The following is a 144,179-nucleotide window of genomic DNA, read 5'->3' as shown; positions in this document are numbered from 1 at the left end:
ATCCTAACCCTAACCCTTACTCTAACCCTAACCCTAACCCTAACCTTAACCCTAACCGAACGCAAACCCTAATCCTAACGCTAACCCTAACCCTTATCCTAACCCTAAACCTAACCCTAACCCTAACCCTAACCCTAACCCAACCCTATCCCTGACCCTAACCCTAAACCTAACCCAAACCCTAACCGAACCCTAACCGGAACCCTAACTCTAACCCTAACCCTAACCCTAACCCTAACCCGAAACATAACTGTAACCCGAACCCTAACCCGACCATTACCCTAAACCTATCCCTAATCTGAACCCTAACCCTAACACTAGCCCTAACCCTAACCCTAACCCGACCCTTACCCGAACCCTATCCCTAACCCTAACCCTAACCCTAACCCGAAACATAACTGTAACCCGAACCCTAACCCGACCATTACCCTAAACCTATCCCTAATCTGAACCCTAACCCTAACCCTAACCCTAACCCGACCCTTACCCCTACCCTATCCCTAACCCTAACCCTAACCCTAACCCTGACCCTGACCCTGACCCTAACCCTAACCTGAACCCTAACCTGAACGCTAACCCTTACCCTAACCCGAACCCTACCCCGACCCTTACTCAAACCTATCCTTAACCTGAACCCTAACCCTAACCCTAACACTGACCCTAACCCTAACACTAAACCTAACCCTAACCCGTATCTAAACCCTAACCCTAACCCTAAACCTACCCGAACCCTAACCTTAACCAAAACCCTAACCCTAACCGAACCCGAACACTAACCCAAACGCTAACCCTAACCCTAACCCTAACCATAACCAGAAACCAAACCCTAACCCTAACCCTAACCCTAACCCTAAACCTAACCCGAACCCTAACCCTAACCCTAACCCAAACTCGAACCCTAACCCTAACCCTACCCTAACCCTAACCCGACCCTTACCCCAACCTACGCCTAATCCTAACCCTAACCCTAACCCTAACCCTAACCCTAACCCGAACCTTAAACCTAACCCTAACCCTAACCCTAACCCTAACCCTAAACCTAACACGAACCCAAACCCTAAACCTCACCCTAACCCTAAACCGAACCCTAACCCTAACCCTAACCCTAACCCGAACCATAACCCTAACCCTAACCCCAACCCTATCCCTAACCCTAACCCTAACCCTAACCCACACCAAAACCTAACCCTAACCTTAACCTGAACCCTAACCCTAACCTGAACCCTCAACCGAACATGAATCCTAACCCTAACCCTAACCCTAACCCTAACGCTAACCCGAACCCTAAACCTAACCCTAACCCGAGCCCGAACATTAACCCTAACCCTAACCCTAACCCGAAACCTAAACCTAACACTAGCGCTAAACCTCACCCGAACCCTAACCCTAACCCCAACCCGAACCATAACCCTAACCCTAACCCGAACCCTAACCAAACCCTAAACGTAACCCTCACCCTCACCCGAACCCTAACGCTAACCCTAACCCGAACCCTACCCCGACCCTTTCCCCAAACCTATCCTTAACCTGAACCCTAACCCTAACCCTAACCCTGACCCTAACCCTAACACTAAACCTAAACCTAACCCGAATCTGAACCCTAACCCTAACCCTAAACCTACCTGAAACCTAACCCTAACCAAAACCCTAACCCTAACCCGTAAACGAACACTAACCCAAACGCTAACCCTAACCCTAACCCTAACCATAACCAGAAACTGAACCCTAACCCTAACCCAAACCCTAACCCTAAACCTAACCCGAACCCTAAACCTAACCCTAACCCTAACCCTAAACCTAACCCGAAACCTAACCGTAACCCTAACCCACACGAAAACCTAACCCTAAACTTAACCTGAACCCTAACCCTAACCCAAACCCGAAACCTAATCCTAACCCTAAACCTAACCCGAACCCAAACCCTAAATCTCACCCTAACCCTAACCCGAACCATAACGCTAACCCTAACCCTAACCCTAACCCTAACCCGAACCCAAACCCTAACCCTAACGCTAACCCTAACCCTAACCCGAAACCTAACCCTAACCCGAACCCTAACCCTAACCCTAACCCGAACTCGAACCCTAACCTTAACCCTAACCCTAAACCTAACCCTAACCCGAACTCGAACCCTAACCCTAACCCTAACCCTAACCCTAACCCTAACCGTAACCCACACCAAAACCTAAACCTAACCTTAAACTGAACCCTAACCGTACCCCGAACACGAAACCTAACCCTAAACCTAACCCTAACGCTAACCCGAACCCTAACCCTAACCCAAGCCCGAACACTAACCCTAACCCTAACCCTAACCCTAACCCTAACCTAACCCGAACCCGAACCCTAACCCTAACCCGAACCTAACCCTAATGCCAACCGTAACCCCAAAGGTAAGAGGAACCCTAACCCTAACCGGAACCCTAATCCGACCCTAACTCTAACCCTAACCCTAACCCTAATCTGAAACCTCACCCTACCCTAACCCAAATCTGAGCCGAAACTGAACCCTAACCCTAACAATAAACCGAACCCGAACCATAACACTAACCCTAACCCTAACCCTAACCGTAACCCGAACCCTAACCCGAACCCGAACCCTAACCGAACCCTAACCGTAACACTCACCCGAACCCTATCCTAACCCTAACCCGAACTCAAATACAAACCCAAAGCCTAACCCAAACCTAACACTAACCCTAACCCTAAACCATTCTAAGAGTAACCCTAACCCTAAAACTAACACTAACCCTAACCGTAACCCTCACCCGAACCCTATCCTAACACTAACCCGAACCCAAATACAAACCCAAAGCCTAACCCAAACCTAACACTAACCCTAACCCTAAACCGAACCCTAAGATAACACTAACCCTAAACCGAACCCTAACCCGAACCCTAACCCTAACCCTAAACCTAACAATAAACCTAACCCTAACCCTAACCCTAACGCTAATCCGAACCCTAACCCTAACCCTAACCCGATCCCGAACCCTAACCCTAACCCTAACCCTAAACCTATCCCTAACCTGAACTCTAACCCTAACCCTAAACCTAATCCGAAACCGAACCCTAACCCGAACCCTAACCCTAACCCTAACCCTAACCCTAACCCGAAACATAACTGTAACCCGAACCCTAACCCGACCATTACCCTAAACCTATCCCTAATCTGAACCCTAACCCTAACCCTAACCCTAACCCTGAACTAACCCTAACCCTATCCCTAACAGGAATCCTAACCCTAACCCTAACCCTAACCCGAACCCGAAACCTAACCCTAACGCTAACCCTAACCCTAATCCTAACCCAACCCTAACCCTAACCCTATCACTAACCTGAACCATAACCCTAACCCTAACGCTAACCCTAACCCTAATCCTAACCCGACCCTAACCCTAACCCTATCACTAACCTGAACCCTAACCCTAACCCTAACCCTAACCCGAACCCGAAACCTAACCCTAACCCTAAACCTAACCCGAACCCAACCCTAAATCTCACCCTAACCCTAACCCGAACCGTAACCATAACCCTAACCCTAACCCTAAACCTGACCTGACCCCTAACCTGAACGCTAACAGTAACCCTAACCCGAACCCTACCCCGACCCTTACCCCAAACCTATCCTTAACCTGAACCCTAACCGTAACCCTAACACTGACCCTAACCCTAACACTAAACCTAACCCTAACCCGAATCTGAACCCTAACCCTAACCCTAAAACTACCCGAACCCTAACCCTAACAAAAACCCTAACCCTAACTGAACCCGAACACTAACCCAAACGCTAACCCTAACCCTAACACTAACCATAACCAGAAACCGAACCCTAACCCTAACCCTAACCCTAACCCTAAACCTAACCCGAACTCTAACCCTAAACCTAACCCTAACCCTAAACCTAACCCGAAACCTAACCGTAACCCTAACCCACACCAAAACCTAACCCTAACCTTAACCTGAACCCTAACCCTAACCCAAACCCGAAACCTAACCCTAAACCTAAACCTAACCCGAACCCAAACCCTAAATCTCACCCTAACCCTAACCCGAACCATAACCCTAACCCTAACCCTAACCCTAACCCTAACCGAACCCAAACCCTAACCCTAACGCTAACCCTAACCCTAACCCGAACCCTAACCCTAACCCTAACCCTAACCCGAACTCGAACCCTAACCCTAACATTAACCCTAACCCTAACCCTAACCCTAACCCTAACCCTAACCCGAACTCGAACCCTAACCTTAACCCTAACCCTAACCCTAACCCTAACCCGAACCCGAACCCTAACCCTAACCCTAACCCTAACCCTAACCCTAACCCTAACCGTAACCCACACCAAAACCTAAACCTAACCTTAAACTGAACCCTAACCGTACCCCGAACACGAAACCTAACCCTAACCCTAACCCTAACACTAACCCGAACCCTAACCCTAAACCTAACCCGAACCCTAACCTTAACCCTAACCCTAACCCTAACCCTAACCCTAACTGAACCCGAACACTAACCCAAACCCTAACCCTAACCCTAACCCTAACCCTAACCCTAACCCACACCAAAACCTAACCCTAACCTTAACCTGAACCCTAACCCTAACCCAACCCGAAACCTAACCCTAAACCTAAACCTAACCCGAACCCAAACCCTAAATCTCACCCTAACCCTAACCCGAACCATAACCCTAACCCTAACCCTAACCCTAACCCTAACCCTAACCGAACCCAAACCCTAACCCTAACGCTAACCCTAACCCTAACCCGAACCCTAACCCTAACCCTAACCCTAACCCGAACTCGAACCCTAACCCTAACATTAACCCTAACCCTAACCCTAACCATAACCAGAAACCGAACCCTAACCCTAACCCTAACCCTATCCCGAACTCGAACCCTAACCTTAACCCTAACCCTAACCCTAACCCTAACCCGACCCTAACCACAACCCTATCCCTAACCCTAACCCTAACCCACACCAAAACCTAAACCTAACTTTAAACTGAACCCTAACCCTACCCCGAACCTGAAACCTAACCCTAACCCTAACCCTAACGCTAACCCGAAGCCTAACCCTAACCCTAACCCAAGCCCGAACCCTAACCCTAACCCTAAACCTAATCCTAACCCTAACCCTAACCCGAACCCTAACCCTAACCATAACCCTAAACCTCACCCTAACCCTAACCCTAACGCTAATCCGAACCCTAACCCTAACCCTAACCCGAGCCCGAACACTAACCATAACCCTAACCCGAAACATAACTGTAACCCGAACCCTAACCCGACCATTACCCTAAACCTATCCCTAATCTGAACCCTAACCCTAACACTAGCCCTAACCCTAACCCTAACCCGACCCTTACCCGAACCCTATCCCTAACCCTAACCCTAACCCTAACCCGAAACATAACTGTAACCCGAACCCTAACCCGACCATTACCCTAAACCTATCCCTAATCTGAACCCTAACCCTAACCCTAACCCTAACCCGACCCTTACCCCTACCCTATCCCTAACCCTAACCCTAACCCTAACCCTGACCCTGACCCTGACCCTAACCCTAACCTGAACCCTAACCTGAACGCTAACCCTTACCCTAACCCGAACCCTACCCCGACCCTTACTCAAACCTATCCTTAACCTGAACCCTAACCCTAACCCTAACACTGACCCTAACCCTAACACTAAACCTAACCCTAACCCGTATCTAAACCCTAACCCTAACCCTAAACCTACCCGAACCCTAACCTTAACCAAAACCCTAACCCTAACCGAACCCGAACACTAACCCAAACGCTAACCCTAACCCTAACCCTAACCATAACCAGAAACCAAACCCTAACCCTAACCCTAACCCTAACCCTAAACCTAACCCGAACCCTAACCCTAACCCTAACCCAAACTCGAACCCTAACCCTAACCCTACCCTAACCCTAACCCGACCCTTACCCCAACCTACGCCTAATCCTAACCCTAACCCTAACCCTAACCCTAACCCTAACCCGAACCTTAAACCTAACCCTAACCCTAACCCTAACCCTAACCCTAAACCTAACACGAACCCAAACCCTAAACCTCACCCTAACCCTAAACCGAACCCTAACCCTAACCCTAACCCTAACCCGAACCATAACCCTAACCCTAACCCCAACCCTATCCCTAACCCTAACCCTAACCCTAACCCACACCAAAACCTAACCCTAACCTTAACCTGAACCCTAACCCTAACCTGAACCCTCAACCGAACATGAATCCTAACCCTAACCCTAACCCTAACCCTAACGCTAACCCGAACCCTAAACCTAACCCTAACCCGAGCCCGAACATTAACCCTAACCCTAACCCTAACCCGAAACCTAAACCTAACACTAGCGCTAAACCTCACCCGAACCCTAACCCTAACCCCAACCCGAACCATAACCCTAACCCTAACCCGAACCCTAACCAAACCCTAAACGTAACCCTCACCCTCACCCGAACCCTAACGCTAACCCTAACCCGAACCCTACCCCGACCCTTTCCCCAAACCTATCCTTAACCTGAACCCTAACCCTAACCCTAACCCTGACCCTAACCCTAACACTAAACCTAAACCTAACCCGAATCTGAACCCTAACCCTAACCCTAAACCTACCTGAAACCTAACCCTAACCAAAACCCTAACCCTAACCCGTAAACGAACACTAACCCAAACGCTAACCCTAACCCTAACCCTAACCATAACCAGAAACTGAACCCTAACCCTAACCCAAACCCTAACCCTAAACCTAACCCGAACCCTAAACCTAACCCTAACCCTAACCCTAAACCTAACCCGAAACCTAACCGTAACCCTAACCCACACCAAAACCTAACCCTAAACTTAACCTGAACCCTAACCCTAACCCAAACCCGAAACCTAATCCTAACCCTAAACCTAACCCGAACCCAAACCCTAAATCTCACCCTAACCCTAACCCGAACCATAACGCTAACCCTAACCCTAACCCTAACCCTAACCCGAACCCAAACCCTAACCCTAACGCTAACCCTAACCCTAACCCGAAACCTAACCCTAACCCGAACCCTAACCCTAACCCTAACCCGAACTCGAACCCTAACCTTAACCCTAACCCTAAACCTAACCCTAACCCGAACTCGAACCCTAACCCTAACCCTAACCCTAACCCTAACCCTAACCGTAACCCACACCAAAACCTAAACCTAACCTTAAACTGAACCCTAACCGTACCCCGAACACGAAACCTAACCCTAAACCTAACCCTAACGCTAACCCGAACCCTAACCCTAACCCAAGCCCGAACACTAACCCTAACCCTAACCCTAACCCTAACCCTAACCTAACCCGAACCCGAACCCTAACCCTAACCCGAACCTAACCCTAATGCCAACCGTAACCCCAAAGGTAAGAGGAACCCTAACCCTAACCGGAACCCTAATCCGACCCTAACTCTAACCCTAACCCTAACCCTAATCTGAAACCTCACCCTACCCTAACCCAAATCTGAGCCGAAACTGAACCCTAACCCTAACAATAAACCGAACCCGAACCATAACACTAACCCTAACCCTAACCCTAACCGTAACCCGAACCCTAACCCGAACCCGAACCCTAACCGAACCCTAACCGTAACACTCACCCGAACCCTATCCTAACCCTAACCCGAACTCAAATACAAACCCAAAGCCTAACCCAAACCTAACACTAACCCTAACCCTAAACCATTCTAAGAGTAACCCTAACCCTAAAACTAACACTAACCCTAACCGTAACCCTCACCCGAACCCTATCCTAACACTAACCCGAACCCAAATACAAACCCAAAGCCTAACCCAAACCTAACACTAACCCTAACCCTAAACCGAACCCTAAGATAACACTAACCCTAAACCGAACCCTAACCCGAACCCTAACCCTAACCCTAAACCTAACAATAAACCTAACCCTAACCCTAACCCTAACCCTAACGCTAATCCGAACCCTAACCCTAACCCTAACCCGATCCCGAACCCTAACCCTAACCCTAACCCTAAACCTATCCCTAACCTGAACTCTAACCCTAACCCTAAACCTAATCCGAAACCGAACCCTAACCCGAACCCTAACCCTAACCCTAACCCTAACCCTAACCCGAAACATAACTGTAACCCGAACCCTAACCCGACCATTACCCTAAACCTATCCCTAATCTGAACCCTAACCCTAACCCTAACCCTAACCCTGAACTAACCCTAACCCTATCCCTAACAGGAATCCTAACCCTAACCCTAACCCTAACCCGAACCCGAAACCTAACCCTAACGCTAACCCTAACCCTAATCCTAACCCAACCCTAACCCTAACCCTATCACTAACCTGAACCATAACCCTAACCCTAACGCTAACCCTAACCCTAATCCTAACCCGACCCTAACCCTAACCCTATCACTAACCTGAACCCTAACCCTAACCCTAACCCTAACCCGAACCCGAAACCTAACCCTAACCCTAAACCTAACCCGAACCCAACCCTAAATCTCACCCTAACCCTAACCCGAACCGTAACCATAACCCTAACCCTAACCCTAAACCTGACCTGACCCCTAACCTGAACGCTAACAGTAACCCTAACCCGAACCCTACCCCGACCCTTACCCCAAACCTATCCTTAACCTGAACCCTAACCGTAACCCTAACACTGACCCTAACCCTAACACTAAACCTAACCCTAACCCGAATCTGAACCCTAACCCTAACCCTAAAACTACCCGAACCCTAACCCTAACAAAAACCCTAACCCTAACTGAACCCGAACACTAACCCAAACGCTAACCCTAACCCTAACACTAACCATAACCAGAAACCGAACCCTAACCCTAACCCTAACCCTAACCCTAAACCTAACCCGAACTCTAACCCTAAACCTAACCCTAACCCTAAACCTAACCCGAAACCTAACCGTAACCCTAACCCACACCAAAACCTAACCCTAACCTTAACCTGAACCCTAACCCTAACCCAAACCCGAAACCTAACCCTAAACCTAAACCTAACCCGAACCCAAACCCTAAATCTCACCCTAACCCTAACCCGAACCATAACCCTAACCCTAACCCTAACCCTAACCCTAACCGAACCCAAACCCTAACCCTAACGCTAACCCTAACCCTAACCCGAACCCTAACCCTAACCCTAACCCTAACCCGAACTCGAACCCTAACCCTAACATTAACCCTAACCCTAACCCTAACCCTAACCCTAACCCTAACCCGAACTCGAACCCTAACCTTAACCCTAACCCTAACCCTAACCCTAACCCGAACCCGAACCCTAACCCTAACCCTAACCCTAACCCTAACCCTAACCCTAACCGTAACCCACACCAAAACCTAAACCTAACCTTAAACTGAACCCTAACCGTACCCCGAACACGAAACCTAACCCTAACCCTAACCCTAACACTAACCCGAACCCTAACCCTAAACCTAACCCGAACCCTAACCTTAACCCTAACCCTAACCCTAACCCTAACCCTAACTGAACCCGAACACTAACCCAAACCCTAACCCTAACCCTAACCCTAACCCTAACCCACACCAAAACCTAACCCTAACCTTAACCTGAACCCTAACCCTAACCCAACCCGAAACCTAACCCTAAACCTAAACCTAACCCGAACCCAAACCCTAAATCTCACCCTAACCCTAACCCGAACCATAACCCTAACCCTAACCCTAACCCTAACCCTAACCCTAACCGAACCCAAACCCTAACCCTAACGCTAACCCTAACCCTAACCCGAACCCTAACCCTAACCCTAACCCTAACCCGAACTCGAACCCTAACCCTAACATTAACCCTAACCCTAACCCTAACCATAACCAGAAACCGAACCCTAACCCTAACCCTAACCCTATCCCGAACTCGAACCCTAACCTTAACCCTAACCCTAACCCTAACCCTAACACTAACCCGAACCCTAACCCTAACCCTAACCCAAGCCCGAACACTAACCCTAACCCTAACCCCTAACCCTAACCCTAACCCTAACCCTAACCTAACCCGAACCCGAACCCTAACCCTAACCCGAACCTAACCCTAATGCCAACCGTAACCCCAAAGGTAAGAGGAACCCTAACCCTAACCGGAACCCTAATCCGACCCTAACTCTAACCCTAACCCTAACCCTAATCTGAAACCTCACCCTACCCTAACCCGAATCTGAGCCGAAACTGAACCCTAACCCTAACAATAAACCGAACCCGAACCATAACACTAACCCTAACCCTAACCGTAACCCGAACCCTAACCCGAACCCGAACCCTAACCGAACCCTAACCGTAACCCTCACCCGAACCCTATCCTAACTCTAACCCGAACCCAAATACAAACCCAAAGCCTAACCCAAACCTAACACTAACCCTAACCCTAAACCGAAACCTAAGATAACACTAACCCTAAACCGAACCCTAACCCGAACCCTAACCCTAACCATAACCCTAACCCTAACCCGAACTTGAAACTTCAACCGAACATGAACCCTAACCCTAACCCTAACCCTAAACCTAAACCTAAACCTAACACGAACCCAAACCCTAAACCTCACCCTAACCCTAAACCGAACCCTAACCCTAACCCTAACCCTAACCCTAACAATAAAACTAACCCTAACCCTAACCCTAACGCTAATCCGAACCCTAACCCTAACCCTAACCTTAAATCTAACCCTAACCCTAACCCTAACCCGACCATTACCCTAAACCTATCCCTAATCTGAACCCTAACCCTAACCCTAACCCTAACCCGACCCTTACCCCAACCCTATCCCTAACCCTAACCCTAACCCTAACCCGAAACATAACTGTAACCCGAACCCTAACCCGACCATTACCCTAAACCTATCCCTAATCAGAACCCTAACCCTATCCCTAAACCTATCCCTAACCCAAACCCTAACCCTAACCCTAACCCTAACCCTAACCCTATCCCTAACCCGAACCCTAACCCTAACCCTAACCCTAAACCTAAACCTAACCCGAAACCTAACCGTAACCCTAACCCACACCAAAACCTAACCCTAAACTTAACCTGAACCCTAACCCTAATCCAAACCCGAAACCTAATCCTAACCCTAAACCTAACCCGAACCCAAACCCTAAATCTCACCCTAACCCTAACCCGAACCATAACCCTAACCCTAACCCTAACCCTAACCCTAACCCGAACCCAAACCCTAACCCTAACGCTAACCCTAACCCTAACCCTAACCCTAACCCTAACCCTAACCCTAACCCTAACCGTAACCCACACCAAAACCTAAACCTAACCTTAAACTGAACCCTAACTGTACCCCGAACACGAAACCTAACCCTAAACCTAACCCTAACGCTAACCCGAACCCTAACCCTAACCCAAGCCCGAACACTAACCCTAACCCTAACCCCTAACCCTAACCCTAACCCTAACCTAACCCGAATCCGAACCCTAACCCTAACCCGAACCCTAAGATAACACTAACCCTAAACCGAACCCTAACCCGAACCCTAACCCTAACCCTAACCCTAAACCTAACAATAAACCTAACCCTAACCCTAACCCTAACGCTAATCCGAACGCTAACCCTAACCCTAACCCGATCCCGAACACTAACCCTAACCCTAACCCTAAACCTATCCCTAACCTGAACCCTAACCCTAACCCTAAACCTAATCCGAAACCGAACCCTAACCCGAACCCTAACCCTAACCCTAACCCTAACCCGAAACATAACTGTAACCCGAACCCTAACCCGACCATTACCCTAAACCTATCCCTAACTGAACCCTAACCCTAACCCTAACCCTAACCCTAACGCGACCCTTACCCCAACCCTATCCCTAACCCTAACCCTAATCCTAACCCGAACCCTAACCGAACCCTAACCCGAACCCTATCTCTAACCCTAACCCTAACCCTAACCCGAAACATAACTGTAACCCGAACCCTAACCCGACCATTACCCTAAACCTATCCCTAATCAGAACCCTAACCCTATCCCTAAACCTATGCCTAACCCAAACCCTAACCCTAACCCTAACCCTAACCCTATCCCTAACCGGAATCCTAACCCTAACCCTAACCCTAACGCTAACCCTAACCCTAAACCTAACCCGAAACCGAACCCTAACCCTAACCGTAACCCTAAGCCTAACCTTAACCCTCACCCGAAACATAACTGTAATCAGAACCCTAACCCGACGATTACCCTAAACCTATCCCTAATCTGAACCCTAACCCTAACAGTAGCCCTAACCCTAACCCTAACCCGACCCTTACCCCAACCCTATCCCTAACCTGAAACCTAACCCTAACCCTAACCCTAACCCTAACCCTAAACAGAACCCTAACCCTAACACTAAAAGTAACCACAACCCGAACCCTAACCCTAACCTAACCCTAACCCTAACCCTAACCCTAACCCTGAACTAACCCTAACCCTATCCCTAACAGGAATCCTAACCCTAACCCGAACCCGAACCCGAACCCGAATCCTAACCCTAACCCTAACCCGAGCCCGAACACTAACCCTAACCCTAACCCTATCCCTAACCTGAAACCTAACCCTAACCCTAAGCCTAACCCGAAACCGAACCCTAACCCTAAACCGAACCCTAACCCTAACCCGAACCTAACCCTAATCCCAACCGTAACCCCAAAGGTAAGAGGAACCCTAACCCTAACCCTAACCCTAATCCGACCCTAACTCTAACCCTAACCCTAACCCTAATCTGAAACCTCACCCTACCCTAACCCGAATCTGAGCCGAAACTGAACCCTAACTCTAACCATAAACCGAACCCGAACCATAACCCTAACCCGAACCCTAACCCTCACCCTAACCCGAACCCTAACCCGAACCCGAACCCTAACCGTAACCCTCACCCGAACCCTATCCTAACCCTAACCCGAACCCGAATCCAAACCAAAAGCCTAACCCAAACCTAACACTAACCCTAACCCTAAACCGAACCCTAAGAGTAACACTAACCCTAACGCGAACCCTAATCCGAACCCTAACCCTAACCATAACCCTAACCCTAACCCGAACCTGAACCCTCAACCGAACATGAATCCTAACCCTAACCCTAACCCTAACCCTAAACAAAACACGAACCCAAACCCTAAACCTCACCCTAACCCTAAACCGAACCCTAACCCTAACCGTAACCCTAACCGTAACCCTAAACCTAACCCTAACCCTAACCCTAATGCTAATCCGAACCCTAACAATAACCCTAACCCAAGCCCGAACACTAACCCTAACCCTAACCCTAAACCTATCCCTAACCTGAACCCTAACCCTAAACCTAAACCTAATCCGAAACCGAACCCTAACCCGAACCCTAACCCTAACCCGAAACATAATTGTAACCCGAACCCTAACCCGACCATTACCCTAAACCTATCCCTAATCTGAACCCTAACCCTAACCCTAACCCTAACCCTAACCCGAACCTTACCCCAACCCTATACCTAACCGTAACCCTAACCCTAACCCTAACTCTAACCCACACCAAAACCTAACCCTAACCTTAACCTGAACCCTAACCCTAACCTGAAGCCTCAACCGAACATGAATCCTAACCCTAACCCTTACTCTAACCCTAACCCTAACCCTAACCCTAACCCTAACCGAACCCAAACCCTAATCCTAACGCTAACCCTAACCCTTATCCTAACCCTAAACCTAACCCTAACCCTAACCCTAACCCTAACCCAACCCTATCCCTGACCCTAACCCTAAACCTAACCCAAACCCTAACCGAACCCTAACCGGAACCCTAACTCTAACCCTAACCCTAAACCTAACCCTAACCCGAAACATAACTGTAACCCGAACCCTAACCCGACCATTACCCTAAACCTATCCCTAATCTGAAACCTAACCCTAACCCTAACCCTAACCCTAACCCGAAACCTAAACCTAACCCTAGTCCTAAACCTCACCCGAACCCTAACCCTAACCCTAACCCTAACCCTAACCTCAACCTTAACCCTAACCCTTACTCTCACCCGTACCCTAACCCGAACCCTAACCCGAACCCGAACCGTAACCCTAACCCTAACCCAATTTCGAACCCTAACCCTAACCCTAACCCTAACCCTAACCCTAAACCTAACCCGAACCCAAACCCTAAATCTCACCCTAAACCTAACCCGAACCGTAACCCTAACCCTAACCCTAACCCTAACCCTAACCTGAACCCTAACCTGAACGCTAACCCTAACCCTAACCCGAACCCTACCCCGACCCTTACCCCAAACCTATCCTTAACCTGAACCCTAACCTTAACCCTAACACTGACCCTAATCCTAACACTAAACCTAACCCTAACCGAATCTGAACCCTAACCCTAACCCTAAACCTACCCGAACCCTAACCCTAACCAAAACCCTAACCCTAACCGAAACCGAACACTAACCCAAACGCTAACCCTAACCTAACACTAACCATAACCAGAAACCGAACCCTAACCCTAACCCTAACCCTAACCCTAACCCGAACTCGAACCCTAACCCTAACCCTAACCCTAACCCTAACCCGACCCTAACCACAACCCTATCCCTAACCCTAACCCTAACCCACACCAAAACCTAAACCTAACTTTAAACTGAACCCTAACCCTACCCCGAACCTGAAACCTAACCCTAACCCTAACCCTAACGCTAACCCGAAGCCTAACCCTAACCCTAACCCAAGCCCGAACCCTAACCCTAACCCTAAACCTAATCCTAACCCTAACCCTAACCCGAACCCTAACCCTAACCATAACCCTAAACCTCACCCTAACCCTAACCCTAACGCTAATCCGAACCCTAACCCTAACCCTAACCCGAGCCCGAACACTAACCCTAACCCTAACCCGAAACATAACTGTAACCCGAACCCTAACCCGACCATTACCCTAAACCTATCCCTAATCTGAACCCTAACCCTAACACTAGCCCTAACCCTAACCCTAACCCGACCCTTACCCGAACCCTATCCCTAACCCTAACACTAACCCTAACCCGAAACATAACTGTAACCCGAACCCTAACCCGACCATTACCCTAAACCTATCCCTAATCTGAACCCTAACCCTAACCCTAACCCTAACCCGACCCTTACACCTACCCTATCCCTAACCCTAACCCTAACCCTAACCCTGACCCTGACCCTGACCCTAACCCTAACCTGAACCCTAACATGAACGCTAACCCTTACCCTAACCCGAACCCTACCCCGACCCTTACTCAAACCTATCCTTAACCTGAACCCTAACCCTAACCCTAACCCTAACCCTAACCCTAACCCTAACCTTAAACCTAACCCTAACCGTAACCCTAACCCTAACCCTAACCCTAAACCTAACACGAACCCAAACCCTAAACCTCACCCTAACCCTAAACCGAACCCTAACCCTAACCCTAACCCTAACCCGAACCATAACCCTAACCCTAACCCTAACCCTAACCCTAACCCTAACCCGAACTCGAACCCTAACCCTAACCCTAACCCTAACCCCAACCCTATCCCTAACCCTAACCCTAACCCTAACCCACAGCAAAACCTAACCCTAACCTTAACCTGAACCCTAACCCTAACCTGAACCCTCAACCGAACATGAATCCTAACCCTAACCCTATCCCTAACCCTAACGCTAACCCGAACCCTAAACCTAACCCTAACCCGAGCCCGAACATTAACCCTAACCCTAACCTAACCCGAAACCTAAACCTAACACTAGCGCTAAACCTCACCCGAACCCTAACCCTAACCCCAACCCGAACCATAACCCTAACCCTAACCCTAACCCGAACCCTAACCAAACCCTAACCGTAACCCTCACCCTCACCCGAACCCTAACGCTAACCCTAACCCGAACCCTACCCCGACCCTTTCCCCAAACCTATCCTTAACCTGAACCCTAACCCTAACCCTAACCCTGACCCTAACCCTAACACTAAACCTAAACCTAACCAGAATCTGAACCCTAACCCTAACCCTAAACCTACCTGAAACCTAACCCTAACCAAAACCCTAACCCTAACCCGTAAACGAACACTAACCCAAACGCTAACCCTAACCCTAACCCTAACCATAACCAGAAACCGAACCCTAACCCTAACCCAAACCCTAACCCTAAACCTAACCCGAACCCTAACCCTAACCCTAACCCTAACCCTAAACCTAACCCGAAACCTAACCGTAACCCTAACCCACACCAAAACCTAACCCTAAACTTAACCTGAACCCTAACCCTAACCCAAACCCGAAACCTAATCCTAACCCTAAACCTAACCCGAACCCAAACCCTAAATCTCACCCTAACCCTAACCCGAACCATAACCCTAACCCTAACCCTAACCCTAACCCTAACCCAAGCCCGAACACTAACCCTAACCCTAACCCTAACCCTAACCCTAACCTAACCCGAACCCGAACCCTAACCCTAACCCGAACCTAACCCTAATGCCAACCGTAACCCCAAAGGTAAGAGGAACCCTAACCCTAACCGGAACCCTAATCCGACCCTAACTCTATCCCTAACCCTAACCCTAATCTGAAACCTCACCCTACCCTAACCCGAATCTGAGCCGAAACTGAACCCTAACCCTAACAATAAACCGAACCCGAACCATAACACTAACCCTAACCCTAACCCTAACCGTAACCCGAACCCTAACCCGAACCCGAACCCTAACCGAACCCTAACCGTAACACTCACCCGAACTCTATCCTAACCCTAACCCGAACCCAAATACAAACCCAAAGCCTACCCAAACCTAACACTAACCCTAACCCTAAACCATTCTAAGAGTAACCCTAACCCTAAAACTAACACTAACCCTAACCGTAACCCTCACCCGAACACTATCCTAACACTAACCCGAACCCAAATACAAACCCAAAGCCTAACCCAAACCTAACACTAACCCTAACCCTAAACCGAACCCTAAGATAACACTAACCCTAAACCGAACCCTAACCCGAACCCTAACACTAACCCTAACCCTAAACCTAACAGTAAACCTAACCCTAACCCTAACCCTAACGCTAATCCGAACCGTAACCCTAACCCTAACCCGATCCCGAACACTAACCCTAACCCTAACCCTAAACCTATCCCTAACCTGAACCCTAACCCTAACCCTAAACCTAATCCGAAACCGAACCCTAACCCGAACCCTAACCCTAACCCTAACCCTAACCCTAACCCGAAACATAACTGTAACCCGAACCCTAACCCGACAATTACCCTAAACCTATCCCTAACTGAACCCTAACCCTAACCCTAACCAACCCTAACGCGACCCTTACCCCAACCCTATCCCTAACCCTAACCCTAATCCTAACCCGAACCCTAACCGAACCCTAACCCGAACCCTATCTCTAACCCTAACCCTAACCCTAACCCGAAACATAACTGTAACCCGAACCCTAACCCGACCATTACCCTAAACCTATCCCTAATCAGAACCCTAACCCTATCCCTAAACCTATGCCTAACCCAAACCCTAACCCTAACCCTAACCCTAACCCTATCCCTAACCGGAATCCTAACCCTAACCCTAACCCTAACCCTAACGCTAACCCTAACCCTAAACCTAACCCGAAACCGAACCCTAACCCTAACCGTAACCCTAAGCCTAACCTTAACCCTCACCCGAAACATAACTGTAACCAGAACCCTAACCCGACGATTACCCTAAACCTATCCCTAATCTGAACCCTAACCCTAACAGTAGCCCTAACCCTAACCCTAACCCGACCCTTACCCCAACCCTATCCCTAACCTGAAACCTAACCCTAACCCTAACCCTAACCCTAACCCTAACCCTAACCCTAAACAGAACCCTAACCCTAACACTAAAAGTAACCAGAACCCGAACCCTAACCCTAACCTAACCCTAACCCTAACCCTAACCCTAACCCTAACCCTGAACTAACCCTAACCCTATCCCTAACAGGAATCCTAACCCTAACCCTAACCCGAACCCGAACCCGAATCCTAACCCTAACCCTAACCCGAGCCCGAACACTAACCCTAACCCTAACCCTATCCCTAACCTGAAACCTAACCCTAACCCTAAGCCTAACCCGAAACCGAACCCTAACCCTAAACCGAACCCTAATCCTAACCCGAACCTTACCCTAATCCCAACCGTAACCCCAAAGGTAAGAGGAACCCTAACCCTAACCCTAACCCTAATCCGACCCTAACTCTAACCCTAACCCTAACCCTAATCTGAAACCTCACCCTACCCTAACCCGAATCTGAGCCGAAACTGAACCCTAACTCTAACCATAAACCGAACCCGAACCATAACCCTAACCCGAACCCTAACCCTCACCCTAACCCGAACCCTAACCCGAACCCGAACCCTAACCGTAACCCTCACCCGAACCCTATCCTAACCCTAACCCGAACCCGAATCCAAACCAAAAGCCTAACCCAAACCTAACACTAACCCTAACCCTAAACCGAACCCTAAGAGTAACACTAACCCTAACGCGAACCCTAATCCGAACCCTAACCCTAACCATAACCCTAACCCTAACCCGAACCTGAACCCTCAACCGAACATGAATCCTAACCCTAACCCTAACCCTAACCCTAAACAAAACACGAACCCAAACCCTAAACCTCACCCTAACCCTAAACCGAACCCTAACCCTAACCGTAACCCTAACCGTAACCCTAAACCTAACCCTAACCCTAACCCTAATGCTAATCCGAACCCTAACAATAACCCTAACCCGAGCCCGAACACTAACCCTAACCCTAACCCTAAACCTATCCCTAACCTGAACCCTAACCCTAAACCTAAACCTAATCCGAAACCGAACCCTAACCCTAACCCGAAACATAATTGTAACCCGAACCCTAACCCGACCATTACCCTAAACCTATCCCTAATCTGAACCCTAACCCTAACCCTAACCCTAACCCTAACCCTAACCCTAACCTAAACCGAACCCTAAGAGGAACCCTAACCCGAACCCGAACCCTAACCTCAAACTTAACCTAACCCTAACTCTAACACGTACCCTACCCCGAACCCTAACCCTAACCGTAACCCTAACCCTAACACTAACCCTAACCCGAAACCAAAACCTAACCCTAACGCAAACCCGAACGCTAACCCTAACCCTAACCCTAACACTAACCCTAACCCGAAACCAAACCTAACCCTAACGCTAACCCGAACCCTAACACTACCCCTAACCCTAACCCTAATCCTAACCGTAACCCTAACCCTAACCTGAACCCTAACCCTAAACCGAACCTGAACCCTAACCATAACCCTAAACCTAACCCGAACCTAAGCCCTAAACCTCACCCTAACCCTAAATCGAACTGTGACCCTAACCCTAACCCTAACCCTAATGCTAACCCGAACCCAAGCCCTAACCCTAACCCGAACCTGAAACCTCAACCGAACACGAAACCTAACCCTAACCCTAACCCTAACTCACCCGAACCCTAACCCTAACCCACACCAAAACCTAACCCTAACCCTAACCCTAACCCAAAACCGAACCCGCACCCTAACCCTAACCCTAACCCTAACCCTAACCCAAACCCTAACCTAACCCTTACCCTAACCCTCTCCCTAACCTGAAACCTAACCCTAACCCTAACCCTAACGCTAACCATAACCATAACCCTATCCCTAAACTGAACCCTAACCCTAACACTAAAAGTAACCAGAACCCGAACCCTAACCTAACCCTAACCCTAACCCTAACACTTACCTAACCCTAACCCTATCCCTAACCGGAATCCTAACCCTAACCCTAACCCTAACCCGAACCGCCCTGACCCTAACGCTAACCCTAACCCTAATCCTAACCCGACCCTAACCCTAACCCTATCACTAACCTGAACCCTAACCCAAACCCGAACCCGAACCCTAACCCAAACCCTAACCCGAGCCCGAACACTAACGCTACCCTAACCCTAACCCTATCCCTAACATGAAACCTAACCCTAACCCTAATCCTAACCCTAACCATAACCATAACCCTATCCCTAAACCTAACCCTAACCCTAACACTAAAAGTAACCAGAACCCGAACCCTAACCTAACCCTAACCCTAACCGTAACCCTTACCTAACCCTAACCCTATCCCTAACCGGAATCCTAACCCTAACCCTAACCCTAAACCGAACCCGAACCCTAACCCTAACGCTAACCCTAACCCTAATCCTAACCGGACCCTAACCCTAACCCTATCACTAACCTTAACCCTAACCCGAACCCGAACCCTAACCCAAACCCTATCACTAACCTGAACCCTAACCCGAACCCTAACCCTAACCCTAACCCTAACCCTATCCCTAACCTGAAACCTAACCCTAACCCTAAGCCTAACCCGAAACCGAACCCTAACCCTAACCCGAACCCTAACCCTAACCTGAAACTAACCCTAATCTCAACCATAACCCCAAAGGTAAGAGGAACCCAAACCCTAACCGGAACCCTAATCCGACCCTAACCCTAACCCTAACCCTAACCCTAACCCTAACCCGAACCGTAACCCTAACCCTAACCCTAACCCTAACCCTAATCCTAACGCTAACCCAAACCCAAACCCTAACCCTAACCCGAACCTGAACCCTCAACCGAACACGAACCCTAACCCTAACCATAACCCTAACCCTAACCCGAAACCTAACCTTAACCCTAACCTGAACCCGAAACCTAACACTAACACGAACCCGAACACTAACACGAACCCTAACCCTAACCCAAACTGAACTGTAACCCGAACCCTAACCCGACGCTTACCCTAACCCTCTCCCTAACCTGAAACCTAACCCTAACCCTAACCCTAACCCTAACCATAACCATAACCCTATCCTTAAACTGAACCCTAACCCTAACACTAAAAGTAACCAGAACCCGAACCGTAACCTAACCCTAACCCTAACCCTAACCCTTACCTAAACCTAACCCTATCCCTAACCGGAATCCTAAACCTAACCCTAATCCTAACCCGAACCCGAACCCTAACCCTAACGCTAACCCTAACCCTAATCCTAACCTGACCCTAACCCTAACCCTATCACTAACCTGAACCCTAACCCAAACCCGAACCCGAAACCTAACCCAAACCCTAACCCGAGCCCGAACACTATCCCTAACCCTAACCCTAACCCTAAGAGGAACCCAAACCCTAACCGGAACCCTAATCGGACCCTAACCCTAACCCTAACCCTGACCCTAACCCTAAACCTCACCCTAACCCTAAACCGAACTCTAACCCTAACCCTAAACCTAAAGCTAACCCTAACCCTAACGCTAATCAGAACCCTAACCATAACCCTAACCCGAGCCCGAACACTAACCCTAACCCTAACCCTAAACCTATCCTTAACCTGAACCCTAACCCTAACGCTAACCCGAACCCTAACCCTAACCCTACCCCTAACCCTACCCCTAACCCTAACCCTAACCCTAACCCTAACCCTAACCCTAACTCACCCGAACCCTAACCCTAACCCACACCAAAACCTAACCCTACCCCTAACCCTAACCCTAACCCTAACCCAAAATCTAACCCGAACCCAAACGCTAAACCTCACCCTAACCCTACCCGAACCGTAACCCTAACCCTAACCCTAACCCTAACGCTAATCCGAACCCTAACCCTAACCCGAGCCCGAACACTAACCCTAACCCTAACCCTAAACCTATCCCTAACCTGAACCCTAACCCTAACCCTAACCCTAAACCAAAACCGAACACTAACCCTAACCCGAACCTTAACCCTAACCATAACCCTAACCCTAACCCGGAACATAACTGTAACCCGAACCCTAACCCGACCATTACCCCAAACCTATCCCTAATCTGAACCCTAACCCTAACCCTAACCATAACCCTAACCCGAACCCTAACCCGACCATTACCCCAAACCTATCCCTAATCTGAACCCTAACCCTAACCCTAACCATAACCCTAACCCGAACCCTAACCCTAACCCTAACCCTAACCTGAACCTGAACCCTAACCCTAACCCTAACACGAACCCTAACCCTAAACTTAACCCGAACCCGAAGCCAAACACTAACCCTAACCCAAACGTTACCCGAACCCTAACCCTAACCCAAAACCGAACCTGCACATTAACCCTAACCCTATCCCTAATCCTAACCCAAACACTAAAACTCACCGTACCCCTAACCCGAACCGTAACCCTAACCCTAACCCTAACCATAACCATAACCCTATCCCTAAACTGAACCCTAACCCTAACACTAAAAGTAACCAGAACCCAAACCCTAACCTAACCCTAACCCTAACCCTATCCCTAACCCTAACCCTAACCATTAACCCTAACCCTAACCCTAACCCTGAACCCTAACCCGAACCCGAACCCGAACCCTAACCCAAACCCTAACCCGAGCCCGAACACTAACCCTAACCCTAACCCTATCCCTAACCTGAAACCTAACCCTAACCCTAAGCCTAACCCGAAACCGAACCCTAACCCTAACCCGAACCCTAACCATTAACCCTAACCCTAACCCTAACCCTGAACCCTAACCCGAACCCGAACCCGAACCCTAACCCAAACCCTAACCCGAGCCCGAACCCTAACCCTAACCCGAACCCTAACCCTAACCCGAAACTAACCCTAATCCCAACTGTAACCCCAAAGGTAAGAGGAACCCTAACCCTAACCGGAACCCTAATCCGACCCTAACTCTAACCTTAACCCTAACCCTAATCTGAAACCTCACCCTACCCTTACCCGAATCTGAGCCAAAACTGAACCCTAACCCTAACCCTAACCCTAACCCTAACCTGAACCCTAACCTGAACGCTAACCCTAACCCTAACCCGAACCCTACCCCGACCCTTACCCCAAACCTATCCTTAACCTGAACCCTAACCCTAACCTTAACCCTGACCCTAACCCTAACACTAAACCTAACCCTAATCCGAATCTGAACCCTAACCCGAACCCAAACCAAACCCAGACCCTAACCCTAACCCTAAGCATAACCCTGACCCAAGCCGAACCCTAACCCTCACCGTAACCATAACCCGAACCCTAACCCTAACTCAACACTAACCCTAACCCTATCCCTAACCTGAACCGGAACCTTAACCCTAACGCTAACCGTAACTCTAACGCTAACCCGACGCTAACCCTAACTCGATGCCTAACCTGAAACCTAACCCTAACCCGCCCGAACCCGAACCCTAACCCTAACCCTAACCCGAACCCGAACCCTTACCCTAACGGTAACCGTAACCCTAAACCGAACCCTAACACTAACCCTAACCCGAATCTGAATCCAAACCCTAACCCTAACCCTAACCTAACCCTAACCCTAACCTAAACCGAACCCTAAGAGGAACCCTAACCCGAACCCGAACCCTAACCTCAAACTTAACCCTAACCCTAACTCTAACACGTACCCTACCCCGAACCCTAACCCTAACCGTAACCCTAACCCTAACACTAACCCTAACCCGAAACCAAAACATAACCCTAACGCAAACCCTAACCCTAACCCTAACCCTAACCCTATCCCTAACCTGAAACCTAACCCTAACCCTAAGCCTAACCCGAAACCGAACCCTAACCCTAACCCGAACCCTAACCCTAACCCGAAACTAACCCTAATCTCAACCATAACCCCAAAGGTAAGAGGAACCCAAACCCTAACCGGAACCCTAATCCGACCCTAACCCTAACCCTAACCCTAACCCTAACCCTAACCCGAACCGTAACCCTAACCCTAACCCTAACCCTAATCCTAACGCTAACCCAAACCCAAACCCTTACCCTAACCCGAACCTGAACCCTCAACCGAACACGAACCCTAACCCTAACCATAACCCTAACCCTAACCCGAAACCTAACCTTAACCCTAACCTGAACCCGAAACCTAACACTAACACGAACCCGAACAATAACACGAACCCTAACCCTAACCCAAACTGAACCGTAACCCGAACCCTAACCCGACGCTTACCCTAACCCTCTCCCTAACCTGAAACCTAACCCTAACCCTAACCCTAACCATAACCATAACCATAACCCTATCCTTAAACTGAACCCTAACCCTAACACTAAAAGTAACCAGAACCCGAACCGTAACCTAACCCTAACCCTAACCCTAACCCTTACCTAACCCTAACCCTATCCCTAACCGGAATCCTAACCCTAACCCTAATCCTAACCCGAACCCGAACCCTAACCCTAACGCTAACCCTAACCCTAATCCTAACCCAACCCTAACCCTAACCCTATCACTAACCTGAACCCTAACCCGAACCCGAACCCGAAACCTAACCCAAACCCTAACCCGAGCCCGAACACTATCCCTAACCCTAACCCTAACCCTATCCCTAACCTGAAACCTAACCCTAACCCTAAGCCTAACCCGAAACCGAACCCTAACCCTAACCCGAAACCTAACCCTAACCCGTAACTAACCCTAATCTCAACCGTAACCCCAAAGGTAAGAGGAACCCAAACCCTAACCGGAACCCTAATCTGACCCTAACCCTAACCCTAACCCTGACCCTAACCCTAAACCTCACCCTAACCCTAAACCGAACTCTAACCCTAACCCTAACTCTAACCGTAACCCTAAACCTAAAGCTAACCCTAACCCTAACGCTAATCCGAACGCTAACCCTAACCCTAACCCGAGCCCGAACACTAACCCTAACCCTAACCCTAAACCTATCCCTAACCTGAACCCTAACCCTAACCCTAACCCTCACCCTAACCGTAACCCTAACCCTAACCCTAACCCTAACCCTAACCGTAACCCTAACCCTAACCCTAACCCTAACGCTAATCCGAACCCTAACCCTAAACCGAGCCCGAACACTAACCCTAACCCTAACCCTAAACCTATCCCTAACCTGAACCCTAACCCTAACCCTAAACCGAACTCTAACCCTAACCCTAACTCTAACCGTAACCCTAAACCTAAAGCTAACCCTAACCCTAACGCTAATCCGAACGCTAACCCTAACCCTAACCCGAGCCCGAACACTAACCCTAACCCTAACCCTAAACCTATCCCTAACCTGAACCCTAACCCTAACCCTAACCCTCACCCTAACCGTAACCCTAACCCTAACCCTAACCCTAACCCTAACCGTAACCCTAACCCTAACCCTAACCCTAACGCTAATCCGAACCCTAACCCTAAACCGAGCCCGAACACTAACCCTAACCCTAACCCTAAACCTATCCCTAACCTGAACCCTAACCCTAACCCTAAACCGAAACCGAAACCGAACACTAACCCTAACCCGAACCTTAACCCTAACCATAACCCTAACCCTAACCCGAAACATAACGGTAACCCAAACCGTAACCCGACCATTACCCCAAACCTATCCCTAATCTGAACCCTAACCCTAACCCTAACCCTAACCCTAACCCTAACCCTACTGGTAACCCTATCCCTAAACTGACCCTAACACTAACACTAACCCGAACCCGAACCGTAACCCTAACCGTAATCCTACCCCGAACCCTAACTCAATCCCTAACCCTAACCCTAACCTGAACGCGAACCCAAACCCGAACATGAACCCGAAACCTAACCCTAACCCGTATCTAACCCTAAACCTAACCCTAACCCAAACCCTAACCCTAACCCGAAACCTAATCTTTACCCTAACCCGAACCTGAACCCTAACCCGAACCCGAACCCTAAACCTAACACTAACCCTAACCCGAACACGAACCCTAACCTGAACCTGAACCTGAAACTAACCCTAACTCTAACCCGAACCCAAACCCTAAACCTAACCCGAACCCGAAGCCAAACACTAACCCCAACCCAAACGTTACCTGAACCCAAACCCTAACCCAAAACCGAACCCGCAACCTAACCCTAACCCTAACCCTAACCGTAACCCGAACCCTAACCCGACCCTTACCCTAACCCTCTCCCTAACCTGAAACCTAACCCTAACCCTAACCCTAACCCTAACCCTGAACCCAAACCCTAACCCAAAACCGAACCCGCACCCTAACCCTAACCCTAACCCTAACCGTAACCCGAAACCTAACCCGACCCTTACCCTAACCCTCTCCCTATCCTGAAATCTAACCCTAACCCTAACCCTAACCTTAACCATAACCAAAACCCTATCCCTAAACTGAACCCTAACCCTAACACTAAAAGTAACCAGAACCCGAACCCTAACCTAACCCTAACCCTAACCCTAACCCTTACCTAACCCTAACCCTATCCCTAACCGGAATCCTAACCCTAACCCTAACCCTAACCCGAACCCGAACCCTGACCCTAACGCTAACCCTAACCCTAATCCTAAACCGACCCTAACCCTAACCCTATCACTAACCTGAACCCTAACCCGAACCCGAACCCGAACCCTAACCCAAACCCTAACCCGAGCCCGAACACTAACGCTACCCTAACCCTAACCCTATCCCTAACATGAAACCTAACCCTAACCCTAATCCTAACCCTAACCATAACCATAACCCTATCCCTAAACTGAACCCTAACCCTAACACTAAAAGTAACCAGAACCCGAACCCTAACCTAACCCTAACCCTAACCCTAACCCTTACCTAACCCTAACCCTATCCCTAACTGGAATCCTAACCCTAACCCTAACCCTAACCCGAACCCGAACCCTAACCCTAACGCTAACCCTAACCCTAATCCTAACCGGACCCTAACCCTAACCCTATCACTAACCTGAACCCTAACCCGAACCCGAACCCGAACCCTAACCCAAACCCTATCAATAACCTGAACCCTAACCCGAACCCTAACCCTAACCCTAACCCTAACCCTAACCCTATCCCTAACCTGAAACCTAACCCTAACCCTAAGCCTAACCCGAAACCGAACCCTAACCCTAACCCGAACCCTAACCCTAACCCGAAACTAACCCTAATCTCAACCATAACCCCAAAGGTAAGAGGAACCCAAACCCTAACCGGAACCCTAATCCGACCCTAAACCTAACCCTAACCCTAACCCTAACCCTAAACCTCACCCTAACCCTAAACCGAACTCTAACCCTAACCCTAACTCTAACCGTAACCCTAAACCTAACCCTAACCCTAATCCTAACGCTAATCCGAACAATAACCCTAACCCTAACGCAAGCCCGAACACTAACCCTAACCCTAACCCTAAACCTATCCCTAACCTGAACCCTAACCCTAACCCTAAACCTAACCCTAACCGAACCCTAACCCTAACCCTAACCCTAACCCTAACCCTAACCCTAACCCTAACCCGAACCGTAACCCTAACCCTAACCCTACCCCTAATCCTAACGCTAACCCAAACCCAAACCCTAAACCTAACCCGAACCTGAACCCTCAACCGAACACGAACCCTAACCCTAACCATAACCCTAACCCTAACCCGAAACCTAACCTTAACCCTAACCTGAACCCGAAACCTAACACTAACACGAACCCGAACACTAACACGAACCCTAACCCTAACCGAAACTGAACCGTAACCCGAACCCTAACCCGACGCTTACCCTAACCCTCTCCCTAACCTGAAACCTAACCCTAACCCTAACCCTAACCCTAACCATAACCATAACCCTATCCTTAAACTGAACCCTAACCCTAACACTAAAACTAACCAGAACCCGAACCGTAACCTAACCCTAACCCTAACCCTAACCCTTACCTAACCCTAACCCTATCCCTAACCGGAATCCTAACCCTAACCCTAATCCTAACCCGAACCCGAACCCTAACCCTAACGCTAACCCTAACCCTAATCCTAACCCGACCCTAACCCTAACCCTATCACTAACCTGAACCCTAACCCGAACCCGAACCCGAAACCTAACCCAAACCCTAACCCGAGCCCGAACACTATCCCTAACCCTAACCCTATCCCTAACCTGAAACCTAACCCTAACCCTAAGCCTAACCCGAAACCGAACCCTAACCCTAACCCGAACCCTAACCCTAACCAGTAACTAACCCTAATCTCAACCGTAACCCCAAAGGTAAGAGGAACCCAAACCCTAACCGGAACCCTAATCCGACCCTAACCCTAACCCTAACCCTGACCCTAACCCTAAACCTCACCCTAACCCTAAACCAAACTCTAACCCTAACCCTAACTCTAACCGTAACCCTAAACCTAAAGCTAACCCTACACCTAACGCTAATCCGAACCCTAACCCTAACCCTAACCCGAGCCCGAACACTAACCCTAACCCTAACCCTAAACCTATCCCTAACCTGAACCCTAACCCTAACCCTAACCCTCACCCTAAATAACCCTAACCCTAACCCTAACCCTAACCCTAACACTAACCCTAACCCGAAACCAAACCTAACCCTAACGCTAACCCTAACCCTAACCCTACCCCTAACCCTAACCCTAACCCTAACCCTAACTCACCTGAACCCTAACCCTAACCCACACCAAAACCTAACCCTAACCCTAACCCTAACCCTAACCCAAAATCTAACCCGAACCCAAACGCTAAACCTCACCCTAACCCTACCCGAACCGTAACCCTAACCCTAACCTTAACCCTAACGCTAATCCGAACCCTAACCCTAACCCGAGCCCGAACACTAACCCTAACCCTAACCCTAAACCTATCCCTAACCTGAACCCTAACCCTAACCCTAAACCTAACCCTAACCGAACCCTAACCCTAACCCTAACCCTAACCCTAACCCTAACCCTACCGGTAACCCTATCCCTAAACTGACCCTAACACTAACACTAACCCGAACCCGAACCGTAACCCTAACCGTAATCCTACCCCGAACCCTAACTCAATCCCTAACCCTAACCCTAACCTGAACGCGAACCCGAACCCGAACATGAACCCGAAACCTAACCCTAACCCGTATCTAACCCTAAACCTAACCCTAACCCAAACCCTAACCCTAACCCGAAAACTAATCTTTACCCTAACCCGAACCCGAACCCTAACCCGAACCCGAACCCTAAACCTAACACTAACCCTAACCCGAACACGAACCCTAACCTGAACCTGAACCTGAACCTAACCCTAACCCTAACCCGAACCCAAACCCTAAACCTAACCCGAACCCGAAGCCAAACACTAACCCCAACCCAAACGTTACCTGAACCCAAACCCTAACCCAAAACCGAACCCGCACCCTAACCCTAACCCTAACCCTAACCGTAACCCGAACCCTAACCCGACCCTTACCCTAACCCTCTCCCTAACCTGAAACCTAACCCTAACCCTAACCCTAACCCTAACCATAACCATAACCCGACCCTTACCCTAACCCTCTCCCTAACCTGAAACCTAACCCTAACCCTAACCCTAACCCTAACCATAACCATAACCCTATCCTTAAACTGAACCCTAACCCTAACACTAAAAGTAACCAGAACCCGAACCGTAACCTAACCCTAACCCTAACCCTAACCCTTACCTAACCCTAACCCTATCCCTAACCGGAATCCTAACCCTAACCCTAATCCTAACCCGAACCCGAACCCTAACCCTAACGCTAACCCTAACCCTAATCCTAACCCGACCCTAACCCTAACCCTATCACTAACCTGAACCCTAACCCGAACCCGAACCCGAAACCTAACCCAAACCCTAACCCGAGCCCGAACACTATCCCTAACCCTAACCCTAACCCTATCCCTAACCTGAAACCTAACCCTAACCCTAAGCCTAACCCAAAACCGAACCCTAACCCTAACCCGAACCCTAACCCTAACCCGTAACTAACCCTAATCTCAACCGTAACCCCAAAGGTAAGAGGAACCCAAACCCGAACCGGAACCCTAATCCGACCCTAACCCTAACCCTAACCCTGACCCTAACCCTAAACCTCACCCTAACCCTAAACCGAACTCTAACCCTAACCCTAACTCTAACCGTAACCCTAAACCTAAAGCTAACCCTAACCCTAACGGTAATCCGAACCCTAACCCTAACCCTAACCCGAGCCCGAACACTAACCCTAACCCTAACCCTATACCTATCCCTAACCTGAACCCTAAACCTAACCCTAACCCTAACCCTAACCCTAACCCTAACCCTAACCCTAACCCGAACACTAACCCTAACCCTAACCCTAAACCTATCCCTAACCTGAACCCTAACCCTAACCCTAACCCTCACCCTAACCGTAACCCTAACCCTAACCCTAACCCTAACCCTAACCGTAACCCTAACCCTAACCCTAACCCTAACGCTAATCCGAACCCTAACCCTAAACCGAGCCCGAACACTAACCCTAACCCTAACCCTAAACCTATCCCTAACCTGAACCCTAACCCTAACCCTAAACCGAACTCTAACCCTAACCCTAACTCTAACCGTAACCCTAAACCTAAAGCTAACCCTAACCCTAACGCTAATCCGAACGCTAACCCTAACCCTAACCCGAGCCCGAACACTAACCCTAACCCTAACCCTAAACCTATCCCTAACCTGAACCCTAACCCTAACCCTAACCCTCACCCTAACCGTAACCCTAACCCTAACCCTAACCCTAACCCTAACCGTAACCCTAACCCTAACCCTAACCCTAACGCTAATCCGAACCCTAACCCTAAACCGAGCCCGAACACTAACCCTAACCCTAACCCTAAACCTATCCCTAACCTGAACCCTAACCCTAACCCTAAACCGAAACCGAAACCGAACACTAACCCTAACCCGAACCTTAACCCTAACCATAACCCTAACCCTAACCCGAAACATAACGGTAACCCAAACCGTAACCCGACCATTACCCCAAACCTATCCCTAATCTGAACCCTAACCCTAACCCTAACCCTAACCCTAACCCTAACCCTAACCCTACTGGTAACCCTATCCCTAAACTGACCCTAACACTAACACTAACCCGAACCCGAACCGTAACCCTAACCGTAATCCTACCCCGAACCCTAACTCAATCCCTAACCCTAACCCTAACCTGAACGCGAACCCAAACCCGAACATGAACCCGAAACCTAACCCTAACCCGTATCTAACCCTAAACCTAACCCTAACCCAAACCCTAACCCTAACCCGAAACCTAATCTTTACCCTAACCCGAACCTGAACCCTAACCCGAACCCGAACCCTAAACCTAACACTAACCCTAACCCGAACACGAACCCTAACCTGAACCTGAACCTGAAACTAACCCTAACTCTAACCCGAACCCAAACCCTAAACCTAACCCGAACCCGAAGCCAAACACTAACCCCAACCCAAACGTTACCTGAACCCAAACCCTAACCCAAAACCGAACCCGCAACCTAACCCTAACCCTAACCCTAACCGTAACCCGAACCCTAACCCGACCCTTACCCTAACCCTCTCCCTAACCTGAAACCTAACCCTAACCCTAACCCTAACCCTAACCCTGAACCCAAACCCTAACCCAAAACCGAACCCGCACCCTAACCCTAACCCTAACCCTAACCGTAACCCGAAACCTAACCCGACCCTTACCCTAACCCTCTCCCTATCCTGAAATCTAACCCTAACCCTAACCCTAACCTTAACCATAACCAAAACCCTATCCCTAAACTGAACCCTAACCCTAACACTAAAAGTAACCAGAACCCGAACCCTAACCTAACCCTAACCCTAACCCTAACCCTTACCTAACCCTAACCCTATCCCTAACCGGAATCCTAACCCTAACCCTAATCCTAACCCGAACCCGAACCCTAACCCTAACGCTAACCCTAACCCTAATCCTAACCCGACCCTAACCCTAACCCTATCACTAACCTGAACCCTAACCCGAACCCGAACCCGAAACCTAACCCAAACCCTAACCCGAGCCCGAACACTATCCCTAACCCTAACCCTATCCCTAACCTGAAACCTAACCCTAACCCTAAGCCTAACCCGAAACCGAACCCTAACCCTAACCCGAACCCTAACCCTAACCAGTAACTAACCCTAATCTCAACCGTAACCCCAAAGGTAAGAGGAACCCAAACCCTAACCGGAACCCTAATCCGACCCTAACCCTAACCCTAACCCTGACCCTAACCCTAAACCTCACCCTAACCCTAAACCAAACTCTAACCCTAACCCTAACTCTAACCGTAACCCTAAACCTAAAGCTAACCCTACACCTAACGCTAATCCGAACCCTAACCCTAACCCTAACCCGAGCCCGAACACTAACCCTAACCCTAACCCTAAACCTATCCCTAACCTGAACCCTAACCCTAACCCTAACCCTCACCCTAAATAACCCTAACCCTAACCCTAACCCTAACCCTAACACTAACCCTAACCCGAAACCAAACCTAACCCTAACGCTAACCCTAACCCTAACCCTACCCCTAACCCTAACCCTAACCCTAACCCTAACTCACCTGAACCCTAACCCTAACCCACACCAAAACCTAACCCTAACCCTAACCCTAACCCTAACCCAAAATCTAACCCGAACCCAAACGCTAAACCTCACCCTAACCCTACCCGAACCGTAACCCTAACCCTAACCTTAACCCTAACGCTAATCCGAACCCTAACCCTAACCCGAGCCCGAACACTAACCCTAACCCTAACCCTAAACCTATCCCTAACCTGAACCCTAACCCTAACCCTAAACCTAACCCTAACCGAACCCTAACCCTAACCCTAACCCTAACCCTAACCCTAACCCTACCGGTAACCCTATCCCTAAACTGACCCTAACACTAACACTAACCCGAACCCGAACCGTAACCCTAACCGTAATCCTACCCCGAACCCTAACTCAATCCCTAACCCTAACCCTAACCTGAACGCGAACCCGAACCCGAACATGAACCCGAAACCTAACCCTAACCCGTATCTAACCCTAAACCTAACCCTAACCCAAACCCTAACCCTAACCCGAAAACTAATCTTTACCCTAACCCGAACCCGAACCCTAACCCGAACCCGAACCCTAAACCTAACACTAACCCTAACCCGAACACGAACCCTAACCTGAACCTGAACCTGAACCTAACCCTAACCCTAACCCGAACCCAAACCCTAAACCTAACCCGAACCCGAAGCCAAACACTAACCCCAACCCAAACGTTACCTGAACCCAAACCCTAACCCAAAACCGAACCCGCACCCTAACCCTAACCCTAACCCTAACCGTAACCCGAACCCTAACCCGACCCTTACCCTAACCCTCTCCCTAACCTGAAACCTAACCCTAACCCTAACCCTAACCCTAACCATAACCATAACCCGACCCTTACCCTAACCCTCTCCCTAACCTGAAACCTAACCCTAACCCTAACCCTAACCCTAACCATAACCATAACCCTATCCTTAAACTGAACCCTAACCCTAACACTAAAAGTAACCAGAACCCGAACCGTAACCTAACCCTAACCCTAACCCTAACCCTTACCTAACCCTAACCCTATCCCTAACCGGAATCCTAACCCTAACCCTAATCCTAACCCGAACCCGAACCCTAACCCTAACGCTAACCCTAACCCTAATCCTAACCCGACCCTAACCCTAACCCTATCACTAACCTGAACCCTAACCCGAACCCGAACCCGAAACCTAACCCAAACCCTAACCCGAGCCCGAACACTATCCCTAACCCTAACCCTAACCCTATCCCTAACCTGAAACCTAACCCTAACCCTAAGCCTAACCCAAAACCGAACCCTAACCCTAACCCGAACCCTAACCCTAACCCGTAACTAACCCTAATCTCAACCGTAACCCCAAAGGTAAGAGGAACCCAAACCCGAACCGGAACCCTAATCCGACCCTAACCCTAACCCTAACCCTGACCCTAACCCTAAACCTCACCCTAACCCTAAACCGAACTCTAACCCTAACCCTAACTCTAACCGTAACCCTAAACCTAAAGCTAACCCTAACCCTAACGGTAATCCGAACCCTAACCCTAACCCTAACCCGAGCCCGAACACTAACCCTAACCCTAACCCTATACCTATCCCTAACCTGAACCCTAAACCTAACCCTAACCCTAACCCTAACCCTAACCCTAACCCTAACCCTAACCCGAACACTAACCCTAACCCTAACCCTAAACCTATCCCTAACCTGAACCCTAACCCTAACCCTAACCCTCACCCTAACCGTAACCCTAACCCTAACCCTAACCCTAACCCTAACCGTAACCCTAACCCTAACCCTAACCCTAACGCTAATCCGAACCCTAACCCTAAACCGAGCCCGAACACTAACCCTAACCCTAACCCTAAACCTATCCCTAACCTGAACCCTAACCCTAACCCTAAACCGAACTCTAACCCTAACCCTAACTCTAACCGTAACCCTAAACCTAAAGCTAACCCTAACCCTAACGCTAATCCGAACGCTAACCCTAACCCTAACCCGAGCCCGAACACTAACCCTAACCCTAACCCTAAACCTATCCCTAACCTGAACCCTAACCCTAACCCTAACCCTCACCCTAACCGTAACCCTAACCCTAACCCTAACCCTAACCCTAACCGTAACCCTAACCCTAACCCTAACCCTAACGCTAATCCGAACCCTAACCCTAAACCGAGCCCGAACACTAACCCTAACCCTAACCCTAAACCTATCCCTAACCTGAACCCTAACCCTAACCCTAAACCGAAACCGAAACCGAACACTAACCCTAACCCGAACCTTAACCCTAACCATAACCCTAACCCTAACCCGAAACATAACGGTAACCCAAACCGTAACCCGACCATTACCCCAAACCTATCCCTAATCTGAACCCTAACCCTAACCCTAACCCTAACCCTAACCCTAACCCTAACCCTACTGGTAACCCTATCCCTAAACTGACCCTAACACTAACACTAACCCGAACCCGAACCGTAACCCTAACCGTAATCCTACCCCGAACCCTAACTCAATCCCTAACCCTAACCCTAACCTGAACGCGAACCCAAACCCGAACATGAACCCGAAACCTAACCCTAACCCGTATCTAACCCTAAACCTAACCCTAACCCAAACCCTAACCCTAACCCGAAACCTAATCTTTACCCTAACCCGAACCTGAACCCTAACCCGAACCCGAACCCTAAACCTAACACTAACCCTAACCCGAACACGAACCCTAACCTGAACCTGAACCTGAAACTAACCCTAACTCTAACCCGAACCCAAACCCTAAACCTAACCCGAACCCGAAGCCAAACACTAACCCCAACCCAAACGTTACCTGAACCCAAACCCTAACCCAAAACCGAACCCGCAACCTAACCCTAACCCTAACCCTAACCGTAACCCGAACCCTAACCCGACCCTTACCCTAACCCTCTCCCTAACCTGAAACCTAACCCTAACCCTAACCCTAACCCTAACCCTGAACCCAAACCCTAACCCAAAACCGAACCCGCACCCTAACCCTAACCCTAACCCTAACCGTAACCCGAAACCTAACCCGACCCTTACCCTAACCCTCTCCCTATCCTGAAATCTAACCCTAACCCTAACCCTAACCTTAACCATAACCAAAACCCTATCCCTAAACTGAACCCTAACCCTAACACTAAAAGTAACCAGAACCCGAACCCTAACCTAACCCTAACCCTAACCCTAACCCTTACCTAACCCTAACCCTATCCCTAACCGGAATCCTAACCCTAACCCTAACCCTAACCCGAACCCGAACCCTGACCCTAACGCTAACCCTAACCCTAATCCTAAACCGACCCTAACCCTAACCCTATCACTAACCTGAACCCTAACCCGAACCCGAACCCGAACCCTAACCCAAACCCTAACCCGAGCCCGAACACTAACGCTACCCTAACCCTAACCCTATCCCTAACATGAAACCTAACCCTAACCCTAATCCTAACCCTAACCATAACCATAACCCTATCCCTAAACTGAACCCTAACCCTAACACTAAAAGTAACCAGAACCCGAACCCTAACCTAACCCTAACCCTAACCCTAACCCTTACCTAACCCTAACCCTATCCCTAACTGGAATCCTAACCCTAACCCTAACCCTAACCCGAACCCGAACCCTAACCCTAACGCTAACCCTAACCCTAATCCTAACCGGACCCTAACCCTAACCCTATCACTAACCTGAACCCTAACCCGAACCCGAACCCGAACCCTAACCCAAACCCTATCAATAACCTGAACCCTAACCCGAACCCTAACCCTAACCCTAACCCTAACCCTAACCCTATCCCTAACCTGAAACCTAACCCTAACCCTAAGCCTAACCCGAAACCGAACCCTAACCCTAACCCGAACCCTAACCCTAACCCGAAACTAACCCTAATCTCAACCATAACCCCAAAGGTAAGAGGAACCCAAACCCTAACCGGAACCCTAATCCGACCCTAAACCTAACCCTAACCCTAACCCTAACCCTAAACCTCACCCTAACCCTAAACCGAACTCTAACCCTAACCCTAACTCTAACCGTAACCCTAAACCTAACCCTAACCCTAATCCTAACGCTAATCCGAACAATAACCCTAACCCTAACGCAAGCCCGAACACTAACCCTAACCCTAACCCTAAACCTATCCCTAACCTGAACCCTAACCCTAACCCTAAACCTAACCCTAACCGAACCCTAACCCTAACCCTAACCCTAACCCTAACCCTAACCCTAACCCTAACCCGAACCGTAACCCTAACCCTAACCCTACCCCTAATCCTAACGCTAACCCAAACCCAAACCCTAAACCTAACCCGAACCTGAACCCTCAACCGAACACGAACCCTAACCCTAACCATAACCCTAACCCTAACCCGAAACCTAACCTTAACCCTAACCTGAACCCGAAACCTAACACTAACACGAACCCGAACACTAACACGAACCCTAACCCTAACCGAAACTGAACCGTAACCCGAACCCTAACCCGACGCTTACCCTAACCCTCTCCCTAACCTGAAACCTAACCCTAACCCTAACCCTAACCCTAACCATAACCATAACCCTATCCTTAAACTGAACCCTAACCCTAACACTAAAACTAACCAGAACCCGAACCGTAACCTAACCCTAACCCTAACCCTAACCCTTACCTAACCCTAACCCTATCCCTAACCGGAATCCTAACCCTAACCCTAATCCTAACCCGAACCCGAACCCTAACCCTAACGCTAACCCTAACCCTAATCCTAACCCGACCCTAACCCTAACCCTATCACTAACCTGAACCCTAACCCGAACCCGAACCCGAAACCTAACCCAAACCCTAACCCGAGCCCGAACACTATCCCTAACCCTAACCCTATCCCTAACCTGAAACCTAACCCTAACCCTAAGCCTAACCCGAAACCGAACCCTAACCCTAACCCGAACCCTAACCCTAACCAGTAACTAACCCTAATCTCAACCGTAACCCCAAAGGTAAGAGGAACCCAAACCCTAACCGGAACCCTAATCCGACCCTAACCCTAACCCTAACCCTGACCCTAACCCTAAACCTCACCCTAACCCTAAACCAAACTCTAACCCTAACCCTAACTCTAACCGTAACCCTAAACCTAAAGCTAACCCTACACCTAACGCTAATCCGAACCCTAACCCTAACCCTAACCCGAGCCCGAACACTAACCCTAACCCTAACCCTAAACCTATCCCTAACCTGAACCCTAACCCTAACCCTAACCCTCACCCTAAATAACCCTAACCCTAACCCTAACCCTAACCCTAACACTAACCCTAACCCGAAACCAAACCTAACCCTAACGCTAACCCTAACCCTAACCCTACCCCTAACCCTAACCCTAACCCTAACCCTAACTCACCTGAACCCTAACCCTAACCCACACCAAAACCTAACCCTAACCCTAACCCTAACCCTAACCCAAAATCTAACCCGAACCCAAACGCTAAACCTCACCCTAACCCTACCCGAACCGTAACCCTAACCCTAACCTTAACCCTAACGCTAATCCGAACCCTAACCCTAACCCGAGCCCGAACACTAACCCTAACCCTAACCCTAAACCTATCCCTAACCTGAACCCTAACCCTAACCCTAAACCTAACCCTAACCGAACCCTAACCCTAACCCTAACCCTAACCCTAACCCTAACCCTACCGGTAACCCTATCCCTAAACTGACCCTAACACTAACACTAACCCGAACCCGAACCGTAACCCTAACCGTAATCCTACCCCGAACCCTAACTCAATCCCTAACCCTAACCCTAACCTGAACGCGAACCCGAACCCGAACATGAACCCGAAACCTAACCCTAACCCGTATCTAACCCTAAACCTAACCCTAACCCAAACCCTAACCCTAACCCGAAAACTAATCTTTACCCTAACCCGAACCCGAACCCTAACCCGAACCCGAACCCTAAACCTAACACTAACCCTAACCCGAACACGAACCCTAACCTGAACCTGAACCTGAACCTAACCCTAACCCTAACCCGAACCCAAACCCTAAACCTAACCCGAACCCGAAGCCAAACACTAACCCCAACCCAAACGTTACCTGAACCCAAACCCTAACCCAAAACCGAACCCGCACCCTAACCCTAACCCTAACCCTAACCGTAACCCGAACCCTAACCCGACCCTTACCCTAACCCTCTCCCTAACCTGAAACCTAACCCTAACCCTAACCCTAACCCTAACCATAACCATAACCCGACCCTTACCCTAACCCTCTCCCTAACCTGAAACCTAACCCTAACCCTAACCCTAACCCTAACCATAACCATAACCCTATCCTTAAACTGAACCCTAACCCTAACACTAAAAGTAACCAGAACCCGAACCGTAACCTAACCCTAACCCTAACCCTAACCCTTACCTAACCCTAACCCTATCCCTAACCGGAATCCTAACCCTAACCCTAATCCTAACCCGAACCCGAACCCTAACCCTAACGCTAACCCTAACCCTAATCCTAACCCGACCCTAACCCTAACCCTATCACTAACCTGAACCCTAACCCGAACCCGAACCCGAAACCTAACCCAAACCCTAACCCGAGCCCGAACACTATCCCTAACCCTAACCCTAACCCTATCCCTAACCTGAAACCTAACCCTAACCCTAAGCCTAACCCAAAACCGAACCCTAACCCTAACCCGAACCCTAACCCTAACCCGTAACTAACCCTAATCTCAACCGTAACCCCAAAGGTAAGAGGAACCCAAACCCGAACCGGAACCCTAATCCGACCCTAACCCTAACCCTAACCCTGACCCTAACCCTAAACCTCACCCTAACCCTAAACCGAACTCTAACCCTAACCCTAACTCTAACCGTAACCCTAAACCTAAAGCTAACCCTAACCCTAACGGTAATCCGAACCCTAACCCTAACCCTAACCCGAGCCCGAACACTAACCCTAACCCTAACCCTATACCTATCCCTAACCTGAACCCTAAACCTAACCCTAACCCTAACCCTAACCCTAACCCTAACCCTAACCCTAACCCGAACACTAACCCTAACCCTAACCCTAAACCTATCCCTAACCTGAACCCTAACCCTAACCCTAACCCTCACCCTAACCGTAACCCTAACCCTAACCCTAACCCTAACCCTAACCGTAACCCTAACCCTAACCCTAACCCTAACGCTAATCCGAACCCTAACCCTAAACCGAGCCCGAACACTAACCCTAACCCTAACCCTAAACCTATCCCTAACCTGAACCCTAACCCTAACCCTAAACCGAACTCTAACCCTAACCCTAACTCTAACCGTAACCCTAAACCTAAAGCTAACCCTAACCCTAACGCTAATCCGAACGCTAACCCTAACCCTAACCCGAGCCCGAACACTAACCCTAACCCTAACCCTAAACCTATCCCTAACCTGAACCCTAACCCTAACCCTAACCCTCACCCTAACCGTAACCCTAACCCTAACCCTAACCCTAACCCTAACCGTAACCCTAACCCTAACCCTAACCCTAACGCTAATCCGAACCCTAACCCTAAACCGAGCCCGAACACTAACCCTAACCCTAACCCTAAACCTATCCCTAACCTGAACCCTAACCCTAACCCTAAACCGAAACCGAAACCGAACACTAACCCTAACCCGAACCTTAACCCTAACCATAACCCTAACCCTAACCCGAAACATAACGGTAACCCAAACCGTAACCCGACCATTACCCCAAACCTATCCCTAATCTGAACCCTAACCCTAACCCTAACCCTAACCCTAACCCTAACCCTAACCCTACTGGTAACCCTATCCCTAAACTGACCCTAACACTAACACTAACCCGAACCCGAACCGTAACCCTAACCGTAATCCTACCCCGAACCCTAACTCAATCCCTAACCCTAACCCTAACCTGAACGCGAACCCAAACCCGAACATGAACCCGAAACCTAACCCTAACCCGTATCTAACCCTAAACCTAACCCTAACCCAAACCCTAACCCTAACCCGAAACCTAATCTTTACCCTAACCCGAACCTGAACCCTAACCCGAACCCGAACCCTAAACCTAACACTAACCCTAACCCGAACACGAACCCTAACCTGAACCTGAACCTGAAACTAACCCTAACTCTAACCCGAACCCAAACCCTAAACCTAACCCGAACCCGAAGCCAAACACTAACCCCAACCCAAACGTTACCTGAACCCAAACCCTAACCCAAAACCGAACCCGCAACCTAACCCTAACCCTAACCCTAACCGTAACCCGAACCCTAACCCGACCCTTACCCTAACCCTCTCCCTAACCTGAAACCTAACCCTAACCCTAACCCTAACCCTAACCCTGAACCCAAACCCTAACCCAAAACCGAACCCGCACCCTAACCCTAACCCTAACCCTAACCGTAACCCGAAACCTAACCCGACCCTTACCCTAACCCTCTCCCTATCCTGAAATCTAACCCTAACCCTAACCCTAACCTTAACCATAACCAAAACCCTATCCCTAAACTGAACCCTAACCCTAACACTAAAAGTAACCAGAACCCGAACCCTAACCTAACCCTAACCCTAACCCTAACCCTTACCTAACCCTAACCCTATCCCTAACCGGAATCCTAACCCTAACCCTAACCCTAACCCGAACCCGAACCCTGACCCTAACGCTAACCCTAACCCTAATCCTAAACCGACCCTAACCCTAACCCTATCACTAACCTGAACCCTAACCCGAACCCGAACCCGAACCCTAACCCAAACCCTAACCCGAGCCCGAACACTAACGCTACCCTAACCCTAACCCTATCCCTAACATGAAACCTAACCCTAACCCTAATCCTAACCCTAACCATAACCATAACCCTATCCCTAAACTGAACCCTAACCCTAACACTAAAAGTAACCAGAACCCGAACCCTAACCTAACCCTAACCCTAACCCTAACCCTTACCTAACCCTAACCCTATCCCTAACTGGAATCCTAACCCTAACCCTAACCCTAACCCGAACCCGAACCCTAACCCTAACGCTAACCCTAACCCTAATCCTAACCGGACCCTAACCCTAACCCTATCACTAACCTGAACCCTAACCCGAACCCGAACCCGAACCCTAACCCAAACCCTATCAATAACCTGAACCCTAACCCGAACCCTAACCCTAACCCTAACCCTAACCCTAACCCTATCCCTAACCTGAAACCTAACCCTAACCCTAAGCCTAACCCGAAACCGAACCCTAACCCTAACCCGAACCCTAACCCTAACCCGAAACTAACCCTAATCTCAACCATAACCCCAAAGGTAAGAGGAACCCAAACCCTAACCGGAACCCTAATCCGACCCTAAACCTAACCCTAACCCTAACCCTAACCCTAAACCTCACCCTAACCCTAAACCGAACTCTAACCCTAACCCTAACTCTAACCGTAACCCTAAACCTAACCCTAACCCTAATCCTAACGCTAATCCGAACAATAACCCTAACCCTAACGCAAGCCCGAACACTAACCCTAACCCTAACCCTAAACCTATCCCTAACCTGAACCCTAACCCTAACCCTAAACCTAACCCTAACCGAACCCTAACCCTAACCCTAACCCTAACCCTAACCCTAACCCTAACCCGAACCGTAACCCTAACCCTAACCCTACCCCTAATCCTAACGCTAACCCAAACCCAAACCCTAAACCTAACCCGAACCTGAACCCTCAACCGAACACGAACCCTAACCCTAACCATAACCCTAACCCTAACCCGAAACCTAACCTTAACCCTAACCTGAACCCGAAACCTAACACTAACACGAACCCGAACACTAACACGAACCCTAACCCTAACCGAAACTGAACCGTAACCCGAACCCTAACCCGACGCTTACCCTAACCCTCTCCCTAACCTGAAACCTAACCCTAACCCTAACCCTAACCCTAACCATAACCATAACCCTATCCTTAAACTGAACCCTAACCCTAACACTAAAACTAACCAGAACCCGAACCGTAACCTAACCCTAACCCTAACCCTAACCCTTACCTAACCCTAACCCTATCCCTAACCGGAATCCTAACCCTAACCCTAATCCTAACCCGAACCCGAACCCTAACCCTAACGCTAACCCTAACCCTAATCCTAACCCGACCCTAACCCTAACCCTATCACTAACCTGAACCCTAACCCGAACCCGAACCCGAAACCTAACCCAAACCCTAACCCGAGCCCGAACACTATCCCTAACCCTAACCCTATCCCTAACCTGAAACCTAACCCTAACCCTAAGCCTAACCCGAAACCGAACCCTAACCCGAACCCGAACCCTAACCCTAACCAGTAACTAACCCTAATCTCAACCGTAACCCCAAAGGTAAGAGGAACCCAAACCCTAACCGGAACCCTAATCCGACCCTAACCCTAACCCTAACCCTGACCCTAACCCTAAACCTCACCCTAACCCTAAACCAAACTCTAACCCTAACCCTAACTCTAACCGTAACCCTAAACCTAAAGCTAACCCTACACCTAACGCTAATCCGAACCCTAACCCTAACCCTAACCCGAGCCCGAACACTAACCCTAACCCTAACCCTAAACCTATCCCTAACCTGAACCCTAACCCTAACCCTAACCCTCACCCTAAATAACCCTAACCCTAACCCTAACCCTAACCCTAACACTAACCCTAACCCGAAACCAAACCTAACCCTAACGCTAACCCTAACCCTAACCCTACCCCTAACCCTAACCCTAACCCTAACCCTAACTCACCTGAACCCTAACCCTAACCCACACCAAAACCTAACCCTAACCCTAACCCTAACCCTAACCCAAAATCTAACCCGAACCCAAACGCTAAACCTCACCCTAACCCTACCCGAACCGTAACCCTAACCCTAACCTTAACCCTAACGCTAATCCGAACCCTAACCCTAACCCGAGCCCGAACACTAACCCTAACCCTAACCCTAAACCTATCCCTAACCTGAACCCTAACCCTAACCCTAAACCTAACCCTAACCGAACCCTAACCCTAACCCTAACCCTAACCCTAACCCTACCGGTAACCCTATCCCTAAACTGACCCTAACACTAACACTAACCCGAACCCGAACCGTAACCCTAACCGTAATCCTACCCCGAACCCTAACTCAATCCCTAACCCTAACCCTAACCTGAACGCGAACCCGAACCCGAACATGAACCCGAAACCTAACCCTAACCCGTATCTAACCCTAAACCTAACCCTAACCCAAACCCTAACCCTAACCCGAAAACTAATCTTTACCCTAACCCGAACCCGAACCCTAACCCGAACCCGAACCCTAAACCTAACACTAACCCTAACCCGAACACGAACCCTAACCTGAACCTGAACCTGAACCTAACCCTAACCCTAACCCGAACCCAAACCCTAAACCTAACCCGAACCCGAAGCCAAACACTAACCCCAACCCAAACGTTACCTGAACCCAAACCCTAACCCAAAACCGAACCCGCACCCTAACCCTAACCCTAACCCTAACCGTAACCCGAACCCTAACCCGACCCTTACCCTAACCCTCTCCCTAACCTGAAACCTAACCCTAACCCTAACCCTAACCCTAACCATAACCATAACCCGACCCTTACCCTAACCCTCTCCCTAACCTGAAACCTAACCCTAACCCTAACCCTAACCCTAACCATAACCATAACCCTATCCTTAAACTGAACCCTAACCCTAACACTAAAAGTAACCAGAACCCGAACCGTAACCTAACCCTAACCCTAACCCTTACCTAACCCTAACCCTATCCCTAACCGGAATCCTAACCCTAACCCTAATCCTAACCCGAACCCGAACCCTAACCCTAACGCTAACCCTAACCCTAATCCTAACCCGACCCTAACCCTAACCCTATCACTAACCTGAACCCTAACCCGAACCCGAACCCGAAACCTAACCCAAACCCTAACCCGAGCCCGAACACTATCCCTAACCCTAACCCTAACCCTATCCCTAACCTGAAACCTAACCCTAACCCTAAGCCTAACCCAAAACCGAACCCTAACCCTAACCCGAACCCTAACCCTAACCCGTAACTAACCCTAATCTCAACCGTAACCCCAAAGGTAAGAGGAACCCAAACCCGAACCGGAACCCTAATCCGACCCTAACCCTAACCCTAACCCTGACCCTAACCCTAAACCTCACCCTAACCCTAAACCGAACTCTAACCCTAACCCTAACTCTAACCGTAACCCTAAACCTAAAGCTAACCCTAACCCTAACGGTAATCCGAACCCTAACCCTAACCCTAACCCGAGCCCGAACACTAACCCTAACCCTAACCCTATACCTATCCCTAACCTGAACCCTAAACCTAACCCTAACCCTAACCCTAACCGTAACCCTAACCCTAACCCTAACCCTACCCCTAACCCTAACCCTAACCCTAACCCTAACACTAAAAGTAACCAGAACCCGAACCGTACTCTAACCCTAACCCTAACTCTAACCCTAACCCTAACCCTAACCCTAACCTGAACCCTAACCCTAACCCGAATCCGAAACCTAACCCTAACCCTAAACCTAACCCGAACCCAAATCCTAAATCTCAACCTAACCCTAACCCGAACCGTAACCCTAACCCTAACCCTATCCCTAACCCTAACCCGAACCCTAACCTGAACGCTAACCCTAAACTTAACCCGAACCCTACCCCGACCCTTACCCCAAACCTATCCTTAACCTGAACCCTAACCCTAACCCTAACCCTAACCCTAACCCGAACCCGAACCCTAACCCTAACCCTAACCCTAATCCTAACCCTAACCCTAACCCGAACCTGAACCCTAACCTGAACGCTAACCCTAACCCTAACCCGAAACCTAACCCTAACCCTAACACTAACCATAACCCTAACCCGAACCCTAACCCTAACCCTAACCCTAACCAGAACCCTAACCCTAACCCTAACCCGAACCCGAACCCTAACCCTAACCCGAACCCTAACCCTAACCCGAACACTAACCCGAACCCTAACCCTAACCCTAACCCGAACCCGAACCCTAACGCTAACCCTAACCCTAACCCGAACCCGAACCCGAACCCTAACCCTAACCCTAACCCGAACCCGAACCCTAACCCTAACCCGAACCCGAACCCTAACCCTAACCCTAACCCTAACCCTAACCCTAACCCTAACCCGTACCCTAACCCGAACCCTAACCCGAACCCGAACCGTATCCCTAACCCTAACCCAAACTCGAACCCTAACCCTAACCCTACCCTAACCCTAACCCGACCCTTACACCAACCCTATGCCTAATCCTAAACCTAACCCTAAACCTAACCCGAACACTAACCCTCACCCACACTAAAACCTAACCCTAACCTTAACCTGAACCCTAACCCTAACCCGAACCCGAACCCTAACCCTAACGCTAACCCTAACCCTAATCCTAACCCGACCCTAACCCTAACCCTATCACTAACCTGAACCCTAACCCGAACCCGAAACCGAACCCTAACCCAAACCCTAACCCGAGCCCGAACACTAACCCTAACCCTAACCCTAACCCTAACCCTATCACTAACCTGAAACCTAACCCTAACCCTAAGCCTAACCCGAAACCGAACCCTAACCCTAACCCGAACCCTAACCCTAACCCGAAACTAACCCTAATCTCAACCATAACCCCAAAGGTAAGAGGAACCCAAACCCTAACCGGAACCCTAATCCGACCCTAACCCTAACCCTAACCCTAACCCTAACCCTCAACCGAACACGAACCCTAACCCTAACCATAACCCTAACCCTAACCCGAAACCTAACCTTAACCCTAACCTGAACCCGAAACCTAACACTAACACGAACCCGAACAATAACACGAACCCTAACCCTAACCCAGACTGAACCGTAACCCGAACCCTAACCCGACGCTTACCCTAACCCTCTCCCTAACCTGAAACCTAACCCTAACCCTAACCATAACCCTAACCATAACCATAACCCTATCCTTAAACTGAACCCTAACCCTAACACTAAAAGTAACCAGAACCCGAACCGTAACCTAACCCTAACCCTAACCCTAACCCTTACCTAACCCTAACCCTATCCCTAACCGGAATCCTAACCCTAACCCTAATCCTAACCCGAACCCGAACCCTAACCCTAACGCTAACCCTAACCCTAATCCTAACCCGACCCTAACCCTAACCCTATCACTAACCTGAACCCTAACCCGAACCCGAACCCGAACCCTAACCCAAACCCTAACCCGAGCCCGAACACTAACCCTAACCCTAACCCTAACCCTAACCCTAACCCGAACCCTAACCCTAACCCTAACCCAAACCCTAACCCTAACACTAACCCTAACCCTAACGCTAACCCGAACCCTAACCCTAACCCTAACCCGAGCCAGAATACTAACCCTAACCCTAACCCTAACCCGAAACCTAAACCTAACCCTAGCCCTAAACCTCACCCGAACCCTAACCCTAACCCTAACCCTAACCCTAACCTCAACCTTAACCCTAACCCTTACTCTAACCCGTACCCTAACCCGAACCCTAACCCGAACCCGAACCGTAACCCTAACCCTAACCCAAACTCGAACACTAACCCTAACCCTACCCTAACCCTACCCCAACCCTTACCCCAACCCTATGCCTAATCCTAAACCTAACCCTAAACCTAACCCGAACCCTAACCCTAACCCACACCAAAACCTAACCCTAACCTTAACCTGAACCCTAACCCTAACCCGAACCCGAAACCTAACCCTAACCCTAAACCTAACCCGAACCCAAACCCTAAATCTCACCCTAACCCTAATCCGAACCGTAACCCTAACCCTAACCCTAACCCTAAACCTGACCTGAACCCTAACCTGAACGCTAACCCTAAATTTAACCCGAACCCTACCCCGACCCTTACCCCAAACCTATCCTAAACCTGAACCCTAACCCTAACCCTAACCCTAATCCTAACCCTAACCCTAACCCTAACCTGAACCCTAACCTGAACGCTAACCCTAACCCTAACCCGAACCCTAACCCTAACCCTAACCCTAACCCGAACCCTAACCCGAACCCGAACCCTAACCGTAACCCTAACCCTAACCCGAACCCTAACCCGAACCCGAACCCTAACCCTAACCCTAACCCTAACCCTAACCCTAACCGTAACCCTAAACCTAACCCTAACCCTAACCCTAACGCTAATCCGAACCCTAACCCTAACCCTAACCCGAGCCAGAACACTAACCCTAACCCTAACCTTAAACCTATCCCTAACCTGAACCCTAACCCTAAACCTAACCCGAAACCGAACCCTAACCCGAACCCTACCCCTAACCCTAACCCTAACCCTAAACCGAAACATAACTGTAACCTGAACCCTAACCCGACCATTACCCTAAACCTATCCCTAATCTGAACCCTAACCCTAACACTAGCCCTAACCCTAACCCTAACCCGAACCTTACCCCAACCCTATCCCTAACCCTAACCCTAACCCTAACCCAAACCCTAACCGAACCCTAACCCGAACCCTATCTCTAACCCTAACCCTAACCCTAACCCTAACCCTAACCCTAACCCGACCCTTACCCCAACCCTTTCCCTAACCCAAACCCTAACTCTAACCCTAACCCTAACCCACACCAAAACCTAAACCTAACCTTAACCTGAACCCTAACCCTAACCCGAACCCGAAACCTAACCCTAACCCTAACCCTAACCCTACCGCTAACCCGAACCCTAACCCTAACCCTAACCCGAGCCAGAACACTAACCCTAACCCTAACCCTAACCCGAAACCTAAACCTAACCCTAGCCCTAAACCTCACCCGAACCCTAACCCTAACCCTAACTCTAACCCTAACCTCAAACTTAACCCTAACCCTTACTCTAACCCGTACCCTAACCCGAACCCTAACCCGAACCCGAACCGTAACCCTAACCCTAACCCAAACTCGAACCCTAACCCTAACCCTACCCTAACCCTAACCCGACCCTTACACCAACCCTATGCCTAATCCTAAACCTAACCCTAAACCTAACCCGAACACTAACCCTAACCCACACTAAAACCTAACCCTAACCGTAACCTGAACCCTAACCCGAACCCGAACCCGAAACCTAACCCTAACCCTAACCCGAACCCGAACCCTGACCCTAACGCTAACCCTAACCCTAATCCTAACCCGACCCTAACCCTAACCCTATCACTAACCTGAACCCTAACCCGAACCCGAACCCGAACCCTAACCCAAACCCTAACCCGAGCCCGAACACTATCCCTAACCCTAACCCTAACCCTATCCCTAACCTGAAACCTAACCCTAACCCTAAGCCTAACCCGAAACCGAACCCTAACCCTAACCCGAACCCTAACCCTAACCCGTAACTAACCCTAATCTCAACCGTAACCCCAAAGGTAAGAGGAACCCAAACCCTAACCGGAACCCTAATCCGACCCTAACCCTAACCCTGACCCTAACCCTAAACCTCACCCTAACCCTAAACCGAACTCTAACCCTAACCCTAACTCTAACCGTAACCCTAAACCTAAAGCTAACCCTAACCCTAATGCTAATCCGAACCCTAACCCTAACCCTAACCCGAGCCCGAACACTAACCCTAACCCTAACCCTATACCTATCCCTAACCTGAACCCTAACCCTAACCCTAACCCTAACCGTAACCCTAACCCTAACCCTAACCCTAACCCTAACCCTAACACTAAAAGTAACCAGAACACGAACCGTACTCTAACCCTAACCCTAACTCTAACCCTAACCCTAACCCTAACCCTAACCTGAACCCTAACCCTAACCCGAATCCGAAACCTAACCCTAACCCTAAACCTAACCCGAACCCAAACCCTAAATCTCAACCTAACCCTAACCCGAACCGTAACCCTAACCCTAACCCTAACCCTAAACCTGACCTGAACGCTAACCCTAAACTTAACCCGAACCCTACCCCGACCCTTACCCCAAACCTATCCTTAACCTGAACCCTAACCCTAACCCTAACCCTAACCCTAACCCGAACCCGAACCCGAACCCGAACCCTAACCCTAACCCTAACCCTATCCTAACCCTAACCTAACCCTAACCCTAACCCGAACCCGAACCCGAACCCTAACCATAACCCTAACCCGAACCCGAACCCTAACCCTAACCCTAACCCGAACCCGAACCCTAACCCGAACCCTAACCCGAACCCGAACCCTAACCCGAACCCTAACCCTAACCCGAACCCTAACCCGAACCCTAACCCTAACCCGAACCCGAACCCTAACCCTAACCCTAACCCTAACCCGAACCCTAACCCTAACCCTAACCCTAACCCGAACCCTAAACCTAACCCGAACCCTAACACGAACCCGAACCGTAACCCTAACCCTAACCCGAACCCGAACCCGAACCCGAACCCTAACCCTAACCCTAACCCTTACCCGAACCCTAACCCGAACCCGAACCCGAACCCTAAACCCTAACCCTAACCCGAACCCGAACCCGAACCCTAACCCTAACCCTAACCCGAACCCGAACCTAACCCTAACCCGAACCCGAACCCGAACCCTAACCCTAACCCGAACCCGAACCCGAACCAGAACCAGAACCAGAACCCTAACCCTAACCCTAACACGAACCCGAACCCTAACCCGAACCCTAACCCTAACCCGAACCCTAACCCTAACCCTAACCCTAACCCGAACCCTAACCCTAACCACAACCCTAACCCTAACCCGAACCCTAACCCTAACCCGAACCCTAACCCTAACCCTAACCCGAACGCGAACCCTAACCCTAACCCGAACCCGAACCCTAACCCTAACCCTAACCCTAACCCTAACCCGAACCCTAACCCGAACCCTAACCCAAACCCTAACCCTAACCCGAACCCTAACCCTAACCCGAACCCGAACCCGAACCCTAACTCGAACCCGAACCCGAACCCTAACCCGAACCCGAACCCGAACCCTAACCCGAACCCGAACCCGAACCCTAACCCGAACCCGAACCCTAACCCGAACCCGAACCCTAACCCGAACCCTAACCCGAACCCGAACCCTAACCCGAACCCGAACCCTAACCCTATCCCGAACCCGAAACGATCCCGAACCCGAACCCTAACCCCAAACCCCTAACCCCAACCTGAGGAACACAGCATTGAGACACATTTGACAAAAACCCACGTCCAACGAAAAATATTTTCTTCATGTGCAAACCCTATCCTAACTGCTTTCGGCAAGGTAAGGAAAATGTCATATGCTTATCTGTAAGAAACAACAGTGCCCTGGAACAGTCTGAGCCCTAATATCAGCACTGTGCTTTTGGTAGCGGGAGTTAAAGCGGAGGCAAACAGCACTAAGACACATTTGGCAAAAATCGTGTTCCAACGAATAATATTTTCTTCCCTTTCAAACCCTAACGTAAGTGGTTAGGGCCAGATAAATAAATGCCATACACTTATCTGTAAGAAACAACAGTGCCCAGGAACGGGTTTCCACGTGAAGAAAATATTTCTCGTTGGAACTCTGCTTTTTTACTTTACCTTCCACAACCCCTTGTGATAGGGTTTCCACGTTAAGAAAATCGTTTTCGTTGGAAGCCGGTTTTTCCCAAATGTGTCTAAGTGCTGTATTCCTCGGGTTTCACTCATGCTACCAAAAGCCCAGTGATGATGTTAGGGCTTAGACTGTTCCTGGGTAATGCTGTTTCTTACACATAAGGGTGTGGCATTTTCTTTACATTGCCCAAACCACATATAATAGGGTTTCACCATGAGAAAATATTTTTCGTTGGAAGCGGTTTTTTGTCAAATGTGTCTCGATACCGTGTTGCTTGGGATTAACTAATGCTACCAAAAGCACAATACTGATATGAGGGCTCAGACCGTACCTGGACACTTCTGTTTCTCACAGATAAGCCTATGGCATTTTCTGTACATTAGCACAAACAATTATGATACAGTTTGCAAAAGAGAAAATATATTTCATTAAAAGGCGGTTTTTGCCAAATTTTCTCAGTGCTGTTTGCCTCGGTTTTAACTCATGATACCAAAAGAACAGTGATGATCTTAGGGCTCAGACCGTCCATGGGCACTGTTATTTCTTACAAATAAGTGTATGGCACATCCTTCACCTTGCCACAACAACGTAAGCTAGAGTTTGCACATCAAGAAATATATTTCATTGGAACCCGTTTTTGCCAAATATGTCTCAATACTATGTCCTCAGCACTTGGGAACAAGTCTGCATGTGGAGAAGGACTTTCTCGTGGGAAGCCGGTTTTTGTCAAATGCGTCCCAGTGCTGTGCTCCTCTCTTTTCACTCCTGCTGCCAGAAGCCCAGGGAGGAGGGGAGGGCTTAGAACATGGCTGGGCACTGGGGTTTCTTCCAGAGAAGGGGATGGCATTTGCTTTCTCTTGCCACGACCCCTTGGGATAGGGTCTGCACCTCAGGAAAACTGTTTCCGTGGGAAGCCTGCTTTCTGCCCAACGGCCCTCAGGGCCGAGGGACTCGGGGTCCCTCCGGCTCCCCAAAGCACAGGGACGAGGTGAGGGGCTTAGACCATGCCTGGGCAATGTTGTTTCTTAAACCTGGGTGTGTGGCATTTTGTTGACCTGGCTACCCCCACTTGGGATAGGTTTTCCACAGCAAGAGCATATTGTTCGTCGGAAGCCGTTTGGGCCCCAGGGGGTCTCCGGGCTGTGTTCGTTGCGGTGGAATTCCTGCTAGCAAAACCGCCAGGATGAGGGAAGGGCTCACTGTGCCTGGGCCCTGTGGTCTCTTCCAGGTCAGTGTATGGCATTTCCTTCACCTTGCCACAGGCAGTGGGGAGCATGTCTGTACGTGAAGAAGGACTTCCTCGTGGGAAGCCGGTTTCTGTCAAACGGGTCCCAGTGCTGTGCTCCTCTCTTTTCACTCCTGCTGCCAGAAGCCCAGGGAGGAGGGGAGGGCTTAGAACATGGCTGGGCACTGGGGTTTCTTCCAGAGAAGGGGATGGCATTTGCTTTCCCTTGCCACCACCCCTTCGGATAGGGACTGCACCTGAGGAAAGCTGTTTCCGTGGGAAGCCTGCTTTCTGCACAACGGGCCTCAGGGCCAAGGGCCTCGGGGTCCCTCCGGCTCCCCAAAGCACAGGGACGAGGTGAGGGGCTTAGACCATGCCTGGGCCATGTTGTTTCTTCCACCTGGGTGTGTGGGATTTTGTTGACCTGGCTACCCCCACTTGGGATAGGTTTTCCACAGCAAGAGCATATTGTTCGTCGGAAGCCGTTTGGGCCCCAGGGGGTCTCCGGGCTGTGTTCGTTGCGGTGGAATTCCTGCTAGCAAAACCGCCAGGATGAGGGAAGGCCTCAGACTGTGCCTGGGCCCTGTGGTCTCTTCCAGGTCAGTGTATGGCATTTCCTTCACCTTGCCACAGGCACTGGGGAGCATGTCTGCACGTGGAGAAGGACTTCCTCGTGGGAAGCCGGTTTCTGTCAAAGGGTCCCAGTGCTGTGCGCCTCTCTTTTCACTCCTGCTGCCAGAAGCCCAGGGAGGAGGGGAGGGCTTAGAACATGGCTGGGCACTGGGGTTTCTTCCAGAGAAGGAGATGACATTTGCTTTCCCTTGCCACCACCCCTTGGGATAGGGTTTGCACCTCAGGAAAGCTTATTCCATGGGAAGCCGGCTTTCTGCCCAACGGGCCTCAGGACCGTGGGCCTTCGGCTGTCCCTCCGGCTCCCCAAAGCACAGGGACGAGGTGAGGGGCTTAGACCATGCCTTGGCCATGTTGTTTCTTCCACCTGGGTGTGTGGCATTTTGTTGACCTGGCTACCCCCACTTGGGATAGGTTTTCCACAGCAAGAGCATATTGTTCGTCGGAAGCCGTTTGGGCCCCAGGGGTCTCCGGGCTCTGTTCCTTGGGGTTGAACTCCTGGTAGCAAAACCGCTGGGATGAGGGAAGGGCTCAGACGGTGCCTGGGCCCTGTGGTCTCTTCCAGGACAGTGTATGGCATTTCTTTCACCTTGCCACAGGCACTGGGGAGCATGTCTGCACGTGGAGAAGGACTTCCTCGTGGGAAGCTGGTTTCTGTTAAAGGGTCCCAGTGCTGTGCTCCTCTCTTTTCACTCCTGATGCCAGAAGCCCAGGGAGGAGGGGAGGGCTTAGAACATGGCTGGGCACTGGGGTTTCTTCCAGAGAAGGGGATGGCATTTGCTTTCCCTTGCCACCACCCCTTGGGATAGGGTCTGCACCTCAGGAAAGCTGTTTCCGTGTGAAGCCGGCTTTCTACCCAACGGGCCTCAGGGCCGTGGGCCTCGGGGGTCCCTCCGGCTCCCCAAAGCACAGGGACGAGGTCAGGGGCTTAGACCTTGCCTGGGCCATGTTGTTTCTTCCACCGGGGTGTGTGGCATTTTGTTGACCTGGCTACCCCCACTTGGGATAGGTTTTCCACAGCAAGAGCATATTGTTCGTCGGAAGCCGTTTGGGCTACAGGGGGTCTCCGGGCTGTGTTCATTGGGGTTGAACTCCTGCTAGCAAAACCGCCGGGATGAGGGAAGGGTTCAGACTGTGCCTGGGCCCTGTGGTCTCTTCCAGGTCAGTGTATGGCATTTCCTTCCCCTTCCCCAGGCACCTGGGAGCATGTCTGCACGTGGAGAAAGACTTTCCTCTGGGATGCCGGTTTTTGTCAAACGGGTCCCAGTGCTCTGCTACTCTCTTTTCACTCCTGCTGCCAGAAGCCCAGGGAGGATGGGAGGGCTTAGAACATGGCTGGGCACTGTGGTTTCTTCCAGAGAAGTGGAGGGCATTTGCTTTACCTTGCCACAACCACTTGTGAGAGGGTATTCACCTCAGGAAAACTGTCTCCGTGGGAAGCCGGCTTTTTGCAAAGGGGTCTCAGGGCCGTGGGCCTCGGCTGTCCCTCCGGCTCCCCAAAGCACAGGGACGAGGTGAGGGGCTTAGACCATGGCTGGGCAATGTTGTTTCTTACACCTGGGTGTGTGGCATTTTGTTGACCTGGCTACCCCCACTTGGGATAGGTTTTCCACAGCAAGCACCTATTGTTCGTCAGAAGCCGTTTTTGCCCCAGGGGTCTCCGGGCTGTGTTCGTTGGGGTTGAACTCCTGCTAGTAAAACCGCCGGGTTGAGGGAAGGGTTCAGACTGTGCCTGGGCCCTGTGGTCTCTTCCAGGTCAGTGTATGGCATTTCCTTCCCCTTGCCCCAGGCACCTGGGAGCATGTCTGCACGTGGAGAAAGACTTTCCCGTGGGAAGCCGGTTTTTGTCAAACGGGTCCCAGTGCTCTGCTCCTCTCTTTTCACTCCTGCTGCCAGAAGCCCAGGGAGGATGGGAGGGCTTAGAACATGGCTGGGCACTGTGGTTTCTTCCAGAGAAGTGGAGGGCATTTGCTTTACCTTGCCACAACCACTTGTGAGAGGGTCTGCACCTCAGGAAAACTGTCTCCGTGGGAAGCCGGCTTTTTGCAAAGGGGTCTCAGGGCCGTGGGCCTTGGGTGTCCCTCCGGCTCCCCAAAGCACAGGGACGAGGTGAGGGGCTTAGACCATGCCTGGGCAATGTTGTTTCTTACACTTGGGTGTGTGGCATTTTGTTGAGCTGGCTACCCCCACTTGGGATAGGTGTTCACAGCAAGCACCTATTGTTCGTCGGAAGCCGTTTTTGCCCCAGGGGTCTCCGGGCTGTGTTCGTTGGGGTTGAACTCCTGCTAGCAAAACCGCCGGGTTGAGGGAAGGGTTCAGACTGTGCCTGGGCCCTGTGGTCTCTTCCATGTCAGTGTATGGCATTTCCTTCCCCTTGCCACAGGCACTCGGAGCATGTCTGCACGTGGAGGACTTCCTCGTGGGAAGCTGGTTTCTGTCAAACGGGTCCCAGTGCTGTGCTCCTCTCTTTTCACTCCTGCTGCCAGAAGCCCAGGGAGGATGGGAGGGCTTAGAACATGGCTGGGCACTGGGGTTTCTTCCAGAGAAGGGGATGGCATTTGCTTTCCCTTGCCACCACCCCTTGGGATAGGGTCTGCACCTCAGGAAAGCTGTTTCAGTGGAAAGCCGGCTTTCTGCCCAACGGGCCACAGTCCCGTGGGCCTCGGGGGGGTCCTTCAGGCTCCCCAAAGCACAGAGACGAGGTGAGGGGCTTAGACCATGCCTGGGCCATGTTGTTTCTTCCACCTGGGTGTGTGGCATTTTGTTGACCTGGCTACCCCCACTTGGGATAGGTTTTCCACAACAAGAGCATATTGTTCGTCGAAAGCCGTTTTTGCCCCAGGGGGTCTCCGGGCTCTGTTCCTTGGGGTTGAACTCCTGGTAGCAAAACCGCTGGGATGAGGGAAGGGCTCAGACTGTGCCTGGGCCCTGTGGTCTCTTCCAGGACAGTGTATGGCATTTCTTTCACCTTGCCACAGGCACCTGGGAGCATGTCTGCACGTGGACAATGACTTTCCCGTGGGATGCCGGTTTTTGTCAAACGGGTCCCAGTGCTCTGCTCCTCTCTTTTCACTCCTGCTGCCAGAAGTCCAGGGAGGATGGGAGGGCTTAGAACATGGCTGGGCACTGTGGTTTCTTCCAGAGAAGTGGAGGGCATTTGCTTTACCTTGCCACAACCACTTGTGAGAGGGTCTGCACCTCAGGAAAACTGTCTCCGTGGGAAGCCGGCTTTTTGCAAAGGGGTCTCAGGGCCGTGGGCCTCGGCTGTCCCTCCGGCTCCCCAAAGCACAGGGACGAGGTGAGGGGCTTAGACCATGCCTGGGCAATATTGTTTCTTACACCTGGGTGTGTAGCATTTTGTTGAGCTGGCTACCCCCACTTGGGATAGGTCTTCCACAGCAAGCACCTATTGTTCGTCGGAAGCCGTTTTTGCCCCAGGGGTCTCCGGGCTGTGTTCATTGGGCTTGAACTCCTGCTAGCAAAACCGCCGGGATGAGGGAAGGGTTCAGACTGTGCCTGGGCCCTGTGGTCTCCTCCAGGTCAGTGTATGGCATTTCCTTCCCCTTGCCACAGGCACCTGGGAGCATGTCTGCACGTGGAGAAAGACTTTCCCGTGGGAAGCCGGTTTTTGTCAATCGGGTCCCAGTGCTGTGCTCCTGTCTTTTCACTCCTGCTGCCAGAAGCCCAGGGAGGATGGGAGGGCTTAGAACATGGCTGGGCACTGTGGTTTCTTCCAGAGAAGTGGAGGGCATTTGCTTTACCTTGCCACAACCACTTGTGAGAGGGTCTTCAGCTCAGGAAAACTGTCTCCGTAGGAAGCCGGCTTTTTGCAAAGGGGTCTCAGGGCCTGGGCCTCGGCTGTCCCTCCGGCTTCCCAAAGCACAGGGACGAGGTGAGGGGCTTTGACCATGCCTGGGCAATGTTGTTTCTTACACCTGGGTTTTTGGCATTTTGTTGAGCTGTCTACCCCCATTTGGGATAGGATTTCCACAGCAAGCACCTATTGTTCGTCGGAAGCCGTTTTTGCCCCAGGGGTCTCCGGGCTGTGTTCCTTGGGGTTGAACTCCTGCTAGCAAAACCGCGGGGATGAGGGAAGGGTTCAGACTGTGCCTGGGCCCTGTGGTCTCTTCCAGGTCAGTGTATGGCACTTCCTTCCCCTTGCCCCAGGCACCTGGGAGCATGTCTGCACATGGAGAAAGACTTTCCCGTGGGATGCCGGTTTTTGTCAAACGGGTCCCAGTGCTCTGCTCCTCTCTTTTCACTCCTGCTGCCAGAAGCCCAGGGAGGATGGGAGGGCTTAGAACATGGCTGGGCACTCTGGTTTCTTCCAGAGAAGTGGAGGGCATTTGCTTTACCTTGCCACAACCACTTTGGATAGGGTCTGCACCTCAGGAAAACTTTCTCCGTGGGAAGCCGGATTTTTGCAAAGGGGTCTCAGGGCCGTGGGCCTCGGGTGTCCCTCCGGCTCCCCAAAGCACAGGGACGAGGTGAGGGGCTTAGACCATGCCTAGGCAATGTTGTTTCTTACACCTGGGTGTGTGGCATTTTGTTGAGCTGGCTACCCCCACTTGGGATAGGTTTTCCACAGCAAGCACCTATTGTTCGTTGGAAGCTGTTTTTGCCCCAGGGGTCTCCGGGCTGTGTTCGTTGGGGTTTAACTACTGCTAGCAAAACCGACGGGATGAGGGAACTGTTCAGACTGTGCCTGGGCCCTGTGGTCTCTTCCAGGTCAGTGTATGGCATTTCCTTCCCCTTGCCCCAGGCACCAGGGAGCATGTCTGCACGTGGAGAAAGACTTTCCCGTGGGAAGCCGGTTTTTGTCAAACGGGTCCCAGTGCTGTGCTCCTCTCTTTTCACTCCTGCTGCCAGAAGCCCAGGGAGGATGGGAGGGCTTAGAACATGGCTGGGCACTGTGGTTTCTTCCAGAGAAGTGGAGGGCATTTGCTGTATCTTGCCACAACCACTTGTGAGAGGGTCTGCACCTCAGGAAAACTTTCTCCGTGGGAAACCGGCTTTTGGCAAAGGGGTCTCAGGGCCGTGGGCCTCGGCTGTCCCTCCGGCTCCCCAAAGCCCAGGGACGAGGTGAGGGGCTTAGACCATGCCTGGGCAATGTTGTTTCTTACACCTGGGTGTGTAGCATTTTGTTGAGCTGGCTACCCCCACTTGGGATAGGTTTTCCACAGCAAGCACCTATTGTTCGTCGGAAGCCGTTTTTGCCCCATGGGTCTCCGGGCTGTGTTCGTTGGGGTTGAACTCCTGCTAGCAAAACCGCCGGGATGAGGGAAGGGTTTAGACTGTGCCTGGGCCCTGTGGTCTCTTCCAGGTCAGTGTATGGCATTTCCTTCCCCTTGCCACAGGCACCTGGGAGCATGTCTGCCCGTGGAGAAACACTTTCCCGTGGGAAGGCGGTTTTTGTCAAACGGGTCCCAGTGCTCTGCTCCTCTCTTTTCACTCCTGCTGCCAGAAGCCCAGGGAGGATGGGAGGGCTTAGAACATGGCTGGGCACTGTGGTTTCTTCCAGAGAAGTGGAGGGCATTTGCTTTACCTTGCCACCACCACTTGGGATATGGTCTGCACCTCAGGAAAACTGTTTCCGTGGGAAGCCGGCTTTTTGCAAAGGGGTCTCAGGGCCGTGGGCCTCGGGTGTCCCTCCGGCTCCCCAAAGCACAGGGACGAGGTGAGGGGCTTAGACCATGGCTGGGTAATGTTGTTTCTTACACCTGGGTGTGTGGCATTTTGTTGACCTGGCTACCCCCACTTGGGATAGGTTTTCCACAGCAAGCACCTATTTTTCGTCGGAAGCCGTTTTTGCCCCAGGGGTCTCCGGGCTGTGTTCGTTGGGGTTGAACTCCTGCTAGCAAAACCGCCGGGTTGAGGGAAGGGTTCAGACTGTGCCTGGGCCCTGTGGTCTCTTCCAGGTCAGTGTATGGCATTTCCTTCCCCTTGCCACAGGCACCTGGGAGCATGTCTGCACGTGGAGAAAGACTTTCCCGTGGGAAGCCGGTTTTTGTCAAACGGGTCCCAGTGCTGTGCTCCTGTCTTTTCACTCCTGCTGCCAGAAGCCCAGGGAGGATGGGAGGGCTTAAAACATGGCTGGGCACTGTGGTTTCTTCCAGAGAAGTGGAGGGCATTTGCTTTACCTTGCCACAACCACTTGGGATAGGGTCTGCACCTCAGGAAAGCTTTTTCCATGGGAAGCCGGCTTTCTTCCCAACGGGCCTCAGGGCCATGGGCCTCGGGGGTCCCTCCGGCTCCCCAAAGCACAGAGACGAGGTGAGGGGCTTAGACCATGCCTGGGCCATGTTGTTTCTTCCAGCTGGGTGTGTGGCATTTTGTTGACCTGGCAACCCCCACTTGGGATAGGTTTTCCACAGCAAGAGCATATTGTTCGTCGGAAGCCATTTGGGCCCCAGGGGGTCTCCGGGCTGTGTTCCTTGGGGTTGAACTCCTGCTAGCAAAACCGCCGGGATGAGGGAAGGGCTCAGACTGTGCCTGGGCCCTGTGGTCTCTTCCAGGTCAGTGTATGGCATTTCCTTCACCTTGCCACTGGCACTGGGGAGCATGTCTGCACGTGGAGAAGGACTTCCTCGTGGGAAGCCGGTTTCTGTCAAATGGGTCCCAGTGCTGTGCTCCTCTCTTTTCAATCCTGCTGCCAGAAGCCCAGGGAGGAGGGGAGGGCTTAGAACATGGCTGGGCACTGGGGTTTCTTCCAGAGAAGTGGAGGGCATTTGCTTTCCCTTGCCACCTCCCCTTGGAATAGGGTCTGCACCTCAGGAAACTTTTTCCGTTGTAGGCCGGCTTTCTGCCAAACGGACCTCAGGGCCGTGGGCCTCGGGGGTCCCTCCGGCTCCCCAAAGCACAGAGACGAGGTGAGGGGCTTAGACCATGCCTGGGCCATGTTGTTTCTTCCACCTTGGTGTGTGGCATTTTCTTGACCTGGCTACACTCACTTGGGATAGGTTTACCACAGCAAGAGCATATTGTTCCTCGGAAGCCGTTTGGGCCCCAGGAGGTCTCTGGGCTGTGTTCGTTGTGGTGGAACTCCTGCTAGCAAAACCGCCGGGAGGAGGGAAGGGCTCAGACTGTGCCTGGGCCCTGTGGTCTCTTACAGGTCAGTGTATGGCATTTCCGTCACCTTGCCACCGGTACTTGGGAGCATGTCTGCACGTGGAGAAAGACTTTCCCGTGGGAAGCCGGTTTTTGTCAAACGGGTCCCAGTGCTGTGCTCCTCTCTTTTCACTCCGGCTGCCAGAAGCCCAGTGAGGATGGGAGGGCTTAGAACGTGGCTGGGCACTGTGGTTTCTTCCAGAGACGTGGATGGCATTTGCTTTACCTTGGCACAACCACTTGTGAGAGGGTCTGCACCTCAGGAAAACTGTTTCCGTGGGAAGCCGGCTTATGGCCAAACGGGTCTCAGGCCCGTGGGCCTGGCCTGTCCCTCCGGCTCCCCAAAGCACAGGGAAGAGGTAAGGGGCTTAGACCATGCCTGGGCAGTATTGTTTCTTACACCTGGTGTGTGGCATTTTGTTGACCTGGCTACCCCCACTTGGGATAGGTTTTCCACAGCAAGAGCATATTGCTCGTCGGAAGCCGTTTTTGCCCGAGGGGTCTCCGGGCTGTCTTCCTTAGGGTTGAACTCCTGCTAGCAAAACCGCTGGGATGAGGGAAGGGCTCAGACTGTGCCTGGGCCCTGTGGTCTCTTCCAGGTCAGTGTATGGCATTTCCTTCCCCTTGCCACAGGCACTTGGGAGCATGTCTGCACGTGGAGAAAGACTTTCCCGTGGGATGCCGGTTTTTGTCAAACGGGTCCCTGTGCTGTGCTCTTCTCATTTCACTCCGGCTGCCAGTAGCCCAGGGAGGATGGGAGGGTTTAGAACATGGCTGGGCACTGTGGTTTCTTCCAGAGACGTGGATGGCATTTGCTTTACCTTGCCACAACCACTTGTGAGCGGGTCTGCACCTCAGGAAAACTGTTTCCGTTGGAGGCCGGCTTTTTGCCAAACGGGTCTCACTGCCGTGGGCCTCGGGGGTCCTTCTAGCTACCAAAAGCACAGTGACGAGGTGAGGGGCTTAGACCATGTCTGGGCATCGTTGTTTCTTACACCTGGGTGTGTGGCATTTTTTTTACCTGGCTACCCTCACTTGGGATAGGTTTTCCAAAGCAAGCCCCTATTGTTCGTCGGAAGCCGTTTTTGTCCCACGGGTCCCCGGGCTGTGTTCGTTCGGGTTGAACTCCTTCTAGCAAAACCGCCGGGATGAGGTAAGGGCTAAGACTGTTCCTAGGCACTGTGGTCTCTTACAGATCAGTGTACGGCATTTACTTCACCTTGCCACAGGCACTTGTGAGCATGTTTGCACGTTATGAAAGATTTTTCCGTTCGAAGCCGGTTTTTCTCAAATGGGTCTCCGTGCTGTGCTCCTCTGTTTTCACTCATGCTGCCAGAAGCCCAGTGATGATGTTAGGGCTTAGAACATGGCTGGGCACTGTGGTTTCTTCCAGAGAAGTGGATGGCATTTGCTTTACCTTGCCACAACCACTTGTGATAGGGTCTGCACCTTAGGAAAACTGTTTCCGTTGGAAGTCGGTGTTTTGCCAGATGGGTCAGGGATGTGGGTCTCGGGTTTCCCTCATGCTACCAAAAGCACAGTGACGATGTCTGGGCTTAGACCATGCCTGGGGAATGTTGTTTCTTACACATAAGTGTGTGGCATTCTGTTTACTTTGCTACAACCACTTTGGATAGGTTTTCCACATCAAGAATTTATTTTTCGGCGGAAGCCGTTTCTGCCTCAAGTGTCCCGTGTTGTGTTCGTTCGGGTTTATCTCCTGCTAGCAAACTGTGATCTCTTACAGATCAGTGTATGGCATTTACTTCACCTTGGCACAGGCACTTGTGAGCATGTTTGCACGTTACGAAAGATTTTTCCGTTGGAAGCCGGTTTTTGTCAATCTCATAGGGAAGAAACAGAAATTCTTTGGCATAACCTGACTCACCCAGCATCAGTAAAGCAGTTCCAGAACTCAGCCCAGGGCCCCTGTCGCCTACCCAATTGAAGCCACCACCATGCCTCTATCGAAAGGAATTCCCAAAGACTCTCCTCTGACTCCACCACCAAAGAAACAGCAGATTGAATATGGCACTTCAAAATATCGAGATGATACATCTGGTATAGTTAGATACACAAGGTTTACCTTTATTTTTTTATTGTTTTTTATTACATAATGTTATAGTCTCCATACAGTACAGTAAATTTCGATGATACATTAGTTGCATATTACACCCAGTGCACCATGCAATATGTGCCCTCCTTACTACCAGCATATATTTTAAACAGGAAAATGCTGCTCTGAATAATTTTGAATTTTCCCTCGACCCCCATTGTAACTCTTGGGATGAAAAGACTAATCAGTGATGAAACATCACCTTTGAGAATTGGAAAGACATCATCCATATTTGTATGTGACGACAAAAGGCCATCTAACACTAAATGGTGGCCACTCACCCATATCTTAGGCCCAACTGAATAAACACTGTCAAACGTATATCTTAAAAATAGACAAAGAGTAAACCTCACCTTCCCTTTCTAATGAAAGAGTGTTTCTAGGAAACAGCTGTTCAAAATACATTCATAAGCAGTCAATGAACAGAGAAAATGGGATTCCCTGCAAAGTGCTCCAAGCTCAGAAACTAAGTACCTCCTTCACCAAATTCAGAACGCTGACAACTATTACTTAAGTTTTACTTCATGGCTCAACTAGAGAAAAGAGAAAAACCCAGGAGATGGTGGGTTAATGAGAGGTTTTACTTCCAGTCCTGATGTGGATATGACATTTCTCCAAATGGACCTGCCGCTTTCTCTGAATGCTGGATCCCGTGTCAAGCTGCCTCACTGACTCAGATGCAGACGTTCAGAACGTCGGGTCTCACGGAGCCAGAGCAGAGAAGTGTTGTCAGATGGGGAGAAGCAGCTCCTCGGACCTAAAGCCTGCACACCTGCTGTGGTTTCTGGGAGAAGGGGAAACATAGACTTGTCTTTTAGTAGTAATTATCTCCCAGCCCATTGCCACCATTCCCAGGAAACAGCTAGCACAATGCTGAAGTTGGGTAACGGCTCTGGGCCTTCCTAGCGCCACACCTGTGCCTGAGGGAACAGGGAATACCCTGCTGAACTCGGGGAACTGCTCAAGGTCCATTACCTGCACTGTGTCAGGGGACAGGGGCACCGCACTGAAGTTGGGGACTGTGCGGTCCTTTCTCTCGCTCTTCCTGGGGAACACGGGAAACCCTGGAATGTCTGCGAACCATCCCACAAAAGCTTTGCTGAGCGGGTGCCCTGGAGTTCCTGGGTCTGGGGTGTATGGCCAGTTGACGGAGACTAGGCAGAAGAGACTTTCAAGGGAAAAAGGAAAGCAACTGAGTCTCCATGATGAACTCTCTCAACATGCCCTTCCAGAACCCCGCCTCTTACCCGGGGTGCCCCTACTCCCAGAAAGCCCACCTATGGCCACACAGCATGCACTCACCCAGCCAGGAACTCCACAGGTCCACTCTCTCAAAACTCCACTTCCTTGGCTCCTGGTCTGTGTCCTTGGGCTGCTCCGGATCTGCACACAGAGACGTAGCTCCACCCCCATGGGGTGATTGCTTGGGGAGTATGATGCTTCCAACTCCTTGAATGCCAGGCAACCGGCCCCATGACTCACAACTCTGGGAGTGCAGAGGTCCAGGAGGCACCTCCTTGGCTAAACGCCCTGAGCAGGCATGACGGGGATCATGGGCAGGGCTGCAATCACACACATACACATACACACACACACACACACACACACACACACACACACACGGCCCCTTTCACGGACCCCTCTAGCTGCAGACCACCCTCAGAGCCCTGCCCCTTCCCTTCTGCACCAACCCTTCCTGCAAGGGTGTGCCTGGTTCCTGGCAAGGTCAGCTGCTCTCAGACTGTTCCAGCCTTGGGCTTTAGGAAATGCAATGCTTTTATGCATATCCAAGGCAATTTTAAGCGCCAAAAGGAATGCTCCAAGCGGGAATAGCTTTGCCTTCTTGTCTCACCCATGGAGTGGATAGTGCTTCTCAGACCTTCAAAACATCCTTCTAGGGTGAACCCATTTGTGCTGCAATCTATATACACATGCTTAGTTCTACAGGGAAGGAAGGAAAAGCCGGCCTTCTGTTCTGTCGCGGTTGTGAACCAGGAACATTTATTTTTCACTTGAAAACAGAGTGTTATTGTCGACACTAAATGAAGGAACCTTTTAAAACATTTTAGAGAGGAAGGAAGAGAGTTTTATTCAAACCCAAGTCAAAGACAGCTGCCTGGGAGACACAATCTTCACAAAGAAGGGAGTGCTCCAGGGAAGGAACATTTAGGGCAGGGTCATATATTTGTTCTGAGTTGTGCTACGTACAGTTATACATCACGATGAGGAAGAAGGTTCCAGAAAGTGACAGACTTTTTCTTATGTTTTCAGTATGTACAAATCAGTATGACTTTAATCTTATGGGAGCAAGAAAGGTTCTTTTGTGTTCTCACCTTGATGTTGGCAAAGGCATTTTTTGGTTCTCTTTTTCTTTTTGATGCATATGGACAATAAGTGCTGGGGGCAGAAATAGGGCCCATGCTTTGAGGGTTTGCCCAGTCATTTTGAGCTGGGTAAAATGTTAAAGGAGAGCTTTCCTGGGAGGCCAAGATCAGGCCTCACAGATGGTATGACATAAAAATTACTCTTATCCTTATCATCACTACCAAATGGTGGAACGTGAGATGAAAGCACCTTTCCAATAGTAAAGAGACATCAAAGGACCCCTACAGAAGGTTACCTGCTCCATGGTCAACACAGGTAACAGAGGCGTTCATGGTCTCTGGACTCCTCCCCTTGTCCTGCCCAAATCTCTGAAACATAGAGATCATTTACAGTCAGAATTTTACACATCTTAGAGATGTCTGGCACCATTCCCTTGGACTACAGAATACAACAGAATAGCTCACTGTCACAACACGAAAGTGCCCCTGGATACACTAAGTTCTTTCTCCGCAACGTTGGCCTTAATGAAATCATAATCGTAACATAGAAACACTACGATGGTTGGGAATAAATAATCACAGGTAAGGGAATATTTAGGAAATCTTTAGAAGCATTGTCTCACTCTATAGAAGAGGCTAACTGCTTTAAATACTATTTCCGACCTTACAGGACACTCTACAGACCAGAGCCTCCATCAATTAAAAAAGCATAGTTCTTTCAGTCACTTTAATATCAGAAAAATAGTATCTCTATTCCTAGGGATCTTTAAGTCTCCGACTCAAAGGTCCTCCACTGAGAGAATTATCTTCATGATCATGATGGGCAGAGGTGAAAAGGCAGCCGAATTCATTCCATTTGGCCACACAACAAGAAAATCCTAATACTTCCTAGGTTTCCAGATTGAGAAGACCTGGGGTAGAGCGAAATGGTACCTTGTATGGAAGAACAAGGGATTTGGAGTCAGTTTGGAGATCACACTTAGGTTTCTGACACTAAAATCCTCTGTAATTCATATCATTTCTGAGCCTTTGTCTATCCATCTAAAAATGGGACTCATTCTATCTACACCCCAGTTGAGAAGTTTACGAGGGAGAATGCTACTCAGAGCCAGTATGGATTCTCCCAAGAGCAGGTGCTCAGGAGCCATAATTACCATTGGGTCTATATCTTTTCCAGAGAAAAGAACACATGGTGAAACCGTGTTTCGAAAAGATGACTCACAAGATGATTTTCACACTTTCATGAAGGTCAAGAAACTGCTATTTTGTTGTAATTCTCTCAGAAATCATGTTATTAGCTTGGTGGGGACAATAGCAACATCATCACTAGGAGTGGGGAGCTTCTCATCTCCATATGGCTATGTTGACTACCTTAACACAATGCCACCAGAAAGGAAAGCTGGAGGGAGGTGTGTGTGGGCACAGGCCAAGGCTGCCAGGTGTGCCTGGGACATGCAGAACCCTGATAGGAGGCTTAAGTCCTGTCTATGTTAGGATAGTCAGTGCTCTTCAGAGACAAAGGGCCATTGTGTGTGAGCCCTGATGTAGAAAAGGTGGAAAATGTCCATTGCGATTCCCTCTCTGACCCTTAGGATATGCAGCAAAGTTACATTGAATTTTTAAACATGGAGGGATTTCCTGGTCTTCTTTTCATGAGGACTCGGGCTCTATTCCTTGGTGGCCTAAGAATAGAATCTAGTTAGTTTCAGGATGTTAAAATGTAGACATGATTCATGGAACAACATATCATCTGTTTGGGTAAATAGTCTATGACCACTGGAAATAATGTATTCTGCACGTATTATGCAATATTACATAGACGTCAATTAGGTCACATTTGTTACCAATGTTTTGTCTGCTTTTTCCATCAGATATTGAGAAAGGCATATTAAAATTTCCAAACAAAATTTCCAAAAAAAGAGGATGCCGATCAAAAATGTTGTGTGAAAACGAAAAGAAAGTGCCATCACTCCATTCAGTGAATCAGGTTTGTGCAGAGAGATGGTAACGTTGATCACTGAAGACACCAGGGTTTTCCAATATGTGTGTTGAACCTTAAGGAAACTGCCATAGACGTAACTCTCAGTAAGAAGAGCATGGTAAGGGTCTTCCAACTCCCATCCTCTGTCATGATGATGGAAGCATGTTGCAGAGTGGGAATGAAAGCATAAGGGCCACTAACCAATCTTCAAGAAGAACATTGTATCAAAGCCATCATTCACCTGACATCTTCGGTCGTGAAGATGAAACTATTGGCACAGGTGTCTAAGAAAACATAGGGAAAGTGCCATATACTGAAGTCCACGAAAGAACACCATAGAGAAAGCATCTTGCATCTCACAGTCTTCTGTCATAAAAACGGAAGTATGTGCAAACCTGTCTGTGAAAACAGACGCATAAAGCGCGTTGTTTCACTCTATACAGGAACACTGTATTGACACCATGTCTCAACTCACAACTTCTGTAGTGAAGACGGAAGCCTTGGTAAGAATGTGTGCGAGCTCATAAAGAAGTGCCGTCTACTTAATTCTAAGAACCAAATCTGTGTAGATAGAAAACAATATCAAACCAACCTCCTGACAAATGGATCAACCGGGGTTTCTTTCCTGTGTGTTGAACCTTAACGAAAGTGCCATAAACTTAATAGTAGGTGAGAGCACTGGGTAGATAGCATCTTTCAACCAACAAATTCTGTCATGAAGATGGAAACGTTTGCATCATTGCCCTGAAAGCATAAGGAAAGTGGCAGAGACTTAGCTTCAAGAAACGACCGTACCGAATCCATCCTTCAAGGCACGTCTTCTTTTACGAAGTTGGAAGCATTCTCAGAAGTGTTTCTCAGCATAAGGGAATTATCGTACGCTTAACTTTATGAGGGAAATCCGTAGGACACTGTCTGAAACTCAGATCTTTTCTCATGAGGCTGAAAGCATTGGCTCAAGGGTAAAGGAACTTGTAAAGAAATGACGTTTACTCCACTCTGAGCACCAAGGTTCTGTATAGAGAATGAAACTTCAAACATCCTGATGCATGAAGAGAGAAGCTTTTTCAAATATCTGTGTTGAACGGTAAAAGAAGTGCCATACACTTAGCACTATTAAAGAGCACCATCTGGAGACAACTTTCCAAATCAAGTTCATGAGGGTGGATGTATGTTACAAAATCTGCATGAAACCTAAGGAACATTCTGTATACTCAGGTAAGAACACCCTTGGAAAAAAATCTTTCAACTCACATCTTCTGTAATGAAGATGGGAGTACTTGCAGAAGTGCAAGTGAAAGCATAAGGAGAGGTCCTATCTAAGTAGTTGTGAGAAACAACTCCGTGTTGATAGAAGGCAACATCGAAGTAACATGGTGACCCATGAATATACACCCGTTGTCCAGCACGTGCCTTGAACCTTAAGGAAAAGGGCACTATATACAAATCTCAGTCAGAACACCGAATGGACACCATCTTCCAAGTCACAGCTTCTGTGAGGATGATCGCAAGTTTTTCAAGTGTCTACGAATGCATAAGGAAGGTGTCACCTACTTTACACTAGGAGAGAATACTCTATCTAAAAGCATCTTGCACCTCACATCTTTTCTCATGAAGTGGGAGCATTGTGCAAAACAGTGCCTGCGAGCATCAAGATAATGCACTTCGTTTAAAACTGTAATAATACTACACAGAAAGCATCACTCAACTCACTTCTTTCATGAGGATGAAAGCCGTTCGAAAAGGTTGTGTGAAAACAAAAAGAAAGTGCAATCAGTCAATTAGCTAAAGAGTTTGTGTAGAGAGACGGCAACTTTGATCAGTGAAGACACTAGGGCTTCCCTATATGTGTTTCCTTAAGGTTCACTTAAGGAAACAGCCCCAGATGTAACTCTCAGTAATAGGAGTGCATGGAAACAGTCTTCCAACTCCCGTCGTCTGTCATGATGATGGAAGAATGTTTCAGAGTGGGAATAAAAGCATAGGGAAAGGGCCAATAACGAATATTTAAGACAGAATATTGTATCGAAGCCATCTTTCACCTCACGTATTCTATCATGAAGATGAAAGCATTTCAACAGGCGTCTAAGAAAACATAAGGAAAGTGCCATATACTGAAGTCTCTGAAAGAACACCATAGAGAAAGCATCTTGCATCTCACAGTTTTTCTTTTTTTTTCTTTTTTTAATGTTTTATTATGTTTGTCAACATACAGTGCATCCCCGGTTTCCGATGTAAGGCTCGATGATTCATTAGTTGCGTATAACACCTAGTGCACCATGCAATACGTGCCCTCCTTACCACCCATCACCGGTCTATCCCATTCCCCCACCCCCCTCCCTTCTGAGGCCCTCAGTTTGTTTCTCATAGTCCATAGTCTCTCATGTTTCATTCCCCCTTCTGATTACCCCCCCTTTCTTTATCCCTTTCTTCTCCTACCGATCTTCCTAGTTCTTTTGTTCCATAGATGAGAGAAATCATATGATAGTTGTCTTTCTCTGCTTGACTTATTTCACTTAGCATTAGCTCCTCCAGTGCCATCCATGTTGTAGCAAATGTTGAGAACTCGTTCTTTCTGATAGCTGAGTAATATTCCATTGTATGTATGGACCACAACTTCTTAATCCAGTCATCTGTTGAAGGGCATCTCGGCTCCTTCCATGATTTAGCTATTGTGGACATTGCTGCTGTGAACATTGGGGTGCATATGGCCCTTCTCTTCACCACGTCTGTATCTTTGGGGTAAACACCCAGTAGTGCAATGGCTGGATCATAAGGTAGCTCAATTTTTAACTTTTCAAGGGACCTCCACACTGTTTTCCAGAGTGGCTGTACCAACTTGCATTCCCACCAACAATGTAGGAGGGATCCCCTTTCTCCACATCCTCTCCAACAATTGTTGTTTCTTGCCTTGTCTATTTTTGCCATTCTAACTGGTGTAAGGTGGTATCTCAGTGTGGTTTTGATTTGAATTTCTTTGATGGCTAATGATTTTGAACATTTTTTCATGTGTCTGTTAGCCATTTGTATGTCTTCATTGGAAAAGTGTCTGTTCATATCTTCTGCCCATTTTTTGATTTGTTTATTTGTTTCTCGTGTATTGAGTTTGAGAAGTTCTTTGTAGATCTTGGATACCAGTCCTTTATCTGTAGTGTCATTTGCAAATATATTCTCCCATTCAGTGGGATGCCTCTTTGATTTTCTGTTTCCTTGACTGTGCTGAAACTTTTAATCTTGATGAAGTCCCATAAATTCATTGTATCTTTTGTTTCTCTTGCCTTTGGGGATGTATCATGAAAAAGGTTGTTTTGGCCGATGTCGTGGAGGTTGCTGCCTATGTTCTCCTCTAGAATTTTAGATGGATTCCCATCGAGGTCTTTCATCCATTTGGAGTTTATTTTTGTGTATGGTGTGAGATAGTGGTCAAGTTTCATTCTTTTGCATGTAGCTGTCCAATTTTCCCAGCACCATTTATTGAAGAGACTTTTTTCCCCACCGGATGTTTTTTCCTCCTTGCTCAAATATTAGCTGCACAAAGAGCCGAGGGTCCATTTCTCTGTTCTCTATTCTGTTCCATTGGTCTATGTGTCTGTTTTTGTGCCAGTACCATGCTGTCTTTGTGATCACAGCTTTGTAGTACAGCTCGAAATCTGGCATTGTGATGCCCCCAGCTTTATTTTTCCTTTTCAACAATTCCTTGGAGATCGGGGTCTTTTCTGGTTCCATACAAATTTAAGGACTATTTGTTCCAGTTCTTTGAAAAATGTCCTCAGTATTTTGATCGGGATAGCATTGAAAGTGTAGATGGCTCTGGGTAGCATGGACATTTTAACTATGTTAATTCTTCTGATCCTTGAGCATGGAATACCTTTCCATCTTTTTATGTCTTCCTTAATTCTTTCAAGAGTGATTTATAGTTTCTAGAATATAGGTCCTTTACGTCTCTGGTTAATTCTAAGGTAACGTACGGTTTTTGGTGCTATTGTAAATGGGATGGATTCCCTAATTTCTCTTTCTTCGGTCTCGTTATTCGTGTACAGAAATGCAACTGATTTCTGAGCATTAATTTTGTATCCCACCACATTACTGAATTGCTCTATAACTTCTAATAGTTTGGGAGTGGCTTCTTTTGGGTTTTCCACATAGAGTATCATGTCATCTGCGAAGAGAGACATTTTGACTTCTTCTTTGCCGATTTGAATACCTTTGATTCCTTTTTGTCGTCTGATTGCTGTTGCAAAGACTTCCAGTACGATGTTGAATAATAGTGGCGAGAGTGGGCATCCTTGTCGAGTTCCTGATCTTAAGGGAAAGGCTTCCAGCTTTTCCCCATTAAGAATAATATTTGCAGTAGGCTTTTCACAGATGGCTTTTATGAGATTGAGAAATGTACCCTCTATTCCTACACTCTGAAGGGTTTTAATCAGGAAAGGATGCTGTATTTTGTCAAATGCTTTTTCGGCATAGATTGAGAGGATCATATGGTTCCTGAGTCTTTTCTTGTTGATATGATATATCACGCTGATGGATTTGCGAATATTGAACCACGCTTGCATCCCAGGTATGAATCCCACTTGATCGTGATGGGTAATTCTTTTAATGTACTGTTGGATTTTATTAGCAAGTATCTTGTTGAGGATTTTGGCGTCCATATTCATTAGGGAAATCGGTCTGTAATTCTTTTTGAGGGGGTCTTTGCCTGGTTTGGGGATCAAGGTAATATTGGCCTCATAGAATGAGTTTGGTAGCTTTCCTTCTGTTTCTATTTTTTGAAATAGCTTTAGGAGAGTAGGTATTATTTCTTCTTTGAATGTTGGTAGAATTCCCCAGGAAAACCGTCCGGGCCTGGAGTTTTCTTATTTGGAAGGTTGTTTATCACTGACTCAATTTCTTCATCATTAATTGGCCTGTTTAAGAAATCAATTTCTTCCTCTTTCAATCTTGGTAGTTTATAGGTTTCCAGGAAGGATTCCATCTCTTCCGGATTGCTTAGATTATTGGCATATAGCTGTTGATAAAAATTTCTAATAATCCTTCCAATTTCAATGGTGTTCATCGTGACCTCTCCTTTTTCATTCATAATATTAATATTCGGGTCCTTTCTCTTTTCTTTTGGATGAGCGTTGCCAGTGGTCTGTCAATTTTATTGATTCTCTCAAAGAACCAGCTTCTAGTCCTGTGGATCTGCTCTACTGTACTTCTGGTTTCTGCTTGATTGATTTCAGCTCTAATTTTGGTCAACTGCTTCCTCGTGCATGGATTAGGCCTGTCCCTCTGTTGCTGTTCCAGCTTCTTGAGGTGAGAATATAAAAACTGCATTTTAGATTTTTCTATTCTTTTGAGTGAGGCTTGGATGGCTATGTATTTCCCCCTTAGGACTGCCTTTGCAGTATCCCATAGGTTTTTGGACTGTTGTATTTTCATTCCCATTGGTCTCCATAAATTGTTTAATTTGATTTTTGATTTCCTGGTTTATTGAGTCATTCCTGAGCAGGATGGTTCTTAGTCACCAGGTGTCTGAGTTTCTTCCAAATTTTTCCTTGTGGTTGAGTTTCGATTTCAGAGCGTTGTGGTCTGAGAATATGCACGGGATAATTTCAATCTTTTGGTATCGGTTGAGACCTGTTTTGTGTCCCAGAACATGGTCTATTCTTGAGAATGTTCCATGGGCATTAGAATAGAATGAGTATTCTTTGGTTCTGGGGTATAGTGTTCTTTATATATCTATGAGGTCCAACTTGTCAAGTATGGCATTCAAAGCCTTTGATTCTTTGCTTAGTTTTTGCCAGGGTGTTCTGTCTATTTCTGAGAGTGGAGTGTTGAGGTCCCCTACTATTAATGTATTTTTATTTATATGTCTCTTTATTCTGGTTAAGAGTTGGCTTGTGTATCTTGCTGCTCCCCTGTTGGGGGCATATATATTTATAATTGTCATATCCACTTGTTGAATACTTCCTTTAAGAATAATATAGTGCCCTTCTGCATCTCTAACAATAGTCTGTAGTTTAAAATCCAATTTATCTGATATGAGAATTGCTACCCCAGCTTGCTTTTGAAGTCCATTTGCGTGAAAGATGGTACTCCATCCCCTTACTCTCAGTCTGAATGCATCTTTGGGTTCGAAATGAGTCTCTTGTAGACAGCAAATGGATGGGTCATTTCTTTTTATCCAATCTGCAACCCTTCTTTTTCTTTTGTTTTAAGATTTCATTTATTAATTTGACAGCAAAACAGCCAGTGAGAGAGGGAACACAAGCAGGGGGAGTAGGAGAGGAAGAAGCAGGCTCACAGCGGAGGAGCCTGATGTGGGGCTCGATCCCACAATGCCGGGATCACGCCCTGGCTGAAGGCAGACGCTTAAGTGCTGTTCCACCCAGGCGCCCTGCATCTCACTGTCTTCTGGCATGAAAAAGGAAGCATGTGAAAAAGTGTGTACAAAAAGAGATGCATAAAGCGCGTTGCCTCACTCTATAGAAGAACACTGTATAGACATCATGTCTCAACTCACAACTTCTGTTGTGAAGATGGAAGCCTTGGCAAGAGTGTGTGCAAGCACGTAGAGAAAGGGCTGTCTACTTAATTCTGAGAACCAAATCTGTCTAGATAGAAAACGATATCGAACCCACCTCCTGACAAATGGATCAACCAGGGTTTTCTTCCCTATGTGTTGAAACTTAAGGAAAGTGCCATAAACTTAGTAGGTGAGAGCACTGGGTAGATAGCATCTTACAAACCACGGCTTCTGTCATGAAGACGAAAATGTTTGCAACGTTGTGGTGAAAACATAAGGAAAGTGGCAGAGACATGGCTCCAAAAAAGGACAGTACCTAATCCATCTTTAAAGGCACGTGTTCTTTCATGAAGCTGGAAGCATATACAAGAGAGTGTTTCTCAGCTTAAGGGAATTATCGTATGCTTAACTTTACAAGAGAACTCCATAGAATACCCTCTGAAACATCTTTTCACATGACCCTGGAAGCATTGGCTAAAGGGTGAGGGAATGTGTAAAGAAATGCCATTTACTCGACTCTGAGCACCAATGTTCTGTATAGAGGAAGAGATTTCAAACATCCTGATGTATGAAGAGAGATTTTCAAATATCTCTGTTGAACCGTAAGAGAAGTGCCATATGCTTAACACTAAGAAAGAGCACCATCTAGAGACAACCTTCCAAATCACAACTACCTTCATGAAGATGGATGTATGTTCCAAAACTGTATGAAAACCTAAGGAACATTCTGTATGCTCAGGTAAGAACACCCTTGGAAAAAATCTCCCAACTCACATCTTCTGTAATGAAGATGGAAGTACATGCAGAAGTGTGAGTGAAAGCATAAGGAGAGGTCCTAAGTAGTTGTGAGTACCAGGTCAGTGTTGATAGGCAACATCGAAGTAACGTGGTGACCCAGGAATATATATGCGTTGTCCAATACGTGCGTTGAACCTTAAGGAAAGAACAATATACCCAAATCTCAGTCAGAACACTGAATGGACACCCTCATCCAAGTCACATCTTCTGTTAGGAAGATGTCAAGATTTTCAAAAGTGTCTACAAATGCATAGGGAAAGGGACACCTACTTTACTCAAGGAGAGAACACTCTATATAAAAGCGTCTTGCACCTCACATCTGGTGTCATGAATTGGGAGCATTGTACAAAACCGTGCCTGCAAGCATCAAGATAATGCCTTTTATTGAACCATGTAAGAACACTACAAGGAAAGCATCTCTCAACTCACATCAGTCATGAGGAAGAAAGCCCTTCAAAAGTTGTGTGAAAACGAAAGGAAAGTGCCATCAGTCAATTCAGCGAACCATGTTTTTGTAGAGACAAGGCAACATTGATCAGTGAAAACAGCAGGGTTTACCAATACGTGTGTTGAACCTTAAGGAAACAGCCATAGACGTAATCTCAGGAAGAAGAGGGTATGGAAAGGGTTTTCCAAGTCCCATAATCTGTCATGATGATGGAAGCATGTGTCTGATTGGGAATAAAAGCATAAGGAAAGGGAGGTGAACCAACTTTAGGAAAGAACATTGTACCGAAGCCATCTTTGAAGTCACGTCTTCAGTCTTGAAGATGAAACCGTTTGTACAAGTGCCTAAGAAAACATAAGGAAAGTGCCATGTACTGAATCTACGAAGGAACACCGTAGAGAAACCATCTGGCATCTCACAGTCCTCTGTCATGAAAACGGAAGCTTGTGCAAATGTGTGTAAGAAAGAGACACATAAAGCTCCTGGAGCATGCAGGGGCGGCTGGCGGTGTTAGAAACACAGACAGAGAGACACTGGCCCTGTAGGTGAGAGCTGGGAAGCCAGGTGTGGGGCTCACATCCTGGACAGTGCAGGGTTGAGCAGCACCAACAGAAACAGAGTTAAAGTGGCCAGAACATCAGTGGAGAATGGTCCACAATCCATCTGTTCTGAGACAGAGGCTGAGATTCGGCCACTGCTGCTCTGACTCTCAGAAGAAGCACAGCAAACCACCAGGGAAAGCCGCCAGAGAAAAGAAGCCTGGAAAGACCGGCTCACAGTGTGCCCACCCCCATCCCCCTTCGCAGGGTACACAGAGACTCTACCCAAACAGGGTTGCCCAAGTATCGGCACGGCAGGCCCCTACCTCAGAAGGCAGGCTGAAAAATCAAGAAGCCCCCATACCTAAGATGCCTATAAAACAAGGGCGCACGGCCTGGGTCGTGGTCAATAATTTGGGCTCTGGACAACACCACAACCTCTCCTCATCTGAATGATGAGGAGAAGTCCCCCCCCCCCAGCAAAGAAAAGACAATGAGTTTGTGGCCTCTGCCACAGAACTTATGGATATGGATATAACCAAATTATCAGAAATGGAATTCAGAGTAACAATGGTCAAGATGATTTGTAGACTTGAAAAAAATATTGACAAAATTGTTAATGAGAACATAGAATCTCTAAGGGCAGAAATGTGAGCGAATCTGGCAGAAATTAAAAATTCTAGGAGCCAAATGCAGTCAAAACTAGAGGCTCTGTTGGCCAGGGTGAATGAGGCAGAAGGACGTATCAGCGAATTGGAAAATGGGTTAGTAGAGGAAAAAGCTAAAAGAGAATCTGGACTCAAAAAAAATCCACACACAGGAATGTAGGTTACGGGAAATGACTGACTCAATAAAACGTTCCAGTGTCAGAATCATCGGCATTCCTGAGGACGTAGAGAAAAACAGAGGTCTAGAAGAGATATTTGAACAAATTGTAGCTGAAAACTTCCCTAATCTAGCAAGGGAAACAAACATTCGTGTCCAAGAGGCAGAGAGGACCCCTTCCAAGCTCAACCACGACAAACCCACGCCACGTCACGTCATAGTGCATTTCGCAAATATTAGATGCAAGGATACAGTATTGAAAGCGGCCAGGGCAAAGAAATTTCTCAGTACCAAGGCAAAGATATCAGAATTACGTCTGACCTCTCTACACACCTGGAATGAGAGAAAGGGTTGGGGGGCATTTTAAAATCTCTTTCAGAGAAAAACATGCAGCCAAGGATCCTTTATCCAGCAAGGCTGTCATTCAGAATTCATGGAGAAATAAAGACCTTCCAGAATCGTGGTCATTGACCAATTTTTTTAACCACAAAATCAGCCCTACAGGAGATATTAAGGGGGGGGGGGTTCTATAAAAGTAAAAAGGCCCCAAGAGTGATACAGAACATAAAGTCACAATCTATGGAAACAAAGACTTTACTGGCAATATGGCATCATTAAAATCACATCTCTCAATAATCCGTCTCAATGTAAATGGCCTAAATGCTCCCATAAAACACCACAGGGTTGCTGATTGGATAAAAAGACATGACCCATCCATTTGCTGTCTACAAACACTCATTTTGAACCTAAAGATACATTCAGACTAAAAGGATGGAATACCATCTTTCACACCAATGGACCTGAAAAGAAAGCTGGGGTAGCAATTCTCATGTCAGACACATTGGATTTGAAACTAAAGACTATGGTTAGAGACACATAAGGGCACTATATTATTCTTAAAGGATGTATCCAACAAGTGGATATGACAATTATAAATATATATGCCCCCAACAGGGGAGCAGCAAGATACACAAGCCAACTCTTAACCAGAATAAAGAGATATATAGATAAAAATACATTAATAGTAGGAACCTCAACACTCCACTATCAGCAACAGACAGAGCACCGGAGCAGAAAACCAACATAGAAACAAGAGCTTTGAATGCCATGCTAGATGAGATAGACCTCATAGATATATATAGAACACTGTACCCCAGAACCAAAGAATACTCATTCTATTCTAATGCCCATGGAACATTCTCAAGAATAGACCATGTTCTGGGACACAAATCAGGTCTCAACTGATACCAAAAGATTGAAATTATCCCGTGCATATTCTCAGAGCACAACACTCTGAAATTGGAACTCAAAAACAAGGAAGATTTTGGAAAAAAACTCAAACACTTGGAAACTAAGAACCATCCTGCTCAGGAATGACCCAATGAACCAGGAAATCAAAAATATATTTAAACAATTTATGGAGACCAACGGGAATGAAAACACAATGGTCCAAAACCTATGGGATACTGCAAAGGCAGTCCTAATGGGGAAATACATAGCCATCCAAGCCAGTGAATAGATTGAGCCAGTGATAAACAACCTTCCAAATAACAAAACTCCAGGCCCGGATGGTTTTCCTGGGGAATTCTACCAATCATTCAAAGAAGAAATAATACCTATTCTCCTAAAGCTATTTCAAAAAATAGAAACAGAAGGAAAGCTACCAAACTCATTCTATGAGGCCAATATTACCTTGATCCGCAAAACAGGCAAAGACCCCCTCAAAAAGAAGAATTACAGACCAATTTCCCTAATGAATATAGATGCCAAAATCCTCAACCAGATTCTGGCTAATAGAATCCAACCGTACATTAAAACGATTATCCATCATGAACAAGTGGGATTCATCCCTGGGATGAAAGCGTGGTTCAATATTCGCAAATCGATCAGCGTGATACATCATATCAACAAGAAAAGACTCAGGAACCATATGATCCCCTCAACTGATCCAGAAAAAACATTTGACAAAATACAGCATCCTTTCCTGATTAAAACCCTTCAGAGTGTAGGAATAGAGGGTTCATTTCTCAATCTCATAAAAGCCATCTATGGAAAGGCTACAGAAAATATTCTCAATGGGGAAAAGCTGGAAGCCTTTCCCTTAAGATCAGGAACTCAACAAGGATGCCCACTCTCGCCACTATTATTCAACATAGTACTAGAAGTCCTTGCAACAGCAGACAACAAAAAGGGATAAAAGGTATCCAAATCAGCAAAGAAGTCAAAATGTCTCTCTTCACAGATGACATGATACTCTATATGGAAAACCCAATAGAATACACGCGCAAAATATGAGAAGTTATAGAGCAATTCAGTAATGGGGTGGGATAGAAAATCAATGCTCAGAAATCAGTTGCATTTCTATACACGAATAATGAGACTGAAGAAAGAGAAATTAGGGAATCCAGCCCATTTACAATAGCACCAAAAACCATATGTTACCTAGGAATTAACCAGAGACGTAAAGGACCTATATTCTAGAAACTATAAATCACTTTTGAAAGACATAGAGGAAGACACAAAGAGATGGAAAAATACTCCATGCTCATGGATCGGAAGAATTAACATAGTTAAAATGTCCATGCTACCCAGAGCAATCTACACTTTCAATGCTATCCCGATCAAAATACCGATGAGATTTTACAAAGAACTCGAAAACACAGCCCTTAAATTTGTATGGAACCAGAAAAGGCCCCGAATTGCCAAGGAATTGTTGAAAAGGAAAAACAAAGCTGGAGGCATCACAATGCCAGATTTCAAGCTGTACTACAAAGCTGTGATCACAAAGACAGCATGGTACTGGCACAAAAGCAGACACATAGACCAATGGAACAGAATAGAGAACCCAGAAATGGGCCCTCGACTCTGGGCAACTGATTTTTGACAAAGCAGGAAACAACATCCAGTGGAAAAAAGACAGTCTCTTCAATACATGGTGCTGGGGAAATTGGACAGCTACATGCAAAAGAATGAAATGTGACCACTCCCTAACACCATACACAAAGATAAACTCTAAATGGATGAAAGACCTCAATGTGAGACAGAAATCCATCAAAATCCGAGAGAAGAGCATACGCAGCAACCTCTATGACATCAGCCACAGCAACCTTTTTTATGACACATCTCCAAAGGCAAGAGAGACAAAAGATAAAATGAACTTGTGGGATTTCATCAATATAAAAACTGTTGCACAGCCAAGGAAACAGAAAACCAAAGAGGCAGCCCACGGAATGGGAGAATACATTTGCAAATGATACTACAGAGAAAAGACAGGTATCCAAGATCTACAAAGAAGTTCTCAAACTCAATACGTGAGAAACAAATAAACATCATAAAATGGGCAGAAGATATGAACTGACACTTTTCCAGTGAAGACATAGAAATGGCTAACAGACACTTTAAAAAATGTTCAAAATCATTAGCCATCAGGGAAATTCATATCAAAATCACACAGAGATACCAACTTAAGCCAGTTAGAATGGCAAAAATTGACAAGGCAAGAAACAATTGTTAGAGAGGATGTGGAGAAAGGGGATCCCTCCTACATTGCTGGTGGGAATGCAAGTTGGTATTCTTTGGAAAAAGATTGGAGGTCCCTTAAAAGATTAAAAATAGAGCTACCCTGTGTCCAGCCATTGCACTACTGGGTATTTAAACCAAAGATACAGACGTAGTGAGGAGAAGGGCCATATGCACCCCAATGTTCATAGCAGGGCTGTTCACAATAGCTATATCGTGGAAGGAGCCAAGATGCCCTTCAACAGATGACTGGATTAAGAAGTTGTGGTCCAGGCAGGAGGGGTTAAGATGGCGGAGGAGTACGGGACCCCTTTTTCAGCCGGTCCCCTGAGTCGAGCTGGATAGGTAACAGACCAGCCCAAATAACCACATTTTCAGCCTGAGACGCAGGAAGATACATCTGGATCTCTACAAATGAACATCTCCAGCGCTGAGTATTGAGGTACCAAGAGGGGAGCTGTAAACCATGCACAGATATCGGAAGATAAATGGAAGGGGGAGGGAGCCGCCGCGTTTGGGCGCCGAAAAGCGGAAGCCACCTGCACGGGGGAGCGGGCGGACTCATGGAGGGCACCCGCGAGAGAGTGGACTGAGACCGGTGAACCGTGAACGCGCTCCACCAGGCATCTCCCGGAACACCGGAATCCCGGTGTGCTCACGGGATCCAGACTGAGACCGGGAGCTCCTGGAGCGCGCGCGGGGCGGCTGGCGGCTGGCAGGCCACCTGCACGGGGGAGCGGGCGGACTCGCGGTCGGCACCCGCGAAACAGCAGACTGAGACCCTGAACCGGGTGCGCGCGCCACCAGGCTTCTCACGAAACTCCGGAATCCTGGTGTGCTCACCGGGCATAGACTGAGACCAGGAGACCCGGGAGCGCCAGGGGCGGCTGGTGGCTGGCGGCATTAGAAACACAAAGGACAGAGATGCGCCGGCCCTGGAAGGGAGGGCAGGGACGCCGGGTTGGTGCGCACATCCCGGGACGCTGCAGGGTTGAGCAGCACCAACAGTAACAGAGATAAAGTGGCCAGAACATCAGTGGAGAACGGGCCGCAATCCCTCTGTTCTGTGACAATGCAGCCTCTGCTGCTCTGACTCTCAGAAGAGGCATAGCTGACCGCCAGGGAAAGCCACCAGAGAACAAAAGCCTGGAAATACCAGCTCAGAGAGTGCCCATCCCCATCCCCCCTCGCGGGGGACACGGAGACTCTAACCAAACAGGGTTGCCTGAGTATGGGCGTGGCAGGTCCCTCCCCCAGAACACAGAAGGCAGGCTGAAAAATCAAGAAGCCCACAACCCCAGGCGCCTGGGTGGCGCAGTCATTGAGCGCCTGTCTCCGGCTTAGGGCGTGATCCCAGCGTTCCGGAAAGGAGTCCCTCATCGGGCTCTTCTGCTGGGAGCCTGCTTCTTCCTCTCTCACTCCCCTGCTTCTGTTCCGTTCTTGCTGACTGTCTGTCTCCCTCTCTCAGATAAGTAAATAAATAAAATCTTTAAAGAAGAAGCCCACATCTCTAAGATCCCTATAAAACAAGGGGCACGGCCTGGGACCCAGTCAATAATTTGGGCTCTGGAAAACCCCGCAACCTCTCCTCATCAGAATGACAAGAAGGAGAAGCCCCCCCCAACAAAGAAAAGACAGTGAGTCTCTGGCCTCTGCCACAGAAGTAACGGATATGGATGTAACCAAATTATCAGAAATGGAATTCAGAGTAACAATGGTCAAGATGAGTAGACTTGAAAAAAGTATTAAGGAAAATGTTACTGAGAATATAGAATCCCTAAGGGCATAAATGAGAGCGAATTTGACAGAAATTAAAAATTCTATGAGCCAAATGCAGGCAAAACTAGAGGCTCTGACGGCCAGGGTCACCAAAGCAGAGGAAAGGGTTAGTGAATTGGAGGATGGGTTAATAGAGGAAAAAATGAAAATAGAAGATGGTCTTAAAAAAATCCACGCCCACGAATGTTGGCTACGGGAGATTACTGACTCAACGAAACGATCCAATGTTAGAATCATCGGCATCCCCGAGGGGGTGGAGAAAAACAGAGGTCTAGAAGAGATATTTGAACAAATTGTAGCTGAAAACTTCCCTAATCTAGCAAGGGAAACAAACATTCGTGTCCAAGAGGCAGAGAGGACCCCTCCCAAGCTCAACCACGACAAACCTACGCCACGTCACGTCATAGTGCATTTCGCAAATATTAGATCCAAGGATACAGTATTGAAAGCGGCCAGGGCAAAGAAATTTCTCACGTACCAAGGCAAAGGCATCAGAATTACGTCAGACCTGTCTACACAGACCTGGAATGAGAGAAAGGGTTGGGGGAGCATTTTTAAAGCTCTTTCAGAGACAAACATGCAGCCAAGGATCCTTTATCCAGCAAGGCTGTCATTCAGAATTGATGGAGAAATAAAGACATTTCAGAATCGACAGTCACTAACCAATTTCGTAACCACGAAACCAGCCCTACAGGAGATATTACGGGGGGTTCTATAAAAGTAAAAAGGCCCCAAGAGTGATACAAAACAGAAAGTCACAGCCAATACAAACAAAGACTTTACTGACAACATGGCAGCATTAAAAGCATATCTCTCAGTACTCAGTCTTAATATAAATGGTTTAAATTATTGCTTAAAGCGCCACAGGGTTGCAGATTGGCTAAAAAGAAATGACCCATCCATTTGCTGTCTACAAGAGACTCATTTCGAACCCAAAGATGCATTCAGACTGAGAGTAAGGGGATGGCGTACCATCTTTCTCGCAAATGGACCTCAAAAGAAAGCTGGGGTAGCAATTCTCATATCAGATAAACTGGATTTTAAACTACAGACTATAGTTAGAGACGCAGAAGGGCACTATATTATTCTTAAAGGAAGTATTCAACAAGTGGATATGACAATTATAAATATATATGCCCCCAACAGGGGAGCAGCAAGATACACAAGCCAACTCTTAACCAGAATAAAGAGACATATAAATAAAATACATTAATAGTAGGGGACCTCAACACTCCACTCTCAGAAATAGACAGAACACCCTGGCAAAAACTAAGCAAAGAATCAAAGGCTTTGAATGCCATACTCGACGAGTTGGACCTCTTAGATATATAGAGAACACTACACCCCAGAACCAAAGAATACTCATTCTATTCTAATGCCCATGGAACATTCTCAAGAATAGACCATGTTCTGGGACACAAAACAGGTCTCAGCCGATACCAAAAGATTGAAATTATCCCGTGCATATTCTCAGACCACAACACTCTGAAATCAAAACTCAACCACAAGGAAAAATTTGGAAGAAACTCAAACACTTGGAGACTAAGAACCATTCTGCTCAGGAATGACTCGATAAACCAGGAAATCAAAAATCAAATTAAACAATTTATGGAGACCAATGAGAATGAAAATACAACAGTCCAAAACCTATGGGATACTACAAAGGCAGTCCTAAGGGGGAAATACATAGCCATCCAAGCCTCACTCAAAAGAATAGAAAAATCTAAAATGCAGTTTTTATATTCTCACCTCAAGAAGCTGGAACAGCAACAGAGGGACAGGCCTAATCCACGCACGAGGAAGCAGTTGACCAAAATTAGAGCTGAAATCAATCAAGCAGAAACCAGAAGTACAGTAGAGCAGATCAACAGGACTAGAAGCTTTGAGAGAATCAATAAAATTGACAGACCACTGGCAAGACTTATCCAAAAGAAAAGAGAAAGGACCCAGATTATTAAAATTATGAATGAAAAAGGAGAGGTCACGATGAACACCATTGAAATTGGAAGGATTATTAGAAATTTTTATCAACAGCTATATGCCAATAAACTAAGCAATCTGGAAGAGATGGAATCCTTCCTGGAAACCTATAAACTACCAAGATTGAAACAGGAAGAAACTGATTTCTTAAACAGGCCAATTAATGATGAAGAAATTGAGTCAGTGATAAACAACCTTCCAAATAAGAAAACTCCAGGCCCGGACGGTTTTCCTGGGGAATTCTACCAACATTCAAAGAAGAAATAATACCTACTCTCCTAAAGCTATTTCAAAAAATAGAAACAGAAGGAAAGCTACCAAACTCATTCTATGAGGCCAATATTACCTTGATCCCCAAACCAGGCAAAGACCCCCTCAAAAAGAATTACAGACCGATTTCCCTAATGAATATGGACGCCAAAATCCTCAACAAGATACTTGCTAATAAAATCCAACAGTACATTAAAAGAATTACCCATCACGATCAAGTGGGATTCATACCTGGGATGCAAGCGTGGTTCAATATTCGCAAATCCATCAGCGTGATATATCATATCAACAAGAAAAGACTCAGGAACCATATGATCCTCTCAATCTATGCCGAAAAAGCATTTGACAAAATACAGCATCCTTTCCTGATTAAAACCCTTCAGAGTGTAGGAATAGAAGGTACATTTCTCAATCTCATAAAAGCCATCTATGAAAAGCCTACTGCAAATATTATTCTCAATGGGGAAAAGCTGGAAGCCTTTCCCTTAAGATCAGGAACACAACAAGGATGCCCACTCTCGCCACTATTATTCAACATAGTACTAGAAGTCCTTGCAACAGCAATCAGACGACAAAAAGGGATCAAAGGTATTCAAATCGGCAAAGAAGAAGTCAAAATGTCTCTCTTTGCAGATGACATGATACTCTATATGGAAAACCCAAAAGAAGCCACTCCCAAACTATTAGAAGTTATAGAGCAATTCAGTAACGTGGCGGGATACAAAATCAATGCTCAGAAATCAGTTGCATTTCTGTACACGAATAACGAGAACGAAGAAAGAGAAATTAGGGAATCCATCCCATTTACAATAGCACCAAAAACCATACGTTACCTTGGAATTAACTTAACCAGAGACGTAAAGGACCTTTATTCTAGAAACTATAAATCATTCTTAAAAGACATTGAGGAAGACATAAAAAGATGGAAAGATATTCCATGCTCATGGATCGGAAGAATTAACATAGTTAAAATGTCCATGCTACCCAGAGCCATCTACACTTTCAGTGCTATCCCGATCAAAATACTGAGGACATTTTTCAAAGAACTGGAACAAATAGTCCTTAAATTTGTATGGAACCAGAAAAGACCCCGAATCTCCAAGGAACTGATGAAAAGGAAAAACAAAGCTGGGGGCATCACAATGCCGGATTTCGAGCTGTACTACAAAGCTGTGATCACAAAGACAGCATGGTACTGGCACAAAAACAGACACATAGACCAATGAAACAGAATAGAGAGCCCAGAAAAGGACCCTCGGCTCTTTGGGCAACTAATATCTGATAAAGCAGGAAAAAACATCCGGTGGGAAAAAGACAGTCTCTTCAATAAATGGTGCTGGGAAAATTGGACAGCTACATGCAAAAGAATGAAACTTGACCACTATCTCACACCATACACAAAAATAAACTCCAAATGGATGAAAGACCTCGATGTGAGACAGGAATCCATCAAAATCCTAGAGGAGAACATAGGCAGCAACCTCTACGACATCGGCCAAAGCAACCTTTTTCATGATACATCCCAAAAGGCAAGAGAAACAAAAGATACAATGAATTTATGGGACTTCATCAAGATTAAAAGTTTCTGCACAGCCAAGGAAACAGAAAAACTAAGAGGCAGCCCACGGAATGGGAGAATATATTTGCAAATGACACTACAGATAAAGGACTGGTATCCAAGATCTACAAAGAACTTCTCAAACTCAATACACGAGAAACAAATAAATCAAAAAATGGGCAGAAGATATGAACAGACACTTTTTCAATGAAGACATACAAATGGCTAACAGACACATGAAAAAATGTTCAAAATCATTAGCCATCAAAGAAATTCAAATCAAAACTTCACTGAGATACCACCTTACGCCAGTTAGAATGGCAAAAATAGACAAGGCAAGAAACAAAAATTGTTGGAGGGGATGTGGAGAAAGGGGATCCCTCCTACATTGTTGGTGGGAATGCAAGTTGGTACAGCCACTCTGGAAAACAGTGTGGAGGTCCCTTAAAAAGTTAAAAATCGAGCTACCTTATGATCCAGCCATTGCACTACTGGGTGTTTACCCCAAAGATACAGACGTGGTGAAGAGAAGGGCCATATGCACCCCAATGTTCATAGCAGCATTGTCCACAATAGCTAAATCGTGGAAGGAGCCGAGATGCCCTTCAATAGATGACTGGATTAAGAAGTTGTGGTCCATATATACAATGGAATATTACTCAGCTATCAGAAAGAACGAGTTCTCAACATTTGCTACAACATGGACGGCACTGGAGGAGCTAATGCTAAGTGAAATAAGTCAAGCAGAGAAAGACAACTATCATATGATTTCTCTCATCTATGGAACATAAGAACTAGAATGATCAGTAGGGGAAGAAAGGGATAAAGAAAGGGGGGGTAATCAGAAGGGGGAATGAAACATGAGAGACTATGGACTATGAGAAACAAACTGAGGACTTCAGAGGGGAGGGTGTGGGGGAATGGGATATGCCGGTGATGGGTAGTAAGGAGGGCACATATTGCATGGTGCACTGGGTGTTATACACAACTAATGAATCATTGAGCCTTACATCGAAAACCGGGGATGTACTGTATGGTGACTAACATAATATAATAAAAAATCATTATAAAAAAAAAAGTGTCTACGAATGCATAGGGAAAGGGTCACCTACTTTACTCAAGGAGAGAACACTCTATGTGAAAGCATCTTGCACCTCACATCTGGTGTCATGAAGTGGGAGCATTGTGCCAAACGGTGTCTGCAAGCATCAAGATAATGCCCTTCATTTAACGACGTAAGAACACTACACAGAAAGCATCTCTCAACTCACATCAGTCATGAGGAGGAAAGCCCTTCAAAAAGGTTGTGTGAAAACGAAAGGAAAGTGCCATCAGTCAATTCAGTGAACCATGTTTTTGTAGAGACAAGGCAACGTTGATCAGTGAAAACACCAGGGTTTACCAATACGTGTGTTGAAACTTAAGGAAACAGCCATAGACGTAATCTCAGGAAGAAGAGGGTATGGAAAGGGTTTTCCAAGTCCCATAAACTGTCATGATGATGGAAGCATGTGTCTGATTGGGAATAAAAGCATAAGGAAAGGGACGTGAACCAATCTTAGGAAAGAACATTGTACCAAAGCCATCTTTGAAGTCATGTCTTCGGTGGTGAAGATGAAACCATTTGTACAGGTGCCTAAGAAAACATAAGGAAAGTGCCATATACTGAATCAATGAAGGAACACCGTAGAGAAACCATCTGGCATCTCACAGTCCTCTGTCATGAAAACGGAAGCATGTGCAAAAGTGTGTAAGAAAGAGACACATAATGCTCCTGGAGCATTCAGGGGCCGCTGGTGGCTGGCGGTGTTAGAAACACAAAGGACAGAGACACACTGGCCCTGTAGGTGAGAGCTGGGATGCCAGGTGTGGGGCTCACATCCCGGACAGTGCAGGGTTGAGCAGCACCAACAGAAACAGAGTTAAAGTGGCCAGAACATCAGTGGAGAACTGTCCGCAATCCCTCTGAGACAGAGGATGAAATTTGGCCACTGCTGCTCTGGCTCTCAGAAGAGGCACAGCAAAACACCAGGGAAAGCCGCCGGAGAACAAAAGCCTGGAAATACCGAATTACTCTGTGCCCATCCCCATCCCCCCTTGCAGGGGACACGGAGACTATACCCAAACAGGGTTAACCTTAATATCGGTTTGGCAGGCCCCTCCCCCAGAAGGCAGGCTGAAAAATCAAGAAGCCCACATCCCTAAGATCCCCATAAAACAAGGGCTCATGGCCTGGGTCCCAGTCAATAATTTGGGCTCTGGACAAACCCACAACTTCTCATTAGAATGTCTAGAAGGAGAAATCCACCCCAGCAAAGAAAAGAAAATGAGTCTGTGGCTTCTGCCACAGAACTAATGGATATGGACATAACCAAATTATCAGAAATGGAATTCAGAGTAACAAAGGTGAAGATGGTGTGTAGACTTGAAAAAGTATTAACGAAAATATTGATGATAATATAGAATCTCTAAGGGCAGAAATGAGACCAAATCTGGCAGAAATTAAAGTAAAAAAATAACAAATAACGTACAGTATCTTTGCTCAGTGTAGAATTCCTATCGTAAGTGGTTGTGGCAACGTAAAGAACATGCCATAAACTAATCTGTAAGAAACAACAGTGTACAAGAACAAATTAGCCCTAACACCATCATTCATGAACATGGAAGCATTAACGAAAATGGTCGTGGAAGCCTACGAAAGTGCAAAACACGTATCTCTGAGAGACAACACTATACAAGGAAACACCAATGAACACCATCTTTCATGATTATGGAAGCATGAATGAAAAGGTTCTGGAATTACAAAGACTTTGCCCCATCCTTTAGGTAATAAACCACCGTGTACAGGAAAACACCTTCAACTCATATCAACCTCCTCAATAGTGATCCCAACTCAACACTGGGTGTGTTGGCCTAGGGAAATGTCCACATACTTAGAGATAAGAAACAACGGTGTCAGCATAATTCCCTTCAAGTCACATCAGACTTCCTGAAGATGGAAGGAGGAATCAAAGTGGTTATGGTACCGTTAGGAAAGGCCTTCGAACATAAAGCTGAGAAAAAACAGTGTACAGGAACCCTCTTACAACATACAGTATCTTTGGTTAATGTGGAATCTCTATCGTAAGTGGTTGTGGCATCGTAAAGAAAATCCTTAAGCTTTTTTATATGAAACAACAGTGTACAGGAACCCGCTCAGCCCTAACATCATCCTTCGTGAATATGGAAGCAGTAACCAAATTGGACGTGAAAGCCTGACTAAAGTGCCAAACACTTATCTCTGAGACACAACACTATACAAGGAAAGACCAATGAACATAATCCTTCACAAGTAAGGAAGAATTAATGAAAAGGTTCTGGAATCTCGGGGACTCTGCCCAATCCTTATTGCTAATGAACCACTGTGTACAGGAAGACACCTTCAACTCACATCAGCCTCCTCAACACTGATCCCGATTCAATTTTGGCCCTGTAGGCCTAGGTAAAGGTCCACATACTTATAGCTAAGAAACAACGGTGTCAGGATAATGCCCTTCAAGTTACATCAGCCTTCCTGAAGATGGAAGCAGGAATCTAGGTGGTTATAGTACCATTAGGAAAAGCCTACTGAAATATACCTGAGAAACCACAGTGTACAGGAAATATATTACAACGTACAATTTTTTGTAAGTGGTTCTGGCAACATAACTACAATGCCAAAAATTTATCTGTAAGAAACAACAGTGTACGGGAACCCACTTAGCCCTGACATCATTAATAATGAGTATGGAAGCATTCACCAACGTGGTCGTGGAGCCTTACGAAAGTGCCAAAAACTTATCTCTGAGACACAACAGTATACAAGGAAAGACCAATGATTTCTCAACATTTGCTGCAACATGGACGGTACTGGAGGAGGTAATGCTAAGTGAAATAAGTCAAGCAGAGAAAGACAATTATCATATTTTTTCTCTCAATTATGGAGCATAAGAACTAGGAAGATCGGTAAGAGAAGAAAGGGATAAAAAGGGGGGTAATGAGAAGGGGGAATAAAGCATGGCAGATAATGGACTCTGAGATAGAAACTGATTGTTTCAGAGGGGTGAGGGGTGAGGGAATGGGAGAGGCTGGTGATGGGCATTAAGGAGGGTACGTATTGTATGGTGCACTGGGTGTTATACGCAACTAATGAATCATTGAAATTTACATCAAAAACAAGGGATATACTGTATGGTGACTAACATAAAATAATTTAAAAAACACTAAAAAAAAGAAAATAGGGGGTTATGAATCACCAAAGGCACGCATACATATATCTAAGAAACAACAGTGTACAGGAAAGAACCCCTTACAATGGATATCAGCATTCACGCATATGGAAATATGATCCAAGGTGGAGGTGGAATTAGAGGGAAAGGACCACATACATATCCCAAGACAATACCACTTTAGAGAATAGCATTAACAATTAACATCATCTTTCATGAATATGGAAACATTAATGAAAAGTTTTTATTTTTTATTTTTATTTTTTAAAGATTTTATTTATTTATTTGACAGAGATAGAGACAACCAGCGAGAGAGGGAACACAAGTAGGGGGAGTGGGAGAGGAAGAAGCAGGCTCATAGCAGAGGAGCCTGATGTGGGGCTCGATCCCATAACGCCAGGATCACGCCCAGAGCCGAAGGCAGACGCTTAACCGCTGTGCTACCCAGGCGCCCCTAATGAAAAGTTTGTAAATCTTGAGGACCGTGCCCCAACCTTTTGGTAATATACCACCGTATACAGGAAAACACCTTCAACTAATATCAGCCTCCTCAACACTGATCCCTATTCAAGATTGGGTGTGTACGCCTAGGGAAAGGTCCACATAATTATAGCTAAGAAACAACAGTGTCAGGATAATGCCTTTCAAGTCACATCAGCCTTCCTAAAGACGAAAGCATCGGTCAAGGTCACTAGGGTACCCTCTGGTAAGGCCTACGAACATAAAGCTGAGAAACAACAGTGTACAGGAGCCATCTTACAACGTACAATATCTTTGGTTAATGTGGCATCCTTATCGTAAATGGTTGTGGCAATGTAATGAAAAGGCCATAAACTTATCTGTAAGAAACAACAGTGTACGGGAACCCACTTAGCCCTAATATCAAAATTCATGAATATGGAAGCATTAACCAAAATGGTTGTGGAAGCCTGACAAGAGTGCCAAAAACTTATCTCTGAGACGCAACACTATACAAGGAAAGACCAATGAACATCATCTTTCAAGAGTAAGGAAGATTTTACCATAGTGGTCTTGAAACATGAAATTTGTGCCCCATTCTTGTACGTAATAGATAGCAGTGTCTTTGAACCGTCCTCCAATTAAAGCAACCTCCTGCATAGGGATCCCTTCGCAAAATTGTGTTGCAGTCCTAGGAAAATGACCACACCCTTCTCTCTAGGAAACAACAGTGTCAGGATAATGTCTACCAATAATATCACTGATTAGAAATAGGGAAGCATGACTCAAAGTGGTTGTCGAAGCTTTAGGAAAGGTCTAAGTACATATCTGTAAGAAACAACAGTGTATAGGGACTGCCCTCAGCTAAAATCACCCTCATGATTATACAATCCTTCAGAAAATAGGGTGTGTATGAATCACCAAACCGCATACATATATCTAAGAAAAAACCGTGTAGAGGATAGAACCCCTTACAATGAACATCACCATTCACGAATATGGAAACATGAACCAAGGAGGAGGTAGAATCAGAAGAAAAGGACCACATACCTATCCCTTGACAACACCACTTTACAGAATAGCATTAACAATTAACAGCATCTTTCATGAATATGGAAGCATTAATGAACAGTTTCTTGAATCTTGAGGACTATTCCCCATCCTTATTGGTAATGAACCACCGTGTACAGGAAAACACCTTCAACTAACATCAGCCTAATCAATACTGATGCCTATTCAACATTGTGTGTGTAGGCCTAGGGAAATTTTCCCATACTTATAGCTAAGAAACAATGGTGTGAGGATAATGCCCTTCAAATCACATCAGCCTTCTGAAGATGGAAGCATGAATCAAGGTGGTTATGGTTCCATTGGGTAAGTCCTCCGAACATATAACTGAGAAACAACAGTGTACAGGAACCATCTTACAACATACAATATATTTGGTTAATGTGGACTCCCTATCATAAGTGATTGCAGCAACCTAACCAAAGTGCCATAAACTTATAGGTAAGAAAGAACATTGTACAGGAACCCACTTACCCATAATATCATCATTCATGAATATGGAAGCATTCATCAAATTGGTCACGGACGCCTGATGAAAATGAAAAACACTTATCTCTGAGACACAACACTATACAAGGAAAGACACAACACTATACATGGCTGCCATTTGGGACTCCAGAAAGCACTCTGAGATGGGGAAACCTCAGGGAACACCTGACCCAAGCCCAGACGAAACCAATTCCAGCAGATTCCTGGCCCCTAAACACTGTGCCAACAGTCTCCCCAACCCACTCTCCTCAGACCCAATAGGGTCGCAGAGCCAGCCGATTGAGATTTCCATCCTCCTAGGGCCTGACATTAACATTAGGTTGGGTTCTCAGGGTTTCACTCCTAGAGACACAGCACAAAGATATGGTATTGGGGAAGCCTGAGCCCGATTGGGGCCAAAGCATGCCACACAGAAAGAAAGAGTGCCATCTGGGACTCTAGAGGCTATTAGGAGCAGGAGAAATCTGCATATCCCACACAGTCAATCCCGTCCAGCTCCCGCATTCAGGAGACCCTTGGATGAAAACCCTGAGCCTTCCTTTCTCCACAACCCACCTACTCAAATCAGGACACGGCAATGCTGAGTTCAAAACCAAGATATGGTCTTTCCCATGCTCCTGAGCCCTAAGCCAAATGCTCCGTTGGGTTCCCAGAGACCATTCCAGGAGCCAAGCACCAAACACACAGGGACTGGGGAAACCTGAGCCACATTGGTGAATCAGCATGCCACAGAGAGGGAAACCGTACCATTTGGACCTGCAGAGGAAGAGAAATAAGAATGCCTACCTGATCCAATCCCAGCGAGACACCACTTCCACAGACCCCCTGTGGGCAACTCCTGTGTCTGACATTCAACCCAAAGCACACCCTCCTCTTAGGCCCCTGGAATCTCACATCGGATGGCTCATCTGAACAGCCATACACCTAGACCCGTGCCCTTACTACACGTTGAGTAGTGTGAGGTCCATTCCGAGACATCTAGCTCCAAGGACCAGGGAATGGGGACTGCTGAGCAATGTCAGGACACAAAGCCTGCCACACAGAAGGAAAGGTTGTCATCTGGGACTCCAGAAAGCACTCTGAGAAGGAGAAACCTCAGGGAACACCTGACCAAAGCAAAGAGAAAATCACTTCCAGTGGATTCCTGACCCCTAAACACTGTGCCGACAGTCTCTCCAGCCCACTCTCCTGAGCCTCAACAGGGTGGCAGAGCCAGTCGATTGGGCTTTGCAGCCTCCTAGGGCGTGACACTCACCATAGCTTGGGTACTCAGGGGTCCACTCCTAGAGAGATGGCACAAAGATAGGGATTTGGGAAACCTGAGCCCTATCTGAGGCCTCAGCATGCCACACAGAAAGAAAACGTACCATCTGGGATGCAGAGGTATTCGGGGGCTGAAAAATCTGCATATCCCACTGAATCAATTCTAGCTGGCTCCCGCATTCAGGGTCCCCTTGGACGAAAACCCTGAGCCTTCCCTTCTCCACAACCCACCTACTCAAATCAGGACACAGCAATGGTGAGCTCAAAACCAGGAGATGGTCCCTCCCAGGCTCCTGAGCCCTAAGCCAAATGTTCCGTTGGCTTCCAAGAGGTCTTTCCAGGAGGCAAACACACAGCGACTGGGGAAACCTGAGTCATACCTGCAAATCAGCATGCCATGCAGATGGAAACTGTGCCATTTGGACCCACAGAAGGAATGCAGAGCAGAAGTTATGAATTCCCAGCTGTTCCAAACCCAACGAACCCCACATTCAAAGCCCCCCTGCCTGCAACTGCTGTGTTTCAGATGCAACCCAAATCATGCCCTACTCTTGGCCCCTGGAAGGTCGCATCTGCTGGCTGATCTTTAGGGCCATGCCCCTAGACCCACGCCTTAATTCTAGTTTGGGGTCTGTTAGGTTTATTCCCATACGCCTGACTCCAAAGCACAGGGATCAGGTACCACTGAGCAATGTTAGGCAGTAGCCTGCCACACAGAACTAAAATATGCCATTTGGGACTCCAGAAAGTTTTGCGAGAAGAAACCTAAGTGAACACCTGACCTAAGCCCAGCGAATCTCCACTTTCAGCGGAACTCTAGGCCCTCATCCGTGACACTGGCACTCTCCTCAGCCCCCAGGTCAGTTTGTTTAGAGCCGGTCAATCGGGCTTTCCATCCTCCCCTCCATGACAGTAATCATAGGTTGGATTCTGAGTAGTCCACTCCCAGAGGTCTGCCTCCAAAGATACGGAGATGAAGAAGCCTGAGTCATACCTAAGGCCTCAGTATGCCACCCAAAGCGAAACCGTTTTATTTGGGACTCCAGAAAGGAGGTCGAGGGGGAGAAATCCTAATTACTTCTGTACTTGATTACCTCGATCCCCCACATTCACTGGCTCATGGGCACAAACCCACTGCTTCACACTCACCCCAATCCATGCCATCAATCCCCGCCCCCACCGTGGAAATTCTGGACACATCCACCCTATTGGAACTCTCATTCTCCTATGCCTTACCCCTAACCCTAGATTTGGTGTGAGAGGTCCATTCTGAAAAGGCTGGAGTGGGAGACATGGATCCTGAGGGCGGACCTGTGGCCCCCCTCCAAGGCCGGGCATCATCCTTGCCTCACAGGGGATCCATGAAAGTGCTCTATCAGATGACTGATGGGGCTCCCTCCTGAAGAACTCAGACACAGAAAGGCAATTACAGATGCTCACATGTACATACAACATGGGGAAAGAAATTACTGAACACATAGATATGGAGAATAGATTTGTGGGTGCCTGATTCAGAGGAGGATGGGAAGGGTGAAGGTGGTCAAAGATACAGGTTTGTGTGTTAAAATCCGACAGCCATGGAATGTTCTGTGCAGCATGGAGACTAAAGTGAACCCCGCAGGATGGGGTACAGGTTCCCCAGCTCTTTGAAAGTACAGTACTCCTAGGAAACCTTTCAGAGCAGAAAGGGTGTAAAGAAGGAATGACCATTAATTAATATGGAAAAATTAGTGACCATGCTCAGACTCCTAAATTTACTTATTGTTGGCATTTCTCAGGACCCAGGACACAATTCCTAATGGATGCCGAAAATAAATGGAGAGAAAGCACAGCAGATGCTCACAAACAGAATTCAAAGCGCTGGTGGCTGGACACGGAGAGCAGTTTACAGGAAGGAGCTGGTTACGGTGCACGCTGCGTCTGTCGTGCTTCTCCCCAAACAGATGCTGAATGCAAAGCTCACCGTTCAACTATTTTCATAAGGAACATCCTCTTCAGGTTTCTTCCCATTAGTGAAACCAGGTGATAACGGAGATCTTTCCAAAAAGCCAAGTGTCTTCCCATGAACTTTTAAAAAATGGGGAATACTTATACTTCACCGTTGCTGAGGGAGGAGATGTGAAAGCTTCTCCTGGAAACAAACCTCAGCAGATCCACCCAGAAAGGCACCTTCCTCAGCATGCCGAACGCGGACTACCTCCTACCCCCAGATACCTTCTCCTTCCCCTCGCTCAGGACAACCCACAACAGCTGGGAGCTACCCCAGTTCCTCCTTTCTCCCATCCTCAATATCTAAGCTGTCGGCAAATCCTGTGAGCTCCATCTTCAAGACGTACCCACCGTAGGACTCACCACTCCTTTCAAGGCCGCCTGTCTGGACCACACTGGAGCCCATCTCTTGCCTGAGTTCCTGGAAAAGAGTCATCATTGACCTCCCTTGCCCAACCTCAACCCTCTGTCATCTGCTCTCAACCCTGCAGCCAGGATGACCCAGTGAAACAGGGTCCCATGGGGTCACAGCCCTGCTATGGCTTTCTGTCACTCTGTCACCTTGATGATGCAAGTCCTAAGCTGTTGCCTGTGGTCACAGGGCCATCTTGTAGCTCATGGATGCACCTGGTATGCTCCTTCCCTGGGGCCTTTGCACATGCTTTCCATTCTGTTTAGAATGCTCTTCATGTGATATCACTGACCTTCCCTAGATCTTGACTCAAGCATCACCCTCCTAGTGAAGTACCACCTGACCCCTATGTGAATACCAAACACCATCCCCACCTTCCCTTCAGCACCCCCAGTCCTGTCTCCTCCTTTATATTTCCATAGCACTTATTTTAATCTCCAGTTCATCTTGGCAGGGAAGAAACTGAGGCATCAACTGATGGCTTCATCACCTACTGCTCCCAATTTCCTGGTCCAAAGTCCAGGGGAAAAGGTGCCCCAGGACTCTTACACAGCCAGGATGCCCGGGACGAGGGGGTCCATCCACCTCCTGCACCCTGAACACCATCAGGTAAGGGAGCCATATGAGGAATTCACCTGTACACGAAACCTGAAACCAGAAACCTTCCTCGATGACAGGTGAGCACACACATTCACTCCTCTTCCCTGAGGTGCTCATCCAAGAAACCTGAGCGGAGATGCTGCCCAGAGCCCAAATATCCCTCTGGCCAAAATCCTGGGAAACAGACATCTGATCTCAGCACCCTGCCAGGCTTGGATCCGCTCAGTGAGTCCTAAGACCCAGAGACTTCTTTCCACTCCAGCTCAATCCTTCTCACAGAGAAGCAAACTCCAGCCTCACAAACGTGCTCATCATTAGCTCTGGAATTCCCTGGGTTGTGTCTACACTGGCCCACACAGTGGTCCCATGCAGAACACTCCACAAATGTCCTAGGTTTACAAGCCACTTTCAAGCTGCCCTTAGAAAGGCAGAAACTGGCCCAATTAGGCAGACCAGCCAAGTGTCTCGATGTGCTGCAAACTCGGACAACATCCTCCCTGAACACCAATGCTTCCGAGTCCAAGCGTCCAAACTTCGCTCACTGGGCACTGAGAACCATGTAAGCATGAACACTGCTCTTTCGATTCACTGACCTCCCAGGCCTTCCAATCAGAACCAAGCTCCAGTCACTACTCTATTTTCCCTTCAGAGAGAGAGGTCAAATGATGGAATAAAACACTCCCTGTGTACAGCACACTTTTATCCACATAGAATTCCTTGGTCTTTCTCATTCGGGCAGCCCTACAAGACCCACACCAATGAGAGATACCACAAGTTCAATCATCACGTATATATTTGACCTTGTGTTCTTTCTTTTGATAATTTTATTTCAAAGTCAATGTCTCTCTTGCTTCTTAAAATAATAATAATTAATAATCATGATAATGATGATGATGATATGGTCACCTAAGGATTTGGATCTCCATTGCCCGATGGCATGGCTCTTGTCCAGATAAGGATGAAGACAAAACCTCAGCCCATAAAGCAAAGCCCACAACCTCAGGGATCCCGACACGCCTCATGGGTGAAGAGTTCCGATGCTACATGGACGTGTCTGAGTCCAAATGATACAGGCAAACTCCAGCATTCATTCTGTTTTCTTCATTAATTCCCCAGCTCAAGTCGCAAGTGACTCACCGGGTCAAGCTTCCAGAGCCCTGGATGGGTCTCCAGGTAAGCACCCCCACCCCAGGGGGGGGGGGACATGAACACCAACAAAGGATTCTTTTAATATTTCACAAGACTGTTTTCCCATTCTTTAATTAAACTGGGAAATAAAAACGCACAGATAGCCCCTTCTACTAGCCGGTCCGATTCACTTCACTGGTCGATATAAGAGCAGGAAATAAAAGAGTTACGGATTTTCTGAGGACCCATCATGTCCACCACTTCAGGTTTGAAACTTCACACACATGCAAGGAAAGAAGCTCCAGCAAACATCTCGGCCTGGCAACTCTGACTGCCTGAATTGGAGTGACAGGGACAAACGATGATTCTGTGTGTGCTGGCTGAGGCTGGTGGCCCTGAAGAAGGGACTCGGCCAGCTCTCCACCTGTGCCTCAACTGTCCTCAGCCAGGAACCAGCTCACAGCCCTCACCTGTCACAACGTTCACATGGGAGACCACAGCCACCCCAGGAGCGCGCCCTGCCCATACCCTGCTGCAGAATGCACTCAGCTCTCCTCTGGGACCCGTCACCTCTACCCAGACCTGGAACCCCCATCTGCTGCAAAGCTCCAGGATTCCCCCTCTTCTTCCACAATTACACTGGCCCAAGGCTTTCCTGAGAAAGGGAGAAGGCTACCTAATGAATGGTTCACACCTTCTTTCCCTTTCTTTCATATTTATCTCCACTTACCTTCCTACCTGTGCAAACTGTTAAGTGATGTATGCATGGAACATGAACGTGTTCTGAGATCTCAATCTTTCATTGCAGCCTTCTCAGGCCTCCTTATGCAATAAAATACCATATCCCTAGGACAGGGAGTTTTAAAATTATTATTTACAGAATAATAGAGCCCAAATCACCTCGTTTTTAGTTGCTCTTCAATAGGCAGAACAGTTTCTGTGTAAAAAGACTTTCCACAGATATGACCTCCCATCAATTTCTTTATTTTCTTTTTTAAATTTTTTTTTATTATGTTATGTTAGTCACCATACACTACATCCTTAGTTTTTGATGTAGTGTTCCATGATTCATTGTTTGCGTACAACACCCAGGGCTCCATGCAATACGTGCCCTCCTTAATACCCATCACCGGCCTATCCCAATCCCCCACCAAACCCCTCTGAAGCCCTCAGTTTGTTTCCCAGAGTCCATAGTCTGTCGTGGTTCATTCCCCCTTCTGTTTACCCCACCCTTCATTCTTCCCTTCCTTCTCCTACTGAGCTCCCTGCTATTTCTCCTGTTCCATGAATGAGTGAATCCGTATCAAAATTGCCTTTCTCTGCTTGACTTATTTCACCTTCCAGCAATCTCATAAGGAGGAAACAGAAACTCTGTGGGATAACCTGACTCACCGGCGTCAAGCAAGTAGTTCCAGAACTCAGCCCAGGGCTCCCGTCACCAGGCCCCTTGAAGCCACCAGCATGACTCTATCCAAAAGAATTCCCAAAGACTCTCCTTCTGACTGCACCACAGAAATGACAGAGAGAATATGGAACCTCAAAATATTGAGTTGATACATCTAGTAAAGCTAGATAGTCAAGCTTAACTTTTAAACAGGAAAAGGCTGCTTTAAATAATTTTGAATTTTCCCTCGACCCTCATTGTAATTCTTGGGATGAAAAGACTAATCAGTGATGAAACATCACCTTTGACAAATGACAAGACATCATCCATATCTGTATCTGACGACAAAAAGCCATCTAACCCTAAATGGTGGCCACTCACCCATATCGTAGGCCCAACTGAATAAACACTGTTAGATGTATATCTTAAAAATACACAAAGAGTAAATCTAACCTTCCCTTTCTAATGAAAGAGTGTTTCTAGGAAACAGCTGTTCAAAATACATTCATAAGCAGTCAATGAACAGAGAAAATGGGATCCCCTGCAAAGTGCTCTAAGTTCAGAAACTAAGTACCTCCTTCACCAAATTCAGAACACTGACACTATTACTAAAGTTTTACTTCATGGCTCAACTAGAGAAAAGAGAAAAGCCCAGGAGATAGTGGGTTAATGAGAGGTGTTACCTCCAGTCCTGACGTGGATATGACATTTCTCCAAATGGACCTGCCGCTTTCTCTGAATGCTGGTGTCCTGTGTCAAGCTGCCTCACTGACTCAGATGCAGATGTTCAAAACCTCGGGTCTCACGGAGCCAGAGAAGAGAAGTGTTGTCAGGTGGGGAGAAGGCGGCTCCTCGGACCTAAAGCCAGCATGCCTGCTGCAGTTTCTGGGAGAAGGGGAAACACAGACTTGTCTTTTAGTAGTAATTATCTTCCAGCCCATTGCCACCATTCCCAGGGAACAGGCAGCACAATGCTGAAGTTGGGTAACGGCTCTGGGGTTTCCTAGTGCCACACATGTGCCTGAAGGAACAGGGAACACCCTGCTGAACTTGGGGAACTGCTCAAGGTCCATTACCTGCACTGTGTCAGGGGACAGGGGCACCGCACTGAAGTTGGGGACCGTGCGGTCCTTACTCTCGCTCTTGCTGGGGAACAAGTGAAACCCTGGAATGTCTGTGACCAATACCACAAAAGCTCTGCTGAGCAGGTGCCCTGGAGTCCATGGGTTTGCTATGTAAGGCCAGTTGACAGAGAGTAGGCAGAAGAGACTATCAAGGGAAAAAGAAAACTCAACTGAATCTCCAAATGAACTCCCTCCACATGCCCTTCCAGAACCCCACCTCTCACCTGGGGTGCCCCTACTCCCAGACCATACCCCACACAGGCACACAGCATGCATTCACTCAGCCTGGAACTCCACACTTTGAATCTCTCAGAGCTCCCCTTCCCTGGTTCCCAGTCTGCATCTTAGGTCTGCTCTGGGTTTGCCCACAGAGACGTAGCTCCACCCCCATGGGGTGATTGGTTTGGGAGTGTGCGGTTTCCATCCCCTTGAATGCGGGGCAACCGGCCCCATGACTCACAACTCTGGGAGTGCAAGGGGTCCAAGACCTGCCTCCTTGGCTCAATGCCCAGCGCAGGCATGACTGTGATCACGGGCAGGGCCCCAAGCGCGCGCGCACACACACACACACACACTGCCCCTTCCGCGGACCCCTCTAGCTGCAGAACACCCTCAGAGCCCTGCCCCTTCCCTTCTGCACCAACCCTTCCTACAGGTGTGTGCCTGGATTCTGGCTAGGTCAGCTGCTCTCAGACTGTTCCAGCTTTGGGCTTTAGGAAATGGCAATGCTTTCATGCATGTCCAAGGCAATTTTAAGCCCCAAAAGGAATGCTCCAAGCGGGAATAGCTTTGCCTTCTTGTCTCACCCATGGAGTGGATAGTGCTTCTCAGACCTTCAAAGCATCCTTCTAGGATGAGCCCATTTGTGCTGGAATCTATATACACATGCTTGGTTCTGCAGGGTAGGGGCCAGGAGGAACAGCCGGCCTTCTGTGCTGTCACGGTTGTGAACCAGGAACATTTATTTTTCACTTGAAAAGAAAACATAGTGTTATTGTCAACACTAAAGGAAGGAACATTTTAAAACATTTTAGAGAGAAATGAAGAGAGTTTTATTCAAACCCAAGTCAGGTCAGATGCCTGGGAGACACAGTCTTCACAAAGAAGGGAGTGCTCCAGGGAAGGAACATTTAGGGCAGGGTTATATATTTGTTCTGTTTTGTGTTAGGTAAAGTTACCCATCACGATGAGGCAGAAGATTCCAGAAAGTGACAGACTTTTCTTATCTTTTCAGTATGTACAAGTCGGTATGACTTTAATCTTACGGGGGACAGAGAGGTTCTTTTGTGTTCTCACCTTGATGTTGGCAAGGGCATTTTTTTGTTCTCTTTTTTCTTTTTGAAACAGATGGACAATATGTGCTGGGGGCAGAAATAGGGCCCATGCTTTGAGGGTTTGCCCGGTCATTTTGAGCTGGGTGAAATGATAAAGGAGGGTTTCCCTAGGAGGTCAAGATCAGGGCCCACAGATGGTATGAGATAAAAATTACTCTTATCCTTATCACCACTACCAAATGGAGGAGCTTGAGATGAAAGCACCTTTCCCATAGCTCAGAGATATCAAAAGGACCCCTACAGAAGGTTACCTGCTCCATGGTCAACACAGGTAACAGAGGCGTTTACGGTCTCTGGACTCCTCCCTTGTCCTGCCCAAATCTCTGAAGCATAGAGATCATTTACAGTCAGAATTTTAGACATCTTAGAGATGTCTGGCACCATTCCCTTGGACTACAGAATACAACAGAATAGCTCACTGTCACAATACGAAAGTGCCCCTGGATACACTAAGTTCTTTCTCCACAACTTTTGCCTCATGGAAATCGTAATCCTAACATAGAAACACTGCGATAGTTGGGAAGTAAATAATCAGAGGTAAGGGAATATTTTAGCAATCTTTAGAGGCATTGTCTCACTCTGTAGAAGAGGCTGAGTGTTTTCAAATAGTCTTTCCGACCTTTCCACCAAGAGCTTCCATCAATTAAAAAAGGATAGTTCTTTCAGGCACTTTAATATCAGAAAAATAGTATAGTATCTCTATTCTAAGGGATCTTTAAGTCTCTTACTCAAAGGTCCTCCACTGAGATAATTATCTTCATGGTCATGATGGGCAGAGGTGAAAAGGCAGCCGAATTCATTCCATTTGGCCACACAACAAGAAAATCCTAATACTTCCTAGGTTTCCAGATCAACAAGACCAGAGGTAAGAGCGAAATGGTACCCTGTATGGAAGAACAAGGGTTTTGGAGTCAGTTTGGAGATCCCACTTAGGTTTCTGACACTAAAATCCTCTGTAATTCATATAATCTCTGAGCCCTTGTCTATCCATCTAGGAAATGGGACTCATTCTATATACACCCTAGTTGAGAAGTTTAAGAGGGAGAATGCTAAACAGAGCCACTATGCAATCTCCCAAGAGCAGGTGCTCAGGAGCCATAATTACCATTGGGTCTATTTCTTTTCCAGAGAAAAGAACACATGGTGAAACCGTTTTTTGAAAAGATGACTCACAAGATGATTTTTAAACCTTAAGGAAGGTCAAGAAGCTGCTATTGTGTCGTAATTCTCTCAGAAATCATGTTGATAGACTGGTGGGGACAATAGCACCATCATCACTAGGAGAGGGGAGCTCCCATCTCCATATGGCTATGTTGACTCCCTTAACTCAATGCCACCAAGAAGGAAAGCTGGAGGGAGGTGGTGGTGGGCCCAGGCCAAGGCTGCCAGGTGTGGCTGGCACATGCAGAACTCTGATAGGAGGCTTAACTCCTGTCTACGTTAGGATAGTCAGTGTTCTTCAGAGACAAAGGGCCATTGTGTGTGAGCCCTGATGTAGAAAAGGTGGCAAATATCCACTGCGATCCCCTCTCTGACCCTTAAGATATGCAGCAAAGTTACATTGAATTTTTAAACATAGAGGGACTGCCTGGTCTTCTTTTGATGAGGACTAGGGCTCTATTCCTTGGAGGCCTAAGAATAGAATCTAGTTATTTTCAGTATTTTAAAATGTAGACATGATTCATGGTCCAACATATCATCTGTTTGGGTAAATAGTCTATGACCGCTGGAAAATAATGTATTCTGCACTTATTATCGAATGTTCCATAGACGTCAATTAGGTCACATTTGTGACCGAGTTTTGTCTGCTCTATCAAATATTAAGAAAGGCATATTAAAATTTCCAAACAAAATTTCCAAAGAAAAGGAGGAAAGCCATTAGAAAAGGTTGTGTGAAAACGAAAAGAAAGTGCCATCAGTCAGTTCAGAGAACCAAGTTTGGGTAGAGAGACGGCAACATTGATCAGTGAAGAGAGCAGGGTTTCCCATTACATGTGTTGAACCTTAAGGGAACTGCCATAGATTTGAAAGAGCACCATCTAGAGACAACATTCCAAATCATATCTACGTTCATGAGGATGGGTGTATGTTCCAAAAGTGTGTATGAAAATGTAAGGAACATGCTGTATGCTCAGGTAAGGACACCCTTGGGAAAAGATCTTCCAATTCACATCTTCTGTAATGAAGAAGAAGTACTTGCAGAAGTGCAAGTGAAAGCAGAAGGAGAGGTCCTATCTAAGTAGTTGTGAGAACCAACTCAGTGTTGATAGAAGGCAACATCAAACCAACATCAGGACCAATGAACACACCCAAGTTTTCCAAAAAGTGTGATGAACCTTAAGGGCAATTTTCACAAATCTCAGTCAGAACACCGAATAGACACCATTGTCCAAGTCAAATCTTCTCTTAGGAAGGTGGCAAGTTTTTCAAAAGTGTCCATGAATGCATAAGTAAGGTGTCACCTGCTTTACGCTAGGAGAGAACACTCTATATAAAAGCATCTTGCACCTCACATCTGGTGTCATGGATTGGGAGCATTGTGCAAAATGGGGTCTGCAAGCATCAAGATAATGCCCTTTGTTTAACTACTTAAGAACACTACACAGAAAGCATCTCTCAACTCACATCTGTCATGAGGAGGAAAGCCGTTTGAAAAGGTTTTGTGAAAAGGAAAAGAAAGTGCCATTATTTAATTCAGCGAACCAAGTTTGTGCAGAGAGACAGCAACATCGATTAGTGAAGGCACCAGTGTTTCCCAGTATGTGTGTTGAACATTAATTAAACTGCCATCGACGTAACTCTCAGTAAGAAGAGGGTATGGAAAGGGTCCTCCGAATCCTAACGTCTGTCACGATGATGGATGCATGTTTCCGAGTGGGAATGAAAGCATAAGGAAAGGGCCATTAACCAGTCTTTAAGAAAGAACAATGTGGCAGGATACAAAATCAATGCTCAGAAATCAGTTGCATTTCTATAAACAAATAATGCGACTGAAGAAAGAGAAATTAGGGAATCCATCCCATTTGCAAGAGCACCAAAAACCATATGTTACCTTTGCATTAAGTTAACCGAGACTTAAAGGATCTGTATTCTAAAACTACAAATCACTCTTGAAAGACATTGAGGAAGACGAGAAAAGATGGAATAATATTCCATGCTCATGGATCAGAAGAACTAACATAGTTAAAATGTCCATGCTATCCAGAGCAATCTACACATTCAATGCTATCCTGATCAAAATACCGATGACATTTTTCAAAGAACTGGAACAAATAGTCCTTAAATTTGTATGGAACCAGAAAAGGCCCCAAATCTCCAAGGAACTGTTGATAAGGAAAAACAAAGCTGAGGGCATCATAATGCCGGATTTCGAGCTGTACTACAAAGCTGTGATCACAAAGACAGCATGTACAAGAACAGACACATAGACCAATGGAACAGAATAGAGAACCCAGAAATGGACCTTCAGCTCTTTGGGCAACTAATCTTTGATAAAGCAGGAAAAAACATCCGGTGGGAAAAAGACAGTCTCTTCAATAAATGGCGCTGGGAAAATTGGACAGCTACATGCAAAAGAATGAAACATGACCACTCACTCACACCATACACAAAAATAAACTCCAAATGGATGAAAGACCTCGAAGTGAGACAGGAATCCATCAAAATCCTAGAGGAGAACATAGGCAGCAACCTCCATGACATCGGCCCAAGTAAACTTTTTCATGACACATATCCAAAGGCAAGAGAGACAGAAGATAAAACGAATTTGTGGGGCTTCATCAAGACAAAAAGCTTCTGCACTGCCAAGGAAACAGTAAAAAAAACTAAGCACCAGCCCACGGAATGGGAGAATTTATTTGTAAATGACATTATAGATAAAAGACTGGTATTCAAGATCTACAAAGAACTCCTCAAACTCAATACACAAGAAAAAAATAAGCAAATTATAATATGGGCAGAAGATGTGAACAGACACTTTTCCAATGAAGATGTACAAATGGCTAACAGACACATGAAAAAATGTTCAAAATCATTAGCCATCAGGGAAATTCAAATCAAAACCACACTGAGATAATACCTTATGCCAGTTAGAATGGCAAAAATTGACAAGGCAAGAAACAACAATTGTTGGAGAGGATGTGGAGAAAGGGGATCCCTCCCACTCTGTTGGTGGGAATGCAAGTTGGTATAGCCACTCTGGAAAACAGTGTGGAGGTCCCTTAAAAAGTTAAAAAGTGAGCTACCCTATGATCCAGCCATTGCACTACTGGGTATTTACCTCAAAGATACAGACGTGGTGAAGAGAAGGGCCATATGCACCCCAATGTTCATAGCAGCAATGTCCACAATAGCTAAATCGTGGAAGGAACCGACATGCCCTTCAAGAGATGACTGGAGTAAGAAGTTGTGGTCCATATATACAATGGCATATTACTCAGGTAACAGAAAGAAAGAGTTCTCAACATTTGCTGCAACATGGACGGCACTGGAGGAGATAATGCTAAGTGAAATAAGTCAAGCAGAGAAAGACAAGTATCATATGATTTCTCTCATCTATGGAACATACGACCTCGGAAGATCGGTAGGGGAAGAAAGGGATAAAGAAAGGGGGGTAATCAGAAGGGGGAATGAAGCATGAGAGACCATGGACTCTGAGAAACAAACTGAGGGCTTCAGAGAGGATTGCGGTGGGGGATTGGGATAGACTGGTGATGGGTAGTAAGGAGGGCACGTATTGCATGGTGCCTTGGGTGTCATACGCAACTAATGAATCATCGAACTTTACATTGGAAACCCGGGATGTACTGTATGGTGACTAACATAATATTAAAAAAAAACTTAAAAAAAAATTGTATCAAAGCCATCTTTCAACTCATGTCTACGACTCACCCTGCCTCCCCACCGACATCGGGCCCGCTGGTGCGTCGCTGGTCATTCAGGGTGGGAGAACGGGCAGAGCCCTCAAGACTCCGGTGAATTTTGAAGGCCATCTGCGCCAAAACACTGGGGCCCACGCTGGAGCTTGCCAGCACCCTCACCTCGGCCCGCCCCTCCGCTCTGCGCTCTCCGCACAGCTGGCGGATCGGGCCTGCCAGCCTCCTGGGGGCTAACTCTAACCCTAGGTCGGCCCAAGAGAGGGGCCCCTCCAAAGGGGCCTGCTGCCACAACGCCAGGGATTGGGGACCCCCGAGCCACAGCACCAGACTCACCCTGCCGCACCGCTGGCACACGAGCCGCTAGGGGTACCGCCGTTCATTCAGGGCGGGAGAACGGGCAATGCTCACCATGCCCACGGCGACTTTCAAAGGCCCCCGGCACCAAAACGCTGGGGCCCACGCTCCGGTTTGCCAGCACGTTCACCTGGGCCTGTGCTCCACTTGGCGCACAGCCGGCGGTTCGGGCCTGCCAGCCTCCTGGGGGCTAACCCTGACCCTAGGTTGGCCCCCGAGAGGCCCCTCCCAAGGGGCCTGGCACCACAATGCCAGGGATTGGGGACCCCAGAGCCCCAGCGCGGGACTCACCCTGCTGCCCCTCCGCCACCCAAGCCACTAGGGACGCCGCCGGTCATTCAGGGCGGGAGAAAGGGCAGGGCCCTCCGAGCCGCCCCCGACCTTCGAAGGCACCCGCACAAACAAGCTTGGGCTATTGCTCAGGCTCCCCAGCGCCCTCACCTCAGCCCAACACTCCGGGAGCCGCACAGCCGCGGATCGGGCCTGCTGGCCTCCTGGAGGCTAACCCTAACCCTAGGCCAGCCCCAGAGGGACCCATCCCAAGGAGCCTGGCGCTGCAACGCTGGGGATTGGGGACCCCCGAGCCCCAGCGCCGGACTCATCCTGCCGCCCCGCCGTCACCCGGGCCGCTAGGGGCGCTGCTGATCATTCATGGCGGGAGAACTGGCAGGGCCCTCCGAGGCCCGGCGACCTTCTAAGGCCCCCCCTGCCAAATGCTTGGGCCTACGCTTCCCTCGCCAGCGCCCTCACATCGGCTTGCCCCTCCGCTCGTGGAACAGCAGAGGGATCGGGCCTGCCGGCCTCCTGGGGGCTAAGCCTGACCCTAGGTCGGCCCCCAAGGGGCCCTTCCCAAGTGGCTTGGCGCCAAACGCAGGGGATTGGGGACCCCTGAGCTGCAGCGCCGGACTCACCCTGCCGCCAAGCCGACACCGGGCCTGCTGGGGCGTCGCCGGTCATTCACGGTGGGAGATCCGGCAGGGCCCTCAAGACTCCGGCGTCTTTCGAATGCCATCCGCGCCAAAACGCCGGGGCCGATGCTCACGCTCGACAGCGCCCTCAACTTGGCCCGCCTCTCCGCTCACCGCACAGCCGGCGGATCGGGACTTCCGGCCTCCTGGGGGCTAACTCTAACCCTAGGTCGGCCCCAGAGGGTTCCCTCCAAGGGGCCTGGCGCCGCAACGCTGGGGATTGGGGATCCCCGAACCATAACGCCGGACTCACCCTGCTGCCCCGCTGCCACCCGGGCCGCTAGGGGCGCCGTCAGTCATTCAGGTCAGGAGAAGGGGCAGGGCCCTCCGAGCCCCCAGTGACCTTCGAAGGCCCCCACAGCCAAAACGCTGGGGCCCACGCTCCTGCTCTCCAGCGACCTGACCTTGGCCCACCCCTCCACTTGCCGCACAGGCGGCGGATTGAGCCTGCCGCCTCCTGGAGGGTAACCCTAACCCTAGGTTTTCCCCCCGAGGGGCCCATCCTAGGGGCCTGGCGCCGCAACGCCTGGGATTGGGGATTCCGGAGCCACAGCGCTGGACTCACCATGCCGCCCCACCGCCACCTGGGCCCCTAGGGGCGCCACCGGTCATTCAGGGCAGGAGAACGGGTAAGGCCCAACTAGGCCCTGGAGACCTTCCAAGGCCCCCCGTGCCAAAACGCTGGGTACTATGCTCCCGCTCTCCAGCGCTCTCACCTCAGCCCACTCCTCCGCTCGCTGCACAGCGGCAGATCGGGCCTGCTGGCTTCCTGGGTGCTAACACATACCCTAGGTCAGTCCCTGAGGGTCCACTCCCAAGGGGCGTGGCCCCGCAAGGCCCGGGATGGGGACCCCTGAGCCCCAGCAATGTACTCAACCTGCCGCTCTGCCACCACCCAGGCCACTTGGGGCGCCGCCGGTCATTTAGGGTGGGGGAACGGGCAGGGCCCTCCGAGCCCCCGGCGATGTTCGTAGGTCCCCCGCACCAAAACGCTGAGGCCCACGCTCCCGCTCTCCAGCGCCCTCACCTCGGCCCGCCCCCCCCCCCCAGCTGCACAGCCGGCGGATCCAGCCTGCCAGGCTCCTCAGGGATAACCCTAACCCTAGGTGGGCCCCAGAGTGGCCTCTCCCAAGAGACCTGGTGCCGCAACGCCAGGGATTGGGGACCCGCAAGCCGCAGCGCCGGGCTCACCCTGCCGCCCCGCCGCCATGCGGGCCGCTAGGGGCGCCGCCGGTCATTCAGGGCGGGATAACCGGTAGGGCCCTCCGAGCCCCTGGTGAAATACGAAGGCCCCCCACGCCAAAATGCTGGATACCACGCTACGGTTCGACTGCGCCCTACCACGGTCCATCCCTCCGCTCACCGCACAGCCGGCGGATCGGGTCTGCCGGCCTCCTGGGGGCTAACCTAACCTTAGGACAGTCCCCGAGGGGCCCCTCCCAAAGGGCGTGGCGCTGCAATGCTGGGGATTGGGGACCCCCAAGCCCCAGCGCCGGACTGACCCTGCCACCCCGCCGCCACCCGGGGCGCTGGGGGCGTCACCGGTCCTTCATGGCGGGAGAACGGGCAGGGCCCTCCGAGCCCCCTGTGACCTTCGAAGGCCCCCCAAGCCAAAATGTTGGGGCCCACGCTCCCACTCGCCAGCGACCTCATCTTGGCTCACCCCTCCATTCGCCGCAGAGCCGGTGGATTGAGCCTGCCGGCCTCCTCGGGGCTAACCCTAACCCTAGGTTGGCCCCCGAGGGGACCCTCCCAAAGGGACTGCCACGGAACGCCAGGGATTGGGGACCCCCGAGTCGCAACGCTGGACTCACCCTTCCACCCTGCCAACACCGGGCCGCTAGGGCACCACCGATCATTCAGGGTGGGAGAAGAGGCAGGGCCCTCCCTGCCCCGGTGACCTTCGAAGGCCCCCAGCGCCAAAACGCTGGGGCCCACTCTCACGCTCGTCAGCTCCCTGATCTTCGACCGCGCCTCCGCTCGCCACAGACGGCAGATCGTGCCTGCCAGGCTCCAGGGGCTAACTTTTACCTTAGGTCGGCCCCGGAAGGGCCCCTCCCAAGGGGCCTGGAGACGCAACGCCGGGCATTGGGGACCCCTGAGCCTCAGCGCCAGATTCACCCTGCTGCCCCGCCGCCACTCAGGCCACTAGGGGCGCCTCCAGTCATTCAGGGCGGGAGGAGGGGCAGGGCCCTTCGAGCCCCCAGCGACGTTTGAAGGCCTCCCACTTCAAAACGCTTGGGCCCACACTCCCTCTCGCTAGCGCCCTCACCTTGGCCCGCCCCTCCGCTTGCTGCACAGCCGGCAGATCAGGCCTGCCGACCTCCTGGGGGCTAACCCTAACCCTAGGTCGGCCCCCGAGGCGTCCCTCCCAAGGGACCTGGCGCCACAACGCCGGGGATTGGGGACGACCGAGCCCCAGCGTCGGACTCACCCTGCAGCCCCGCCGCCACTCAGGCCGCTAGGGGTGCTGCCTTTCATTCAGGGCGGGAGAACAGGCAGGGCCCTCCGAGGCCCCGGTGATCTTCAAAGGCCCGTTGTGCCAAAACGCCAGGGCCCACGCTTTCGCTCGCCAGCGCCTTAACCTCGGCCCGCCCCTCCGTTCACGGCCTAGCCGGAGTATTGGGCCTGACGGCCTCCTGGGAGCTAACTCTAACCCTTGGTCAGCCCCCGAGGGGCCCCTCCCAAGGGGCCTGGCACCGAACTCAGGGGATTGGGGACCCCCGAGCTGCAGCGCGGGAATCACCCTGCTGCCAAGCCCACACCGGGCCCGCTGGGGCGTCGCCGGTCATTCAGGGTTGGTAAACAGGCAGGGCCCTCGAGACTCTGGCGACTTTCGAAGGTCATCCGCACCAAAACGCTGGGTCCCAAGCTCGCGCTCACCAGTGCCCTCAACTCGGCCCGCCCCTCCGCTCACTGCAGAGTTGGTGGATCCGGCCTACCGGCATCCTGGGGGTAACTCTAACCCTACGTTGGCCCCAGAGGGGCCCATCTGAAGGGGCCTGCCGCCGCAACGCCGGGGATTGGGGACCCCCAAGCCTCAGCACCGGAATTACCCTGCCGCCCCGCCGCCACCCAGGCTGCTAGGGCTGCCGTCGTTCATTCAGGGTGGGAAAATGGGCAGGGCCCTCCGAGCCCTCGGTGAACTTCGATAGCAGCCGCGCTAAAACGCTGGGGCCCACGCTCCTGCTCGCCAGCGCCCTCACCTCTGCCCGCCCCTCCGCTCCCCGCACAGCAGCAGATCGGGCCTGCCAGCCTCCTGGGGGCTAACCCTAACCCTAGATCGGCCCACGAGGGGTCCCTCCCAAGGGGCCTGGCGCCGCAACGCCAGGGATTGGGGACCACCGAGTCGCAACGCTGGACTCACTCTTATGCCCCGCCGACACCCGGGCCCCTAGGGTGCCGCTGATCGTTCAGGGCGGGAGAATGGGCAGGGCCCTCTGAGCCCTCGGCGACTTTCGATAGCAGCCTGTGCCAAAACGCTGGGGCCCACGCTCCCGCTCGCCAGCGCCCTCACCTCGGCCCGCCCATCCGCTCGCCGCACAGCAGCGGATCGGGCCTGCCGGCCTTCTGGGGGCTAACCCTAACCCTAGGTCGGCCCCCAAGTGGCCCCTTCCAAGGGGCCTGGCGCCACAACGCTGGGGATTTGCGACCCCCAAGCCCCAGTGCCGGACTTACCCTGCCGCCCCGCAACCACCCGGGCCGCCAGTGGCGCCACTGGTCATTCAGGGTGGAGGACCGTGCAGGGCGATCCGAGCCCCCAGCGTCCTTCAAAGGGCCCCCACGCCAAAACGCTTGGGCCCAGGCTCCCGCTCACCAGCGCCCTCACCAGGGCCCGCCCCTCCGCTCGACGCACAGTGGGCAGATAGGGCCTGCCGGCCTTCTGGGGGCTAAACCTAACCCTAGGTCAGCCCCCGAGGGGCCCCTCCCAAAGGGCCTGCACCACAAAGCCGGGGATTGGCGACCCCCGCGCCCCAGCACCAGACTCACCCTGCCGCCCTGCTGCCACCTGGGCCGCTAGGGGCGCCACCAGTCATTCAGGGCGGAGAAACAGGCAGGGCCCTCCGAGACGCTGGCAAACTCTGAATGCCCCTGAGTCAAAATGCTTTGGCCCATGCTCCCACTTGCCAGCGCCCTCACCTCGGCCCGCCCCTCCGCTCACTGCACAGCTGGCGGATCGTGCCTGTCCTCCTCCTGGGGGCAATCCCTAACCCTAGTTTGGCCCCCGAGGGGCCCCTCTCAAGGGGACTGGCGCTGAACGCTGGGGATTGGGGACCCCCGAGCCTCAGCACCGAACTCACCCTGCTGCCCCGCTGGCACCCGAGCCGCTAGGGGTACCGCCATTCATTCAGGGTGGGAGAACGGGCAGGGCCCTCCGAGCCACCGATGACCTTCGAAGGCCCCCCACGCCAAAATGCTGAGACCCACGCTCCCATCGCCAGCGCCCTCACCTCAGCCCTTCCCACCGCTCACCGCAGAGCTGGCAGATCAGGCCTGCTGGCCTCCTGGGGTCTAACCCTAACCCTAACTCTAAACCTAAACCCTAAACCCTAACCTTAACCCTAACCCCTAAACCTAACCCTACCCTCAACCCTACACCTTCCCCTAAACCTACCCATAACCCGTACCCTAACCCTAACCCGTACCCTAACCCTTACCCTAACCCTAAACCGTACCCTAACCTGTACCCTAACCCGTATTCTAACCGTAACACATACCCTATCCTGTACCCTAACCCTAACACGTACCCTAATCCGTACCCTAACCCTAACCCAAACCCATACCCTAACACTATCCCTAAACCGTCCCCTAACTCGTACCCTAACCCTAAACCCTAAACCCTGAACCTAACCCGTACCCTAACCCTAACCCGTACGCTAACCTGTAGCCTAACACTACCCGTATACTAACCCTAACCCTAAACCCTAACCCTAACCAGTACCCTGCCTTAACACTAACCTGCAGCCTATCCCGTACCTTAACCCTTACCCTAACCTGTACCCTAACCCTAACCCGGACCCTAACCCATACCCTAACCCGAACCCTAACCCTAACTAGTAACTTAACCTGTACCCTAACCCATACCCTAACCCTAAACCGTACCCTAAACCTAACCCGTTCCCTAAACCGTACCCTAACCCTAACCCTAACCTAAACCTAACCCGTATCCTAACCCATACCCTAAACCACACCCAAACCCAAACCCGTACCCTATCCCTAACACAAAACGTAACCCTAACGATAACCCATACCCTAACCCTAACCCATACCCTAATCCATACCCTCACCCTAACCTGTACCCTAACCCTAATCCTAAACCGTAACCTAACCCGTACCGTAACCCTAACCCATACCCTAACCTTAACCCATATCCTAACCCTAACCTGCACCCTAAACCGTACCCTAACCCGTCCCTAAACTGTACCCTAACGCGTACCCTAACCTGTACCCAAACCCTAACCCATACCCTAACCCGTACCCTAACCCTAACCCGTACACTAAACCCAAACCCTAAACCCTAACCCGTACCTTAAACCCTAATCCGTACCGTAACCCATAACCCCTAACCTGTAACCCCTAAAGCCAACCCTAACCCGTAACCTCACCTTACCCTAACCCTAACCCCTACCCTCACCCGAACACTAACTGTAACCCGTACACTAACCCTAACCCGTACCCTAATCTGTACCCTAACCCCGGGGATTGGGTACACCTGAGCCCCACCACGGGACTCAGCCTGCCACCCCTCAGGAAACCATGCCCCTTGGGACGCCGCAGAGCATCCCGTGCAGAATTAGTAGGGCCCCCCTGAGCCCCCAGCGATCCTCGGCGGCCCCCTACACCCCAACTCTGAGGCCCACGCTCATCCCGCCCCGCGCCTTCCCTTCAGCCTGCCACCAAGCTCGTCGCAGAGCCGGCAGATCAGTCCTGCCCGGTTCCTGGGGCCTAGTCCTGACCCTAGGTCGGCTAGGGAGGGCCCCTCCCCCGGGGCCCGGTGCCGCAGCCCCGGGGACTGGGGACACCTGAGCCCCACTGCAGGACAAAGCCTGCGACCCCGCAGGAAACCGTGCCCCTTGGGAGGCTGTAGAGCATTCAGGGTGGGAGAACCGGGAGGGCCCCCAGAGCCCCCGGAGAACTTCAGCGATCCCTAAGCCCCAACCTTGATGCCCATGCTCACCCCACCCCGTACCCTCACCTCAACCCGTGGCAGAGCTCGCCACATAGCGGGCAGATCTGGCCTGCGGGGTTCCTGGGCCCCAACCCTAACCCTAGTTCATCTGTGGAGGGGCCCCTCCCCAGGAGCCTGGAGCCGCAGCCGCGGGGATTCGGGACACCTGAGCCCCACCGCAGGACTCAGTCTGCCACCTTGCAGGAAACCGTGCCCCTTGGGAGGCCACAGAGCATTCAGGGCGGGAGAACCAGGAGGGCCCCCCTGAGCCCCCAGCGAACTTTGGCGGCCTCCCGCACCCCAACCCTGAGGCCCACGCTCACCCTCCCCACACCCTCACCTCAGCCTGTGTAGCTCACCATACAGCCAGCAGATCGGGCCTGCGGGGCTCCTGGGGCCTAACCCTAACCCTAGGTCAGCCGCGGGTTTGGCGGCCTCCCCAGGAGCCTTACACCGCAGCCCCGGGGAATTGGGATACCTGTGCCCCGCCTCAGGACTCAGCTTGCCAGTCCACAGGAAACCGTGCCCCTTGGGGCGCTACAGAGCATACAGGGCACGAGAACTTGGGGAGGCCCCCGGAGCCCGTCCCCACCTTTGGCAACCCCCGTGCCCCAACCCTGAGGCCCATGCTCACCCTCCCCCATGGCCTCATCTCAGCCCTCCACGGAGCTCGCCGCACAGCTTGCTAGATTGGCCCTGCCGGGCCCCTGGACCCTAACCCTTACCCTAGTTTGGCCACAGAGGGGCCCCTCCCCAGGATCCTGGCGCCCAACTCCGGGGGATTGGGGACACCCAAGCCCCACCGTAGGACTCAGCCTGCAGCCCACAGGAAACTGTACCGTTTTGGGGCACAATAGAGCATTCAGGGCAAGAGAACTGGGACACCCCCTCAGAGCCCCTGCTGGTGAACCCCGACCTTTGTGAGCCCTTCCGGATCAAACCCCAAGGCTCACAGTCACCCGCCCTTGTGCCCTCATCTCAGTCGGCCTGGGAGTTCTCTGAGCACTGGGCAGTTCGCACCTGCTGTCTCTTGAGGCCTAACCTAACCCTGGGTCTTCTGCTGAGGGTCCCCTCCCCGTTTGCCTGCCTCCAAGGTACCAGGCATTGGGCTCACCTCTGCACGACTAGAGGACTCAGCCTGCCCCACTGCAGGAAACTGTCCGTTTGGGGCTGCAGAAAGGATTCATAGCAGGAAAATCGGAGGGCCCCCCTCAGCCCATCCCAGGGAACCCCCACTTTCAGAGATCTCCCCGGATCCAATTAGTAGCTTCACACTGACCTTTAAACTTGCTCTCCATGGAGATCTTTTGAAATTCTCCACAATTCCAACCGATGGCATCATCCAGCTTCAGTGCCTTACCCAGCTTTAGGTCTTGAGATGGATTAAAATGGGAAGTCATTTCACTGATGACGATGTACTGGTGACCAAAAGATACATGCATAAATGCTTCATATCACTTGGCTTCAGGGAAATGCAAATCTAAACCCCTATAGATGCCATATCACACGAGGCCGAATATCTAAAAATAAGAAGACATGAAACTATACATGTTGGAGAGGATGTGGAGAAACGGGAACCCTCTTACACCCCTGTGCGAATGCAGTCCGGTACAGCCACTCTGGAAAATGGTACGGAGTTTCCTCAAGACGTTATAAATAAAGCTACCCTATGTCCCAGCAATTGCACTACTGGGGATTTACCCCAAAGAGACAGAGGTAGTGAAGACGGGACACATGCACCCCAGTGTTCATAGCAGCAATATCCATAATAGACAAGCTGTGGAAAGAGTGCAGATGAGCATGGACAGATGAATGGATAAAGAAGATGTGGATCATATATATAATGGAATATTACTCAGCCATCAGAAAGGATGAATACTTACCATCACACCGACCTGGGTGGAGCTGGAGGGTATTATGCTGAGTGGAATAAGCCAATGAAAGAAAGACAATGATCATATGCTTTCACTCCTATGTGGAATATCAGAAACAGGGAAGAAGACCATAGGGAGGGAAAATAGAAAGGGAAGTCATCAGAGGGAGAAAACCCATGATAGACTCTTAACTATCGCAACAAACTGATGATTGCTGGAGGAGAAGTTGGGGGGGCGGGTAACTGGGTGAGTGGCATTAAGGAGGTCACACAATACAATGAGCACTGGGTGTTCCACACGACTGGTAATTTATTGAAGACTACATCTGAAACTAATGATGTACTGTAAGTTGGCTAATTGAATTTAAATTAAAGAATAAAAGACCTCGAATAAACAATCCTAAACATTTGTATGGAACCACTAAAGATACTGAACAGCCAGTGCAATGTGGAAAAGAAAAACAAAGCTGGAGGACTCACAATTTCAGATTTCAGGTTATACTACAAAGCTGCAGTCATCCTAACAAGAGAGTACGGCACAAAAATAGACACAGCGACCAAAGGAACAGGATACAAGTTCAAACAGAAACCCACAATTATGTGGTCCATGAATCTTCCACAAGGCAAGCAATGATATCAAAAGGGAAAAGGACAGTCTCTACAACAAATGGTGTTGGGAAAACTAGACAGCTACGCACAAAAGAATGAAATTAGACTGCTTTCTTACACAATACAGACAAACACAAAACAGTTTCAAGACCTCAATATGAGACCTAAATCCACAAAAATTCTACAGGAGGGAAGACAGTAACTTCTTGACATGGACCATACCAACGTTTTTCTAGACTGTCTCCTGAGGCAAAGGAAATGAAAGCAAAAATAAACTATTGGGAATAGAGCAAAATAAAAAGTTTCCACACGGCAGAAGAACAATGAAAACGTAAAAATAATAAGACAACCTACTCAAAGGGAGAAGATGTTTGCAAAGATCATATGAAATAAAAGGATAGTGTCCAAAACATAGAACTGATACTACTCGACCCCCAAAAAACAAATAATTCAGTTAAAAAATAGGCAGAAGACATGAACAGACATTTCGCCAAAGAAGAAATACAAATGGCCAACAGTCCCGTGAAAAGATGTTCACCATCACCCATCATCAGGAAAATGTAAATCCAAAGGACAATGAGGTATTACCTCACACCTGTCAGAATGGCTAACATCAAAAGCACAAGAAAGAGCAGGCGTTGGGAGGATGTGGATAAAGGGGAATCCTCGCGAACCGTGGGTGGGAATGCAAACTGTGATGGCCACCGTGGAAAACAGTATGAAGGTTCCTCAAAAAATTAAATATAGAACTACCCTACGATCCAACAATCACACTACTGGTATTTGCCCAAAGACTATGAAAACAGCAACTTAAAAGGATACGTGCACCCCTATGTTTCTTGCACCTTTATTTACAATATCACAATATGGAAGCAACCCAAGTGTCTGTAGAAAAATTGACAAATGAGATGATAGATGTGTGTATTCACACACACACACACACACACACACACACACAATGGAGTATTACTAGGCTTGAATGAAACCTTGCCATTTGCAGCCACATGGATGGAGCTAGAGAGTATTATCCTAACTGAAATCAGTCAGTCAGAGAAAGACAAATCCCATATGATGTCACTCTTATAGGGAACTTAAAAAACAAACAAAACTAAATAAATAAAAGAGAAAAAGGAGACACACCAAAATACAAACTCTTAACAAGAGAGAACAAACGGATGGTTACCAGAGAGGAGGAGGTGCATAGAGGGATGAGTGAAATAGATGAAGCGGATTAAGAGGACACTTTTCTGGATGACCACTGAGTAATATATAGAATTACTGAATCACTCTCTTGTACACCTGAAACGAATGTAACACTGTATGTTAGCTCTACTGGAATTAAAATAAATTTTTTAAAAAGATTTTTCTTTCAGGAACCTCTTTGAAAAAGCTTTTCCTCTGCAATGTGCATAAGCCCTACTTGGGAGGATTCACTCTACAATAATTATTCACTCTATGCCTCGAATTCAGATTTCACTGAGTTCTTACTGTGGATCCCAGCCCACGGGAGCCATGGTCCTTTTCTGTCCAGGCTCAGCACCTATGCCTTCAAGACTGGAAGTAGAGACACATGTCACTTCACAGTCCAGAAAGCTATTATTGTTTCTGTTTCAGTGTGAGAGAGTCACAGACTTTGGGACAGGTTTCAGAGCAGGTTTATTATGGATCCTGGATCTCTACTTCAATGTTCATTACCTGGATCCATTTGGCTAATAGGTTCCCTGTGGATGGACTTGCTTCCAAGCACATACATGGAAGATGCAAAGGTGAGTGGGCTTGGTGCGGGACAGGAAGAAGACCAAAATCAGACAAGGGTCCGACCCCTCCCCTGATCCAGGAACTGCTACAGGAGAGGGTATGGGAGGTAGAATCCATGCGAAACTCCAAGGTCACCAGCTGAACACAGGAGGCATAGGTCAAGGGATCTGGAGATGCAGGGGTTGAAGGCTGCTCTGAGCTACCTCTGGGAGGAAGGGAGGGAAGGAATGGGGAGACACTGCCTGCCCCTGGCCTATGCCAGCTGCCCACCGCTCCGACACGCATCCGTCTACACAGCTGACACACAGCCTGGGCTCAGGATGGGCTGGCTCGGGTCCCTCAATCCTCAGTGGGACAGCTGGCCCCAGGGCTCAGAGACAGGCTGAGGGAGATGAGAGGGAAAGCTGCCCCACCCAGGTCATCCCCTCCTTGAGCAGACAGCCCTTCAGAACTGCTAAAAAAAAAAAAAAAAACCACTAACGGCGTTGAAAGACATGCCATGGATGAACTAAGGCATAGAGATATGTAAAATAACATCCACTTTTAAGTTCAGAGCTGTCATCTCAGGAAGTGGGGAGAGCTTCCCTGAAGAAGACTGAGGGGAGGGCAGGCCATGCTGAAAAGGGAGACATGGCTCTCCTGATTGGGGACCTGCAGCCCCCTTCCAGGGCAGGACATCATCCTCGCATCACACGAGATCCATGGAAGTGTTCCATCAGGGCCAGATATTTGTCTCGAGAAGGCTACCCTGGCATCGGACTGCACAGGGCACCAGGGACGAGGGCCAGATGGAGGACGGACAATACCCCGGAGGCCATGGGGCAAGAGCAGAGGCACACGACCTTGAAGATGATGATGAAAAGCAGGAGGTGGGAGCATGGAGCCGGCCCGAAAGTGCCATGGGAGCAGTGCCCACAGCTACACTGACTGGGGGCCTTCTGTGCCAGGAGTGGCTGACTTCAGTGGGCTCCAGACTAGTCCTGACCACAAGTCTAGGAAGTGTGCACCACCCCCGGCCTCCTCTCCCCTTGCAGCTGCTAGGAATCACGGTCACAGACCCTGGTCAGCTTTCGTGGAAACCAAGCAGTGGCTCCCCCGCGTGCTGCACCTCTGGTGGTGGTCCAGTGCGACCCTCGTGCCTGGCCAGACACTGATGTCTACCTGTCTCCACACAAATCCACAGACAGGAGGGTGTCCCTGAATTCCACAGCACCTGATGAAACAGATCCACGGAACCCAACACCCAGTGGGTCACTCGGGACCTCACCTATGAGGTCATGGAGCTCACCATACCCTATTTCCGTCACTTCCCACAGAAAGCCTGGTTCTGATCCCCCACAATACCATACATCCTGGTTGCTGACCTGGGGTCATGCCATGAACCCACATGGCACCTTTCTTTTAGAGAAGCCTATGCCTACACCTCCTAGAAAATATTTCTAATGAAGTACAAGCCCATCAGGACTACGGTGTGAACGGTAGCACACAGCCTGCATGGTAGTAGTCAGTAATTCTAACAAGGGTTAACCCCACCCCCCGTCTCACAAAACCTTCCTCCGTCCCCACGGAACTCATGGTCTGCCCTCAGAAAACCCTCCAGGAAACAAACCTTTCATCTGAATGCTCTCTTCACCTTCTGCTACAAATCTTGTCCAACCACAATGATATGAAACTAGAAATCAGTCTCAAGAAAAAAATGGGACAGTCAAAAACAGGTGGAGATTGGGGGGCCTGGGTGGCTCAGTCATTAACGATCTGCCTTCAGCTCAGGTCGTGATCCCAGGAGCCTGGGATCTAGCCCCGAATCAGGCTCCTTGCTCAGTGGGAAGCCCGCTTCTCCCTCTCCCACCCCCCTGCTTGCGTTCCCTCTCTCGCTGTCTCACTCTCTGCCAGATACTTAAATAATCTTAAAAAAATATGTGGAGATTTAACAACATGCTACTGAACAACCAACAGTCAAAGAAGAAATCAAAAAAATTTTTAGAAATACCTTGACACTGATGAAAAAGACAACCTACAAAAACTTATGGGATGCAGCAAAAGTAGCTCTACGGGGGGGACGTTCATAGAAATTCAAGTCTTCATCAATCCATGAGAATGCTCTCCAATAAACAGCCTGATTTCTGTGGTAAAGAAGTAGAAAAAAAAAAAACAGCAAACAAAGCCCCAAATTAGTAGAAATAAGGAAATAACAAAAAGGAATGCATAAATAAATCCAACAGAGACTAAAAAGACAAAAAAAAAAAAAACACACACACACACAATGAAAATGAGAGCTGCCTTTTTTGGAAAGATAAACAAAACTGACAAACTTAGCTAGACTCACCAAGAAAGACAGAGGACTCGAATGCAATCAGGAAAGAAAGATAATGGATTCCTGTCTCATATCAAAATCAAAAGAACTCTTCAACCTTGGACACAACAACTTCTTGCAAGCCACGTCTCTAAAGGCAAAGGAAATAAAAGCAAAAATGAACTATGGGCACTTCATCAAGATAAAAAGTTTCTGCACGGCAAAGCAAACGATCAACAAAACAAAAAGGCAACCTATGGAATCGAAGAAGATATCTGCAAATGATATTACAGATAAAGGGCTGGTATCCAAGATCTATAAAGAACTCCTCAAACTCGACACCCAAACAATGGGCAGAAGACACAAAGAGATACTTGTCCAGAGAAGACATACAAATGGCCAACAGACACATGAAAAAATGCTCCACATCACTTGCCATCAGGCAAATACAAATCAAAACTACAATGAGATACCACCTTACACCAGTTAGAATGGTTAAAATTAACAAGGCAGGGGGCACCTGGGTGGCACAGCGGTTAAGCGTCTGCCTTCGGCTCAGGGCGTGATCCCGGCATTATGGGATGGAGCCCCACATCAGGCTCCTCCGCTATGAGCCTGCTTCTTCCTCTCCCACTCCCCCTGCTTGTGTTCCCTCTCTCGCTGGCTGTCTCTATCTCTGTGGAATAAATAAATAAAATCTTGAGAAGAAATTAACAAGACAGGAAATAAAAAAAAGTCAGAGAGGATGTGGAGAAAGGGGAGCCCTCTAACACTACTCGTGAGAATTCAAGCTGGTACAGCCACTTTTGAAAACAATATGGAGATTCCTCAAGACGTTGAACACAGAGCTATCCTACGACCCACCAATTGCACTACTGGGTATTTACCCCATAGACACAGAGTAATGAAAAGAAGGGGCACCTGTATCCCAATGTTCATAGCAGCAATGTCCCTAATAGCCAAACTGTGGAAGGAGCCAAGATGTCCTTCAGCAGATGAATGGACAAAGAAGATGTGGTTCATCTATACAATGGAATATTACTCAGTCATCAGAAAGGATGAATACCCGCCATTTGCACCAACGTGGATGGACCAGGAGGGGATTATGCTAAGTGAAATTAAGTCAAGCAGAGAAAGACAATTATCATATCGTTTCACTCCTATGTGGAATGGAAGGAATAGCATGGAGGACATTAGGAGAAGGAAGGGAAAAGTGAAGGTGGGGAATGAGAGGGGGAGATGAACCATGAGAGACTATTGACACTGGGAAACAAACTGAAGGTTGCAGAAAGGGAGGGGTAGGGGAATGGGTTATCCTGGTGATGGGTATTAAGGAGGGCACGTGTCATAATGAGCACTAGGTGTTATATGCAAACAATGAATCCTGGAACACTACATCAAAAACAAATGAAGTACTGTAGGGTGACTAACATAATTTTAAAAAAAGAGAAAGATATGAAATCCATACAGGAAAACGGTCACTATTTGCAAATGACATGAAATCCCAAAGGATTCCACCAAAAAAAAAAAAAAAAAAAAAACCTGTTAGAATAAACAAATTCAAGAAAGCTGCAGGATATAAAGTCAATATACAGAGACCTGTTGTCTTTATTTTTTTTCAGATTTTATATATTTATTTGACAGGAAGAGAAAAAGCACGAGCCGGGGGAGTGTCAGAAAGACGGAGAAGCAGACCCTCGCTAAGCGGGGAGCCCAACACGGGCCTCGATCCCAGAACCCTGACCTGAGCAGAAGGCAGACGCTTCACCTATGGAGCCACCCAGATGACCCAACTTCTTGCATTTCTGTATACTGATGACACACTTTCGCAAAGAGAAATTAAAAAAGCAATGCCATTTACAATTGCATCAAAAAAAAAAATCTAGGAATAAAAGTAACCAACAATGAGAAAGACATAGTACACTCAACACATGGCAGAAAAGAAATGAAAAACATGTGTGTCGAGGGGGGGCAGAATGTATGGGTCAAAGATTTGGAAGGCAACACAAACAAATGGAAGCATACGCCATGCTCCTTAACTGGAAGAGTTAATTATGTGAACATGTCCATCGTACCCAAAGCAATCGACAGATGTGATGAAATCCCCATCTGAATTCCAGTGGCATTATTCGAGGAAATAGAAAACAGTCCTCAAACTTGTATGGAATCACAAAAGACCCCAAATACCCAAAGCTACCTGGAGAAAGAAAGGTGCAGTCAACACACTCCTGGATTTCAAGCTAGATTACAAAGCTGTTGTCATCAAAACAGGATGGTACTGGCAGAAACACAGACACCAGGTCAGTGGAACAGAACAGAAAGCTCAGAAACTTACCCACACGTAGATGACCCTAACTTACGACACAGCAGCAGAAGATATGCCATGAGGGAAGGACTGTGTCTTCAGTGAGCGGTAACAGGCCAACTGGACACTAAATGCAGAAGAATATAACTGGGTCACTTTCTTACACCACACACAAAATTTTTAATGGATGAATGATTTGAACATAAGACCCGAATCCATAAACCTCCAAGAAGACACAGGTACTAAGTCTCTCGACATTGGTTTTGGCAAAGAGTCTTCAGATCGGACACCAAATGCAAAGGCAACAAAAGCAAAAATAAACAAGTGGAACAACATCAAACTGAAATCTTCCACACGGCAAAAGAAACCATCAAAAACTTAAAAGGCCACTGACCCAATAAGAAAAAAATATCTGCGAATCATATGTGTGAGAAGAGGCTAATATCCAAAATGCACACAACACTCATACAAATCAAAACAAAAAAAACTGTGTAAAAAATGGGGTGAATATGTGAATAGATACTGTCCAAAGATGGCACACAGGTGCCAACAGACAGAAAAAGTTGTTCGACATCACTAATCATCGTCAGGGAAACATCAGTCAAACCCACAATCGGCTATCCCCTCACAACTGTTGGAACAGCAATTGTCCCAGAGACAGACACCAGGTGGGGTCAAGGGTGTGCAGACGAGGAGACACTGTGCGCTGTTGGTGGGAATGGAAATTGGTGCAGCCACTGTGACAAACGGTATGGAGGTTCCTGAAAAAATAAATACAACTACCACATGACCCAGTAATGGCTCTACTGAGTATTGATTTGGAGAACACAAAAATACTGCCTCAAAAAGACAGATGCACTCCCACGTTCACTGCAGCATTATTCACAATAACCAGACATGGAAACACAGACCTTGGGGGCCTTATGCCAAGTAACTCAGACACAGAAAGACAAATACCAGATGCTCTCATGTACATTCCACGTGGAATAAACAAATACTGAACGCATAGATACTGAGAGCAGATTGGTAGGTGCCAGATTCGGGGATGGGGTGGTAGAAACGGGTGACGGTGGTCCAAGTCTCAATGTTTGAGTGAGAAAATCCGACAGTCATGAAATGTTCTGTCCAGCATGGAGACTAAAACTAACCCCGCAGCATGGGGTATAGGTTTCCCTGCTCTTTGAAAGTACAGGGCTTCTGAGAAACCTTGCACAGCAGAAATGGTGTAAAGAAGGAATGACCATTCATTTACACGGAAAAATTGGACAGTGTGCTCAGACTCCAAGATTCCTTCTCTTTGGCTTTTCTTAGGCCTCAGGACACAAGTTTCTAATGGAGGCCCAGCATAAATGAAGATAAAGCACAGCAGAGGCTCACAGACACAGTTCAAAGTGCTGGTGGCTGGATGCGGAGAGCGGTTCCCAGCGGAAGGAGCTGGTTGGGGTGCACGCCGCCTCTGTCGTGCTTCTCCCCAAAACAGATGCTGAACGCGATTCTCACTGTTCACCTTTTTTCATAAGAGGGAAATCCTCTTTAGGTCTCTTCCTCTCACTGAAGCTGGGTAATAACGTAGTTCTTTCAAGAAAGCCAAGCGTCTTACTGTGAACGTTTAAAAGCTGGGGGATACTTGTACTTGAGCATTGCTGAGGGAGGAGATGTGAAAGGTTCTCCCAGACACAAACCTCAGCAGATCCACCGGGAAAGGCACCTTCCTCAGCATGCGGAACACGGACTACCTCCTTACCCCAGAAACCCTCTCCTTCCCCTCGATCAGGACAACCCACAACAGCTGGGAGTTACCCCAATTCCTCCGTTCTCCTGCTCCTAATAGCTAACTCATCAGCAAATCCTGTGAGCTCCATCTTCAAAATGGACCCAGAATAGGTCTAACCACTCCATCCAAGGCCACCTGTCTGGTCCACAGTGCCTGAGTTCCTGGAAAAGCTTCGTCATTGACCTGCCTTGCCATCTTCAACCCTCTGTCATCTGTTCTCAACGCTGTAGCCACGATGGCCTAGTGAAACAGGGTCTCATGGGGTTAGAGCCCTGGAATGGCTTTCTGTCGCCCTCTGTCACCTCCCTGAGGTCATGTCCTAAGCTGTCCCCTGTGGCCACAGGGCCTTCTTGCTGCTCCTGGACATATCTGGAATTCTCCTGCCCCAGAGCCTTTGCACATGCTTTCCCTTCTGTTTAGAATGCTCTTGATGTGTTCTCACTCGCCTTCTGAGAAGTCTGAATTGGAGTGACAGGGACAGAAGGTGAGGCTGTGTGTGTTGGGTGAGGCTGGTGGCCCAGAAAAAGGTTTTCTGCCAGCTCTCCACCTGTGCCTCACTTGTCCTCAGCCAGGAACTTGCACACAGCCCTCACCTGTCACAACTCTCACACAGGAGACCCACAGCCACCCCTGGAGCCCACCCTGCCCACACCCTGCTGCAGAATGCATTCAGCTCTCCTCTGGGACCCCTGTCAGCTTTACCCAGACCTGGAACTCCCCCGTCTCCTGCAAAGCTCCCGGATTCCCCCTCTTCTTGCAAGATCACACTGGCGCAAGGCTTTCATGAGAAAGCTATAATGCTAACTAATGAAAGGTTCACACCTACTTTCCCCTTCTGTTGCCTTTCTCTCCTTCTGTCCTACCTGTGCAAACTGTAACATATCAGTGGAACATGAACATGCTCTGAGATCTGAATCTTTCATTGCAGCTTTCTGAGGACTCCTTATGTGATAAGAAACTAGTGTATCTTACAACAGGGTGTTTTACAACTATCATCTATAGAACAGTACAGCCCAAATCACTACAATTTTACCTCACTCTTCATGAAGCAGAACACTTTTTCCTTTCTTCTTTTACTTAAATTCCAGTTAGTTCACATGCCATGGAATATTCGCTTCAGGGGTAGGATTTAGTGATTCCTCACCTGCATACAGTACCCAGTGCTCATCACAAGCGCCCTCCTTAATACCCCTCACCCATTTAACTCTTCCCCCCACGCCCCTGTCCTGCAGCAACACTCAGTTTGTTCTCCAAGGTTGAGTCTATTTCCTTGTTTGCCTTTCTCATCACCCCTCAACTCTGTTCATCTGTTTTCTTTCTGAAATTCCACAAGCGTGAGAGCATAGGATATTTGTCTTTCCTCACTAATTTTGCTTAGCTTAATACACTCTAGATCCATCCACATCCTTGCAAATGGTAAGATTTCATTCTTTTTGAAGCTGGGTCATATTCCCATATATATATATATACGCATATATATACGTATCCCACATCTGCTTTATCCATTCATCAGTGCATGGACTTTGGGATTCTCTCCATAGTTTGGCTACTGTGGACATTGTTGCTATAAACATCATGGTGCATGTACCCCCTTCGAATGTGCATTTTTGTATCTTTTGGGTAAGCACCTAGGAGAGCAATTGCTGGATCATGTGGTTGTTCAATGTTTAACTTTTTGAGGAACCCCCACACTGTTTCCCAGACTGTCTGCACCACTCTGCATTCCCACCAACAGGATGGGAGGGTTCCCCTTTAAGCAGAACATTATCTGCTGGCAATTTCATAAGAGGAAACAAAACCTCTGCGAGATGCACCCAGGGTCAGGCAAGCAGTTGCAGAATTCACCCCAAGGCTCCTGACGCCAAGCCCCTTGAAGCCACCAGCATGCCACTATCCAAAAGAATTCCCAGACTCTCCTTCTGACTCCACCACCAAAGAAACTACAGACAGAATATGGCACCTCAAAATATCGAGATAATAGTAAAACTAGAAAGTCAAGCTCAACTTTTAAACAGGAACAGGCCCATTTGGATAATTTTGAATTTTCCCTCCACCCTAATTTTAACTCTTCTGATGAATAAACTAATCAATGATGAAACATCACCTTTGTCAAATGACATCATCCAAGTCTGTATCAGATGAAAAAAAGCCATCTAACTCTAGATGCTGGCCACTCAACCATATCTTAGGCCCAATTGAATAAACATTGTTAGATGAAGGAACAAATTAGATGTTACAAACAGGCACAGAGTGAGTCTCACCTTCCCTTTCTAATAAAAGAGGGTTCCTAGGAAACAGATAGTCAAAATACATTTGTAAGCAATAAATGGACAGAGAAATTGTGATCCCCTGCAAAGTTCTACCTGCAGGGAAACTAAGTAATTCTTGCACCAAACCCAGAATGCTGACAGCTACTTCAATTTTACTTTGTGGCTCAACTAGAGAAAAGAGAGAAGCCCAGGAGGTTTTGGGATAATGAGAGGTTTTACCTCCAGTCCTGACATAGATAGGACATTATGCCAAAATAGCTGTGTTTTCTCTGAACACTGGCGTCCTGTGACAAGCTGCCTCCCTGACTCAGACGCTGACGTTCAAAACCTCGAGTCTCATGGAGCCAGAGCAGAGAAGTGCTGTCAGCTGGGGAGAAGAAGGCACCTCTGACCTAAAGCCTGCACACCTGCTTCGGTTTCTGGACGAAGGGGCAACACATACTTGTTGTTTAGCACTAATTATCTTCATTCTCAATAGACCAATGACCTTGCCTTTTCTGGAAAGCAGACTTACTCTTCTAAAGAAACCCTCAATTCGTCTATTCCCAATGCAACTAGAGTGGGGTCTGGTTTACGCCCGCCTCCAGGCCCCCACCTGGAGGATTTTCCTGCATGATTCTAACAGCCAATTACCACTAACTCGGGGGCACACGGGGCATAATGCTGAAGTTGGGGGATGGCTCTGGGGCTTGCTACTGCCACACCTGTGCCTGGGGGACCAGGGCACACCCTGCTGAACTCGGGGTACTGCTCAAGATGCATCACCTGCACTGTGTCAGAGAACCGGGGGACACCCCACTGAAGGTGGGGATTCTGTGAGGTCCTTACCCGCACTCTTCCCGGGGAACAGGGGAAACCCTGAAATTCTGCAACCCATCCCACAAAAGCTCAGGTGAGTGGGCGCCCTGGAGTTCACGGGTATGGGGAATAAGGCCAGTTGAGGACATGGGGCGGAAGAGACTTTAAAGGGAAAAAGAAAACTCACCTGAGTCCCCACAATGAACCCTCTCCACGTGCCCTTCCAGAACCCTGCCTCCCACCTGGGGCGCACCCTACCCCCCGACCCCCACCCCGGGGCATGCTGCTCACTCACCAGCCCGGACCTCCGCAGGGCAACTCTCTCTCTCCCAGTGCCCCTTCTTCTGCCCCAGGTCTGCAACCCGCTGCAACTCTGGGACCGCCCACAGAGACGTAGCTCCACCCCCAAGCGGTGATTGGTCGGGGAGGGTGGTGCCCTAGCCCCTTGGATGCCGGGCAACCCGCCCTCAAGCCCCTGGAACCCTGAAAGTGCAGGGGGTCCAAGAGGCGCCTCCTCTACTCAACACCCAGCACAGGCATGGGTGGGGTCGTGGGCCGGGCTCCCCCCACACACCTGGCCCCTTCCAGGGACCCCTCTAGCTGCAGACCACCCTCAGCGTCCTGCCCCTTCCCTTTCTGCACCAGCCCTCCCTGCTGGGGTGTGCCTGGTTCTGGGCAAGGTCAGTGGCTCTCAGACCCTCCAAGGCTTGGGCTTTAGGACATGCAATGATTTCATGCATTTTCAGTATGTACATGTCAGTATGACTTTAATCTTATGGGAGCCAAAGAGGTTCTTTATTTTTTCTTATCTTCATGTTGGCATTTTTGGTTATTGTTTTCTTCTCGAAACAGATGTACAACATGTGCTTGGGGCAGAAATAGGGCCCATGCTTTGAGGTTTTGCCCAGTCATTTTGAGCCGGGTAAAATGTTAAAGGATAGCTTCCCTGGGAGCCCAGGATCAGGGCCCACAGATGATATAAGATAAACATTACTTTTATCATTATAATTGCTCCTAAATGGAGGAATTTGAGACAAAAGCACCTTTCACAAGAGTACCAAGAAATCAAAATGATGCCCACAGAAGGCTACCTGCTCCATGGTCAGCACAGGTAACAGAAGTGTTCACAGTCTCTGGACTCCTGCCCTTCTCCTGCCCAAATCTCTGAAGCACACAGACCACTTAAAATCAGAATTGTAGAACTGCTAGACACCTTAGAGATGTCTGGCACCATTCCCTTGGACTACAGTATAAAACACAGTAGCTCATTGTCACAAACTAATTTCAACATGAAGTGCCCCCTGGATGCACTAAGTTCTTTCTCTGCAAATGTTGACTAATGTAAGTCACAGTCATACCAGTTAAACACTACGATGGCTGGGAAGTCATCGTCGGTAAGGGAATATTTTAGCCGTGTTTATAAGCATTGGCTCACTTTGTAGAAGAGGCTGAGCTGAGTGTTTTTAAATACTATTTCAGGTACAAGAGAGGAGTTAAGATGGCGGAGGAGTAGGGGACCCCTTTTTCACAGGTCCCCTGAGTCGAGCTGGATAGGTACCAGACCAGCCTAAACAACCATGGAATCAGCCTGAGACGCAGGAAGATACATCTGGATCTCTACAAATGAACATCTCCAGCGCTGAGTATTGAGGTACGAAGCGGGGAGCCGTGAAACCGGGCACAGATATCAGAAGATAAACGGAAGGGGGAGGGAGCCGCCGCGTTCGGGCGCCGGGAAGCGGCAGCCACCTGCACGGGGGGAGCGGGCGGACTCACAGAGGGCACCCGCGCGAGAGAGCGGACTGAGACCGGTGAGCCGGGAGCGCGCGCCACCAGGCATCTCGCGGAACCCGGGAATCCCGTGTGCTCACGGGATCCAGACTGAGACCGGGAGCTCCCGGAGCGCATGCGGGGCAGCTGGCAGCTGGCAGGCCACCTGCACGGGGGAGCGGGCGGACTCACGGTCGGCACCCGCGAAACAGCAGACTGAGACCCTGAACCGGGTGCGCGCGCCACCAGGCTTCTCACGGAATTCCTGAATCCCAGTGTGCTCACGGGATCCAGACTGAGACCAGGAGCTTCTGGAGCGCGCGCAGGGCGGCTGGCGGTTGGCAGGCCACCTGCACGGGGGAGCGGGCGGACTCACGGTCGGCACCCACGAAACAGCAGACTGAGACCCTGAACCGGGTGCGCGCGCCACCAGGCTTCTCACGGAACTCCGGAATCCTGGTGTGCTCACGGGATCCAGACTGAGACCGGGAGATCCGGGAGCGCGCGGGGGGCGGCTGGCGGCTGGCGGCATTAGAAACACAAAGGACAGAGACGCGCCTGCCCTGGAAGTGAGGGCAGGGACGCCGGGTGTGGGGCGCACATCCCGGGACGCTACAGGGTTGAGCAGCACCAACAGTAACGGAGTTAAAGTGGCCAGAACATCGGTGGAGAATGGGCCGCAATCCCTCTGTTCTGTGACAATTCAGCCTCTGCTGCTCTGACTCTCAGAAGAGGCACAGCAGACCGCCAGAGAAAGCCGCCAGGGAACAAAAGCCTGGAAATACCGGCTCACAGCGTGCCCACCCCCATCACCCCTCGCAGGGGACACGGAAACTCTACCCAAACAGGGTTGCCTGAGTATGGGCCTGGCAAAATACAAACTCTTAACAAGAGAGAACAAACGGATGGTTACCAGAGAGGAGGAGGTGCATAGAGGGATGAGTGAAATAGATGAAGCGGATTAAGAGGACACTTTTCTGGATGACCACTGAGTAATATATAGAATTACTGAATCACTCTCTTGTACACCTGAAACGAATGTAACACTGTATGTTAGCTCTACTGGAATTAAAATAAATTTTTTAAAAAGATTTTTCTTTCAGGAACCTCTTTGAAAAAGCTTTTCCTCTGCAATGTGCATAAGCCCTACTTGGGAGGATTCACTCTACAATAATTATTCACTCTATGCCTCGAATTCAGATTTCACTGAGTTCTTACTGTGGATCCCAGCCCACGGGAGCCATGGTCCTTTTCTGTCCAGGCTCAGCACCTATGCCTTCAAGACTGGAAGTAGAGACACATGTCACTTCACAGTCCAGAAAGCTATTATTGTTTCTGTTTCAGTGTGAGAGAGTCACAGACTTTGGGACAGGTTTCAGAGCAGGTTTATTATGGATCCTGGATCTCTACTTCAATGTTCATTACCTGGATCCATTTGGCTAATAGGTTCCCTGTGGATGGACTTGCTTCCAAGCACATACATGGAAGATGCAAAGGTGAGTGGGCTTGGTGCGGGACAGGAAGAAGACCAAAATCAGACAAGGGTCCGACCCCTCCCCTGATCCAGGAACTGCTACAGGAGAGGGTATGGGAGGTAGAATCCATGCGAAACTCCAAGGTCACCAGCTGAACACAGGAGGCATAGGTCAAGGGATCTGGAGATGCAGGGGTTGAAGGCTGCTCTGAGCTACCTCTGGGAGGAAGGGAGGGAAGGAATGGGGAGACACTGCCTGCCCCTGGCCTATGCCAGCTGCCCACCGCTCCGACACGCATCCGTCTACACAGCTGACACACAGCCTGGGCTCAGGATGGGCTGGCTCGGGTCCCTCAATCCTCAGTGGGACAGCTGGCCCCAGGGCTCAGAGACAGGCTGAGGGAGATGAGAGGGAAAGCTGCCCCACCCAGGTCATCCCCTCCTTGAGCAGACAGCCCTTCAGAACTGCTAAAAAAAAAAAAAAAAACCACTAACGGCGTTGAAAGACATGCCATGGATGAACTAAGGCATAGAGATATGTAAAATAACATCCACTTTTAAGTTCAGAGCTGTCATCTCAGGAAGTGGGGAGAGCTTCCCTGAAGAAGACTGAGGGGAGGGCAGGCCATGCTGAAAAGGGAGACATGGCTCTCCTGATTGGGGACCTGCAGCCCCCTTCCAGGGCAGGACATCATCCTCGCATCACACGAGATCCATGGAAGTGTTCCATCAGGGCCAGATATTTGTCTCGAGAAGGCTACCCTGGCATCGGACTGCACAGGGCACCAGGGACGAGGGCCAGATGGAGGACGGACAATACCCCGGAGGCCATGGGGCAAGAGCAGAGGCACACGACCTTGAAGATGATGATGAAAAGCAGGAGGTGGGAGCATGGAGCCGGCCCGAAAGTGCCATGGGAGCAGTGCCCACAGCTACACTGACTGGGGGCCTTCTGTGCCAGGAGTGGCTGACTTCAGTGGGCTCCAGACTAGTCCTGACCACAAGTCTAGGAAGTGTGCACCACCCCCGGCCTCCTCTCCCCTTGCAGCTGCTAGGAATCACGGTCACAGACCCTGGTCAGCTTTCGTGGAAACCAAGCAGTGGCTCCCCCGCGTGCTGCACCTCTGGTGGTGGTCCAGTGCGACCCTCGTGCCTGGCCAGACACTGATGTCTACCTGTCTCCACACAAATCCACAGACAGGAGGGTGTCCCTGAATTCCACAGCACCTGATGAAACAGATCCACGGAACCCAACACCCAGTGGGTCACTCGGGACCTCACCTATGAGGTCATGGAGCTCACCATACCCTATTTCCGTCACTTCCCACAGAAAGCCTGGTTCTGATCCCCCACAATACCATACATCCTGGTTGCTGACCTGGGGTCATGCCATGAACCCACATGGCACCTTTCTTTTAGAGAAGCCTATGCCTACACCTCCTAGAAAATATTTCTAATGAAGTACAAGCCCATCAGGACTACGGTGTGAATGGTAGCACACAGCCTGCATGGTAGTAGTCAGTAATTCTAACAAGGGTTAACCCCACCCCCCGTCTCACAAAACCTTCCTCCGTCCCCACGGAACTCATGGTCTGCCCTCAGAAAACCCTCCAGGAAACAAACCTTTCATCTGAATGCTCTCTTCACCTTCTGCTACAAATCTTGTCCAACCACAATGATATGAAACTAGAAATCAGTCTCAAGAAAAAAATGGGATAGTCAAAAACAGGTGGAGATTGGGGGGCCTGGGTGGCTCAGTCATTAACGATCTGCCTTCAGCTCAGGTCGTGATCCCAGGAGCCTGGGATCTAGCCCCGAATCAGGCTCCTTGCTCAGTGGGAAGCCCGCTTCTCCCTCTCCCACCCCCCTGCTTGCGTTCCCTCTCTCGCTGTCTCACTCTCTGCCAGATACTTAAATAATCTTAAAAAAATATGTGGAGATTTAACAACATGCTACTGAACAACCAACAGTCAAAGAAGAAATCAAAAAAATTTTTAGAAATACCTTGACACTGATGAAAAAGACAACCTACAAAAACTTATGGGATGCAGCAAAAGTAGCTCTACGGGGGGGACGTTCATAGAAATTCAAGTCTTCATCAATCCATGAGAATGCTCTCCAATAAACAGCCTGATTTCTGTGGTAAAGAAGTAGAAAAAAAAAAAACAGCAAACAAAGCCCCAAATTAGTAGAAATAAGGAAATAACAAAAAGGAATGCATAAATAAATCCAACAGAGACTAAAAAGACAAAAAAAAAAAAAAACACACACACACACAATGAAAATGAGAGCTGCCTTTTTTGGAAAGATAAACAAAACTGACAAACTTAGCTAGACTCACCAAGAAAGACAGAGGACTCGAATGCAATCAGGAAAGAAAGATAATGGATTCCTGTCTCATATCAAAATCAAAAGAACTCTTCAACCTTGGACACAACAACTTCTTGCAAGCCACGTCTCTAAAGGCAAAGGAAATAAAAGCAAAAATGAACTATGGGCACTTCATCAAGATAAAAAGTTTCTGCACGGCAAAGCAAACGATCAACAAAACAAAAAGGCAACCTATGGAATCGAAGAAGATATCTGCAAATGATATTACAGATAAAGGGCTGGTATCCAAGATCTATAAAGAACTCCTCAAACTCGACACCCAAACAATGGGCAGAAGACACAAAGAGATACTTGTCCAGAGAAGACATACAAATGGCCAACAGACACATGAAAAAATGCTCCACATCACTTGCCATCAGGCAAATACAAATCAAAACTACAATGAGATACCACCTTACACCAGTTAGAATGGTTAAAATTAACAAGGCAGGGGGCACCTGGGTGGCACAGCGGTTAAGCATCTGCCTTCGGCTCAGGGCGTGATCCTGGCATTATGGGATGGAGCCCCACATCAGGCTCCTCCGCTATGAGCCTGCTTCTTCCTCTCCCACTCCCCCTGCTTGTGTTCCCTCTCTCGCTGGCTGTATCTCTGTCGAATAAATAAATAAAATCTTAAAAAAAAAAAAGATTAAAAGTTTCTGCACAGCAAGGAAACAGTCAGAAAAACCAAGAGGCAGCCCACGGAATGGGAGAAGATATTTGCAAATGACACTACAGATAAAGGACTGGTATCCAAGATCTACAAAGAACTTCTCAAACTCAATACATGAGAAACAAATAAATCAAAAAATGGGCAGAAGATATGAACAGACACTTTTCCAATGAAGACATACAAATGGCTAACAGACACATGAAAAAATGTTCAAAATCATTAGCCATCAAGGAAATTCAAATCAAAACTTCACTGAGATACCACCTTACGCCAGTTAGAATGGCAAAAATAGACAAGGCAAGAAACAACAATTGTTGGAGAGGATGTGGAGAAAGGGGATCCCTCCCACACTGTTGGTGGGAATGCAAGTTGGTACAGCCACTCTGGAAAACAGTGTGGAGGTCCCTTAAAATGTTAAAAATTGAGCTTCCCTATGATCCAGCCATTGCACTACTGGGTGTTTACCCCAAAGATACAGACATGGTGAAGAGAAGGGCCATATGCACCCCAATGTTCATAGCAGCAATGTCCACAATAGCTAAATCGTGGAAGGAGCCGAGATGCCCTTCAACAGACGACTGGATTAAGAAGTTGTGGTCCATATATACAATGGAATATTACTCAGCTATCAGAAAGAACGAGTTCTCAACATTTGCTACAACATGGATGGCACTGGAGGAGATAATGCTAAGTGAAATAAGTCAAGCAGAGAAAGACAACTATCATATGATTTCTCTCATCTATGGAACAAAAGAACTAGGAAGATCGGTAGGAGAAGAAAGGGATAAAGAAAGGGGGGGTAACCAGAAGGGGAAATGAAACATGAGAGACTATGGACTTCGAGAAAGAAACTGAGGGCCTCAGAGGGGAGAGGGCGTGGGGGAATGGGATAGACCGGTGATGGGTAATAAGGAGGGCACGTATTGTATGGTGCACTGAGTGTTATACACAACTAATGAATCATTGAGCCTTACATCGGAAACCGGGGATGTACTGTATGGTGACTAACATAATATAATAAAAAATCATTAAAAAAAATTCTCTGATAGCTTTTCAACATTTTTCAACAGTCATTTTAAAATTTTGAACAAATCTGCCTCTTGTTATTACTCTTGGAAGAGATGATCCTATAGGACTTTTCTTCCTTTGATATGAAGAATATTTCATAATATTATAAACTATTATCAAATCTAAAAATTAAATTTTTATAAGTACATGTATACTTGTGTTTAAGATGGAAATAGGAAAGTATAGCCATCATTAGTTATGTAAATAACTCCTGTCTATACATATAGATGTATGGATATAAAGATATCTTACAATTTTTAAAATAAGGTATCATGGACTTGCTTTGTTATTTTTATGATTGTTGAATACATGCCTCACTGTACCCTCACAAGTCAGTTATTTATATGCGCACACTGAAACTGACTCACCCAAGATCACACAGCTAGATTACTTACTAAACTGGGTTGCAATAAAGCAACATTTAGGCCGTGTGATAGATCATTTTTTTGTATGTAAATTTACTCCTTAGGCATGATCTTTTGTTTTGTGATTAAACTTCCAAAGGGTATTTTTGACATTCACATTACCTTATTTCAAGTGGAAATTAATTTCCCCTTGACAAGTGTTGTGAGTTTCAAAATATCCCTGTGCACATGTTTGCTGAGAAGGTTATTTATATTACAAATGTTTGCGTCAAAGATATCTAAGCTTTTATTATGCACACATATCTTTATATACATAGTACTCATTATAAGTTTATGAGATTAGTGTTCTGTAGTGACTTTTGGAAACTAGTCTACCGCTTTATGATTATGCTGTGTGTTTCACATCCTATTTAAATGTTATTTTGGCCTTTAATTTTTAACCTTGTAAGTTTCATTACCGTGTTATACAATTTCATCTGAATAACCACGCCAAAAAAAAAAAAAAATTAGAGCTCTTCAGCTCTAAATTCATGTGACTGAAAGTAGCTCTCCTCGTCTTTGTTATTATGATCAGCACATTGAAACTCGAGGCAAAGTTGTTGATGGGCAGAGATCCTGAGGGCGGGAACTGCAGGCAGCTCCGTGGCTGGAGGAAAGCATCTGAATGCAGGCCCTGGCACTTCTGCAGAGCAAGTTTCTTCATTCCAAATCTGTGGAATAGACCAAAAACCCGAAGCATCTGGCAGGATATGTGGCAGCTGGAAAATCCCCTAACCACATATTTTAAAGCCCATAAGATGCTTGTGGTTTAACATGTATATGTCGTTATTCTAACATTCACTAAAATAAAATGCTATTACACATTACTGAATACTATTGATTTTCTCTTATATCAGGATAATTTCGGCTGTCTTAATTCCCTCAGATAATATCTTAGAACTCACTTGTGTGCTAAATGGTAACCCAGAGATTAATTTACATTTTTCTTTTTAGTGAAGATATAAATGAATTAAAACTTTAGAAAAAATAACCCAAGGCCCTCAAGTACTGATTATCCCCCTTGCTTTAACCTGAATTCTCCTTTTATTAAGAAAGATTCACTATTCAAGGAACATTTTATCTTCATTCATAAAATGGAGTCTTTCATTTCTGGGGACTCATGACAAATGAACAAATGAAGGGACAGATGAAGACTCATTAAGGGACTTGTTTGAATTTAAATGGGGAAAAGATTTCCAATAGGTAAATTAAATATGCAGATATATGTGCATATATGTATATGCATATACTTGCCTGTGGTTTTCTTCAGTAAGTTAATTTATAGCTTTTTTTTTTTTTACTTTAAGGAATAGGAAATGGGTGTTTATATGAATGGGGCTTAATCTTTGCAGCAGTTCCAGGATGTCTCCATTGCTTTTCACTTAAGAAAACATATCCAGCCTTTGCCTGCCTAAATCAGGATATTTCCATTAGAAGAAGGAGGAGGAGGGGAAGAAGAAGGAGGAGAACCACCTCGCCAGGTCCAGTGTGATGCCTTGTTTTACATTAAGTGTTATAGAAATCTTTACAAATGTGTGCAGCTGTTTCCCTTCAGTCAATGATAGTATTTATTCGGAGACCTCCTGCAATTTCATGGCTGATGACTCCTGTTGCCATAAACCATTCAGAGGGAAAGGAAAACCCAATGAGTAATCACTGTGCACTGAAAATGTCATTGTAAAAGTAAGGTGGCAGAGACAAGGCCTCTAGAGTTGAACTCTGAAGACCCAAACCAACTCTAATCAATCTGTTAGATTTTGTTACTCAAACTTGGGAGCATTTTTATGCCACTTGAGCCATTTAATATTATTTTAAATTGAATGCCTTTACTTTAACATGAAATACTAATTAACCATTGTTAACTCCATAAAATATTTTTTTTATCCCCTTTCCCTTCCATTGGCTATATAACAGTGATTATAGTCAGTTCTGTAAAATGCCTTGTTTTCTTCATTTTTATTAGAAAAACTAAATTAATAAACTTGAAACTTTTCATTAAAAGAAGTTCTTAAAAATTTAGTATCTTAATGTTCAAAATAAGTAACTAAAGGGTAGCATAAGAAAATTTTTAAAAAAGGGATAATCCTTGATACATAATGTGTGTGCATACATACACAAAGATGATAGATAGATAGATGATAGATAGTCATAACATTATTAAAGCAACATTTTCTACCCTGGGATATATTTTCAAAAGAAAATAGAAACATATGCACCTAATTTTATTTATATGGTAATTTTTCACTTTTTTATATTAGGTGAAAAGGTAATAGGTTTTTTTTTGTAGAGTTTTTTCAAAAGAAATAGTTAAGGGGCACCTGGGTGGCTCAGTTGGTTAAGCATCTGCTTTAAGCTCAGGTCATGATCCTGGAGTCCCAGGATCGAGCCCTGCATCAGTCTCTCTGCTCATCAGGGAGTCTGCTTCACCCTCTCCCATTCCCGCTGCTCATGTTCTCTCTTTCTCTCTCTCTCACTCTCTCTCAAATAAATAAAATCTTTTAAAAAAATAAAAATAAAGTAAAAAAAATAGTTAAAACCCATGTTAAGGAATCCCCTTTCTTTTAATATGAAAGTGACTTTTTATTTTATTCTATTTTAATTCAATATAGTTAACATACAGTGTTATATTAGTTTCAGGTGTACAATATAGTGATTCAACAATTCCATACATTACTCAGTGCTCATTGTGATAAATGTACTCTTAATCCTTGTCACCTATTTCACCCATCCCCCCACCCAACTCCCTTCTGATAACCATCAGTTTGTTCCCTGTAGTTAAGAGTCTGTTTTTGGTTAGTTACTTTTTTCCTTTGTTTTGTTTCTTAAATTCCACATATGGGTGAAATCATATGGTATTTGTCTTTCTCTGTCTGACTTATTGCACTTAGCATTATACTCTCTAGATCCATTCATGTTGCAAATGGCAAGATTTCATTCTTTTCTATGGCTGAGTAATATTCCATTGTATATATATCCCACTTCTTTATCTATTCATCTAGTGTTGGACACTTTACGATATTTGGCTATTGTAAATAATGCTGCAATAAACATAGGGGTACATATATCTAGCCGAATTGGTGGTTTTGTATTACTGCATCATATGGTACTTCTATTTTTAATTTTTTGAGTAACCTCCCATGTCTTCTGCCCATTTTTAATTGGATTATTTGTTTTTTTGGTGTTGAGTTGTATCAGTTCTTTATATATTTTGGATACTAGCCCGTTGTTGATTATGTCATTTGTAAATATCTTCTCCCAGTCATTAGATTGTCTTTTAGTTTTGTTGGCCATTTCCTTTGCATTTCATTTTGATGTAGTTCCAATAGTTTATTTTTGCTTTTATTTCCCTTGCCTTAGGAGAAATATCTAGAAAATGTTGCTATGGCCAGTGTTAGAGAAATCACTGCTTGTGCTTTCTTCTAGAATTTTTATGTTTCAGGTTTCACATTTAGGTCTTTAACCCATTTTGAGTTTATTTTTGTGTACCAAGTAAAAAAGTGGTCCAGTTTCATTCTTTTGCATAGAGATTTCCCGACATCATTTGTTGAAGAGACTCTCTTTTACCCTTTGCATATTCTTGCCTCCTTTGTCAAAGATTAATTGACCATATAATTACAGGTTTATTTCTGGGCTCTCTATTCTGTTCCATTGATCTATGTGTTTATTTTTATGCTGATACCATACTGTTTTGACTACTACAATTTTGTAGTATAACTTGAAATCTGGGATTGTGATACTTCCTCTTTGTTTTTCTTTTTCATGATTGCTTTGGCTATTCAGGGTCTTTTGTGGTTCCATACAAATTTTAGGTTGGTTTGTTCTACTTCTGTAAAAAATGCTGTTGGTATTTTTATAGGGTTTGCATTTAATGTGTAGATTTCTTTGGGTAGTATGGACATTTAAACAATATTTGTCCTTCCAATTCATGAACATGGAATATCTTTCCGTTTGTGTTGTCTTTGATATCTTTTATCAATGTTTTCTAGTTTTCAGAGTATAGACTTTCATCACTTTGGTTAAGTTTATTCCTAGATATATTTTTTAAAGATTTACTTATTTATTTGCAAGAGAGAGAGCACAAACAAGGGGGAGGAGCAGAGGTAGAGGGAGAAGCAGGCTCCTCACTGAGCAAGAAGCCCGATGTGGGCCTCCATCCCAGGACCCTGGGATCATGACCTGAGCCAAAGACAGACGCTTAACTGACTGAGCCACCCAGGGGTCCCTAGTTCTAGATATTTTATTATTTTTGGTGCAATTGTAAATGGGATTATTTTCTCAATCTCTCTTTCTGCTGCTTTATTGTGTATAGAAATGTAATGGATTTTTGTATATTGATTTTTATATCCTGTGATCTTACTGAATTCCTTTATTAGTCCAATAGATTTTTGGTAGTCTTTTGGGTTTTCTGTATGTGGTATCATAAGACATTCCTTTCTTCTGAGAGGAACTGAAATAATCATCATACTTGTGTTTTCTATAGCTAAATCATTCCTTAGTTCTATTTTCTCTCACACAAAGCATTGGGTTATTTTCCTTAGAGAAGATAGGTTTTTTGTTTTGTCTTAGTTTCATTATTAAGCAATTGAGAGAATCACTTGTATTCTCTGTATCTCAGTCATCAGATGGATCTTCTCAGAAGATGATTATTCCCCAAAGGTGGTGCATGGTTACAGAGATGTTAAGGAGTGAAGGGACCATACCTTCTATTTTTTGTAACTCCCAGAATTTCCAGTTCAGATTCCTGTATCTAAAGAGAGTGCAATTTCAAAGCATCCCAATGATATTGTGCTAACTAGCTTTTTGTGCTGTTTTAACTTCAACTAGTGCTTATTAGGTCTGTAGGAAGCTCTATTTTTAAAAACGACCTTTTGCCATTCCAGTATGAACTTCCCCAGATGGAGTTCTTCATCCCCTCTCAAAAATAATCATACTTACTTCTCTATTGTTGTTGATAGTTCCATTTGTCTCTCCTTCTCTGCAACATCATTTCATTTATTTATCGATAACCTAATATTTCAGGTCCAGTTTGCAGTTTTGAAAACACAAAGATGAATGGGCCATATTCTCTGACTTTAAGGAATTCATGGAATAGTCAGAACCAAAATACATGGTCAAAATCCAATACTGTAAGGATGATGGCATGTGTAGATCAAGGGGTATGATGGGAACAAGGATGCAGAATACAAACTAAGATTTGAATAATCAGGAATTGCTAAGTAAAATCACCAGTTGTGTTTTAAAGAATGAAGAGTAATTATTCAAGTAAGGCAGAAGGAGGAGATAGGGCATTCTAAACTAAGGATAAAGCTTTTCTTTCTCTTTTTTTTAATGAACATGAAGTACAGAGCTTGTATCGAGTATAAAAAATTGCACATATAACTAGTGTATCAAATCCATCCTCCTTGGAGTGAAAGTATACATGACCCTGATCCTCCTCTTATTATTCTTTATATTCATTTGATGAAGCTAATCATTTCTCTTTTCTCCAGCTGAAACTCAGATGGAGTTTCCCTCATGATTTTTCCAGTCAGTTCCTTCAGTCAATTATTAAAATGCCCAGTCCCATAAAATAGTCAAGATTCCTAGTTGATTTAAAGTTAAAATTTCCCTTTCCCATCTTTTTCTTCCAGTTGAAGAAGGGGATGTGGAAGTATCTTCTCTTTTGCACATAATATAGGAAGATTGGAGTTAACTCAAAGGATATGTAGAGTCATTGAAAATACCTGATCTTAGTATAGTTATATTTCAGTTTGTAACTATGCTTTGTTTAGAGAATGGATTTAAAGAAATAAGACCAGAGGAAGAAGAGAACAAAGGAGATTTTCCCACCAATTACCCATGATAGATCTAGTAGTGATGCAGAAGAAAGAAAAGGGAAACTAAGAAAGTAAAATCTGTGTTCACTGGGTGATTGTTTAGATGTGAGTGGAGAAGAAAAATGTGAGTTCAAAGGTAAATCTCAGTTTCCATATTGGATGGGATGGGTGGAATCTGTTGTTTCTGTGGAGGTATACAGAAGGTGGAGTTTTAGACAAGATGTTAAGCTCAGTTTTAAATGTGTTGACTTCAAGGTGCATATGAGACAAAGTGAAGATGGCCATTGGACCCTTGTATCTATTACAGAAGTCTCAAGTAGAGAATGATTATGGTTGAAAACTTTACTATAAATAGTTATAAATGTAGATATAAGTACATGGAGTATACATATACATAAGATCTATGTATCTATACTTTTTTCTAGAATTTCCATTTGGTTCTTCAACGAACATTTCAGTTTATCTGCTAAGATTTATGTGTTTAATCATTATGTGTGTATTTTAATTTACATACTGAGCCTAGTTATTATAAATGCTTTTAAAATCTTGTCTGCTAATTACATATGGATCATCTCAGAAACCCCAGTGATTGCTTGTTATTGCTGAAATAGTTTGAGAAATTACTCATATGATAGAATTTATCATTTAAAGTCTATAATTTAGTGGTTTTTAGTATATTTATAGAGTTGTTCATTGATTGCCTTTTATTCTGAGTATTAGTTACATTTTAAGGTTTCTTTGTATAGCTAATAATATGGGATTATATCCAACATTGTGAATGATACCTTACAGAGACACTGGATTCTGATATATTCTATATCTGTATGTATAGACATACACACACACACAAACACACACACACACACACACACACACATATGGCTAAAGTGATAGTTAAATCCACAGAATGGGAAAAACAAGTAGTCAAGGAAAGAAGACACACCTGGGCAATGCCAATGTGTATAATGAGTGGTCTACACAAAGAAGACAGAATTACAAATATCATATACGTTTGCTAAAACTTATTGTAAGTGCATTCATCCTTCCAGAAATTAAAAGAAAATGCAATATAAATAAATTAAAAACAAAAAACAAAAAAACTTCCTTTTAAAAAAATGTCCATGACTGCCTGATAAATCTGGATTACTCCTTTTTTTGGTTGGGGGGGGGGCAGTGAAGGGAGTGTTGGTAACTATGTTGTGATCAACATCTTTTCATTCTCTGCTCCCTGCTTAGCCATTTAGGATGCAGGGTTTCTGCCAGAGTTATAATGCAGGTGTTCTCTAGCACATTATCATTCCATGATTATGTATACAGACCTTAGATTTACCTCTGTTTCTGGAACTCTCTGTCATTAGGAATATAAGTTTATCACTTTGACCTTTATCTGTGATGGAGTTTTGTTGAAATCCCCACCATAAATCATACTGGTGTTAACTATTTGTTTTAAAGTCTTTAGGGCCATTATTTTATAAATGGAAATTGAAAGCATCTTTATCTCAATTAAATGAGGTACACATTTTTGTATATGAGAAGAGATATTTAAAGTCACCTAACAGAAATCTTTGAGTAAGATTGGGATAAGTCAACTACTTTTCTGGTTGAGTAAGTATTGTCAGCTTTATTGTTACTACTAAGAATTTTATCAGCTTAGAACTTGAATTTTGATTTTAACCATGTTTTCAGAAGCAATTTATATCTTTTCTCCTATAATTTTTTGAATGAATTATTGTAAAATGAAGTATTTACTGATTGAGCTATAATAATGGCATCTACTATTTATATAGCACTTACGATAATTTTGTTCAAGTATTTAAGGAATAAAATACCAAATTTAACAATAAATACAGAAATATTGAAGTTCACTTGTATCCATATCAGGTATAGAAGATCTGGGGTGGATGGATAGATAGATAGATGATAGATAGATAGGCAGATAGGCATAAATGAAACAATGAGAGAACCAGTCTATTTCTCAAACTGGTAAGTAGTATTTCCAGACCACAGTGTTATAACTGACTGAAAACTGGTACTAAGGAGAAGACTAAGACCTTATTATTGTATTTTTTCCAACTGTATTGAGATATAATTGACATATAACATTGTATAAGGTTAAGATGTACAAGGTGATTATTTGAACACATATTTTGTGAAATGACTACTATAATAAAGTTAGTTAACACCTCCATTATCTCACATAATTACCATTTTGTTTTTGTGGTGAGAACACTTAAGATCTACTCTCTTAGCAACTTTGAAGTGTATAACACAGTATTGCTAACTGTAATCATCATTAGATGCCCAGAATTTATTAATCTTATAACTAGAAGTCTGTACTCCTTGACCAACTCTTCCCATTTCCCATCCTGTGGCAACCACCATTCTATTCTCTGATTCTGAATTTGGCTTTTTCAGATTACACATATGAGTATTTGTTTTTCCCTGTCTGATTTATTTTACTTAGCATAATGTCCTCAAAGTCCATATAGGTTGTCATACATGGCCAGATTTCTTTCCTTTTTATGTTTGCATAATATTCCACATTGATCAATTTATATGGAATATATATATATATTCCATATATATGTATATTTGCTATTTTTCTATCCATTCATCTATTTATATGGAATATATATGGAATATATAAATATATATATGTATATTTGCTATTTTTCTATCCATTCATCTCTCATTGCTCTAGGCTGTTTCTATATCTTGGTTATTGTAAATAAGGATGCTATGAACACAGGAGTGCAAATATCTCTTTAAGATAGAGATTTCATTTCCTTTGGCTGCATGCCAGAAGTGGAATTGCTGGATCATATGGTAGTTCTATTTCTAGTTTTTTGAGGAAACTCTAAACTGTTTCCCATAGTGTTTGAACCGATTTACATTCCTGCCAACAGTGTATGGGGGACTTCCCTTTCCTTCACATCCTCACCAACACTTGTTACCTCTTTTCTTTTTGATGACAGCCATTCTAACAGATGTGAAGTAATATCTCATTGTGGTTTTGATTTGCATTTCCCTGATGATTAGTGATTTTTTTCCACGTAACTCTTGGCCATTTCCTCAATTATATGTTAACCCAATAGAAAGACAAAGCTAATGTATGAAATGAAAGACAATTTCTGTTAAACTCTGTGGAAACAACTATAAGAACAACAGAAGACTAGACTTCATTTTTACTGAAAATCTAATTGCTGAGAGCTTTCACATGCATTCTCTTATTTAATCTTCACAAGAATGCTCTGTGGCGACATTATTAAGGCCATTTTGTAGGTGAGAAACTAAGAAACCTGTGCTAATTCACAAACATGACTCAAATCCAGATTTATCTCATTCAAAAGCCTGTGATCTTTCCATTATTCCAGGGAAGTAGTGGTGAAGGACGTAGACTATAGTTTCTTTGCTCTGTTTTTCACATGAAAGTAGATTCTGCATGCTAATTCTGTTTTGTATCAGTGGAGCTCCTTTAGGTGGCATTATTTTACATTTGTAAAGGTTAAAGTAATCCGGTTTTTCCGGGGCGGGGGGGGGGGGGGGGGGAGGAAACTTTTCTCTTTCCAAGGATGGGTGATAACACTCTCAATTTAACCCAGAAGTAGTAGACCAGGAAGGTTTTACACAACACAACTTCCCAGCTTTGCCAACCATGGATATCTTTAGGAAAGTTAAGTCAAGATTTAGACCTCAAATATATAATCCCACTATGAAGTTTCAGACTTCTAATATGAGGTTTCAGAATTTCTAATACATGTTCAAGCAAATGCAGATATCTCTATTTTTTCCTTGCAGAAAACAAAATTGTGATGGTCATAAAAACAGACTGCGTTATGCACTTTTTATTCCACTCATAGAATCTAATAATATGCTAAGAGAGTAAAAGTTATGGTAGTTGCTAAATAAGTCTGGAGGCAAGAGCCTCACCATTATCTAACCAAATAAGTATTTTACATTAAAGATCTTCAAGCCAGGCAGGAACTGTAGACAATCATGAAATGCTATTGGTGAGAAACGTAGGCCTGTCTCATATGTCTAAACTTGGAGTTATCTTTCTCACCCAAATATATGTAGTTATTTTCCATATTTTTCTTTTCAAACTATTGTTACCATCAAAACATACTGAATATATACAGAGCTTGGTAGCCTCGCCAGAAGTGCTGCAAACGATGAAGAGTTCAAAGTTTCAAGAGGTGGTTTATACCATTGAAAGGTGTTAATAATTTTTAGAGCAAACTAGGCCTGAAGACATCTCAGATCACACTACGTGGTAACTTCAGTATCCCCTAAAAATAGTGATGGAGCCAATCTCAGGGGACATTCAAGATTTGCCTCATTTGTAAATACTATCTGGACTATGTGTTTAGAGTGAATAAGAGATTGATGTTTACAGACTTCTGTTAGATGCCTCTCCAACTAGATTATACTGCTTATTATCATCACCCTTAAGATGTTTTTAAGTCAACTTTTAGAGAAAAACTGATCCATTTGTTCAACACATATATATATTTTAA

The 144,179-nt window shown here is 47.6% G+C and overlaps 1 long non-coding RNA gene across 3 annotated transcripts; it reads right to left on the bottom strand.

Moving 5' to 3' along the window:
* Positions 1-64,495: 64,495 nt before the first annotated feature.
* On the bottom strand, positions 64,496-113,830 carry LOC130542230 (uncharacterized). 3 transcript variants are annotated; one of them, XR_008956636.1, is made up of 5 exons: positions 113,687-113,830; positions 99,512-99,676; positions 98,265-98,466; positions 97,590-97,699; positions 64,496-64,703 (listed from the first exon to the last, which is right to left on the bottom strand). It is a non-coding gene; the product is annotated as an uncharacterized LOC130542230 (long non-coding RNA). The 3 variants fall into 3 exon arrangements; XR_008956635.1 differs by lacking the exon at positions 64,496-64,703 and adding an exon at positions 93,995-94,478; XR_008956637.1 differs by lacking the exon at positions 64,496-64,703 and adding an exon at positions 96,276-97,043.
* Between the last annotated feature and the right edge of the window lie 30,349 nt (positions 113,831-144,179).

Source organism: Ursus arctos, unplaced genomic scaffold, assembly GCF_023065955.2.
Source record: "Ursus arctos isolate Adak ecotype North America unplaced genomic scaffold, UrsArc2.0 scaffold_31, whole genome shotgun sequence".
Taxonomy (NCBI): Eukaryota; Metazoa; Chordata; class Mammalia; order Carnivora; family Ursidae; genus Ursus; species Ursus arctos.
This window is presented reverse-complemented; position numbering and strand designations above follow the sequence as displayed.